This window comes from Pogona vitticeps, chromosome 3 (assembly GCF_051106095.1).
Source record: "Pogona vitticeps strain Pit_001003342236 chromosome 3, PviZW2.1, whole genome shotgun sequence".
NCBI classification, from domain to species: domain Eukaryota; kingdom Metazoa; phylum Chordata; class Lepidosauria; order Squamata; family Agamidae; genus Pogona; species Pogona vitticeps.
Window position 1 is genome coordinate 200684762 of NC_135785.1, and position 144179 is coordinate 200828940.

Consider the following 144179-nt stretch of genomic DNA (forward strand, 5'->3'; position numbering starts at 1 on the left):
CACTACCAGCTCTTTCCCCAGTCCCCTTCCCAATTATGGTATGTGGTACAAGCACAAGATATAAAATTAGAATTGTTTCACACAAAGTTACTGAGCTTGAGTGCCAGGTGGAGGTGGGTGGAGATGGATGCATTGCCCTCAAAACAGATATAACTCTTTCTTCTACACCAACACCTTTCACCCCGAGAGATGTCTCCTTACATGAAAGCCTAGAAAAGCAAGGCTATTCCTGGTGACGTCTGCTGATGTCCTAAGAAGCAACAAGCCCAAATTCATTTAAAAGAAATTGTAAAGACCTAAAGAAAACCCTTAATGGTAATAATTTTCAAAGTACACAAGCAATAAAAATGACAATAATTCCCCCTGTACGTTGAAATTGTAACAATACTGTTGCATATACATTTTATCACCGTGATAACTGCAGAACACAAAACAATAATTCTTTGGCCAGTATATGGTTGTTTTTTATCGTACAAAGAAGGGAAATTGGAGAAGCAGCCTAGCTAATTAATGAGGTGCCAATCATGTGTCAGAAATGTGCCTGTTTGTGCTTCTAGTTGCATGCCTGACATGAGTTAGGCATACAACCAACACTTCATCAATGAACTACAACTGCTTCTGTGATATCCTCTCTACAACTGGCAGAAGCAAAAGGATAGTGTCTTAGTAATTTTAAAATAAACTTTTGACTCTCCTAGACTACGTCTGCATCCTATTGTGTACACGTACCACAGGTTGAGTACCATTGCTCCAAACTCAGTGAGATATACATATACATACTCCATACACACCTGCACACATATATTCATTTCCATCATTGCCACCCCAGACTGTTAGCTGTCTCTGGCACTCTGCACATTTGTCTCATTAGGGGAAAATATTGTCTACCACCACATATGGTTGACATCTGGATTCACCAAATGAGCTGAGCGTTTATGCTCTCATTCCTCAGCAAAAATAGGTTGGTAACATAAGGTAATGTGCTTATATCTCCAAGCTTTAAGTGAAGAGGAAAATAGGCATCTGGGTGTTTTTAATTTGTAGCACTGGCTTGGATGGTTTAATATAACAAGACAGATCAAGGTTGACAGTGGAAGGTAACTTCATCCTAACATTTTATTTTAACATCAGGTAAAATGTAGAGTTATAGAAGGAATGAGACTGCAGATAAACATAGCAATTAAGCCACACAACAAGCAGAATTGTTTTAATATCTGTCAGTGGAATTTTTAAATAGTGGAGATTTCTGTACATGCATCTAGATTTGATTATTCATTCATTTGTTTCTTCATTTCCTGACAGACCAGGATGTAGTGATGGTGGAAACAGTGAGGTAGAGGCTAAGACTGGGAGCCAGCTTTTTTCTTCTGGAATTTTCTGAACTGAGACTGTATCGCCACTGCAGCTTTCTCTGTCTCTGGTGCATCCATGTCTATATCAAATTCTTCTTCAACTTTCTTTTGCCCATCTGCATGAAGAAAATAAAAGAAAACCCCACAACAATTTAATATAGATTTGAGGACAAAATAAACAACTGAGGCATGATTCTAAATGTGAGGGTGTGATCTTTTGGTGGCCCCCCTCTTCTATTGGTCAGCCTGACAGACTTACCTGGCTAAAGAATACTGGATATGGCCACCCTTTAAATTCCACACAGGGTATGAGGGCAATGCCAGGATGAGGGCATTCTAGAAATTTAATAACATAGCTAGATCCATCATCCTGATTCTATTCAGATATGCTGGCCCCAAAGACCCATTAATCCTTTCAATTTGATCAATATTATATTTACACTCATTTTGTTTTTAGCTGAAAAAATGCAGAATTTGGGGGGGAAATTTTACTTTAAACCCAAGAATTCCCAATTAGCATAGCCACTGGAGAATACTGGATATGGCCACCCTTTAAATTCCACACAGGGTATGAGGGCAATGCCAGGATGAGGGCATTCTAGAAATTTAATAACATAGCTAGATCCATCATCCTGATTCTATTCAGATATGCTGGCCCCAAAGACCCATTAATCCTTTCAATTTGATCAATGTTATATTTACACTCATTTTGTTTTTAGCTGAAAAAATGCAGAATTTGGGGGGGAAATTTTACTTTAAACCCAAGAATTCCCAATTAGCATAGCCACTGGAGATATAGTTGAAACAAGTAACTTTCCCACATTGTGGAAAGATTTGCTCAAAGGACACCTTGTTCTCTGTGGTTTAATAATTTTGTTTGCAAGGTCCAATCTAACAGCAAACTGACAAGGTTTAGAAGGTAGAAATTTCTTGCTCTCAGGCACATTTCAAAGTTTTTAGTGTTTTAATTTTAAAAAAAAACATATATTGTGAATAGCCACCACAATCAGTACAAATGTCTCCTTCTAATAAGCAACAGGAGAACAGATGTTGGGTAAATAAGGAAATTTACTGCCTATAAATATAAAATCCTCTACTCACACCACAAAGGTAGCACACATAAATGCACAATTTATCCAGACTTAATACTAAGATCTACAGTTGTGCTTTAAAATACAAGGTTTACCTTTGTTAGAGAACTGATACACAATGGCAAACATTCAATTGTATGTATGGTGCTTTTTCATTGTGAAAAAACACCATACACACAATTGAATGTGATTTTTTTGGTGTGGCAGGTTCTTAGAAAGATGGTAGATTCCTCAAGATGTACAACTCACACATAAAACGAGTCATACATACCATTCCATGCAAGGATATACACTAGCAGAGAAATCCTACACTACTGTAGCCTTGTATCAACAGCATTTCCTTCGGAGTAGACATATACAGGATTGCTATGTAACTGGCTAAAATGAAAATGAGTTGCATCATTTGGAAGTGAGGAACAGATCCACCGAATATTCATACACAAGGCATTCCTTGGGATAGCTTTTAGGCAGCAAAACATAATACAATGAATTTTGCCCCATGGATTAATGCATGAGTGTTCTGTTACTGTTGTGAAAAATGCCTTGTGCTGGCACATCCACAGCAGGAAGGCTCATTTTTCTTCTGACTTAGACAGAGTACACATCTCAAGGAGATGCATTTAATTAGCCTGGAGACTGATAAGACAAACATTGGCAAATTGGCCAAAGGTGTCTTCTCCTGCACAACAGCAAGCAATGCCAGGGCAATTATATAATGTCAGCATATCATTAGATTAGGGCGGAGCCTATGAAAATAAATTTCTCTCCATCATGTTTTGGATGACATGGTTCTAAATATGATACTTGTGATGCCATGTGGCAGTGGAAGACAGGAGGGCCTGGCGTGCTCTGGTCCATGGGGTCACAAAGAGTCGGGCATGACTTAACGACTAAACAACACACAGCGATACTATGTATTCTCTCTAGAAGCAAAAATGATGCAACTGAAGCTGTCGTACATCAAGCCTGTCATCAGAAATTAAGAGTCACTGGAAAAACAATAATATTGGGGCAAGTTGAAAGCAACAGAAAAAAAGAAGAAGTGCGATATAAGTGAACTACACAAAAAAAGCAACAGGCTGGAATTTACCAGAACTGAGCAACTAGGACATTTTGGAGGTTACTCATTCAGAGTGTCACTGTTAGCCTGTGGCATTCCTTAAGGCTCTGTTTTGTCCCCTGTGGTATTTAACATCTACACAAAACCACTGGGAGAGGCTGTCTGAAGTTTTGGGATGACACTCAATTCAATTTTTCTTTTCCATCTAAATCTGATGAAGCTGTTTTGGTTCTAAACTGGTGTCTGGTGTCAGTAATGGGCTGGATGAGGACAAATAAACTGAAGCTTAATCCAGACAAGACAGATGTGCTCCTGGTCAGGTATATGGCAGATCAAAGAGCAGAGATTCAACTTGTGTTGGGTCAGGTGGCACTCCTCTTTAAAGTATAGGTTCACAGCTTGGGTGTAATTCTTTTTGGATTCATCTTTGAGCCCAGATGCCCAAGACTGCATTTGCACTACTAAGACTAGTGCACCAGCTGTAACTATTCTTTGGGATGTCTGATCCCATGGTGACAAACATCTTCATCACATCCCGTATGGACTACTGTAATGCACTTACATAGGACTGTCTTTGGAAACTGTCTGGAAACTCCAGCTGGTCCAAAATGCTGCAGCCAGATCGTTCATTGGGGTTGATTATAGGGAGCACAAAATCCCCCTGTTAAAATAGCTCCACTGGCTGCTGGTCTGTTTCTAGGCCCAATTCAAAGTTCCATTTTTGACCCATAAAGTCCTAATTGACTGAATTCTGAGCTATCTGAAAGACCACATCTCCATATATGAGCCTGCCCAGTTATTATGATACAAGGAAAGTAACATGTTAATTTGAAAAGAAAAAAAGATGATGACTCATTATTTCAGTCTAGTTGACTGGATAGCTCAGTGAATCAGAGCATCTGGCTGCATGCAGAAGAAGTACCAGCCTTTGTGACCTTGGGCAAAACTAACAGGTCTCAGAAGAGCCAAGAAGAAGAGAATGGTAAATCACTTCTGAGTCTTCTGTACCTATGAAACCCTACAAAGAGTCACCATCAGTCAGAATCAACTTGATGGCACACAATTATTATTAATACCACATTGCGTTTTAAAGCGAACTTTCTGATCTGTGCCCACTCCCAGTGCTGTGGCTCAACCCGACCTTGCTCCTCCCCACAGCTCCAAGCTGCCAAATGTGAAAAGACAAGAAATGCTTCCCACTCAACTCTATGCATGCTTATTCAGATGGGAAAGTGCCACTCTGCTCAGGTAAGGGTGCATAGCTGTGCATTTCCATCTACTTTGGAATCAACTGTATTGAACTTAATGTGATTTGTGGCTGCGTGAATATAGATCAAACTGCACTGTTAGCACCCTTATGGCCTAGTGACCTACAAACATGACACTTAGCTGTAGCCTCCACTACATCTGCCCATGTTATAGAATGTCCACTCTCCCGTCCACCCTACCCTCATTCAAACCCATATGGACACTTTGCTTCCACAATTTTTTTCCTCTCTCTCTCCCTTGCTTGTCTAGCTTACAGACAGACAGAATTATCCTTTAAGGACCAATAGTGAATCTGATACTGTGCTGAATCATACTCTGACAGAAAATTCTGGGTCTGTATGCCACACAGCCACCAATATAGAAAGTTTCATCATGCAGGACAAAGCACATCTGTGCTAATAAACAATTCTGCATACTTGGAGGGCATATATTTTATATTCACTAGAAAATAAATCTGTTTCTGTGCAATGATCATAACATACTTAGAGATGTTAAGGAAAATGTAGATCACAGTTGAATTTGTCATCTCTGTTTCAGGACCCTGGCATCTAATTCCAAATGATATAATTGTGCAAGCAAATGAGCTATTCAATCAAGTTGCACAGCAAATATGTTAACTTTCTAATGTGTTCCTCTGCAGCAGCACAATCAATAAAAAAAGGATGGATGGATGGATGGTGAGCAATCTCCTGAGATATGTAGTGCTAGCATAATTACTCATGACCCAGATTTCAGCAAATTTCTTGATTTACTTTTGAAGCCAGAACTGAAATGAATGGCAGCAATGCCACTAACTGAAAAGCATTCACCATTCTTCTAAAGCCATGAATACCAAATCATTCTTTTCCCTCTTGGTGCCTACAAATCTCAATACAGTATTTGAGAAACAAAACTTGTAGAAATGGAATTGTACCACAAGATCATGTATCATTCCAGTAATTGACAAAAGGAAAGACTTTCATTTTAGTCACAGAAGAGGTAGCTGTGTTAGTTTGTGCAAGCATTATAGGTAAAATAAAATAAAAGAACAAAGACAAAAGACAAAAACATAGTGACACCTTAAAGACTAATTGTTATATTTTACTAACTTTTTAAAGGTTGCTATCGTGTTCCTCATATGCAGCTAAAATGAACAGGATATACAGCATATAGACCTCACTGGTGAGCTGTCTTTCTTTCTGGAGTATATGAACTGCACTGTATGATGTCCACATTCTAAACAAAGGACTTGTTAATTATCCTTTGGCTTCCCCTTCCCATGCCATACTACAGTTCTACAATTCACACAACAAAACCTCAACCATATTATGAGGGAGGATGCTTGAACCTCCCAGCTAACTTTAACTCACCTCATACAAGCAGATTCAGTACAGATAGCTGCCATGAATTTGTGAGACTGACTGGCAATTTTTATGCACTATCCATGAACAGGTGGTGCACAGCCTGAAGAAGTGAGATTTTACTCTGGAAATCTTGCATGTTGTGTGAATATTATTTTTTTAGCACTTCAATAAAAGTATCACCCTATTCCTGCATTTGAGCAGTTAATCAATGAAGGAATTTGAGGTACAAGGCGGCCTGAGCCAATCACTCTTCCGAAGCCCTATTTGTTTCAACAAGAATGGTTTCAGCAGGTGCATAATTCTCTCACTGCATCAGTGTAACACGGGAGTACTTAACTGTAACTGGATTGGGGAATTTTTCAACCATCTAGTTAATCACATCTCCCATTACTGTAATACAGTGGTGCCTCACATTGCGACGTTAATTCATTCCGCCAAAATCGCTGCAGAACGAAAACGTCGCAATGCGAAATAAAAAAGCCCACAGAAACGCATTAAAACGTGATTAATGCGTTTCTATGGGCTTAAAACTCACCGTTCAGCGACTATCCTCCATAGCACGGCCATTTCTGGTGCCTCTTAAGCGAGGAATCCATCCCAGAAAACAGCAGGCAGCCATTTTGTTCATCCGGTGGCCATTTTGAAACAGCTGATCAGCTGTTTTAAAATTGTCGCTTTGCGATTCTCGGTTCCCGGAGCAGGGAACCGATCATTGCAAAGGGAAATTCCCCCATAGAGAACATCACAAAGCGATCGCTTTTGCGATCGCAAAAAATGTGTCGCAAAGCGATTTCGTCGCTAAATGGAGCGATCGCTATGCGAGGCACCACTATACTCATATAATATTCACAAAAGCTCTTTCGAAACATAATATGACATGTTCCCTCTATACAACACTAACAGGAACAGCTTCCTTCCTTCACTGTGTTAATCACATAGACATTGAGGCACCACCTGATAATCTCCATGGAATTACTTCTGACAGAAAATGTATGTTTTGGATTTCGTGTTCATTATCTTCTGTGGGTACTGTACTTCCAATGTGTCCAGAGGGTTTAAAAGGCTAAAGCTCAAACAGCAACCCCCACTCCCTGCCACAAACCTGATCTCCTGATTAGATCTTTTGCAAAGAATTTCAAGAAATATACCTGATAGACTCTGTTTCCACCTTTAGAGACAACAGCCATGTCCTTTACTGAAGGCAGCTGGTGACCAGAATAGATACATAGCTGTTAGCATCATGCAGAGTTATTGGAATGTAAGTAAGAAGCAAGTGAGTCGATTAAGCTTTTGCTATTAAATTATGAATTACCCTTTGTTCAGAAGGAAATGACTGGTGGTAGTCAAATCAAAGTTTCCTTTAGCTTGACCTTCCTTGGATAATGGACTATACTTTTCTTATCACAATGTGCAGAATTAAATTTCAGTGTGCAGTGCACATTGCTTGCTCTGTTGCAAGATTTATAGTGTTATTTCAGCTCAAGTCTTTGAAGTATCTGATTAATCTTTTCTTCCTAATTGCAGTAATAAGAGCACAGGAACAGGATTGTGTATAAGAGCAGGTGCACATGCATGCACGGACACACTGCATAAATATAAAAAAGAAAATAGTCATAAGATCAATGTATAATATCAGATATTAAAGCAATCCACTCTCTACTAGAGGCATATTGATATTTTCTTCCTGAACAACTATTACAGTGACAAATGCTTGGCTTTTTAAATGCTAATGCAGAGCTGTTTAACTGGCAATTTATTGCTGCTTTGTGATGACTTCAGAGATTGCAGTATTGTCAGAACTCAGGGTTTTAAGGCTAGAATATCACCATGCCTTGGAGTGGGAGTGAGAAATAAAGGAACAGTAGTAATTGGCGAACACCCAGGGTCCCTCCAATAAAGTAAGGAGCCCATCTATTGTGACTGCAAAGACCTTGGCATTTACATGAGGATGTATCAGACAAGGAACCAAGACTGACTGATGTAGGCAGACGGCTTACATTTAACAAATGGAAAGTAAACAGATCAGTCAGAAGACCAAGATAAGAGATGGTACAGTTGCGGAAGCCTGCAGGAAGCTTCAGATCACATGAATGATATGCAGGAGCAAAGAAAATTCCATGATGCGCTGCCTCCATCTTCAGTAAGACAGGCGATGATTAGGGTTTCAGAGAATCGCTGTGTACCCAGATAGTTCAATTAACTGCTAATGACACACTAGGTTGTGCCTCTTTGTATCTTATTTGAATGTGATACCCTACAGATGGCACCAATCACAATGACGTACTTCAACCATCCACAAGGTCTTTTAACAGGACTAATTAAATGTATAATTATATATTAAATAGATAATTACCAGTGAAGAATAGCAGAGGTGGTACTTTGAAGGTCTTTAAACCCTGTCACTTTCTTTTAGGTCACCCTATATGGAGGCAATTTACCAAGAAATGATCTTGCTAAGACTTATTTTTGAAAGGAATGGATATCATACAGAACCATGCTTATTTAGTTTGGACTGTACAAAGCAACTGCATTGTAATTGGGATAGGAGGGAAAACCCTACTAAGCCTGAGTAAATTATCTTCTGTTTTTCCAAGGTAGTCCTTATAGACTCAGCTCAGAATGAACACACACACACACACACAAAAACCCCACAACCCAAAGGCAGCCATGCTGGTCCAAAAGGGGAGAGCCACATTAAGGAAGCGTCATTAAGAGGATCAGTCAAAAGATATTGTCCAACAGTGGATTTTGTTCAAAGTAGCTGAATCTTACTGCTAGCCTAGAATAATTAATAGCTTAGAAACGATTTGTATAAAATACAGTTGGCAGAAGGCTGGCACTTTCCCAGCGCAGTTAGCAATCGTGCCAGTTGAAATAACAAACAGTGCACTGTGGTGAACTGTAGCAACAGGATCTGAATTACTATTAAACAACAGAACTGAGTCAATATGAGGAGTATGTTTCACTGGAGGGGGCGGGAATCAAAATTGACAAAATGCAGACTCTTCTCTTTACTTTTTCAGAGGGCCTGCAAAATGGGGTGGTGGTTTTCTTTATCTGTTCAAAGATGGCAGATGCACCATCCTCACTCTGATTTGACTTTGTGATGTCGTCATATAGCTCAGTCTGATTGGCTTCATGGCACTGTCAAGTAACCAAGCATGATTTCGCAATTGCATATTATATTATAATTACATTGTTTGGGGAAGGAAGGAATTAAGCACTATATTCAAGCATATGATGAAGGAAAGAAGCTGCTCTGAATAAGCAGTGAATAACACATGTAAAAGGTAAGCAACAGCAGTCATGGCACTTTCCATCTCCACAAATTCATTTACTTAGTGTATGTGTGTGTGTGTGTGTGTGTACACACACACATGCATAAACTGTGACAGTTTATATATATGAGAGTATATAAAAATGATTTTCTACAAGGGAACATAAGTTTTAGTATGCAATTGAAATGCAGTTAAACATAACAGTGGGACTACCAACATCTCCCAAAAAACACAGCATCTTCTAATTAAAAGCCCCGTACAGTTTGGGTCCTGGTTACTTGAAGGACTGTATCTTCCCATATCAGTCTTCTCAGCAGTTCAGACTGTCAGAGCAGGCCTTCCTCTAGGCCGAACTGCCACAATTTGCTGAAGTTTTTTTTTTGCAGTGTGAAGGAGAAGAGTGTCCTCTAAGAACTGAGCAGGCTTAGTAGTGAAAAAACACAGAGACTTTGGGGTCAAGGGGCAAATTATGGAGCAATTGAAACTGCTGCCAACAAGGAGAAAGGGATGTGGTTAAGATTGTCCTAAAGGTTTCAGAAGATGACTTTCTGGAAGAGCCTAGCTGAGGAAGAAGGCAAGGAGCAAGAACAAGTGATACAATGGGTGACCTATTGAAAAATAAGACAAGGTTTCTATACCTCTAATAGTTGTCTGGAGGAGGAAACTTCAGCAGATGTAACTTGCATTGAAAGCTGTACCTGCTCAGATTTCCTCTTGTAAGCAACTGTGAAAGGTAGAGAAATGCCGTCCACTTTCTCATCTAGTCATCTTCTGGTGGAATATGGGCATCTCTATCTCAGAGTCTTTTCTTTCCTTCCTTTTTGACCTGTCTCCTCTTTCCTTCTCTGAAAAAAATATGAACAGAGCTGGCCTTAACGTAAGATATAGTCTTGCAGTCATCACTAGCAACTGATTTGATTTTCCACAAAACGACATCAAATTCAGAGTTACAATTTATTATTATTATTATATTTTTACTGCCAGATATGAAGAGTTATACTTGCAAAGTGTTCTATTTCAGCAGTCAAAATAACTTGACTAGCCTGGAATATTTTGTCTTCACTTTGCAGCAGCAGGAGGTGCCATTTCCTGCTCTACCACAGTCAGTAAAATATCACAGTCTGGTTTCTCAAAGGTTATGTGGCAATGCTCCATTGTGAGACCTCACGTCTCATGGCTGATAACCACTGGCAGACTTGTCAATTTATTTGTCCAAAGTCCTTCTGAAGACATCTAAACCAGCACCCTTTGCTACATCTTATGGCAGGAAATTCTGTACATTTATTAAAGTGAATTGATGAATTGATTCATTGATTCATCAGAAAAAATTATAAATTCATAATTCGTGATTCGTTAACCTTGATGTATCACAAATCAAAACGAATCACCATTTTTCTGATTCATGCTCATCTCTAATTATATGTTGTCCAAAACACTATTTCTACCTATTGTTTCAAACAGTTTCATGGGCTATGCCAAGATCCAATAATGGCCAAAATCCTATTAATTGCAGCTGTGACTGCACAATAAGAAGTTAGTGAGTACACTAACGTCTTAACTTATAGGAAGTTGTCAATGAGAGTGATGCCATTTGTGTTATGCTGCCATAAAATCTGAGCAGGATTTTAGCCACTATAAGAAGGAGGAAGGGGGAAATCCGTCTCCATTTACTTCATCTACACCATGCAGATTGATTGATTGATTGATTGATTGATTGATTGATTGATTGATTGATTGATTGATTGATTGATTGATTGATTGATTGATTGATTTGATTTGATTTGATTTGATTTGATTTGATTTGTATACCATTCCATTAGTGCCTAGGACTATTCTGGGCTGTTTACAACATGATAAAATAAAACACAACAAGAATAATAGATATGTATATAAAACCAATCAGACAAGCAAAACAAGATACTGCAGGAGGTGTAATTTTCAGATAGAAGGTGGAACACAAGGCATAAAATCAGGCAGGATTGTAATGAAAGGCCTCTATGAAAAGCAACATTTTCAGAGGCCTTTTAAATATTAGGAGGGAGAGGGGCAGGTACGGTTCCACCAGTAGCTGTTTCTAAAGTGTTTGCGCCTCAGTAGAGAAGGTCCAGCTTCTGGTGAATGATTTCCTGACCATCTTTGGAGTGCCACCCGGAGGAGCATCGTCTGGGAAGATCTGGTGGAGCAGATACTTGGGAAAAGATGCTTCTACAATTTCACTGACTTCTTTCATGTTCTCTTACTATACCAATCATCTTTTTGCTACATCAAAATATTCAAAATACCTTTCCTTTTGACAAAGCTTCTCCAAATCTTTGTTTTGTTTGGTTGTTCTTTCTTTCACATTTTCCAGGCCTCTTGTATTCCCAGCTGCCCAGCCAGCCATCAGAGGATTGGTGTGTACCTTTGGTGTAGGTACCTACAAGAGGGACTTTTGAATTGTGGAATCCAAACTTTATTATGCGTTGCCGAGAGAAATTCATCATGCCCCCCTCACTGTTTACTGACGAGTGGTAGGCAGTGAAAACAATTTTTTTATGCTGAACTTTTCCAGAGCTGTGTTCTTAGGAGAAGAGAAATATATATATTCATATTTTAATATGTGGTTTGCTCTCTCTTTTTCTTAATATTTTTCTATGTGTGTGTTTTAATATTACATCTATACTTTGTGGTGCTTTCTTAGACATCTGCCATAAGCTCCTTTAAGTGACCAAATAGAAAAGAATGGCAGGATTTGACAGGGGCTGGACTCAATGATCCATAGGGGCCCTTCTAGCACTGCAGTTCTAAGATGATGATGATGAATATACATACAGTTCTTCTTTCTTGTTCTTTATTCTTTCCAGAAGGGAAGAGAAAAGTTCTCAGAGACCATGGCTGGGGAGAAAAGATCAGTGAGGTCTGAAGGAAGATTCTCCTCACGTTGATTTGAATGTGAGCCAAAGCCTCTACACAATTATAAGTCTTTCTTTACTGGACATCCTGATCACATAGAGAGTTCTACTTACATTCAACATTGATAGAGATCCTCTTCAAACTCTTCTACTTATGAATATTGAGAGTGGAGCCAGAAAGCTAATGGGAATGTTGCGACAGTTCACGCCTTCCGTTCTCAGTGGCCTTACACAAGCTGTTTATTTCTAGTTCCTTGCATCCAACTTGGTGACACACTCACGACATATTTTCAAGACTGTGCTCCTTCAAAGGATGAAACACATCTCTTTGTCTTGTCAGATGCTTTTTTCCTCAGCTCCTTATCTTGCATTTCACTGTGCTTTGTTTTGTAACTGATCAGCGGTAGGTAAACACAAGATTGCTTTGCAAGTCTGAATGCTCCGACATGCATCTGTTAGAAAGTACCATTACTGGAGGGGAAATGTGTTAACCATGAAGGATATGCTTTCCCCTTAATGTCTTCTTGGATACTCAGGCAAACCCCTTTGGGCCATTGTTACCCTTTCTACTCATTTAAACAAATTCTCAAAACTTTTCTTGACCTATTTTGGTAATAGGGCATCATTGTATTTAATACCATGTCACACACATTGCTTTCACCCTACAGTCTAGAATTTTACAAAGTGAAAACAAAATATTAAATTAGCACATTAAATTTACAAAGTGTATAATGAGTCAGGTGCTGCCCTGTGTCTATAGAAAGAGAAGGATTAAAGGATGTGTTAAACAAGAGGGAGGTTTAAATGCATTCCATTGGGATTAATATTGATAGATCTGCAGGGTAGAAATGTTTTATTTAATCTTAGAAAACCCTTTTAGTTAGCCATAAATCAACACTGGTTAGCATTTTAAAAGCTGCTTCTTTCCATGGATCAGATCCAAAGCCCATTAAAGGAAACAGAGCATCCCCCTATAAAAAGACTGCTATTTCAGGAGCAGCACTGAAAAAGCTGCAACACACATTAACAAAAATCATCTGGGAAGCACTGGAACAGCCACTGTGGGATGATTTACTCCCAATGCCACCATAAAAAGTAGCATTGGCCATTGTGTCATTCCGGCACCAAACACAGAGAGTTTACACATGATCACAATCCTGGCCATTGTGGCTATTAAACACTCTTTGTCAGGGTATAGAACGATGTGATGGTCAATGCTGCATATCATAACTATCTCTTGGATAAGTCTTTGTTAACATCTGGGTCTAGTTAAGTGCAATAGCAAATGTTACACATTTCTGAGTTGAAGTATTGAAAGTATGAGGGGCCCAAACCTTCTCTGAGAACTTTTTATTCTTGGTTTTCACTGAGTTGCCTCTAACACAGATTAGCCGATGAGCATTTACCTGGGGCAAGAAGGCATTCCCATGGGGTGAGCAACATGTCCCAATGGCTGGAGATTGTAAATAACATGGATCCCATGCACAGAGCATAACTTAATGTTATTGTACAGGGGCAGGGAATGATAGCTGTGAAATGTGTTTACTGAAGAATATCTGGCCAAAATATAAGAATTATAAAAAATAAAGAAGACAAAAACATCGTGACATCTTAAAGACTAACTGCTAAAGTATATTTTGGTGGAAAAGTCCACTTCCTCAGACATTTTTTTTTATTTTGGTTTTGCCACATATACTAGCACAGACTAACACAGCTGCCTCTTTGGAAACTGCAGCTACAAAATTTACTGGATAAATATATCTAGATCTACCAAATGCTGCTGTGTATTATAGTAAATATAACGTGGAGTATGATCAGTAGAGTTGCCCAAATTTGGATTTTCTCTTCCCACTTCCACTTTACTGTATTGAAGAATAAACATCCATAAACCTAACACTTTATATATATACCAAGATGCCATATATATATTTTGGGTGTCTATAGAAGAATAATTACTTGTCTTGAAGGGCAGGTCTTAGTTAAAATCAAGAATAAAAAGTACTCAGAGAAGGTCTGGGTCCCTCATACTTTCATACTTTTATTATTTAATAATTACCAAGATGCCATATATAGTTTTATTGTTTAGTATTCATTTATTTATTATTTAATAATTACCAAGATGCCATATATATATATGGTGACCAGAATATATATATATATTCTGGTCACCATATATATATATGGCATCTTGGTAATTATTAAATAATAAATAAATGAATACTAAACAATAAAACTATGAAAGTATGAGGGACCCAGACCTTCTCTGAGAACTTTTATTCTTGATTTTAACTAAGACCTGCCCTTCAAGACAAGTAATTATTCTTCTATAGACACCCAAAATGTGGGTTTCTACTAATTTTGAAAAAAAAAAAAAAAAACAACCGCCTCCCATTTGTATTCGCATGATCAGTGTTGGTCAAACAGTTACATTATACCTGAGGTTTGTTTCTGTTGTGTTGCTATTAGTATTCGTTGGCTGCAACTACCAATCTATTGACTACACAAATTTATATTCTTCCTCCTCCCCCTGGAATCTGTATTTATTGCATTTCCAACCAAAATCCACGATAATCACAATAACATTTCTAATACAGGAAAAAGTGAGTTTAATGTACTGCTTCCATATGGCAGCAGCTCCTCCCATACCCTCTCAGAAAAATATTTATTGTGAGGCACAAGGGGAAGACCAACAACAATTAGTAGGTTCTTTTGAAATACTAGAACATGAATCAAAAAGGGCACGGTGTCCTTCTTTGCTGCTTGCTCATTAGTTATTGAGAGCTGCTATACGCCTTGGCCAAAACTGCAGGTCAATACTAGAGCTCTGTGGGATTTCTTCTGCCTGCCTTTTTATCTATATTTATTGAGTGCATGCTGATAGTATAGGATAATGTGATTTTCCAAGCCCTTTCAAGCAGCTGAGATTCATGAGCAAGGTCAGGCGCCATACCAAAGGCTCCACAGCACAGCACTTTCTTCGGCTGAAACTTTAAATATATTAAGACAACACCAAACATTCTGCCAGTTCACTTTTTAAGCAGCAAAGTAACAGGTTTGGAGGTTGGTGGAAGTCCCAACTCTTCATTCTGGATTTTTCGAGGCTATTTGCTACTCTTTGTGATGGGATTTCCCACTTTCCGCTGCTACTTTTGTTGTTTTCCTCTGCTTTATTCCTCCTCTCCAAGTGATCCATGGCAAACAATTCCATGTAGGATGATAGCATAACAACCCTACATTGCCAATCAGTTTCAGCTATTCACTGCTGTTGATAAAGGCAAATTAATCCCTTTCAAAGTAACAGACATGCTTTCTGAAGAATGTTGTAGATCATCTCATATGAGGTTAAATTAAAAAAAAAATAGCAGGGTTAGATTCTCTAATACATGGGTTTCCAGCTTGGGAACCCATACACTATGCTGTATCTACCTTTTATTTACACTCAGGAGTCCCATACCTACTAAAGCCACTTTAAAGGGGCTGATGTGCTTCCTGGCCTCTTTGTACATGTCATGACCGCAAAGATCAAAGGACCCAGTGTCGTTTTAGTTCCATCACATGAAGTCTTCCCTATTTTTGCCACTTTTCCCTGCCATTATTTCTAGGTCCTCTAAACTAATTTTGACCCCCCCCCGAAAAAAACCCAAATCATGTTGCTAGTGAATTGGAACTGTACGGTTCTGGTTCAGATCTTCCTTCCTTCCTTCCTTCCTTCCTTCCTTCCTTCTCTATTTTTTTATTTATTTATTAGATTTGTATCCCGCTCATCTAGACTATGTCTACTCTGGGTGGCTTACAGTAAAAGCATGAAAACAACATATAAACAATTAAATGACAATTAAAATCAATAATATTAGTGGCATTCAAGATGGAAAAGCAAAATGGAAGTTGATAGAAAAGAAAATCAAGTAGTGACCGGAGGGAAGGCCTGCCTAAAGAGCCAGGTCTTAAGTTGGCTCTAATAATCTTGAAGGACCTTTGAACACAAACTAGCCCCTGTAAGTGACAGCTTCCCATTCATTCCTATAGAAAAAAAATGAAATGGAAAAAAATGTACTAAGGAAAAAACAACTTTCCATTTTGCAGTCACAATGGCAATCTTTCATGGAGAAAGATTCTATAGGAGACATTTTTATCATTACTTTTTCTGCACATAAGAGATACATTGCACTTTCTTCAGTTCTGACTACAGTATTTAGACATCCTTCTTCTACATTAAATTAATAATTATGTACTACTAAGTCAATTCTGACTTATGGACACAATTCTGACTTATGGACACATTTCAGGGTTTTCTGAGTATAGAGCAGTGGTTCTTAAACTTGGGTTACTCAGGTGTTTTTGGACTGCAACTCCCAGAAGCCTTCACCACCAGCTGTGCTGGCTGGGGTTTCTGGGAGTTGCAGTTCAAAAACACCGGAGTAACCCAAGGTTAAGAACCACTGGTATAGAGTACTCAGAAGTGGTTAACTATTCCCTCCTTCTGATGGTGTCCTGGATCTGTGGAGCTTGCCCAAGGCTGCACAAGCTAGCTGTTCTCTATAGTGGCACAGAAACAACTTCTGGCTCCACAGGCAAGTATCCAACTCACAGAGCTATTTTACTATCCAAAGAAACAATAGGTCTTTTATTAGTGGTACTATATATTGGTTGTCATTTCCTAATGAAGTTGGCTTCTGGGATCTCTTGCCATTGTGAGTTTCTTAAGCAGCTTGCCTATTAATCTTTTTCTAGAAATATTTCATCCAGAAATTCCTACTGTGGAAGTGGCAATCTGATGGCAAGCCAATTCTGTTTCTGATCATCTGTGACCAGCCTCTTATTAGATCACCAAGGCAGCTTTTGCAGCTGGAGCTCAGTATCCATGCAAATATTAAACAAGATCCTGGCCTTTGTTTCCTAGTCGTGTAAATTCTTGCTTATCTCATACGACGAACTGCAATATTTTTCTCTCACAGATGAGGTAGGTAAGGAATTTGATAAGAGGGTCTGCATGGGCAAGAATGTTTTCCATGAGATTGCTGGTTTCTGCAAATGTTGCCCAGTTTTTTGTACAAAACTACAAGCTGTGTGAATTGTCCGAAACTAACATCACTGCTGCTTCCTTTAGAAGCACTGGATGGGTTTGTCCGCACAATTCTTAAAAATCAGCCAGTCTGCCTCTGTTGTTTCTGTCTGTACACTTTGCTTCTCAAAAGGAAAGGTCTCTGAAGGAATTTTAAGGAAGCTACGGAGATCTTGAGGAAGGAAACGACACTCTTATCTCACCCTTGAATGAAAGGAAAGAAGCTTGCCAAGCTTTAAATTCTTTGTTGTGATTTCTTATTGTGCCGAGATAGGCTAAATCAATCAGAGTGAGCAATTTAGTGAATACTCTTTCTACTCCTGCTCCAAAGTGTGTGTGACAAGTGCTGTGCCTGTTGCAGGCCATTCTGGGGCACACTCAACCTATGGCCCTCTGGATGTTTCACATTTCAGTGCCTAGAGTTTTCAGTCCACACAGAACAGGGTAGCCGAGGATCAGGAATCCTGGGAGTTGTCAGCTCGAACATCTGGAGGGCCAAAAGTAGAGAACCATTTTCCTATAATACAGCATCAGATTGCAATGATTCTAGCAGTCACTTGATATACAAATATACTGCTCTAGAAGCTGCCCAAAGCAATCTTCTGTTGCTTCTGAAGACTGCAGAGGAATGATAGTGACTGCCACTGAACTCCTTGTGTTCATTGATTTGATCCATGTCCATTGGTTTAGGTCAGGGGTTTCCAAAGCACAGCCCGCAGGCCACATTCTCCCCGCCCTGCCTTTTTATCCAACCTGTGTGGGTGGGTGGGTGGACAGGAGTACAGGCAGGTGGGAATGCGTGTGTGCAGGAGTATGTGCATGCGTATGTGCATACACATTCCTTCAGCTCTTGAAAATGTGGAAAATATATGTCTCTCACAGTGAAAAGTTTGAAGACCCCTGATCTAGATCAATGGATCTAGATATGTCTAATCAAGCACCTTCCAGATGTTTTGGACTAGTGTTTCCATCACCCTAACCAATATGGCTTGCTAGCTGGGGATGGTGGAGCACATCTGGAGGCTGCCATATTAGGGAAAGCTGACTTCAACATCCCTCTCTCCCTGACACACATGAATTTTTTTTTGTGGAATTCAAACAGACAAGGCACAGAGTGCCTTAACTCAGAAAATCTCTCTAATGCAGCAATGGCAAACCTAAGGCACACGTGCCACAGCTGGCACACAGAGACCTCTCTGTGGGCATGCGATCCATGAGCCACCACCGAGAATTACTTACCCAACCTCCCATCCCAGATTTCAGCACTCCCCTCTGCTGGTCAGTGGTCCAGTGGAGGGGTGCAATGGCAGCCATTACTGGTCTAGTCCAACGGGGGATTGGAGGACCAGTAAGTATTTCTCTGTTAATACACCCCTAGACAAAAAACAAGCATTTAACCCCTGCAGTGCAGGGGCAGTTGTTTTTTTCTAAACTAAAACCTCATAAATTCAGGTTTAATTGCAGTGTTAGCACTTTGAAATAAATAAGTTGGTTTTGTGTTGCAGTTTGGGCACGCAGGCTCAAAAAGGTTCACCACCACAGCTCTAATGCATGTTAAAGAGAGCATTCACAAAGTGTATTTATTCACTTGCATGCATCCGTCTGTATGAAAGTTCACTGCTCCAGTTGATGTGTTTGGCTTCCCCGTGTAGAAATGCCCCTGGGGATCAAAATGCTGTTAGTGCTCTTGAAAATCCCTTTATGAAGCTGAGCAGTTCTCTGGTGGCTTGGAATTCATTTACAGGCAGCAGTCGGGAAATTTGGGCTGGGTGGGAGGAGACAAACAGGGAAACCTAACACCGCCGTCTGACAAAAATCAAAGCAGGTCTGTGAAAACAGGCAGAAAAATAATAACTTTCTAGAAGCCTGAGAAGACACAAGGGAGGCATTTGAAAAAGGAAAAGTGTGAGATTTTGCAAGACAAAGGAGTTAACTAGAAGAACAGAACACCCCTTAAAGGGTGAACTCATAAGACAGGAGAAATAGAAAAACTGATCTATGGTGTAAATTAGTGAGAAAATGAACAGTGTAATTCAAACTGAATTACCAAAGAAATCTCCGGGAACTGAAGATTAAACCAAAGCATACTAGAATTGTAATAAAAGGAGAGCAGACTCATTTTTTGCTTACAGTTTCCTCTATGCATGTTTATTTGTTTGTTGTTTCAATTTATATATCACCACATAGTGCTCAAGCATTCTCTGGGCAGTTTACGATTTAATTATGCAGGCTGCACATGGCCTCCTTCCCAACCAGCTGGGGACTCAATTTTCTGACCTCAGAAGGATGGAAGGCTCAGTCAACCTCGATCTGGCTATTTGAATCCACAGGAACTGAACTCAGATCCTAAGCAGAGGCTTGCCTGCAGCGTTGCAGTCTTCCTACTGCTCCATGGGGGCTCTGTGGACCTACAGCTTTGACAAACATATGCAGAGTACAGGGTGAAGAAATTTGAACCGGTGGCTAAGATGAGGTGGGAGACTTTGTGTAACTTTTCCAAGCCACCCAGCAGAATAAGAGCTTTATGTTTTCTAGCTCATGTTCACCTTTAAGAAGAATGGTTGTAGCTCAGAAGTAGAGGGCATATTCTACATGCCAGAAGACCTAGGTGGAATCCTGGGCATCTTTCTTTCCTTTTTTTTTTTTAAAAAAATAGGTTCAAGTAACAAATAATGTGGAAGATTTGCGAATGAAAACTCAGAGACCTGTCACCCATCAGGTGGCCAGATATTTCTCTCTGATACATTCTAGCGCCCTTCAGCATTGCCCTTGAAGGAGAAAGAGTAGGGAAACTAAGCAGTTTGAGGTCTCAGTTTAGCACAAGAACTCTTTACCACAAAATGTGTAATGTTTTCAAGCAGAGAGGATTATAATCTGTCTTGGTTCTTCTTCACAGGAAAAGCAGCCGAGCACTTGCTTGGAGAGCAAGGTTTGACCATCTGACTTTCTTAAAATTTGCTTTTTTTGATTTAGTAAGAATTCTTTACAATAAAATATGTAAAGTTTTGAAACAAACAAGGTTGTAAGTTCCATGAAAGCCCTATTTTCAGTCTCTATATCATCACTGGGAACAATATATCAAAAGTCCATTTTCCATAAGAGTTGGATGAATTTGTCCAGCTCCATTTTTCTTCGTTTCTTATATTTTGGAACATTATGTTTGGTCTATCCAATTACTATAACAATTTAACAGTAAGCTTACAAAATAAGTTTCCAAGAAATTTGGCACCCATCTTTTCAGACAGGATTTTAACGAAAATTGTTGAGTCCCTGAATGCCTTTTTAAAGTTAAAGTAGTTTTAAATGTTTACTAATGTCTAATTATTCAATTGTATTTTAATCAGCATATAGTTTAATTTTAAAAAAACATTTAACTTATTATATTTTTAATTCTGTTCTTTTTAATATTGTGAGCCACCTTGGGTCCCCTTATTGGAAGAAAGGTGGCCTATCAATAAAACAAATAAATAGATAAATAAATAAATATCTGCACAAACATTTCACCAATGTACACGTTTTTAAACATTTTTTCAATTTTTTACACTTTTTGTAAGACATCTACCACTATAAAATGTTTTCCTGTGCATTTTTCCTTTAATATATGCATTTTCCTTATATAAACCTTTTTACAGGTATTATTTTGATCTGAGAAGTATACCACAGTAATCAGAAAAGTATAAATATTGTTTGTTGAACTGCATTTAATGGACAGTCACAAGGAAACTGTAGCCACTCACTTATCCCTAACAAGTGTACCAACATGATACAGGATTGCAAAGAGGAATCTTTCATATTCACACGTGACTTTTTAAGATGTAGATACACTTAAAATTTCTCAGACACACACACACCTTTCAAAATGTGAAACTGTCCATAAGAATAAGTTGAGTTGGGTAACAGAATTTTATATTCTGCTGAGAAGCAGATAACAGCGGCTAATGGAATTCAGAATTTAGCAGTGCCTTGAATTCAGTTAGCTTACAATGACCCAGTGTCCATGCAAGTCTGTGCAAGCTGAATAAACCATAGCCATGCAACATAAAATAATCTAATTTATGGCAAATTACTGTATATTTGTTTAAAGCAGGGAAGGATCATATCTTGTAAGACCTTAAAGGGCACGTTCACAAATTCTGATTTTTAAAAGGTTGTGCCAACCTGAAACTTTTGTAAAGTAAAGTCCTGCTTTTGGCACACTTGGTCAATTGTAAATCATCTCATCGTGGCCAGACAGGATTGCTGAGGATAACAAAAACACTAGAAAAGGAGCCTGACAGTATTGAAGTATCACTGTCATTAATTCTGCTCTTGCAGTGAAATGTTAAACTTTGATGGGAGTGTCCAGCTGAACAAAGGCAGCAAAGTAGTGCTGTCTTAGCCAGGCTGTGCCTGTAACCTCACAAGTCGATGGGAGGATGGATGGATGGTTCCATTTGTCTTACATGTGCAGTTTTACAAAGGAATGCTTGCTATTTCCTCTAAGCCAACTGGTTCAAGATCCAGGCATTACCTCACCATACCAGCTTCTACCATCAAATGCAGAAAAAGCATTTTTATATGGTACTATTATTGCATAAGGGGAAATTTGTTCCCAAAATATAAAACAAAAGCTTTTCTGAGGCGGAAAGTTCTCAGTCATACTTTTCTCATTTGTCTTTACTTCTGGAAATTGCTGGTTGCCATTTAGTAGAGATAATGTCACATCAGGACCTAGGAGACCTGAGTTCAAATCCCAACTTGGCCAAAGTCACAGGAAGCGGTTGTGGTGAACCGCTCCTCAAAACTCTGCTGGGGTCACCATAAGTCTGAAGCAATATGATGGCTTATAACAACAAGAGGTTTCGAACATTTAATCAGGGGCTGCCAGTTTTCATTATGGGAATTCTGAAATGTGAAGCATTCCGCAACACTATGCAAGCCTCTACGCAAGGGTTCGTGTGGGGAAACAGAACCGAGTTAAAGGTGTGCAGATGAGCTGATGGTGATTTGTAAGCATTTTAATGTATCTGTGCTGACTCCCCTGAAAAGCTGCTCACCACCCCCAATTAACTCCCACCTCTATTTCTAGGAATTGTAATCTTAAAAAGTAACATGTCTAAGTCCCCACTTCTCCATCCTTTTTTTCTGCGTCCTTCAAGGCTTCCATGGCTCACAGCAATGCAATACAACCTAGACTATTAAAAGACCAACATGACAGCAAAGGCAGGTTGCTGAGTGCAGAAAGGCAGATTTTCAAATCATTATGCAGAAGCACTGTCTCAGGAAGCACACTTTTTCTCTGCAACTGGAAGGGGGGGGGGAATTGGGTCCCTTGTGGCAGTGAATTCCACAACCTGGTGCAAAGAGAAAGAAGGGCCTGGTCCATGTTCTTACCTGACCCATTCCAGGTAACAGAGCCTCATGGGATCAGGAGCTCCCTTTGTTGAGTGGCACAAGCTGGGAGGCCATAGCAAGGCGATCCTTAAGAGTGATCTCACTCCCCATGCACAAAGCTCAACATGTCAAAGAGATGTGAATGATGTCATTAGGTTTTGAAAAGTAACCTTCAAGGTACAGTATTGCAAACATGAATACATTAAGATAGATTTTGGTCTGTTTTTTTTTTTAAAATAATATTCTGCTGTTTTACTACAGGATGTTTAAAGCAATGATTTCAATTCCCTGTTTTATGCTTGAAATTGGTTTTTGCTGTATTTGTTTTATTTTACAGACATGGCCCTAAAAACACCAAAAACAGCATGCACATTTCAGTGATGATAATGATGAATATTGACGACATTGCCACTTCAAAATTCTGATGTTTGGTTAGATTTGAAATGCATTTGAACTTCTGCTTTTGTACTGATGGATACACATAATCCAAATGTGATTCTCCCCCTAACACATCCACACATATACTCTGCAGATACTGCTGGCCTGAACTTGGTTCATATGCAACCTTCGTAGTCCAAGAACCATTTCCATGGGTGCTGGTCCCTCAGTCATCCTCCCAAAGACCAGATCTAGGTGGATGAAAAAGGAAGCTCCTGACTGATCATAGCTTTGCATAGTGCACATATGAGAAATGGTACGCCATGTGGTTGAGTTGAAAGAAGAATGAAATATACATGTAGCAAATAAATAATGTAATGTGAAAGAATGTATCTTCAAAATACTTTTTCATTCCATGTATTCAGGATAGAATAGAAAGGACTAAGACAAACCATGAGGCAGGCTACAATACCTTTTCCCCAGGGACAGAAGTGTGAATTGTTCGAAAAGAGTATTTTCTGGACCACTCTTCCAGACAATGTAAGTAACTATAGACATATTTCTGCTTCTAATTTATGATTCTCCCACTATTCTAAATTCTTGCACTTTCTCAAGCAGACTCTTCTATTTATGGCAAATCACATGGCAATTTTGGAGCGTCAAGTAATTGGTACTATGCTAACCACGCATTTAAAATACCAAAAGAAAAAAAGCCTTCCAAAGCTTATGATGATGATTAGTTAGACATCCTTCTGTCTCGAAAGACTATGGTAATGTGCTCTGTATGGAAGACTTGGAACAGCATCTAGTGTGGCTGAGGAGGCCAATTCGAGAGTGACAATCCCTTCCACACTGAAGACAAATCCAATCTGTCCATTGTCCAGCTCTCTGATTTTGCTGCTTTTGTGACTTCCTCTTTGCCTCAGCCTGCTGACGTCTCTTCAAATTGGGAGAGGCCGTGATGCAATACCTGTCTCCAAACTGAACGCTCAGATGTCAGGGTTTCCCATCTGTTGAGGTCCATTTCTAAGGCCTTCAGATCCTGCTTGCAGATGTCCTTGTATAACAGCTGTGGTCTCCCTCTGGGGCGATTTCCCTGCACTAATTCTCCATATAGGAGATCCTTTGGAATCCGACCATCAGCCATTCTCACGACGTGCCCAAGAAAACGTAGACCAGTGGTCCCAACCTTGGGCCTCCAGATGTTCTTGGACTACAACTCCCTGAAGCGTTCACCACCACCTCTGCTGACCATGATTTCTGGGAGTTGAAGTCCAAGAACATCTGGAGGCCCAAGTTTGGGGACCACTGACATAGACATCGCTGTTTCAGTAATTTATATATGCTAAAAATTCCAGCTCGTTCTAGGACTACTTTGTCCTGCCAGGTGATACCAAAAATCCGTCGGAGGCAACACATGTGGAAGGTGTTCAGCTTCCTCTCCTGCTATGATGATGATTAACATCTTATCATTCATAATAAGGAAGAAGGAATGAGCAGCCTTCTGCCTGGCCCTTCTAGCCCACGCAGAGTACCATCTGCCAGCAGTGTGCAGGAAATATCAAAAATAGAGATGGGGATGAAACACCAAAATGGCTCTTTGTCTTGGTTTGTGCCCCATTGACCCGATGAACAACAAATCAATTCGTCATTTGTTGGGTCCAGGGCATAGCAAGAGGAGGGAAAGGGGGGAAAAAGTATGGCTGCTTTGATCCCTTTTGCCCTCCTCTTCCTAAGCCCCTGGGGAAAGCAGGGATCAAAGCAATCCCACATTGGCTGGGGAATCCCTTTGAACCCTCTTTGATCCCTTTCCTCCTCTTCTTATGCTGCATGGGCATAGGAAGATGAGGAAAAGGGGGCCAAGTCATCCCCCAGCCCCGGGGGTGGGATTCTCTCTGGGCAGGCTTTAGCAAGCTGCCCAAAGGGAAAACCCCTTTCTGCTTATGCCTCTGAGGAACAGCTGATCTGTGGGGGCATAAGCAGATATGGAACGAAGGGGGGAAAATATAAAAGGGTTGTATTCATTGCTTCATATTTGCTGGGGGTCCCTAGACCCCAAGAACACGGAGCAATGAATATCTGATGAATCAGGGATATTTAATGAATATCCTGGTTCATTTTTACATTCGTCCCCATATCTAATCAACAATAGTCTATACTTCTGTGGGGGGCATCTTTGGAGAGTCCATGGCCCAGTTTTCCACCTCTCAAATATCCTGTGCATCATATGACTTCATCCTGGAGAAACCATGAGGCCAGAAATCAATTTCTTTAAAAAATAAAAAATAAAAAGACACACACTTTATTTTTCATGTATATTTAACAAAACCAGGTGTGAAGGGCCTGCACATCTTGTTTTAAGGAGAATTTTGCTTCCTGTTCACATCTCCATATCTGAACAAACAAAATTCTGGAGTGCAATCTCCATGTCTGAACAAACTGGAAGCCTGGAGGCTGCAAAAAGCGAAGGGAAATATATGTTCTTCAGCTGGCATTTTTTCTGCCTCTGCTACAAAGGCAGCTTGAGATCTGGAGGAGGCATATAGGAGAGAAGTTGCAAACATTATCTCTCTATTGGATTTGTCTTCTCTATTATTGTCTTATTTTATTTTGATGCTTAAAGCGAAATAACTGAATGAGAAAAGTTAATGAAAAATAATCCAAAGTTTAACTGAGTCTGTTATTTGGACATAATTTTCTAAGCAGGCTTCCCTACTTTCAATCAAACATAAAAAAATATCCCTTTCAGAGAACATTCATATTGAAAAGACTGAAGTAGGCAAGGAAGATACATCAAGCGCAGGTACTTAATTTCATATTCTTTGCTTTAGATTGGAGGTAGGCTTTGCAGAATCAATGTGGAACATCTTAAATGATACATGAAATGAACATTTCTGTGAAGTTCACAGAGAGAACATGGCAGGCTGTACACCCATTGCCATGATGATGTCTTTGCAGTTACAATTTTTAAGAAGTTGCTGGTGAAGGAAACCCATGGGATTGGAAAGATGCAGTTATTTGATGAAATATTCAGCTGCAGGTCAGCCAGGAAAGTAAATTAGCCCTGGTGTGGATCACAGGGTGGGAAAAAAGAGCAAGGAGGGTGGGAGAAAACCAGCTCATCCCAGTTCTATTTTAAGAACATAAGAAATGGCCTTATAATTTAATCCGTCAAGTCCAGTATTTGTCGGGAGCAGCTCTGAGCATTTTTAGTCAGGAGTCTTTTTTGAATCCTATACACGCAGATGCCAGGGATTGAACCTGGAACCTCTTTTATCTAAATCATGTGGTCTGCCACTGAATTACAAACTTTCTCCAAATATGTATTTAATCGGCAGGAGAAATTCTCTTCAGAATTTATCCATCAGCACTACTTGAATATCCCTGTGCAAAGAATTGCAGTATGGAGTGTTCACAGTGAACAGCTTTCCCCCACCATGGGTTGACCCTAAGCCACCCCAGGTGAGATACACAGAGCTCTTCTCTTGGAGACTCTTCATGCATTAGAGAATGCTGTGCCTTGCTCATCACTTTCTTTTGCCATGAAGATATAAACGTATGACCAGCAGAGTCCCCTCAATGAGGGCGGACTGCATGGGGAGGGGATAGATATGCTTGGGTTTTGCCTCATAGCAAGAAAGGAAGAGACAAGCAAGATCTCTGCATCCAGCAACTTGAGTTCAACAGTGTGAAACCAACCAAGAATTTTCTGTCATTTTCCAGTTTCTTCTGGAATAGTAAATAATATCATTTAAATCTGATGAAAACCTGTTTGTCCTCAAGACCTTTTTCTTTTAGTTGTGGGAAACTATACCACCTTCCCTCTTGGGGCTTTTCCTAAGTATGAGAACCTGGAGGGGAATTTTCATCCCCTTTAGCACCTCTATTTGTGTGTGGAGGAATAAACCTGAAAAAAAGCAAACAAACAATGAGGATGACACTGCTCCTTCAGTGCCCAAGAAAGTAGCCTCTTTACTTTTGTCCATCCCTTTTTGTATGCTACACAGACTCCCTGTACAAATGAGTGTTGCCTATAAAAGAGAAGTCAACTCTGTATTTTATTTTTTGGATACAGAAAACTCTACAGAAGTCAATCTGTCCGGATAAAATACAGATATATTCAAATGTGCCTAATTATGTTACATCAAAATTAATTTATTCTTGCTTTGGTTTGTTGGAAAAGCAAGAGAATAAGCTACAAACTTTTAAATATTCTTTGATATGTACTTCAGTTAATTAAACTATCATGTGCAGGATTATTTTCTTAATATATGACTTTGACCTCAGAAATGGTAATGGGTAAAACCATTATTGTTTATAGCTATCCATAGGAATATTCATTAGTTTTAGAATGCAAATGGTCCACTTTGTTCAAACGTTCTGCTTTAGATTACAAAAGGTCAGAAAAATATGGTGTCTGCTGCTATCTTGATGATGTTATAAAAAGATTGAGCAACCAAACAGAACAGGTTTTCTCATGAAAACTCTCTATAGATATATGGTGCTCCAAAAGCAACATGGGTGAAATTTTTCCTTCTTTCCTGATACTAATTCTCAGCTCTGGGTCTACAGGTTAGAAATGAGGAGATCAGTTCTTGTTAACAGAATAGGTGAAGGTTATAGGTGAAGGTAAAGTTTCCCCTTGACAATTTGTCCAGTCATGTCTGACTCAAGGGGGCGGTGCTCATCCCCATTTCCAAGCTGTAGAGCCAGCATTTGTCCATAGACAGTTTCCATGGTCAGTGCGACTAGACACAGAATGCTGTTACTTTCCCACCATGGTGGTACCTATTTATCTACTTGCATTTTTACATGCTTTCGAATTTTAGGTTGGCAGGAGCTGGGACAAGCGACAGGAGCTCCTTCCATTGCGTGGATTCAATCTTATGACTGCTGGTTTTCTGACCTTGCAGCACAGAGGCTTCTGAGGTTTAAACTGCAGCGCCACCATGTCCCTTGCTTTGTTTAGCTAATCACAAATGCATATACAATCTGCCTCCTTATTGTTAATAGTCAGAGGAGAATCTCTACCCTGGTGTAAAGTTTGCCTCCCCTCGTTAAGCAAGTCACTTCAGGAGAAGTGTTATTTCTGACTAGATCATGCAGGAAGATGGCCTCATCATTAGTGGGGCTTGCATATGCACAATGGAAACCCACAGAATTGAAAAGCCCTTGCAGAGTCATACCTAGGGTGGGGCAACTGGAACTTTGACCCTGGGTGCCAAAATTTAGAGGGCAGAAAAATTTGCTGTTAAAAGTGCATGAATGTGTTCACCCTGAGCAGGTAGTCAAAGCTATGGTTTTTCCAGTAGTGTTGTATGGAAGTGAGAGCTGGACCATAAAGAAGGCTGACCACCGAAGAATTTATGCTTTGGAATTGTGGTGCTGGAGGAGGCTCTTAAGAGTCCTCTGGACTGCAAGGAGATCAAACCTATCCATTCTGAAGGAAATCAGCCCTCTGTAAGGACAGATCCTGAAGCTGAGGCTCCAATACTTTGGCCATCTCATGACAAGAGAAGACTCCTTGGAAAAGACCCTGATGTTAGGAAAGTGTGGAGGCAAGAGGAGAAGGGGACGACATAGAACGAGATGGTTGAACAGTGTCATCGAAGCTACCAACATGAATTTGACCCAACTCCGGGAGGCAGTGGAAGATAGGATGGCATGCTCTGGTCCATGGAGTCATGAAGAGTCGGACATGACTTAATGACTAAACAACAACAACTCTTTTCCTATGCATGAATGCAAAACTGAGAGTCACTAAGAGAAATGACATAATGAATACCAACTGCAAGTTTGGCAGAATTTGAACTTTATGGAGATTAGACACCTTGTACTGTATCCAGAATCCTGTTGCTCACTTAGGTCAGTGTAAATGCAGGGATGTAAACAACAGGAGCAAACAGCCACTGGTTAATTTGTTGCTTGTATTCCTTGCCATGCACCAACTCACATGCCTGATGCTGACAAGGGATACAAACAAGTGAATTGTTACATAGCGACAATTCACTACTACAATAAACGGCATTGCATTTACACCAGAGTAACTAACCGATAGGACTCCAGGCATTGACTCCTTCTATAAGTTAAATTGTTCAGTAAAAACGAGTGTCTTGTGGCATCATCAAAATTTAACAGCTAACCAAATATATGAGGTATAACCTTGGTTAAAGTAGTAATTGTTATGTCATCATGACCAGAGTCTGAAATCCGCCCAGAGACCTTTGGGTAGAGTGGGCGGCATATAAATTAAATAAAATAAACAAAAAAAAATAAAATAAATCATATGATGTATGAGAGTAACTTACTACGATGACCAGAAGTTGGAACTCTCTTGGCTGTGTTAACTAAGGGGTTCTGGGAGTTATAGTCCAAAAGGCAGTTCTTCCGAACTCTGACAATGAAAAAGGCTGAACAAAGCCTGAACAATTAAATTAACCAAGTGTTAGTCCCAATTAGAGCAGACCCATTGAATCAATGGAACCTGACTTCAGTCTTGGTTTGCCACCATTGATTCAGCAGATCTGCTCTAGTTAGGACTGGCAAATGGGTTTAGGCCGTTGATTGTGCCTTTGTGACTTCTTGATAAAATAGTTCCAGATTATACATGAGCTTGTGCCTGTGTGTAGTCCTAGCAATACAGCCTTAGCTGTGTGACGAGAATCAAGCTGTGCTAGAATAGAATGTACCTCACCTATGGCCACTGACAGCTGGAGATTTTAGATGAATATTTCATGTTCTATCAATATACAGCCAATTCTCAGAAAGAGAAGGATACATTCATAACGGGACTAAAAATAATGACTACCCAAGACCTATTCAGGCCTATTTTTTTATTTCTAACATAAAAAGAACTGAAAATAGCAAAGTTCCTAGTAGCTGTGTGAGCCTAAGCAGTAGACTTGTCTAGACTTTCAAATCATGCCAGTCAGGACAGATGGGGGGGGGGGTACTTTTTTCACAGTGGTTGTTCTAATTTTTTTTTCTTTTTCCTTCTCGTTACTGTCAGTAAGAAAACATGCCAGTTCCAGGCAGGTATAGATGAAAAATGTATTTATTTATTTATTCAATTTATACACCACCCATCTAGACCAAAGTCTACTTGGGGCTGCTAAAAATTCAGAGGGGGATAGCTTCATGCTGGTCTACACATGAATTGAGGGGTTACATATTTGGTCTGTTTTGTGGTGGAATTCATACCGCTCTAATTCTTTAGGCATCTCTATTTTTTGGATGTGTAAAAGAGATGTTTTGTGGCATTACCCCCTCCATCAAAATAAATGGGGATGAAATGTCTAATAGTTTGAAGCTCTATGGACAGTGCTCAAATTGCAGTAGGAACTTCTGCCAACTTGTGCTGCTATATCTGGGCAGTTAGAGGAGTTTGTGTGGTACTTCTCTTTACAATGTAGGTACGCAATGAGATGCAAGTGATACCGGGCTCCATAGAAGAGATGGGAACCTTCACAGAAAGCCCTGGATGCTGTACTCCGTGAGGTCAGTTTACTGTTTAGGGCATGAAAGGAATGACCCTGTGCATTGTGTAACCCATTCTTCATTTCCAGGAAGGTGTCATGAGATACATCCACACCACCAGCAAATCTAGTTGCTTTTTCTTGGAGAAGAAAGTATTGGGAAGAGCTAGTCCTTCTCTTTCTAGCACTGACCTTGCCAAATATCCCTCCTTTAAAGGTTTCCACTAACACTACTGGAGGTTTTTAAGGTTGCTAATAGGAAGAGACAATGGTGTGGGCTCAGCGTTAGAGAAAAGAGGGTTGGTCGTTACCAGCAATGAACCCCCCAGGACTTGACCCCCACAATGGGGCTTTTAAAAAAAGAACCCATTACAACTAGAAATGGAAATCCATTATCTCCAGTCATTGATCAGAGAAAAAGCCATCAGGAAGCTGCTGGATTTGATGGGGTCCCCTCACAGGCTGTACCAGGCTCGTGAGGTAGAAATTCTCCCTCCCTAGTGTAACTGAAAATAAGTCTCTTACACATCCATGACTAAAAAAATTTTTTAAAAATAATCAGCCTTTTGACCCAGTACCTGGTCTTCAGAACATGGAAGATGTGAGAGAGGAACTGATATTTCTTTCAAACAATTTCCATTATCAAACTTGGATGGGATGCACATTTATTCTTCCTAACTTTCCAGTGTGAATCTATCATATACCCTTCATAGGCTAATCTTTGGAAAATGATGAAATCATGTCCTCTTGTGCACCTTTTTTGTTATGATACAATCATCGTTCTCTAAAGGAACAAACCCTGCCCACAGAAATAACACACCACTACCTTAAGCTGAAATAAAAAAGAACAGTTGGCAGCCCAAGCCTGTAATTCTGTATGGTTATGGGGAGAGGAGAGAAACGAAGCCAGACTCCACTGGCACAGATGCAGTTTTCCACTTGCAAAATCTGCTAGACTGTTTGTATGGCAACAGCTTATACATTATTCAAGAAGCACGTAGGCTGGTGTAAAAAGAGGTGAGTGGCAGCCAGTGCTGAGCTATGGAAAAATGTAATGTTTGTGACATCATGGGAGGGGGTGAGACTGAGATGGCTATGAGGAGCAGGGAACGAGATGACATGTACTACTTCTTTGGTTACAGTTATTTTCTAAGAAGAAGGAGGCCACTGATCTTGGCCAAAGATGGTAAAGGCAGAGATGTCTGAGCCGGCCCTTGGGAAAGGAAAAGAAGGGAATGACTCTGTTGGGGGTGCCAAGCAACCACACCGCAATCATCTCTGTTTCTGAACAGTTAAAATGAAAAGGGAAGGGGGCTTCCTATAACAGGCTCTTCTCATTCTTCTCTCGTTTGCCTTAACGGCATAATTAAATTTGATTAGGAACATCGCGTTTCATGATTGTGTTATATAAACAGCAGTGAAGAGAGAGAGTCACCCAGCCTTATTAGGGAAATAAAACCAAAAGAAGACCCCGTGCAGCTTGTAATGAGTCAGTCTCAAAATGCAGAACAATCCAGTTTCAAAGGGGGGGGGGACCTTGTAGTAAAAACAAGGTTTAGTGTAGCTGTTTAACTTTGCTGCAGCAGCAACCGCTGTGCCCAGAAAGTGGAATTCCTTGTGGCTGCCTTGCCAAGCCATCTGCTTTGGATCAGCAGAAGGTTTTAAGGTTGTCCTGCAACACTCTGGAGAGAAATACTGACTCACGTTGTTGGTCCCCTTAGCTTAGAATTGTCACCTCTGGCTGGCAGCAGCTCCTGATGTTTTCAGGAAAGTCCTAGCTTGTGATTTCTGGTACTCTCCAGTACCATCCCATTCAAATATTAACCAGCCAAGTCCAGATGTGTTCAGAGTGATTTGATGGTACATGCTAATAGTGAGCGCCTTCTCAAAAGGTAGAGTCTTCTGTCACCAGCACCTGGACCACAACTTCTAGAACACCCCTAGCCAGCATGGACAGCTTTGCTACAAGAGAAATCTATCACCAGCAATCCTTTGATGAGTTTGCACACCATGTCACTGATCAAATGGCTTGCGTGTGCTCTGATGGGCTCCACACTGAGAACCAGCTCTGTGGAACAGACTGAAGCACTCACTTCTCCTTCGTTGATTATAAATTTCATCCTCTTCAGCCAGAGAATGTGCACAGATTATTTATTATTTATTTGTTATTCCAATTTTTATATGGCCCTATCAATGCGAGCAACTCTCTCGGCAATTCACAACGTGCTAATCGTAACTAAAAGGAACAATACAAAATTACAGTGTACAATAAATGCAATAAAAACCCTGTCACTAGCTAAAAACCTGTATGTAAATAGAATTAACATATTTAAAACCAGTTTGGACATATCAGGATAATAGTTAAAATCACTAATGAAAGGCAGCTTTGTATAATTCTGTATAATTTTGTGTAATTTATTATATTCCTAGAAACTGAGAGAGATGGCACCTGATGAAACTCAGTAGCAAGGTTGTTCCAGAGGAAAGGGACTGCAGCCAAGAAAGCATAGTTCCTGATGTTAACTCTTTTGTCCTCTTTAGGTGTTACTGTTTTCAATATCAAGGACTGTGAGGACTGGGTGAGACAGGTAGCTGTTTTGTGGGAGAGATGTTCTGACAAGTATCGAGGTCCTAAACAGGTAAAGGCTTTATAAGTCATGACCAGCACCTTGAACTGGGTATGGAAAGTAACAGGGAGCCACTGAAAATGCATGGGGATATGTCTGCTGGTACCTATGAGCAGTCTGTCAGCCACATTTTAGACTTGAAGTTGTCAAACTGACTTCAAGGGCAGCCCTATGTACTTTACAGTAGCTTATTTAGACATGAACCACTGTTGCTAGGCATTTTGTATCCAGGTAGGAACACATCTGGGCAATAAACCAATATTGATAAAAGGCACTCAGCCACAGTAGATATTTGCACCTCCATAAAAAGAGCTGAGTCCAAGAATACCCCTAAGTTGTGGACCCAATCCTTCAGAAATTCTGACAACCCTCCCAACGGTAGGATTTCCATCTTATCTAGATTGAGTTTCAGTTTACTGGCCCTTGTCCAGTACATTATTGACACTAAACAGTGCACAGGGATCTGTACAACATCATCTGCAGATGAGGAAATGGAGAGACGGAGTTGGGTGTGATCTACATATCGATGACAACTTCAGTTCTCAGCATGATTTCTCCCAGTAGCTTCATATGGATATTAAAAAGAAACAGCCAATCCCCAAGGAACTCCAAGGGGTGGACATTGCCTCCCCAAGCTGTACCATTTCAGATTGGCCCTTGAGGAAGGACTGGAACCACTGAAGAACAGAATTCCCAAGTCCGAAACTCAACAGCAATCTCAGAAGGATGCCATGGCCAGTGGTATCCAAGGCCACAGAAAGATCCAGGAAGACCAGGAAGGTTGCACTCCCTTTGTCTGCCTTCCTAAGGAGATGGTCTTGCTGGGTGACTGATGCTGTTTCAGTTCCATGTTACAGCCAGAACCCTGACTGAAATGAGTCTAGGCTGTTTCCTCCAAGAACATCTGCAATTGGTTGGACACCAACACCAAGGAGTCAGATGACTTGGAGAAATAAATAATAATAATCTTAGAACTGCAGAGTTGAAAGGGACCCCTGTGAATAATCAAGTCCAGCCCCTGTCAAGGAGGCACAGTGGGGTACTGATCTCCCAACCTCAGGCTCCATAGCCAGATACCTAAACCACTGAGCTCTCCATGACGGCAGCCATTTGCCTATTGGACCTTTGTACCTCTTGCCTTGCAAAACGTACAAGAGAGACCATCCAGGTCTGTCTTTCTCTCCGCCTCTTTTTGTTTCTCGTCTTTTATCGTCTTGTTCTCTTCTTCTCATATTTTCTGGCCTGGAGGTGGACAATTAATTCTCTCTGGCAACCTATAACAACCATTTGCATTTCCCATTCCCAGGAATGGTGCTTTCTCTGGGTATATTGTAACACATGAGTCCTAGCTTGGATACCAATACAGGTTCAATCAAAGTATCCAAAAGCATATAGAATGAATCAGGTCCTGATCTGCGTGGTCTTATTCGGACAAGAACCAAACTGGAGCAGTATACAGTTTTGCCTTAAAACATAGTTCCTCCTATCCTATCTTCACCTATTTGTAAAGGTCCAGGGGGCTGGATGATTCCATACATAGGTGTTTTTATGTATGCTGGCTCCTTATGCACTGCCAGCACCCCAAAATGTTTTGTTTTTTCTCTCTTGAGGTGGAACTAAGTACTATTTGGATATCCTTTAGAAGTACCCTTGTGAGCTTTTCCTCTAGTTCTTTCTGTTTGCCGGTTTTTACTTCTTGCTACCCTTCTTGAAGTGCTACAACTACTACTTCTTTAAGGTACAGTTATCACAATGTGGGATGTGGTGGCGCTGTGGGCTAAACCGCAGAAGCCTTTGTGTGCTGCAGGGTTAGAAGACCAGCAGTCGTAAGATCGAATCCATGCGACGGAGTGAGCTCCCGTCGCTTGTCCCAGCTCCTCGCCAACCTAGCAGTTCGAAAGCATGTAAATGCGAGTAGATAAATAGGTACCACCTCGGTGGGAAGGTAAACAGCATTCCGTGTATCGCCGCGCTGGCCATGTGACAACAGAAACTGTCTGCGGACAAACGCTGGCTCTATGGCTTGGAAATGGGGATGAGCACCGCCCCCTAGAGTTGAACACGACTGACTAAAATGTCAAGGGGAACCTTTACCTTTATCACAATTCACCCTTATTTTGCATTTTTTCACTGATAAGTGCTTTGTATTTAAGCCACAGCAGAAAGTAAAATTCTCAAAAAGGCATTTGCTATCAAGGTATTTATGGTTTTAAACTAGCTTACTCATTCATGGATTCACCTGAACCAAACCAGCTCAGCACCGGTGTGATTTATTCTTCTCCTGAGTCTGCAATTGAAATGTTGTTGCATTTAGAAAATGGGGAACTAGAGACAACCTAGCACAGGCATCTTACTAGGGCAGAATTCATTAGTGGTTTTCTAATGCTTCTCATTAGTACATGCCATTTCCATCATTTAAGAAAGTCAAGATCCCTCTTAACATCTTCGAAGATAGCTGTGGACAAGCTGAGAATACTAAGCAAATAGAGTGAGGTGGCCAATGCTCAGTCCTCCTGCTTCCAAAGTTCAGAGGTAAGTATTCAGCCAAAATTCCATCATCCATGCATAAGAAGGATGTATCAGTTTACTCAAGGAAGCAACAAAGTTTGTAGGTATAAACATTTTTAGGGGTGGAAAACACCTTCTGTGGGTAACGAATGGCCCCACTACACATAAAGACAAATGACAGTTATGATGGTTATTTACACACGGCGTGTTGACTGAATGTGGCAAATATGTGTGGGAGTAGAAATTGGCTCCCAGACATCATATAGCAATGGCAGTTAGCCACAGTAGCTTGTGTCCCCCAACCCGCTCAACTTGCAAGCTTCTCCTGTATCTTAAGTCTTGGCCTGCCAGTGGATATGCTGAGGGCAGCATCCTCTTCCACCACACACTCTCTTTCCCCATCTACATATAGACTTGCCCACTGCCTTCTCCCTCTTCAAATCTCAACCACTTGGAAAAGCACACACGAGAGCTGCTCCTTCACTGTACTCTGAAGGAGAAGCCCTTCCTTATACTCAGAGTGTGGAGATGTTGTGTTTTTGCATTCAAAACCACAGGTGGGCAATGACTTTACTAGGATCAACTTGAAATGCACAAAATATACAAGCTTTTTAGGTAGTTTAGGTAGAACACTTCATCAGGCTACCTTAAGTAAATTAATTACTTCTTCAGTCCTCAACATGCTTACTTAGAGTCTTAGTCCAAATGAATTCCACTTGAAAGCATTTCTTTGTGTAGAATTTTGTCACGGGAGTCATCACAGAAAGTATGATCAGACCAGGTCTTACCATTCTCTCCGGCAGCCTTGTCTTTTCCATTTGTTGCTCCTGCTCCTTGTCTCTGAGAAAGAAAGGAAGAAACGTGGATGGTTATGAGCCATACTTTGAATTTGTGCTCTCAGTCATCAGAGACTGTTTATCAACTGCCTTCACTTAGGGTTCATTTATTATTATTATTATTATTATTATTATTATTATTATTATTATTATTATTATTATTATTATTATTATTATTATTATTATTATTATTATTATTATTATTATTATTATTATTATTAAATTAGATGTTAGAGTTTTTTAGCTGTGATAGAAATCTAACTTGATTTAGGTTCCCTCCCCTCATACTATAGTGTATTGTATTGTACTGTATTGTATTGTTTTTATTTGATGTACTTTGCAACAGCCTTTGTTCCACGCAATAAATTTATATGTATGTGTGCTCTCAGTCAGTTGTAACAAGCCTGATGCCCATTCTCAGCCACTGCCAGTGCTGGGGCACTCCACAGATTTTCCTCATCTGAATTTCTACAAGGATTTTGCAGCTCCAAATTATCTAGTCCTGTTTCCAAAGTGAAACACATGAACAAGATATGGGCATAAATAACAAGAAAGAACAATGGGGAATTCCTGATGCATCAGTTTCCAAAATGAAACAAATGCATCAGGAAACCGCTGCCACCGCCGCCCCCTTTGTTCTGTTTCATGTCCATACCTTGCTTATCCAAACCTGAGGCATTCTAATTTGGATTCCTAACATTTTCACTTAGCACCGATTTAGTGAGGCCTTGCTTCCTCAGAGCTCTCTGATGTTCAGTGTTGGGACGCTGTTGTTGCTTTTCAGGCAGTGCAGCATCTAGCAGATTGCTGCATGGAAGTCAACTTAGATCACTTGAAGTCATTGAAAAGTTATTTTGTGGTGGGATTTTTTGGGGGGGTGTCTATCTTGGCAGCATGTATCTGGGCTAACTGTGCAAACCATCTCTGCTGCGCACCTGCTCTCTGGTATACTCTAGTTGTCCCAGTTCTGTAAACTGCTATCTGGAGAGAGGAACTGTTGCTTTAGGGTCTCTCTCAATGACTTTTCTCCAACAGGCCCACTCTTGGCAGGAACCTCTCCCATCCCCCACTAAATATGTTGTGCTATAGTCATCCCATTGTTTATGTATCTATTGCACGGTGACTGCTATGAAAATCATGATTACAGAACTACATAAATTTTACATTGACAATGGAGAAACTGAAACAGAGATTTTATATACCTTGATTCAATCATCAATCCTAATAGAGACTGAAGCCAAGAAATCAGAAGAAGGCTTAGGAAGAGCAGTAATGAAGGAACTAGAAAATATCTGAGGCAAGGCTGTGTCACTGAAGATCAAGACCAAGATCATCCGCACTATTGTACTTCTGATAACCATGTATGGGTATGAAAGTTGGGCAGCTAAGAAAGCTGATAGGAAAAGAATTGATTCATTTGAAATGTGGTGTTGGAGGAGAGCTTTATGGATACCTTGGACTGTCAGAAAGACAAACAAGTGGATCCTAGATCAGATCAAATCTGAACTATCTCTCTATCTTCTACTTTGGGCACATCATGAGAAAGTAAGATTCCCTGAAAAAGAAAATAATACTGGGAAAGGTGAAAAACAGCAGGAGGCGAAGATCAAATATGAGATGGATGGACTCCCTAAAGGAAGCCACAGGCTTGAGTTTACAAGAGCTGAACAGGGCAGTTGAGGACAGGACATTTTGCAGATTGCTCCTTCATAGGGTCGCCATAAGTCAGAAGCAATTTGATGGCACATAACAACCACAAATTAGTAGTATGGAACACTGAAGGGGGAGAACACCTTATATGGGTAAAGACGTCCCTCATATTATGGAACTTTGCAATGACACAACATTGTCTCATGTATATTTATCCATCAAATTATGGAACATTGCAATGGGGTATTCTTCACATCTGAAATATTTTTCCCTCGGTAAAAGACAAAGATTGGGTTTACAGAATTTGAAAGTTGTCAGTCAAAAATTATAGCTCTAAGAACAAGCTATATTTGCACAGCATACAAAGCCAGCATTATCTAGCTCTCCAGTTCAGTTGGAATTATTATTAGAAGAGACTGCTTTTGCTTATGATTATGTTCCAATTGCAGCTTAGGTTCTAAAGACGATAGCTTTGCTTACAATGGAAAGTTATACATGGAAATCCAACTTGAAAAAAATCGCTTTTTAAAAAGTTCATATTATGATGGGAAGGCTGGTTGAGGACCTTGGTGATATGGAAAATTTACTGCACTTTCACTGAGATGTGCTCTTCTGCTATTATTACATGTGCTCTCCAACTACATATGACATTCAAAATGGCTCCAGAGATATTTCCCATGGCAGAAGGTGCAAACCAGGAATACTAAACTGGAGTAAAGACTATGCAAACAGAACAGAGATAAGGTAAAGCTAAAAACCAAGATAATTCTAATAGTACTTACATTGCTGTTCTTCAGAAATCACACAAAAATGTTGGATTAGATTACTTTAGATGGCTTTAGTTATTTAGGCTACAGAATTTACTAAGTTACATTAGGGAACACCAGAGAAGAAGGCAACCACTCTTTTAAGTGAAGTTCATAATTCTGTATAGTTTTAAATCCTTCGAGATACCAGGGCCTCAAGACTCAGCATGTCAAGGCAGGATACAGGGATCCTGAAGAGTTGGGAAGGGAGGAGAATTAGTTGCATTAGCTGGCCAAGGGATGCCATAGTGCAACCAACCTCCCAGTGACCCTGAGCCTTAGAACCCTCAGTCTGATGCAACTCCAGAGGTAGAGAAAGCAAAGGTGATGTAAATGCTTCTGACATCTAAAAGTTAAGGTACGTGACTGCATATCATGGCTGTATAAAGCAGTGGGGACCCAACCCATTGATGGACAATACAGGAAGGTGAAGTAACCTAATAAAGCTTGGAACCTGATAATGAGTTTGAATCCAGTGTAGCCTGGAGGAGAAAGGGAGGTTCACAAACACTTGAGACATTGTGTTACAGTGTTGGTTTTGTCAATCGAGCTGAACAGTTTTCGCAGGCGCTTGCTTTCATGTCAGAACTGATGGGATCATTTGATGCCCCTTACTTATGGAGGACTTGAGAGCATGCACAGATGACTCTGAAAAGGAGACCGAGGAAATACTATTTCTGCTAAACATGTACTTTTTGACAAGTCTTTTTTTTTTTACTTCTACATGTGTAGGAGAGGCGATGGGAGGTTGTGGGACAGCTGAACAGGAACAGGAAAGTGCATCACTTTGACTATGGCATATGCTTCATTTAAGCCTGTTTCTTTAACTTATGACCCTTGGCTCTGGAGATTAGACACAAGCCATCCCAGGTCCAAGAGGTTCCATATGGTACTACGGCTTTCAACCAGTGAAGGAGAAGCTGCACAGAATTTGATTTGCCCTATTTGACAGAAAGAATTCTGTTCCAATTGTCAGTTTTCCTAAGTGAGAAGAAGAAAATACTGTGACCTTTGTTAATGTCACCATTTACATACAATCCAGAATACTCCTATCCAGATAAGATCAAGATACTAGCTAGAATCTTGTTGGCACAACTCTGTATGCATAAGGCAGATCATGTCATCGGCTGTAGCCTTTTATCTTTAGTTAAAGTTCCCTATTTCTGTCCCTGACAAGGTTCCAAGCCTGGCTTAGGATCCCTTTCAGCCTGGGGAAGCCTTTGAGGGCCTTGAGATGGGGAAGCCTTTGAGGGCCTAGTTCCACCACTAGCAAAAATGTAATTAAGAACGGTTTGCTGATTAAATGAGCTGTTTGCAAATTGAGGAGAAAAAAAATCCAGGCTGATGTGAGTCATAAAAGCTCACTCATCTTCCAATACCACAATTATTTTCTTTATTAATGTAAGAAACAAACATTTTGGGTTAAGAATAATAAATGTATAACAACCACTACCACCACAACTGCTATTGTAATTGTAGGTTAATAATAACAATCGTATCGTATGATTTCTTATCTATAATTGTCAAAGAGCACATGTGCCTATGTGTGTCTTCTCTGCCATAGCAGAAATCTAGACACCTAGAAATTGGCATGAATAATAAGAAGATCCCCAATGAGATTGTGCCTTAAGGTTATTGTTTTAATGCAGTAATTAATTGTAATTAATTAAAATTTGTTGGTAGCTTGCAGTAAAATCACCAGCTGTTAGATGGCAGACTTCCCTAAAAACAAAGCAGAACTTGAGACAGGGATAGTAATTGCTTCAGTGGCCTCTAGGCAGGCCCAACAATTTTTCCAGCAGCAATAACAGCAGAGAGGAGGAAGAGGAGAAGAAACCAGAAGCAGCAGCTCCCTCGAAAGAAGGGAGACACAGAATAAATAGAGTGCTCAGGTTTTCTATAGTGTAGGTAGGGAGAAACAAGAACAGCAAGTGGGAAGATAAAGAGCAACAGGATAGGAAATAAGGAATTTAAGTGTGTTGCAATGAGCCTTCAATGTGCTCCACAAGCAGTGTAGGACCTAGAAAATCTCCCCACACTATTTCATGTATTTGATTGGTGGAGTTCCAGACAAAAACATTAGATATCAACATCCCAGTGTCTCATTTCCTAAAGTCCTCAGGACTTGCTACAGCAAATCCACCTAGCAGTCATCAGAGAGCGGTTGCTTAATTGTTCTGCTACCTCTAGCAGACGAAACATCAGAGCCGAAATGAACGAGTGCAAAAATATAGTGATTATACATGAAAGAGGATAAACAATTTTGTCACTACAGAGCATAGAAGGAAACACACTTTATGACTGCTTGGGGCTATATAAATTTTTAAGTGGGTGGCTTTGCAGAACATCAAAAGCATAATATCAAAAGTGTCATGGAAAACCGAACATTCTGAATCTGACCGTACAGGAAAAGGAGTGAAAGCTACAATACAGGCTAGGAATTTGTCAGAGTAAAGTTCCCAAACCACACCTTTCTGCATAATTAACAGAATCTAATATCTAATATAACTAATGTTTTGATATTTCATAATGTTTTAAATGGCTTAATGCTTTGTCATATGGAGTCAGAACGAGGCCAAAAGTGAATTCTTAGACATAAAAGAACTGGAATAATTTTTATCTGTTCATCTGTTTGGCTGGTTGGTTAACACTGAAAAACATTTAAATGTGTACATCAACTCACTGAACATACTGCATGAACATAAGAAATACCATACTATTCCCCACCCCTGCCCTGCCCTCTCCAAGCACTACCAGAAGGCAAAAGAAGGTATGGTCAGTTCCTCCTGTTTTGCAAAACGAGAGCAGCATGCGCTTCTACTTCAGAAATGAGCCTGTCTCTCATCACCATATTTTGCCCCTCAACACTAAATCTGTAGCATGTATTCTTTTAGTATTCAGAAGCTCAACCAAAAGCCATTAAAGATCTCAAAATAGGAAGGTGATGCACAGCAGCAGCTTCTGGGCACAATCTGCCTGGAACCTTCTTAAGGCTTTTATTTTAAAGCAGAAACTACAGTGGATTGTGTTTGGAATATAGGAACAATTTAAGCAGGTATGAGTGTTAGTGTGCAGAAGGCTGGACTGGAGGAATCCCAAACCGGAATTAAGATTGCCAGAAGAAATATCAACAACCTCCGATATGCAGATGATACCACTCTGATGGCAGAAAGTCAGGAGGAATTAAAGAACCTTGTAATGAGGGTGAAAGAGGAGAGTGCAAAAAACAGCCTGAAACTCAACATCAAAAAAAACTAAGATCATGGCCACTGGTCCCATCACCTCCTGGGAAACAGAAGGGGAAGATATGGAGGCAGTGACAGATTTTACTTTCTTGAGCTCCATGATCACTGTAGATGGAGATAGCAGCCACGAAATTAAAAGACGCCTGCTTCTTGGGAGGAAAGTGATGACAAACCTAAACAGTATCTTAAAAAGCAGAGGCATTACCTTGCCAACAAAAGTCTGAATAGTCAAAGCTATGGTTTTTCCTGTTGTGATGTATGGAAGTGAGAGCTGGACCATAAAGAAAGCTGACCGCCGAAGAATTGATGCCTTTGAATTGTGGTGCTGGAGGAGGCTCTTGAGAGTCCCCTGGACTGCAAGGAGAACAAACCTATCCATTCTAAAGGAAATCAACCCTGAGTGCTCACTGGAAGGACAGATCCTGAAGCGGAGGCTCCAATACTTTGGCCATCTCATGAGAAGAGAAGGCTCCTTGGAAAAGACCTTGATGTTAGGAAAGTGTGACGGCAAGAGGAGAAGGGGACGACCGAGGATGAGATGGCTGGACAGTGTCTGCGAAGCAACCAACATGAAATTGACACAACTCTGGGAGGCAGTGGAAGATAGGAGGGCCTGGCGTGCTCTGGTCCATGGGGTCACGAAGAGTCGGACACGACTAAACGACTAAACGAACGAACGAGTGTTAACAAAACACTTCTTCAACTCTTATGCTGATGAGAATATTTTGCACCAACATTTGGAATAAGAAGGTGAACAAATATAGTAGCTTTCTCCTGCCCAATATTATGTTTGTTTGTTTGTTTATTATTTATTTATTGCACTTATATGCCGCCCATCTAGACATTGTCTACCCTGGGCGGCTCACAACAGTTTAGCCAGAAAGACACAAATAAATATTGATCAGACCTTAGAAAAGTTACTCTTTGCATTATAACTTGCAGAATCCCTTAGTCAGCCTGATCAGTGGGGACTATTCTCAAAAGAAGAAGAAGAAGAAGCTACTTTTCCCAACTGTAAGAAAGATAGGTGGATGCATGTACACAATAATGAGCTCCTTGGTGGGGTTATAATCCAACTTCAGGCTGATGCAGGTTCCACAGCTCTCCAGGATAGCACTTTGCAGTAGCCAGACTGAAACAGGCGGTCAGATCTCACCACCCATAGGGATGGGATGGGAGGATTGTCCACAGATGCATATCCCTTTCTTCTCATCCACATGGCGACCAATGACACACCCAAGAGGAACTACAAAGAAACCACTTTGAAGCTCTGTGAAGGAAATCCAAGGACTTTGGGGCCCAGACAGTGTTCTTCTCCATCCTACCAGTACTCAGAAGAGGAACAGTAATGGAAAGAAAAATACTCCAGTTGAACAACTGGCTATGAAGGTGGTGCTGACATGAGGTGTTTGGATTTTGGGACCATGGGCTACGTTTCCTGGAAGATGGACTGCTGGAAAGTGATGAGTTGTATCTCACTAGGATTTCTGACATGTAGATGCCAAGATCTGAACCTCAGAATTTGTGCTTGCAAAGGATGCACTCTATGATTGAGTAGCAACCCTCTCCCTCATTCGTGGGATTTTAAGGATGATACTTTTCATATTAAAGGGTTTTATGGAGGATACAGCTACTAATTGGATTCACAAATATTAAGAAAATGGGTGTGATGAGTAATCACTTCACAACTGCCTTCCTTGTCGAAGGGAGTGTTCCTTCTGTTTACACATCTCTTGTCATCTTTGAAAAAGAATTAGCTTTATGCTAAGTGGCATGGCTTGGTGCAGACTGTTTATTTTAAAAGGCACAGCTCTTCTTCGGTATTGATTTCCATTCTGTTTTATACCTGCTGTTGTCCATACCTAATAAGATTCCAGAGACAAGATGCAACACTTTTCAACCAATAGAAAGAGAGGGTAGTGGTGGGAATTCATGCAGATATGCCTTTCACAATTAGCAAAGGGTTTATTCTTTATCAAGCATATGCCAGTGACTGTTTCTTCTCTTTTGTTTGTGTCAGAAACAATCCAGTGGTGTTTCTGGAGTGGAAACCTCAGCCAATAGATTTGGTCATTACCAAGGGGACACCCTTATGTGTTCACAGCCCTCATATTCTCTGTGGAGGTTCATTCCATGTCTCTCAGTAGTGGTTCCTTGAGAAAAATGTTTACCAACATAATTTTAGGGCATCAGTCCAGGTTCAAGGAATAGTGAAGAGTTATAGCAGAAATGGCCAATGTCTAGGGCCTGGTAGAGGTACACTAGAACTCCTGAAATCCAGAGAGGACTATCTCACTCCACCACTATTCTATCAGGATCGTCATCACATGTAATAGTAAGGATGCTGCCACTTTTTACCTATAAACAATACATGTGGGATGGGAAACATGCATCTTGTCTTTCAGAAGACTCATGTGCCTTGAAGAAATCTCCTCAAGACCAAGCCATGCATACCCTTCTTCCCATTTGTTTATGGAAATTTTGCCATGGCCATGGAAGACTCAATAGCTGGAATAATGAGGAACTTGGTCAGAAACATAAAACTCGCTGAGTGTGCATGTAGACGCAGATCATGTGTTACCCTTCTCTGGACCGTAGGATTTAGCAAAGGCCGACTTACGTTGGTGAAATGCTGCCACCATGAAAAATGTGCCAATAAACCACCTTAGACAGGTCAAAAGAACCTTTAACTATAATAGCATTCCTCAGTGGATAAAAAGGGAAAGGAGATGTGGGCAGTGCAAGAAAGGAGCACACTCACTCCTTATCTAGGGTGGTCAAGGGGCCTCTTTTGCAAAGAACGGTTCTCTATTCAAAGGGCTGCCAGACGGTCCTCTTTTTGAAGGTGTCATCTGCTTATCCAATCCAAATTTGAATTAAAGATAAGGAAGCAGAAGGAGAGAGACCAGGGGCCTTAAACTTACCTGCCCACAGCACCCAAACAGTACACTTCACAGTCTTTTCCACTTGGCTGTGATATAATTCTGCTTTAGTTTTTACAAGTCATTTGTAATATTATTTCTGACTATTGAAATTAGTATACAAAGTTTAATGCAGATTGGAGTTTCTTTTTTTTCTTTTTCTTATTTTGAAAAAATTATGCAGCTATCCACCACACACTGGTGGTGTAGTGCAGTGGTTCCCAGCCTTGGGTAACCTAGGAGTTCTTGGACTGCAACTCCCAGAAGTCTTCATCCCCAGCTGTGCTGGCCAAGGTTTCTAGGAGTTTCAGAACACCAACATCTGGTTTACCCAAAGGTGGGAAACTCTGGTGTAGCACAGCCAGGGCTCGTAAAGATGAAGAACACCAGGCCTTGTTGATCAGCGGGGATGATAATGCTACCAGCCCCTCCCCAAACTTCCCTAGGTTTTCTGAGTGAAGCAGAGAGTACGACAGATTATGCCAGCAACAGGATATTGTTGGTAGTGCAAACAGAGTGTGCTTGCCTATGAATAGATAATTAAGACTTACTAACTTTACCAAAGACCTGATTTTGGTGGAGATGAAACAGCTAAATACCATCTGTTGATATGGACCTGAACAGCTCAGTATATTTGGATACCTCTTGTGTTCATGGCTTTAAGAACTACCATAAGGAGCCCTCTCACTTCAGAATTAATGCTGTTCCACATCCCATGCCTCTTCTGTCTGAAGCCATGCCACTTCAATAGTAGATTGGTACACCAGTCCCAGACCTGGTACATGTAATATCCATCCCACTTAATAGGGAAGACATCAACCACCAAAGCTTACCAGATAAAGAGACTGAAAGGTCACCTTCCTTAAATAGCTCTTTGCATTACTCATTACTGCATAGCAACTGTTGTTCTCACTGCTCTTACTATCCCAAGAGAAGTTTGTTGTGTTGTGTTTTATTAACTCATTGCATTGTGCTTCCTAGCATAGCTAGTAAAATAAGAAAATACTTCCCCACTCTCACACGGTATCTGGAAAACACTTACAAAAATGAAAATGGTGAAACAAAACAATTCTTTCCTTGCCACTTAGGAGTGATAGCAGAATGACATAAAATGAGAAAAATACCTATCAAAAGGACTTTAAGAATTGCTTAAATGCCCTTAAAAGTAAGTTTTAAAAGTTACTAGAAATGATTACTCATTGTTCCAAAAGGGAACTTTATAGCCACTGGCTCCTTTACTTTTGAAATATAATTTAATTGTATCATCATAATCCCCCAAAGTACTGTAACTAGTTATTATTTTATGGTTAATTGGTTACTTCCAAGTTCTGTGGATATATATCCATGAAGATTCTCAGTCATTCAGGAGAGGTTATCTGGAAGTTGAGTCATGGCAACTGGACTTCTTTCGTATTAATTTGAAAGTAGCTTTTTCAATCTGAGGAGAGTTGGTAGGAGATGCCTGATACATTCTCCACGTTGGTTTTACTTTCCCCTGGTCTGAATAGGCTCGTTAGATGGACAAAGGACTGGGCTGACCAATGTGGAGAATATATCAGGAGTCTCCTATTAACTCTCCTCAGACTGAAGAGGCTACTTGGATGAGGAGCAAAATGTTTCAACCTAATAAGAAAGAAGCCCAGTTGTCATGACTCAGTTTCCAGATTCTGTGTATATAGTTCATCTTAGAGAGCAATCACAGTATCCCACCACTTCACACAGTGGAGATTAACTTAAGTTAGGCACATTTAGAAGCTACAAGGGGGGTTTGTGATGATGGAAACTCTGAGAAAAGAAGAGGAAAGAAGACTGCATGTAAGAGCATCCAGAAAATATGGAAGAGTATGTATGTATGTATGTATGTATGTACGTACGTACGTACGTACGTACGTACGTACGTACGTACGGTGGTGCCCCACTTGACGACGACCCCATTAGACGACAAAATCGCTTTACAATGACTTTTTTGCGATCGCTATAGTGATTGCAAAATGAAGTTTCTATGGGGGTTTTTTTATTATTATTTTTTTTTTTGCTTTACGTCGATTCGGTCCCTGCTTCGGGAACCGTTTTTTCACTGGACGATGATTAAAAACAGCTGATCTGCGCTTCGCAAAATGGCTCCCTGCTGTTTTCCGGACCGATTGTTTGCAAGACAGCGATCGAAAATGGCTTCCCCTATGGAGGATCTTCGCTGGACAATGAGGTATTTCCCCCACTGGAACACGTTAACTGGTTTTCAATGCATTCCAATTGTTGTTTTTTTCACTTGACGACGATTTCGCTTAACAGTGATTTTCCTGGAACGGATTATCATCGTGAAGTGGGGCACACTGTATGTATGTATGTATTGAAAATATTTTCCCCATCTTCCTCCTTAAAAAGGAGCCCAAACAGCTTACATCAGTAAAAGACACTATTTAAAAGGTAAAAAGAGTAAACACACAAATCTTTGAAAAGAACAAACAAACAGCAAACTAAAACAATAAACAAAAACACAAAAAACACATACAAACCACAACAATCCATTTAAAAACTCCACTCAAACAGCCAGTTGTGAAGGGAAAGCCAATCTTAACAGAACGGTCTTTGTCTGCTTGTGGAAAGACAGCAAAGAGAAGGTCAGTTTGGCCTCCAGTGGGAGGGAATTCCAAAGTCTGCATGTAGCCACACAGAAGGCCCTCTCCCATGTCACCACCAAACACAAGTGTGAAGGTGGTGTGACCAATAAAAAGGCCTCCCCTGATTATCTTAACACCCTGGCAGGCTCATAAAGGGAGACAGATTGGACTCAAGCCATTTAGAATCCAAGGTTAAACAAGAATCTTAATTGGATTCAAGATTAGATTAGATTAGATTCAAGAATCAAGATCAGATTAGATTAATCTTTTAGATTAAAAATTATCACCTTCTGTATCCATAGAGGAAAAATGCTTTGGGGTGGATATAGGTTTTTAGGGAGCTGAAAATAGTCTGAAACCTTACGTGTTACTGTTTCCGATAATCTACACACATATTTCTTTTCTCTCATTGTAGCATCTGGTCTGGATTACATCTTTCTCCCTGTTTAAGACACAGATACTACTTTTAACATTTTCCAGTTAGATTGCGACAACTATATTGGGCAGTTCAAGTATGTCATCTTTAATTTATTTTTTAAGTCAATTCAATTACAGCCAACTATTTTTGGAAACCTCTGATAACCAGTCAGAATGATTTACATTTCCAAGGCTTTGAGGTCAACTTCCATAAATGGTATCTTTTAAAGGAGTTTGGGAAAAGCAACTATAATAGACATGGCAAGTACTATTTGGATGAGTGTGTGTGATCCCTACATAGCTTTACAAAATGCTCCAGAATTAATACATATTTCTCCCCCTCCCCCAAAGAATCAAATAGGAGCTATATAAATTGTTCCAACTGTATGGAGTGGAGGTGTACAAACATAATACACAGGCTGAAGTGGCTATGAGTGTCCAGAACCTTTACTAGTCATGGCATCTATAGTCTGGCATTGGGCAAAGATGGTGAGTGGCCACTACCACCATCTCAAATCATGCACCAACATTACTGACTAGAAGGGCAAGAACTTGGCACTCATTGCAGGGTACTGCCCACAAATGTGACCCTGCTCTGCAATCTGGGTATTTGGGCAAGTTGTGCCACCTGCCAAGCTGAGCAGACATTATAAGATCCTTTATGGGGATCATCCGCTTACCCTGATGTGAATCCAGCCTATTGCCTCCAGATCCTGAAATGAAAAGTTCTAGCAGAAAGTAAACAACACCATTCATGCAAATAATTGTTTTGAGGAACACAGTTTTCTGCAAACATGGATCTTTACACCCAAACCAAATATGAACTACATAAGGTAAAATTGTTTTCTGTTCGAGTTAACTGTCTCTGGTCTCAATGAAGCAAAGTAATAACCCTGACAAGACGTTATGGCTGAAAATGTGTGGTGGGGCATGAGGACTAGATAAACTCTACCCCAACATCCCTCCCCCTGACATTGAGGTCAGTCAGACCCTTGTGCAATAAACACACTTGGACTTTCATGCAGGGGTGAATCTGCTATGAAACTAATGAAGATTAATCTTCAGAGCCCCTAGTCCTGGAGGGGCCCCAGAAGCAACTTTAGCCCACATTTTAAAAAAAGTGATGATCTGTCATGGAACAACCCCATTGAAGAATATAACAGTGGTTATCAGGACCTTGTTGCTGGCTGTGAAGGGGCCCCCATAACAGTTCAAGCTTCAAGGCCCCCAAAATGTAGGCCCACCACTGCCTTCCTGATCATCATGCAGAGTTCTGACCAGCTTCCAAGAGGGCACTGAAGGTGGGCCTTAATAATAATAATACTAATCTTAGAACTGCAGAGCTGGATAGGATCCTACAGATCACCAGGTCCAGTGCCTGTCAGAGAGAGACACAGTGTGGGGGGGGTTGAACTCCCAACCTCTGGCTCTGCAGCCTGATGTTTAGACCAGTGAGCTATCCACCACTTACATGTATATGTCTATCTCAACCAGCCATTTGGCCTTTTACAAACTTTCAGACATAATGCCAAAATATGCAAAGGGAACTTAGAGAAGAGATTGCTGTTCATCTGTAGACTCTAAGTGTGAACAAGAATACTGAAAACATCTCTGTTCTTACATGTAGCATCTACATTTGAGCAGAAACCCCTCCTCTTCAAATGCAGCACTGAAAGAATAAAGAAAAGAGTGAAGCTTCATCACCTCAAGATATACAGTTGGCCTTCCCTTCCCTGCATAACTGATTGCCAATTAGGATTAGGCTCTTCACTTCAATCATATTCAGAATGCGAGAGTTTATAATGCCTGGATAGGGTTCTGGTTGTTCATGTCCCCTTTCATTGCCCTCCTAAACCAGAAAGATAATGCTAGACCAGCAGTTTTGTCTGATTTCTTCCATGCCATATTCTCAACCTGACAATGGGAGGTAACACCATCATATTTTCAGCAAAGATCATTAGTGGATACTAGGTAGAAAATTAACGAGGGCCTTTTTGTTTATAAAATGAGAGCCAAGTTCCACAATAGTGGGCAGGTCTCCATAAAAAAAGATGTGGGGACAGGGGTGTGTGTGGAGAGGACACTCTGGAAAGTGAAGAGTGAAAAAATAAATTCCATGAATAATCCACATATTAAAATAGCTACATGTGGTGTAATCCTGTGCCTAGTTACTCAGAAGCAAGTCTTATTTATCTGAATTTAAAACCTGCATATATTGCCCAATATCTCTGGAGTAGGAAATGGCAAGCCACTCCAGTATCTTTGCCAAGAACGCCCCATGATCAGAAACAAAAGGCTAAAAGATATGACGCTGGAAGATGGGCCCCTCAGGTCGGAAGGCGTCCAACATGCTACTGAGGAAGAGTGGAGGACAAGTACAAGTAGCTCCAGAGCTAATGAAGTGGTTGGGCCAAAGCCGAAAGGACGCTCAGCTGTGGACGTGCCTGGAAGTGAAAGGAAAATCCAATGCTGCAAAGAAGAATACTGCATAGGAACCTGGAATGTAAGATCTATGAACGTTGGGAAGCTGGAGGTGGTCAAACAGGAGATGGCAAGAATAAACATCGACATCCTGGGCATCAGTGAACTAAAATGGACAGGAATGGGCGAATTCAGCTCAGATGATTATCATATCTACTATTGTGGGCAAGAATCCCGTAGAAGGAATGGAGTAGCCCTCATAGTCAACAAAAGAGTGGGAAAAGCTGTAATGGGATACAATCTCAAAAATGATAGAATGATGTCAATACGAATCCAAGGCAGACCATTCAACATCACAATAATCCAAGTTTATGCACCAACCAGCATTGCTGAGGAGACTGAAATTGAACAATTCTATGAAGATTTACAACACCTTCTAGAACTGACACCAAAGAAAGATGTTCTTCTCATTCTAGGGGACTGGAATGCTAAAGTAGGGAGCCAAGAGATAAAAGGAACAACAGGGAAGTTTGGCCTTGGAGTTCAGAATGAAGCAGGACAAAGGCTAATAGAGTTTTGTCAAGAGAATAAGCTGGTCATCACAAACACTCTTTTCCAACAACACAAGAGGCGACTCTATAAATGGATATCACCAGATGGGCAATATCGAAATCAGATTGATTATATTCTCTGCAGCCAAAGATGGAGAAGCTCTATACAGTCAGCAAAAACAAGACCTGGAGCTGACTGCGGTTCTGATCATCAGCCTCTCATAGCAAAATTCAAGCTTAGACTGAAGAGATTAGGAAAAACCACTGGGCCACTCAGGTATAATCTAAACCAAATCCCTTATGAATACACAGTGGAAGTAAAGAACAGATTTAAGGAACTAGATTTGGTGGACAGAGTGCCTGAAGAACTTTGGATAGAGGCTCGTAACATTGTCCAGGAGGCAGCAACGAAAACCATCCCAAAGAAAAGGAAATGCAAGAAAGCAAAGTGGCTGTCCAACGAGGCCTTAGAAATAGCAGAGAGGAGAAGGGAAGCAAAATGCAAAGGAGATAGGGAAAGTTACAGAAACTTGAATGCAGACTTCCAAAGAATAGCAAGGAGAGACAAGAGGGCCTTCTTAAATGAACAATGCAAAGAAATAGAGGAAGATAACAGAAAAGGAAAGACCAGAGATCTGTTCAGGAAAATTGGACATATTAGAGGAACATTTTGCGCAAAGATGAACATGATAAAAGACAAAAATGGGAGGGACCTAACAGAAGCAGAAGACGTCAAGACGAGGTGGCAAGAATACACAGAGGAATTATATCAGAAAGATTTGGATATCCCAGACAACCCAGACAATGTAGTTGCTGACCTTGAGCCAGACATCCTGGAGAGCGAAGTCAAGTGGGCCTTAGAAAGCCTGGCTAACAACAAGGCCAGTGGAGGTGATGGCATTCCAGTTGAACTATTTAAAATCTTGAAAGATGATGCTGTTAAGGTGCTACATTCAATATGCCAGCAAGTTTGGAAAACTCAACAGTGGCCAGAGGATTGGAAAAGATCAGTCTACATCCCAATCCCAAAGAAAGGCAGTGCCAAAGAATGCTCCAACTACCGTACAATTGCACTCATTTCACACGCTAGCAAGGTTATGCTCAAAATCCTACAAGGTAGGCTTCAGCAGTATGTGGACCGAGAACTCCCAGAAGTACAAGCTGGATTCCGAAGAGGCAGAGGAACTCGAGACCAAATTGCTAACTTGCGCTGGATTATGGAGAAAGCCAGAGAGTTCCAGAAAAATATCTACTTCTGCTTCATTGACTATGCGAAAGCCTTTGACTGTGTGGACCACAGCAAACTATGGCAAGTTCTTAAAGAAATGGGAGTGCCTGACCACTTTATCTGTCTCCTGAGAAACCTATATGTGGGACAGGAAGCAACAGTTAGAACTGGTCATGGAACAACTGAGTGGTTCAAAATTGGGAAAGGAGTACGGCAAGGCTGTATATTGTCCCCCAGCTTATTTAACTTATATGCAGAATACATCATGCGGAAGGCTGGACTGGAAGAAACCCAAGCCGGAATTAAGATTGCAGGAAGAAATATCAACAACCTCCGATATGCAGATGATACCACTCTGATGGCAGAAAGTGAGGAGGAATTAAAGAACCTTGTAATGAGAGTGAAAGAGGAGAGTGCAAAAAACGGTCTGAAACTCAACATCAAAAAAACTAAGATCATGGCCACTGGTCCCATCACCTCCTGGGAAATAGAAGGGGAAGATATGGAGGCAGTGTCAAATTTTATCTTCCTGGGCTCCATGATCACTGCAGATGGAGACAGCAGCCCTGAAATTAAAAGGCGCCTTCTTCTTGGGAGGAAAGCGATGACAAATCTTGACAGCATCTCGAAAAGCAGAGACATCACCTTGCCAACAAAAGTCCGAATAGTCAAAGCTATGGTTTTTCCTGTCGTGATGTATGGAAGTGAGAGCTGGACCATAAAGAAAGCAGACCGCCGAAGAATTGATGCCTTTGAATTGTGGTGCTGGAGGAGGCTCTTGAGAATCCCCTGGACTGCAAGGAGAACAAACCTATCAGTTCTAAAGGAAATCAACCCTGAATGCTCACTTGAAGGACAGATCCTGAAGCTGAGGCTCCAGTACTTTGGCCATCTCATGAGAAGAAAAGAGTCCTTGGAAAAAACCTTGATGTTAGGAAGGTGTGATGGCAAGAGGAGAAGGGGACGACCGAGGATGAGATGGCTGGACAGTGTCTGCGAAGCAACCAACATGAACCTGACACAACTCCGGGAGGCAGTAGAAGACAGGAGGGCCTGGCGTGCTCTGGTCCATGGGGTCACGAAGAGTCGGACACGACTAAACGACTAAACACACACACATCTCTGGGCAGTTAACACTGCTACATTAAAACACAACCATAAATTCATTTACAATCACATAAATAAAGGTAGGCTGAAAGAGCAGCAGCAACAGTACAGGATCATTACAACAGAGCTAAAAAAATCTAAACAAGGTTAGGATTCCTTGGTAAATTACTAGGGTGGAAAAGGTCTTAAACTGGACTGCAGTAGACCATCAAAAGAAAGGGCATGCTTAGAAAATCAGAAATCTGAGCACATGCAAAAGCCTACAGGTTTCTGGGCTGAGAAAGAGACAAGGAAGAGGAACCAAAGAGGAAGGAAATCAAGAAAGAACGCTGCCAAATAAGTCCTTTCTGTATCTTTACTGAGCAAGTGGAGAAGATTGGGATCACACTTGACCAATTCTAAATACAGAATACACACATATGAAACACATGGATGCTGCTTTTGTCTGAATATGTCAGTAGCGCGCAAAAGTCTGGAAGCTCTGGGTTCCACTACATGAGGTGCTCAGCTGGTGTTTGGAAGCTGATAACAAGCTGATTCCTCAGCAATGAGATCTCCCCAGAGCTGTGTGCCTGAGCAGTCAGACTGCAAACTTGAGCCTGTGCTTGCCTTTGCCCTCCTACCCGGAATAACCACCCGAGACCAAATATATGGAGTAAAACATGGGCCACGCTTTATTGGAGTCCATTCCATTCTCACAAACATTGCCACTCCTTTGGCAACAAGGGGGGTCCTGCTGTAGTGCAGATTCCGGTTAGCTCATGATTATCATGTGACAATTCAACAGCCAGCCGGCTGTGCTCCAGCCTCAGTCATCCCCTTCTTTCTTACCATGGGATAACTTTCGGCCTCCATTTTCCCTGGACCCTCTTTCCCTCTCTCTGGGCCGACTGTGGGTTCGGATGCATCCCCAGCGCATCTTACCTTCACAGCACTGAGATCGCCTGATCGGCAGTGCTGTGAGTTGAGACGCGCAGCCATTTCCTGCCATTACCAGATAATCCAAGTTCCGATACCGTTCGAATCCACACTACCTGCCCCAGCATGACCGAATTCTACTACCGCCCTTACTAAAGCCAGTGCTCCTACTCCAGTGCGGGATAGGTGAAAAATACCCGCCTCTACCAGCCAATCGGGAGGCAAATCAAAAATTCCTATCCGGTCCCCAAAAGGGGCGACCAGCTACTCTTGCACTAGAATATAGGATGGGTGGGTGGGCTGTCGCTCACAACACGAAGGGAGTAAACAATATGGATGCACCCGCTTAAATATGCCCTGCTCAGCCCACACCCTTCGCTGTTCTTGGGTGAGCATAGTAGCCTCGCATGGCTTCCGAGAGGCTGGCAAAGACACGCCTCCTGGGGGGATCCCTTAGGGCCCCCCCCGGTGTTAGCATTTGGTGATCTGTCATAAAACAAAGAAAGCTAATTTTCAACACAAGGGAGGTAAGAAACCTTTATTTCTCTGTCTCTCATCTCTCAGCACTTATGGAAGCATCAACCATATTAACTATATTGTTTAGTTCAGAGGTCTCCATCTGGAGCCCATGGTTAAAGGGGTCTCTTAAGGGTCTATGAATGGGCTTCAGAAGTCTGTGAACTGCAACTTCTACATTGGGTTCTTTTTCCCTTTTGATTTTCTTCCTGTCATTTCACAAACTGTATGCATGATCGATCATTTGGGGGAAAGAAGGAAAAGGAATTAATCCATAAAAAGAGAAATAAGAATCTATGTCTGTGTCTCGTAAGAAAAAGCACACACTCCCATTTTTATTTTAAGTCAAAGCAGATAGCACACTCTGGATCCAGTTCTTTCTATGTTACAGATAAAACTGCCATGGTTCTAAACACATATGAAAACCTATTGAGGACAATGCAATCCATGAAAACTAAGCTTAACATTTAAAATTTTAGACAACTACATTTAACAAAAACATTTCTATAGAAAAATAACACTGAAAGATACTTAACAGTCTAAGAGTACAAAATTTCAAAAATTTGAATAGTAATTTTGCAAAATTCACTGTAATTCACAGCTGAGACTGATTCCATAACAGGATCACCACCTTCCATCTGTTACTCTTTTCTCTTATTTTCAAGTAGCACAGGTAGGAGTCACTTCATCTCTAGTCATATACAGTTTTAAACTATTAGCATTATAAACTTTGAGCTTAAGTCCAATTGCAGATCTTTCAATTAAGAAATTCACAGCACTAATTGTTTTCCCTACATAAGGACTTTCTCCATAATGTTTAAATCTTTTCACCAGACTGAGGACCAACACTCAATTGTCCACACTGAAATTACAGTGCTTTGCTTTGGCATCATGAATAGGGACCACAATTGATAGGCACTTTAGACCTTTCTATCTCTGTGGGTGATTCCCCCCCCCCCCCCAAATGCTTTTCGAGTTTCTGCTGGCATACCTCTCTCTTGGTTGCCTACTGGAGAAAGGTGAGTTTTGCCTGCCTTTTTTCTCCCAAATTCATCAGACTCATAATGAATTGCATCTCTCTCTGTTTTCACCTCCCATTTAAAAAAACACTTTTGCTTCCATTAAAATAAGAACAATAAATGAAACACATTTGCAATATTAGGTGTAGCATGCTAGATAGATGCATTACTGTTTTCCTATGTTGCTTACATTATTTACACACACACCAAAAAAAAGTTCCCACGGCCTGCTAAATGATGGCCATGGAAAAAGCAGGGAAATGTATGGGAAGGGGAGTGTCATTAATTGAAAGGGAGACAAAATGGAATAATACAAAGACCTCTCTCGATCCTTCTCTGGAGAAAAGAAATGTTGATCAGTGTGAACAGAAGGATTGGTCAAGTGAGAGTTAAGTAGCAAGGCCCTTCACAGCAGGAGTGAGGTGACTTATAGCCCTCCGGATGATAATGGACCACCGCTCGATCATCCTCTTGGCTGTGCTGGCTGTGGCTGATGGGCCCAACAACCTCTGAAAGGCCACAGGTTCTCATTCCCCTGTTGAGGTAAGCCTCGAAGAACGAAGCCCCATTCTGTACTCTCAGGAATCTAATACTGTATAAGAAAGAGGCAAACAGGCAGGAAGGTACAAAAGCTACTCCTGGAATTATGGAATGAAGGCAGTTGATAAACAGACTGGATGCCAGAAGATTCTGTAAAGAAAAGGGAAATGTTGGGGTGGCATTTGGAAGGAAATGAGCATTCCACAGAGAGCTTTTAAAAACAGGGCAGATTTGAGCTTGCCTGGGAACAGAAAGAGAGAGATTAGAGGAAGATTTAATTTTCCAGGAAGCGCATCCAGCTTTAATTTAGTCAAAGGCTGCCTTCAAGGGACAGCACAATTATTAATAGCAGGAGCTTGCCCCCAACAAAGCGCTTCACATATGAACATATTGATCCCACTGTTATTAAAGCAGACTCTTCTGCTCTCCCAAGACTGAAGAGAGATTCTCTTATACTGAGTTCCTTCCAGAAAGAATATTCTCTTTTTGTTCCTGAGCATTTCCACCATATCCTCCCGAAAGAATCCTCTTGTGATATTTGCTCCTCTCATGAGTGGGTTTCTAAGAGAAATGGCTTTTGGAAGATTACAACTCCAAGCAGCAGGCATTCAATTTAGAATGGCCATAACTTCACTTAGTGCCGTTCCCTTCATAAATCCTTGAGTCCTGTCATTCAGAAGGCACTGAACCCCTGAGGGATGGGGGACTGAAGCACTGGCCACATGCCACATTTGTTACTGCTTGACTGCTGGTGCAGCTAAAGGAATGTCTGATTTGCCCAGGACTTTAATGAGGCTGCAGTGTGCTCGGATAGATTATTGCCATCCGTCAGGTACTGCAGAGTGCTGAACGTATGACAGCCACGTGCTCTTTTCCTGTGGCACTGCTTTATCTGCTGAAGGCTGCTCAAAAAGATGCTATACAGCAGGCAGGCAGTGTAGGGCTTGTGGCACAAGGAACAAGAAAATCCTTCTGTGAGGGAAATCCTTGGGGACAATTGCAGCAGTCTTAAAATCTGCCATAGGTTACTGCAAAGAAATTTGTAATTGCCCAGAGAATTGGGCTTGTATTGTTCATAGTACATTGAAATGGATCTGAGAAAAGCTGGAAACGTTGGCCAGTATCCTGTTGCATTACATGATTGTGGAAGGGTAATCACATGATTCCCTTCCCCATCCCAACAGGTTCTCTGTTTTGTGTCCAATCCAACACTGGCTACAAGACCAGTTACACATCTGGTTGAATGATCAATCATACAAGAAGGAATCTGTTGGAACTGGGAAAAGTTAATTAGATTTACTTTGTGCTCTGAACAGGATTCTAGCCTTTATATGTGACCAGGTGAGAATGAAAGACTATTGCTGGGCTGTTGGTACCCTATTCAAAGCAAAGCCAAACCACCAATATTTAATATACATTTATAGAAACCTCAGTGGTTTAGGTATCTGTCTGTGGAGTCAGAAGTTGGGAGCTCAATTCCACATTGTGCCTCCTTGACAAGGGGCTGGACTTGATGATCCATACAGTCCCGAACAGATTATGATGATCCCTAAAATGATGGGGGATAATATTAAACTCCTTGCACTTGACCAGAGTGTCTGCCCATCTAGTCCAGTATTGTCTGCTACCCAAGATCTCAGGCAGTCAGCAGGGGCAGTTACTTTTTGAAATAACATATTCTCCTTACTTGTTACAGTGCGGAAACCATAATCTGTTCTCTTTTTGCTTTGCAATATTTTCAATCCTTTTTTTTAAAAAAAGAAACTTTTCAAAGTTATCCTTTTTTGTTGTTGAAGGGGGTGGGTGGGAATTAGTATTGATAAATAAAGGCACAACACTTGATCTATTGCTGTCAAAATGACTCAAACATGCCTAGACGGGTTTTGCAAAAAATTAACCTTTAAAATGGCTGGAAACATTGCTCATTATCCAAATAGAATATGATCATTCACACTCACTAGTTTATTTCTGATTGAAATATGATTTGGGACGGGTACATTTTGTTGCCAGAAGGGAAAAAAAGAAAAAGGGGAAGGAAAGGAAAGGAAAGAAGTAAGCTACACCTATTGTGACTTGCAAGCTCTGTAATGGAATATACTAGGAACTGAAACTGTGACCTTCTGTGCACAACACATGTGCTTTGCTTTTGAGCAATGGTCCCAGAGATATCTTCCTCTACCCCTTATGCAAGGATATAAAATATAAGGCTATATCAGTGTCTTTTGCTTTTTTGGTCTGCAGCATCTTGGACCATCAGAACATCTTACCTCTAGCCTGTATGCTTTGGTGTACCTCTCTAATTTTAACAGCCCTTCCCCGGAACAGTTATAATGGTGCAGACACCCACACTGGCCACCTAGTAATGGATGGCAAGAAGGGGGAAAACCTATACATTTTACACATATGGAAACCTAAATCTACCCTTAGAGTGACTCAGAGGACTCTGCATTATCAGTGTTGCTTTAATTCCTTGCCTTAATTAACAGGTTTTGAAACGTCATTTACCCTTGATAACACAATTTTCAGTCTCTCTCAGTCTGGCTCTTTTCCCTTTGCATTTATTCTTAGTAAACAGCTTTTCTTTTCAAGCTTATTTTCTATTAGGTAAAGCTTCCAGTCTCTCTTGCCCAATTTCTCATTAAATTGGCCAGAGGGCATGTGTGAGAGACCACTCTGGGCAGGTCAAGTGGTTGTCAACTTCTGAGGCTTTCAGGCAATCCATCTCCATTACGTCCGATGGATTTTTCCAATTTATATTTTTCCTTTGGCCATTGATTATAATGGCATACAGATCACACCCTTTGGGTAAAAGTTGCTGACAGGCTCCTGATTTACGGGACACTGAATTTGTTTGATTCCTGGAAAATTAAGCCTTCCACTCATGTTGCCCTTGCTTCTTCTGTTATTTTTTTTTTCCTTTCCACTTTTGACAGTGCATTTTTGATTGCAATCATCCTAAGCCAGGAACTTTTCCAGAAGTTCTTCTGTACATTGATAAATGTCCAAACGTTGCTAGACAGCTACTCCTGTAAGCCCTAGACAACCAAGCTGGTGATCAGTGATATTGGGAGTTGCAGTCTAGAAATATTGTATACCAGAAATGGTATAGACTTTAGAGCAGTGGTCCCCAACCTTGGGCCTCCAGATGTTCTTGGACTACAACATCCCAGAAGCCTTCACCACCACCTCTGCTGGCCAGGATTTCTGGGAGTTGAAGTCCAAGAACATCTGGAGGCCCAAGGTTGGGGACCACTGCTTTAGAGCACTCACTTGCTTTCCTTGCTATGCTATGTTGACAGAGCCATTGCTCCAGCAATACCATCTTCTCAGCTTCTGCTCCCCCACCCCCAACATTTAGGGCAAGGGCGGACAGAGTGCAGCCCTTCAGGTGTCGCTGGGCCACTATTCCCAGCAGCCCTCAGCCCATCTCAAGAGAATCTTTCTGAATAAACTGCATGGAGCTCTCTTGTACCCCTAATGCCCATTCCACGTACAAAGGAAATTTCAGATTTGCCAAGATTTCTCCATAAGAGACAAGGCAGAAAATGCCACATGCAAAGTATTCCTTGCCTTAAACACAAAGTCAGGTTTGGTTTCTAGTCTCCAAGGGCCTATTATCGATGTGCAAAATGAGTTAATCTACCAGACTGCAAGACTAGATTTTAAGAAACCATGTAATCATGTTTTATAGAGACATCTCCTTTTATAGAGACATCTCCTTTAGTAGCAGGAATTGAAATTAATTCATATATTTTGCCTTCCTCATTCCCCTGCTGCCCTCTGAGGCTCTTATGATTATAGTTACAGGAAATGAATAAGAGGAACACACAAAAGAACTAAATGGGTTGTATTTCTTCTTAGGTCAATATTCCCTTGTTTGCCGTTTGTAAGCAACATCCCTAGGTAGGTTTTCAGGAGCAAGAACAAGATGTCAAAAATAAAGCATGTCACTGAGCTTCTGTACTATAAAATACAGGGTATTCAATGATGTTTGGGATGGGGGTCATTTTTAAATAGACAAAATAGAAAGCAGCATAGCAAAAAGTTCTGAATACCTCGAATGCTTTCGGGCCAATAAAAACTGTCATTTTTAACTCTTGTCCTCTTTTAAAATAATCTGGATGCATGAGCCATGTAGATAAGAACATCATAATGAGTTGGCCCAGTGATTTCACTGGCCATCATCATGAGCTTAAAATGACTTAACACCAAACCTTTTCTTGTCAGTTTCCCTTCCTCCCTTCCAGAGACTGATGGAATTGTGAGGAGGGAAAAACAAGAGACCAAGGGGTAAATATTCCTCAGCACCATGAACTACGGAGAATCTCAGTAATGCAAATTCCAAACCTCTTCAGAAGTCCCTCTTGCAGAAGCAGACTTTGGAGAAGTTGATTTTTGGACTATAACTCCCAGAATCCCTGAACCAGTATGTCTAGTTGGCCATGTTGACTTGGGGTTTGGGGAATGTTAGCCTACAAAAGTAACATTTCCAAGTTCTTGGCTGGCAGCATTAAATTCTTCTACAGAATACTATGTGCTCGGAAACAGGAAAGGACAGTCCCTTCTTTAAATGGCGCGACTGATGCATAAGGAGCCCGATGCATCCAGACATTTTTGTTAGATAGATAGCTCAGTGATTTAGGTATCTGGCTGTGGAGCCAGAGGTTGGGAGTTTGATTCCCCACCATGCCGCCTGTGAATAGAGCCAGCCTGTATGGCCTTGGGCAAACCGGACAGTCCCAGGGCACCCCTAGAAGAAGGGAATGATAAAGAACTTCTGAACATTCTCTACCTAGAAAACCCTGAAAAGGTGTCACTGTAAGTCAGAATTACAAACTATTTCTGATTACATGTTTTTGGGAAAGAAATTATTCTTGCCACCCTGAGAGCTTTGGGGAATCTCAGTCATCTTAGGTCAAAGTCAAAAAGGTTAAAATGTTCAGAAAGAAAAAAAAAACATCCTAAGCTTCTTGATACATATACTGTACTGTTGTGATACAAAACATCTTTCCACTGGCAACTAACTAAACATTTGTAGTGAAGCTATCCATTTATTTTAGCACAAGTTTCTTTTACCTCTGCATACCACAAACTAGCTTCCTTTTGTTTTGGGATAGATCTTCAGAAGGTAAACAAAAGTCTGATTGTTCAGACATAGAGTTTTGAAGACATTGTGTGCCCAGAATGGAAAGATTGCAGCAGGAGGAAATACTCATTTCCTTCCATATCTAATTTGACCCAGCATAAACTGCGGAAGGAAATGTGGACTGAGCTCACCTGTCTGATATTCCATGTGTATGCTGGTTTATAATGAAGTTACTGGGTTGAACTTTCAGATATCTTAATGAAATGCAATAGACATGTTCAAAACATGAGCCTACATTTTTATTTCAAATATAAGTACAACTCATTTCCATTTTCAAAGGAAAAAGGAAGTTGCAGGCAATATTGTAGTGCAAAGGTGTCTACTTTAGCACATTAATCTCTCAGAGTGAGATTGCAGCAGTGACAGGCAATTTGTGGGTCTCCACAGGATGAGTTGCAGCTCCCCTGAGTTACATTCAGCTCAGCAAATGGGGGAGGGAAGGTGTGATTTGGCCCTCCAGATGTTCCTGGAGGGCCACATTTCGACCCCTCTGACTGTACAGGGCACCATTTTTCAGGCTGAGAATCAAATTGGGCCACACATCCCCTTCATGCAATCACACAGGATCTTTTGTCCCACATTATGTTTGATAACATTTGGGGAGATGTGTATTTCAATAAAGTTTCTTTTTCCATAAAACAAGGGGACTGAGGGCTTAGGGCACCAGCAGGCAGGAATTTGTCCTATGGTTTTGATCAGTTTGGGAATGGGTTGGTTCACTCCTTATTATAGTGACTACAGGACATACAGGTAATCGTGACCCAGCCCATCCCTGATCCATCCCTCACCTCACCTTTTTGGGTCCCTGTCAGGGGCTACTGCTTTTTCTTTGTTGGTTTGGTTTGGGTTTTTTTTTTTTTTTAAATGTGGTTAGGATCACTCCATTTGGTTCGGTTCCAGCATGCGTGTTTGCCGGGATCGAACAAAAGCAGATGGCTTAAGCTTTTACTTTGCTTAAATAAAGGTGCTTCATCACCTTGGGACCGCTTCCTCCATTCCTCTGTGGAAGGGAAGAGAGAGAGGATACAAAGACTTTTTTGGAGGGCAATAAAAGCTCTGGTAAGGCCGTGCTGAGCTGGTTGCTTGGCAAGCCAATTTAGCGCCATGCCACTTAGAAATAAATATTTAAACACTGAAAGTGGCCTCTGGCTCCCCCACAGAGGAGAAGACAGGAGAAAATAAGGAAAGGGGATCTTTTTTGTTGTTATTGCTTTTTCTTTCCCTTTCTTTTTCTTCCCCTTTAAAGGGAAGAAGGGCCCAATAGGGTTGCTTGAGACAAGGTGAGGTTTCCTGCTCCTACACCACCTAATCCTTGCATGCGGATGCAAGGACCAGCCCAAATCACATACCAAATTTGTGTGCGTCAAAGCAATCCTGTTTAGCATGATCTAGCCCAATCCAGGCCAGGATAACCTGGCCTTCCTGTCACATCCTTAATCTCTTTCATAAAGAAACAAAATGTGCCACACCATTTTTCATTTTTGCTTTTGTTTTGTTTTGTGTTTCTCCTTCACATTATATTAAGTCAGGCAATGGTAATTCAAATATTTTCCACAATGACTAGCAATAGCTCTCTAGTATTTTAGACTGGACGTTTTACTGCCCTATTGGAAGATGCCAGAGAGTGTGCTCTATCAGAGAATTACGTTTTTCACATTTTGGGGGCACAATAACCCAGGGAAGCCTGCAGTGTCTTTCTCCAGAGCTTTTCTAGATGGGTTGATGTCGCACCCAGAGGTCTCTGTTCTTAGTACCTCTCCTTGGCTGTCACTTAAAGGGAACTAGAAAGATGTAAGCACACAGCAGTATAATATCTGTAGACACTGAAAACAGACTAAAGGGATGTTCCGGTGTACATTTACAACACAGTGTGAAACAGGGTGCTGCCAGAAAAGGGGAATGGTAAACCACTTCTGAGTACTGTATACCTAGAAAAGCTTGGCAAAGTTTGCCATATATTAGAATTAATTTGATGGCACATAATTATTATTTATTAGAATATGCAAACTATTCTGTCATGTGATCTGTGAAGCCTCTCAGACTTGTGCTTTACAGGTATTTAATAAGATGAATTTGTTTTAGTTACCTGCATAGATACACACACACACACACACACACACACACACACACGCACGCACGCACGCACGCACACACACACACACACACACACACAGACACTACACACAGGTGAGTTTACAGTTAGCTTTTAAAATATACGCCATCAGTCTCACCAGCACAGCTTTGAAGGGCAAGAAATCTTCACCCTGTCCTCAAGGGGAGCGTGGGCAAGGTGACAAGTTTAAGATGCGGGTTGCCCTCCATTTTCAAGCAGCACATCACCACCTACCTAATAAAGGGATGTCAGTTCAAATTATTAAGTGATCTTTTCTTGTCTTCTTTCACCCACACCCACCTAATGTCAGCCACGGAATTTTTCCCTCATCAAGTTGCATAAATACTCTGCTTGCCCTAATTACAGCAGGCTATACTTTCCCTGCTGTAGAGGCCAGGGAAGTTTGTTAGTGCCAAAGCAATCGTTTCCCTCAGCCATTTCTTCAGGTGTTTCAGCACATTCAGTCATAATCTCTCTGAGGATTTCTGCATCAGGTGATTAAACTGGCAGCATATTAATTGTTAAGAAATGTGTGCAGCTTTCGCTTGAGGCCAATTTCTGTTTAGTCAACAGGGTCCCCACAGGATTTTATGTGGAGTGGAGGAGTGTGCGTTGTCATTACGGTGCACATGTCCATGTTTTGCCCCCATAGTCCAGATTAGGCATAGGGAACAACTGGCCATCCAGATGTCACTTGATTCCCATAACCACCATCCCCAGCTTGCATGCCCCTTGGTGGAGGATGATGGGAACTATAGTTCAATAATAACCGAAAGGGCTGCAGGTTCCCCAACCCTCACTCAGACTCACCAATTTTATGCACATAGCTGACTGTATGAACTGGAGGAGAGCAGGGCCAGTGAGAAATATGATACCATGGGATGGGGCGAGCAGCTTCTGTCTTGCAAAGAATCCATGAAAAATGCCTCTGTTTCATTTACTACTAGTAGCATCTCAACAGCTTTTATATTCAGCATCATATGTGAGTGCTAATGGAAAGGTATCGATTGGCTGTGTCCAGACATAAGTACTTGGGACTGGACTAACAGATGCAAAGTACTCTTTCCCCTCAATCCAGACCTGCCACACAGCCTCCTGGAAATGCAGTGGTGACAAAAAAGAGGAAATTCCCCACCCCCAAATCAGGCAGAAACACATTTCTTGACCCTATAGCCTTTCTGTCCATCGTAGGCAAATCCTGGACCCAAGCCCAGATTAGGGATCTGGAACCCTGATTGTACAGCAGCCAGGAGTGTGGAAGGGCAGCCAAATAAAGGACGCTACTGAACATGGTCCATTTCTCTTTTCCATGCATTTAACATGCCCATGGAGGCAACTTCTGAAGGCTTTCATATCTGCCCCAAGACCCTTACTGAGATGCTTTGCTCAGCACAGGCCTGAGCAAAGTCCCTTGCCTCTCTCCACACCTTTATTTATTTCATAGTTCACATGCTGTTTACATCCTCCAAACTTTATTCTTACAGCCACCCTGTGATGTAGGTTCAGGGGGAGACAAGTGCAGGGTTAAGGTTAGCCAGTGAGTTCCATGACTCGGCAGAGATGTGAATCTACATCTCCCAAGTTCCAGCCCAGAACTCTAACTAAAATGCCACACTGCCTGTTGTAATTAGAGATGGGCACAAATCAGAAAAATTGTGAATTGTTTTGATCCATGATTCATCAAGGTTGATGAATCATGAATTACAAATTCACATTTTTTCTCATTTTTAATTTGAAACCCTAAAACACACACACACACACACACACACACACACACACACACACACACACACACACACACACACACACACACCAAATTTGTAGAGATACTTCCCCTCACTCTCCTCTACAAGCCCTGCAAGATTGGTGAAGTTTGGGTTTTGGATGCCCCAGTTACACACCCACAAAATGGGTCCTCCCAGGAAAATACCCTTTAGCAGCTGGCTTGGGGAAACCCAATCTTCATCAAAATTGGAGGGATTGTAGAGGAGAGTCCTGGGAAGCTTCTCTGTGATTTTGGTGTCTCTAGGTTGGGGGGAACTTTTCCGGGGGGGGGCTCTTTGTGGATGTATAAATCAGACTTCTGAAAACCAATCTTCATCAAACTTGGAGAGATGTAGAGAAGAATCAGAGGAAACTTTCCTGCAATGTTGATGTCTCTAGCTGCCTGAGAGGTTGTTTTATAGCTAAAAGAATTAACAAACTAAAAATTGCTTTAAAATCATTGATTTGTATTCATTAGGGCATTGATTCATACTAATATGAATCAATGAATTAGCAATTTTTGAATGAATTTGGTGATTCATTTTTAAATTTGTGCCCATATCTAGTCATAATGTAGTAAAAAAGGCTATGTAAGAATGTGTTCTTCTGAAACTCAGAATGAGTCATTTCTTCAGATTTTGAAAGAGAACAAGAGATAGAGATATGTCCTATTCAGGCCTTAAGGGTGCTCAAGATAAGGGGCCACATGTGAGCCCTGTCCCCAACAAACCCACCCCACCTTGGAGTCCGGCCAATGTTTGTTTGCCTATTGCAAAGTTGTACAGAGAAGCTTGTGACAGCAGAACTTTCTCACAGGCATCCCTCATCAGGAGCCTTGCCTTATCAGCTGAATGTCCTTGCAGGTACATCTGTAAACCTTTGTAGGGACCGTGTAAAAGTCTGCTTTACTTCAGGACGGAATAGGAGGCAGGGGGTGGGACTTACATATCCATCCCCTATGCCCTGCACCAGTTTCAGACAGATTTAATGCCTGTTTAGGACATGGGAAGAGCTAGAGATCAAAGTGGTTAACAAAACAGAAATACTGTATTAAAGGGACCCAATTTCAGCTACTGTGATTTAAAGTATGGTCTTGTAAATGTGGCATTACAGAGTACAGATGTACAAGTATTCCAAAGAATGGTGCCTGCCAAAAATGAGTGAAGTTAGTTGTCATCTTCCAGGTTGGGGACATGTGGTGCTAAGGTGCTGACTCTCTCTCTCCCTCCCCCCCCTCTCTCCCCCCTTTTCATATGAGTGCTATTATGCAAAGGAACAAAGCATCTGTGGCTTCCCACAAATGAAGCCCTGTAGCCTCAGTGCTTCTCATCTTTAGTCATGTACTAACGATCACATAAAATCTCAAGAGAACTCTTTAAAGTCCCACAAATTAACTGACAGGGAAGAAAGATGAAGAAAAGATCAAACTAATGAATATGTTATGGAGTTTGCTTTTCCAGAGTCACAGAAGGATAACAAAGTTGTTTGCTCCCTGCTGTGAAGCAGCAGAATGAGAAAATAATCAGATGTGGTGAAGTAAATAGGGTTTGTTTACCCATATTTCTGAATGCTTCAGAGCTTTCTAATTCTGAATGTTTTTGCTTAGCTAGGACACTAACCAGTCTTGGTATACAAACAATCACATCCTTTTTCACCATCCTCTCTTAGCTGCATACCCAAGTCTATTTTGGGACAAGGCTTTCATAGCCATATTTGAGCTGCTCTTTTCCCTTACACTATGTCAGATTTCATCAATATAACAAGGTAGAGAGAGAATGAAAGGAGGAAAGAGAGTTAAAGAGAGCTCAATAAATTATCAGCTTATTCAGGAGTCCTGTCCAAAAAGTGTGGATACAGAAAACTAAAATGATCACCTTTCTGATCCTCTCTTTCTCTAGCCACATTTTGTGTTTTTTTTAAAAAAATGATAATAATAAAGCCCTTTGACCCCATCCCCTGCTTCCTTTTGAGTGAAAACCAATTGCCCAGATACTGGATTTTATATTCTCATAAAGTTTACTAAGTGTATTCATTTTCTATCACAGTAACAACTGTTCAAAGTATCCATCAAGGAATGCAGATTTATTACTTACTGAAGGATGATAAATTAATTATTTAAATTCAGACTGTGGCAGAATTTGGATCAAACCCTGAGGCTGGTCTCTCCAACGAAACTTTCAGATTTAGTTACATGAAGTGTAAAATTACTATTGTACATTTTTTTTATTTTTGATACACATATTTTCCTGCGGGAAGTTCTAGTTTACTGATGTGATGAGGAGATTTCCTGAGAGAGGAACCAAATGTAAACTGCGGCAGCTTGAATGGCAATTGTCCGAACAGTGAGTGATAAGGGAATAGCAGAAAAATCTGATCTGGTAGGAAAAGGGAATGCACAGTGGCAATAAGGCTTTATTTCAAAGAAAAGAGAAATCAGGAAACTATGAGGAAGTTCTGTCATCTGACAGAAGAAGAATGGGCAACACATCAGACAATCTAATCCATTTCATGGTTTGTTACAAACGGAAGCATAATGTAATTTGCATACTGAAACATTGACCTTTTCCGGTTTATTTATTCAGCTGTAAGCATTTCTGGAATGTGAATACACTCAGAAAGAATGGGTGCCTTAACCCTCTGTTCAATAAGCCCAATAAAAACACTCAAGGAGCGACTTGCTTAATTCTAGGACAGTTCTATCCTCTGAAAATGAAATCTTGTTATGGTGGTTCTTTCCTAAAGACCACCAGATCTAATGAGTGTAAAGATGTAACAGAAGGAACAACCATTTATTTATTTCTTACTAGTGATTTCATCCCATGTCTTTTTATCTCAGGCACTATTAGAAACATACATCATAGAAGAGATACTTAACTTCTTGTCAGTGTTTATTTTATCCTATACGGCAAGAAAAGGAGAATCTTTGCCTAAAATTGAACTGTACTTTAAAATAGGAAAGGGCACCTCCAAACAAGCCATGTGCCAAGGCTGTGTGTAACGATAGCTCTGTGAGTGGAATTCCCACGGCATTTGAAAGAACGCATTTTAAAATGTAGAAATCTTTATTGCAGTTTTGGCTGCTGGAGACCTGGTACATTAAAACAGATACACATGCACTGATTTAACTTCAAAACAACAACCCACAACAGCCTTTTGATGATCCATGCTACCTACATGCTTCCTTATGGCCACAAAGGTTGTCAGCAATAGGAGCTAAGGAACCAGGTGTAACAACCAACATTTTTAATGTTTTTAAAAAAATCAACTATTGATGTCTAACTTTAGTACAACAGACACCCTAGCTGGCTTTTAAAAATGTAAAACAGATATTGAAATCGTTCCCTTTGTGCTCTCAGCATTCCATGCATCCCTACAGAGCGGTTGTAATTAACATTACTTCCTAATAGTGGCAAGAAACTTATTCTCTATTTCTGCAGATGAGGCAAAGGCAGGAAACTATTCCATGAATATTGATAGACTCTGGCATCCTTTTCACTGAAGTCTCTCCCATTCCAATCTTTTACATATCAGCTCAGAAGTTAAGCTCCTCAGAGAAGCACCCAGGTAAATGAGTGATGGATTGCAGCCTTTCGAAAGATTATCTGATCATTCTGAAACATGACGTCTGTTAAGTTCAATATACACACAAGATAATCTACATTTTCCTAGAAAGCACTAATCTAGCAAATCAACACACGCTCCTACATGGGTGCGATCATTTATTAAAGATAAAACAATTTCACAGGTGATTTCTGTGTTTCTTTTTAGTCTCCTGTCTGAGTCAAAAGAAGCAGCATCCTTCCCTTCTATCCATGAGTCTTACTTCTTCAGGTGCCTGCTGCTTTATTTCCATACCAAAAGCATTGCTCCACTCACCTCGCTCATGATCGTTTTCAACCGACAGTGCACAGCAATCCCCTTCCTCAGCACAAGGCTACCGTAACCAGCTCTTTGCACTGTTCCTAGTTTTTCTCTTTAAAAGGGCTATCCAGTGGCATCATGCCGCTAGTAAACCAATAAGAAACATTTCACCTGCCGAACTCCCTTGGCGTGCATCGGAGAACAGAAAGGGCCACCTTGTGGCAGGAGCGGAGAATTGTGGAAATTCTTATATTAAGAAAAAGGCCGTGTGGTCCTTAAGATTACACAAATGCTAGAGTAGGTGATATTTTTATTAGACCAATAAAAAAAAAAAAAAACCAAATTGCTATTTGTTCAATTTTGTGTGTGTGTTTTGTGCCATCAAGTTAGAACTGACTTATAGCAACCCTAATAGCGTTTTCAGGGTAAGCAAGATATTTAAGGAGTGTTTATTCCAGTTCCGCTCCCCCAGTGAGCTTCCATAGCCAAGTGGGGATTCAATTGTTGTTCTCCAGAGTCCTAGTCTGTCACTTTATCCACTACAGAGATCTAATAAAGGTATCCCTTATTTGTGCACCTTTTCCCCAGCGTCTGAATAACTGAACTGTAATCAGTAAACTCTCCATTTACAATATTTTCCATAGTTTTAAAAATGCTTTGCTTGTTTGTTTGCTTTTGTTAGTCACACTGAAACAGAACAGGGCTACATTTTTGAAAATGGGTTCAAACGTCATTTTTAAAAAAGAATGTGAATGGGGAAATGAAGATGATGTCTGGGAGAAGAAGGGTGCTAGGAGAAATTATAAGATGCTTTCCCTGACAAATGAAAATCACGCACATGAGAATTATGAAGCAAAATCCCTATCTCATGACGGAGTAGACATTTCTGAAAACAAATACCTCAGGCACTGAGGGTTGCTATCTAGAGACAGACATGAACCACAAAACAAACCAGGAAGTCTGTAAAAAAATCACTGGTTCATTGCTTTGGATCAGTTCAGGTTCATCAAAAAAAAAACAAACCAAAATGAACTGAACCAATGAACTTTTTTTAGCAATTTTTGGTTCATTCAGTTCATTTGCCCATTCCACCCCCCCCCCTCGACAGCCTGCTCCTGGCAATCAGACACACTAGGCAACCTTGGGAGGGACCTAGAGACTACTGGATTGGCAGGTCAGGCAGCCAAATGAGCAGCTCCAAGGGCTCTGGGAGAATTGTTTTTTGTTGTTTATAAGTGTGACAAACCCAGACCTACTGGGATCTGCCACACTTTCACTAAGCTGCCACCAACCATTCCCTTTAAGAAGTCACACAGACCAGGGATGGATTTTTAAACAATAAAAAGAATAAGGTTTATTTTAAATACACACAGGGAAAAATAAACAATCAGGTGAATAAAATAAAGTAACGTGGCTTATTCTCACTCATACAAGCATACAGTTTGGTTCACCCAGAACCCTTAACTTGAAGCACAGACCCTGAACCCATCAGTTCTGGCTAACCAACAGACACCTGAACCTATCAGGTTGGTACTCTGACACACAGTAGTACCCTGTCTGACACACAGACTCCCACAACAGCTTCTTCTTCCCAGCTGCTGCTTCGTCACATCCCAGTGTCTCACAGCATCTCTCAGTGTCTCTCAGCTTCTGAACTTCACCACACAGGCTTCACATATTTATACAGTACAGCCCCTCCTCCTGATGTCCCGCCTTCCACTCCCCATAGGATGGAACTTTCCCTCCAAACCCATGACAGACAGGTAACATCAGTGCTGTATGTAACACCTCCCCTCTTTATAAGTTGTTTTGTAGGGGGAAAGCTAACGTGCTTTTCACCAAAAAACAACCTGAATAAAATACACAAAACAGTTATACATACCATGTTATACTCACTTATACTTACACTCTAAGTTAACCATAGCAATTATGCATTTAAACATTTACCATCTACATTACATCAATTTACCTTTATTCATACAAACCAATTCAAAAACAGGTACATTTTACTTTTTGTCATCATTATATACACATAGTCCATGTCCTTTCGCCGTCTTCATTCTTCAGGTCTTCTTGATAAGGCGTCAGCAACACAGTTCACTGACCCTCTGACCACCTTCACTTCAAAGTCATAGTCCTGTAGGTTTAAAGCCCACCTCATAAGTTTGCTATTGTGGGTTTTCATTGTCTTTAGCCATTGCAATGGTGAATGGTCAGTACACAGAATAAAATGTCTTCCCCAGATGTAAGGCTTGGCCTTCTGGATCGCGTAGACTATGGCCAAACACTCCTTCTCCACGGTTGCCAAATGTCTCTCACCTTTTTGAAGTTTCCTACTCAGGTAGGACACTGGATGCTGGTCACCATTCTCATCCTCCTGGCACAGAACTGCTCCTACCCCGCTGTTAGACGCATCGGTGTAGATGATGAACTCCCGGTCGAAGTCTGGAGCCCGCAGGACTGGATAGTTGATTAACGCCTCCTTCAACCTCTGGAACGCCGCCTCACAGTCGCTGGTCCACGGGATGCGGTCATCAGCCTTCTTCCTCGTCAGATCGGTCAGCGGAGCCGCAATCTCGCTAAACCTCGGGATGAACTTTCTGTAGTAGCCCACCAACCCAAGAAATGATTTGACTTTTTTCTTGGTGTTGGGTCTAGGCCAATCACGAACAGCTTCTATTTTGGCCTCCAGGGGTTTTATCATTCCTCCCCCTACCATGTGACCCAAGTATTTTATTTCTGGGCTACCCAGCTGACACTTGCTGGCCTTTACTGTTAGCCCTGCTGCACTTAACCTCTGCAGCACTAACTCCAGGTGTATCAGGTGATCTTCCCAGGTATTACTGAAGATCCCTATGTCGTCAATGTAGGCCACTGTAAAGTCACTGAGCCCTGCCAAGGTCTGGTCCATCAGCCTTTGGAATGTGGCTGGTGCATTTCTGAGACCAAAGCTCAGGACTCGAAACTCATAGAGACCAAAAGGGCTGCAAAAGGCAGTTTTTTCTTGATCCCTGGGATCAATTCTTAATTGCCAATATCCCTTTACCAGGTCCAATGATGAGATGAACCGACAACCCCCTATGGTTTCAATCAGGTTGTCTAGCCTGGGCATTGGGTAGGCATCAGGAGTGGTTACACGGTTTAATTTCCTGTAATCGACACAAAACCTAATGCTCCCATCAGGCTTGTCCACAAGGACTATCGGAGAGGACCAAGGACTAGAAGAGGGGACGATTATGTTCTCCCTCAGCATCTCGTCCAGCTCCTTCCGCACCTTGTCCCTATAGGGTCCCGTTACTCGGTATGGGGATACTGCCTGCGGGGGTGCATCCCCTGTGTGGATCCGATGCATCACTCCCTTCACTATCCCCGGCTTGTTGGAAAACACCTGTTGATATTTACTGAGCAGCATTTTTAGCTCTTGCTGCTGGTCTTGGGTGAGTGCAGGACTGATCTTTACCTCCTCTGGGTTGTATTTTACTTCCCCTCTACCCTCCCAGAAGGGTAATTCAGCTTCCTCACTCTCAGCTGCTTTTATTGCAAATAGAACCCTCTGTTCCCCTCTGTAGTAGGGTTTTAGGGCATTCACATGAACCACCCTCCTTGCTTGGTTCTCCTCCTGCTCTATAAGGTAGTTCAGGTCTGACATCTTGGAAATGACCCTATATGGTCCTGCCCATTTGAGCTGCAGTTTATTCTCTCTGCAGGGCCTAAGCCAAAGCACTTCCTCCCCTGGGTCAAAGTGCCTCTCTCTAGCTTTGTGGTCATACCATGTTTTCTGTCTGACCTTCTGAGCTTGCAGGTTTTCTGCTGCCAGCTCTAGATTTCTCCTTAGGTCATTTATCAAGGTGTCTATGTATGTCACAACGTCTTGTGGGTCATCCTGGGTGATCTGCTCCCAATCTTGCTTGATCACATCAAGGGGCCCTTTCACCCCTAAGTGTGCAGCAAACATGTCAGAGTGACCCCTTTGTAAGATCATGGGGCGATACTTTTCAGGTACCACCAGCTGACTTCTGATCCCATCTCCCCCTTTTGAGATATTCCTCAGGGTTTCTCTATATAAAATCCCCTTTTTCTCCAGAAATCTCACTGGGGTTTCAGGTGTTAGCTGGGCGTCAGTCACCTGTTCAAAACACTTTTGGAGAGTTGCGTCTGCCTTTTGCTCCTGTCCAAATCTGCTGTCTGTGGTTAAGGTTTCCACCACAGCTTCTGAACTCCCCTCTGCTTCCGTCTCTGGCTCATCATTACCCCCCTGAACTGTCCCTGTGGTGGCTTGTGAGCGTGTAATCACTAGCACCCGTTTCACATGTTCAGCCAGGTCATTTCCCACGAGCACGGCTGCTGGCAGAGTCGATGAAATTGCTAGCCGCCAATCTCCCCTCCAGCCTTGAAAGTTGACAGGTACCTCTGCTACTGGCAGAGAGATTACCTGCCCCTCAATCCCTGCCACCTTCATGCTCTCATTTGGGATTATAAACTCCCTAGGAATAATATCTGGATGGCACATGGTTACCTGGGAACAAGTGTCCCGCAGCCCCCTATACTGACGGTCAAGTATTCCTACGTCCACCCCGGCTGTCTCAAACAACTGAGAATCTGTTTTTATCAGCAAGCAGCGCTTTACCTCCACAAGAGGACCATTTTCCTCAGCCTGATCAGCAGAGGTAGCTGTTCCAGACTGAGTAGCCATGGCAACAGGCTCCCTCAGTGACACTGAGCCTTGCTCTTTCTGGACACAGAACACAGCTTTTGGCTTGGTCCCACTAGACTCCTGAGGCACCATTCCTTTTAGCTGCTTTAATTTCTGACACTCTGAGATTAGATGACCCTTTCCCTGACAGAAATAGCATTTTCTGGTGTATTTTGATTCTCTCTCATCTTGTTTTGGTTTTCCCTCCAAAATCTGAGGTCTTGGTTTCATGTCTGAGGGCTTCCCTTCACCATGGGCCCCTCCCCCTTGCTGGCTTTTCCCTGGTCCCTGAGAGTACTTGCTGTAGGTTTCTTTGGGTTTACCTACAGATTTCCCCTCACCCAAGGGCTTTCTTATTTGGGAAATAAAATCTGCGATCTCTGCGGCTGCTGCCACAGATTTCGGTTTCCTTTCCCTCACCTGGAATTTCAATTCCCCATGCAGGACTGAATAGAACTGTTCCAGGGCTATCAAGTCTTTAAGCTGCTCATAGGTCTCTGTTCCCTCCTGCGATAGCCATTTCTCAAGCAGCCTCACCAATTGGGCCCCCACTTGGGTAAAAGTCTGTTCTGGTTTTTTGGTGAGGGACCTGAATCTTTGTCTCAGCTGCTCTGCATTTATCCCATGTCTGGCAAACACCAGTTTCTTAAACTCTGCAAAATCTTTCATCAGTTCCTCAGGCATCTCGGCATAGACCTCAGCCAGGCTACCACTGATTAAAGATCGCATGATGGTCATCTTCTCAGTTTCCCTCACTGAGAAGTCCACAAACGCTCTTTCCACTAAGGAAAAGAACACCTCAGGACAATCTCCCTTGTGGTACACAGGGAATTTCTTCAGGTCAGCTTTAGACAGTTGGCCTCCCTCAGAATCCCTATTGTTATTATTGTTCTGGTTCATCAGTTCCAATTTTCTTAATTCAAACGCCATTCTTTCTTTTTCCAGAGCAATTTTCTCTCTCTCCCTCTCCCTCTCAAACGCCATTTTCTCTCTCTCCAATCTTTCTTCTCTTTCCCTTTCCTCCATTTCAAATTGCCTCATCCTCAGTTCATGCTGTTGGGCTATGAGCAATTTTCTAAGTTCTGGGTTCTGCTCTCCTGTGCTATCACCTTGCACTGAGCCAAATTCATCCTCAGAACCTTGGTCAATCTGGGGGTCTTTCACGTCACTCATTTCTGCCATCTGGCTTCGAGTCAAGGGCATAATCCCCCCTCAGAACAGGCTGCTTTAAAAAGTCAAGCCTCAGAATAAAACGACCACTTTTTTCCTTTTTGCCTCAGAACCAGCTCTCCCTAGAGATTGCTGCTGTTCTTCAGCACTAACTTGCAACAGTATCAAGTCAGAGCCTACCCCCCTCTGCTGGGCCTCTCAGCTGGCAAGCTAGCTCACTGTTACTACGCAGTTTTGCCTCAGCTTTTTCCCGCCAAAACTAGGCTGCCTCAGAGCACCTTAATCTAAGTCTCCCCAGTTGGCACGTTCTTCTACTAGCGCACCTCCCCGTGAGGTACACCTAGAAGATTACCTACGCGCCTCAGACTGTCCCTGACTAGACCCCCCTTGCTCTGGGCACACTTGCCAAGGCTTTGCTGGACCGCTGGACAACTGGACCAGTCGTATCCCACACGCTGGACACCAATCAATGTGACAAACCCAGACCTACTGGGATCTGCCACACTTTCACTAAGCTGCCACCAACCATTCCCTTTAAGAAGTCACACAGACCAGGGATGGATTTTTAAACAATAAAAAGAATAAGGTTTATTTTAAATACACACAGGGAAAAATAAACAATCAGGTGAATAAAATAAAGTAACGTGGCTTATTCTCACTCATACAAGCATACAGTTTGGTTCACCCAGAACCCTTAACTTGAAGCACAGACCCTGAACCCATCAGTTCTGGCTAACCAACAGACACCTGAACCTATCAGGTTGGTACTCTGACACACAGTAGTACCCTGTCTGACACACAGACTCCCACAACAGCTTCTTCTTCCCAGCTGCTGCTTCGTCACATCCCAGTGTCTCACAGCATCTCTCAGTGTCTCTCAGCTTCTGAACTTCACCACACAGGCTTCACATATTTATACAGTACAGCCCCTCCTCCTGATGTCCCGCCTTCCACTCCCCATAGGATGGAACTTTCCCTCCAAACCCATGACAGACAGGTAACATCAGTGCTGTATGTAACAATAAGACCAATTCACAGGAGCCATTTCCATCTCAGAGCCACTTCTGCTAGTCAGAGGAACACTTCTGCCTTATAAACAGGTTAACTCAGATCTCCAGCTGCATATTGCTTACCTTGTCAGGCAGCCTGTCTCCCCCCCCCCCCCCGCAACACCTTGTTGACCACACAACAACCTCTGTACCCCAGGCTCAGACTTCCCACATAGCATTGTCCATGGAGTTTGGGGAAAGGGTGTTGTTCCTTCCCAGACATCCAAAATCTAAACTTCACCAAACTTGGAAGGGGTGTGGAAGAGAATCAGGGGATGATTTTCTGTTATTTTGGGGTTTCCAAGTGGCTGGTGAGAAGCTTTCTAGGGCTCCCAAACCTCTAAACTAAAATGAAACAATTTGTGGTTCATTTTTCAAAAGTTTGAGAAGTTCATGGCCTTCAATGAACCACGAACCACAACAAACAGTCATTTTGCTAGTTCATGCCCATCTCTGTTGTTGTCCTCTTCTCAGAAGAACTTTCTATACCTTGAGCAGCTATAAAAGGTCCAACAGGGAAAGCTCTGCCCATCCTTTCACACAAAGAAAATATGTAGAAATGAATGTCTATCTGCTATGCAAATAAAATGGTGGAAGCTATACAGAAAAGGCTGGGAAAAAAAACTTTGTTCATTTTTTTAAAGTCTAGTAAAATATACATTATAAAAGAGAAGAACAGAACCACATGGTCTTCAAAACATACAATAAATAAAAATGAGAGCTGGAAATATTTGCATGAAGTGTTTTCAGGAAAAATATGTCTTCTTTCACTCAGTGGCTCTGAAACAGTTTCAAACTGAAATCAGAAGACTATTCATTGTTGCTATACATGATAACATTTCTTCACGTTTCTTCGTTTAGCTACAAAACTGGAGTGTTGGTATAGATAACTGCGATGTGAATGAGGGTCAGACAAATATCAGGAATGTTCCAGTCCTCAGCATCTTTTCTCCAGGCAATAAGATGAAACAGCAGAAGAATTCAGATCTCTGTGGAGGAGGACCCACAGAAGAGGGGCTTCCTGAGGCTCCCTGCTGAATGTATTCCAAGTGACTAAACCACCCCCATTGCTGTAACCTGTGTGACATCGTGATGAGTGACAAGATTTTTTTTCTCTTTTTTCTCAGGTAATGAAAGGTATCTGTGTCATAAAATGTGCTCTGGAACTGTCTGGAACAAATTGGTTCTTCTTTGGCTATCCCAAATATTAGCTAATACAGTATGGGAAATATCCCTTCCATATCAGGGGGGAAAAAACAAAATCAAGGAAAAAAATGCTTAAACATTGAGTTTGCTCCAAAAATGGCAACAGAGAGAAATAACCCATTTTTCATGTAGGCAAATACATTTATTTATTTACTTATTTACTTATTTACTTATTTACTTATTTACTTATTTATTTACTTATTTACTTATTTACTTATTTACTTACTTACTTACTTACTTACTTATTTATTTATTTATTTATTTATTTATTTATTTATTTATTTATTTCATTTCATTTCATTTCATTTCATTTCATTTCATTTCATTTCATTTATTTAATTTATATCCCGCCTATCTAGTTGGGTCAGGACCACTCTAGACCACTCTACATGAGAAAATGCCCTCATATATTTTCCTACATTCACCTTCAAATTTCACAGCCTGTCTAACATCATTATACAGCACCACTTTCAGAAAATATCTCCTTCATGAGCTTCTGTATCTCATTAGCAAGGTCTCATATGGAGAAATAGCCATATAGATGAGAGTATGATTTGAAGCTCCTTTATGGATTGCTGCCATGTTGTGGCAAAGGGGTTTGAGTTATTTAGAGATCTATGGGCTATGCCATGCAGGGACACCCAAGATGGACAGGTCATAGTGGAGAGTTCAGACTAAAAGTGATCCACCTGGAGCAGGAACTGGCAAGCCACTCCAGTATCTTTGCCAAGAAAACCCCATGAACAGAAACAAAAGGCTAAAAGATATGATGCTGGAAGATGAGCCCCTCAGGTAGGAAGGCGTCCAACATGCTACTGAAGAAAAGCGGAGGACAAGTACAAGTAGGTCCAGTGCTAATGAAGTGGTTGGGGGAAGGCCAAAAGGATGCTCAGCTGCGGACACGCCTGGAAGTGAAAGGAAAGTCCGTTGCTGCAAAGAAAAATACATAGGAACCTGGAATATAAGATCTATGAACCTTGGTAAGTTGGATGTGGTCAAACAGGAGATGGCAAGAATAAACACTGACATCCTGGGTGTAGGTGAACTAAAATGGATGGGAATGGGCGAATTCAGTTCAGACGAATATCATATCTACTATTGTGGGCAAGAATTTCGTAGAAGAAATGGAGTAGACCTCATAGTCAACAAAAGAGTGGCAAAAGCTGTACTGGGATACAATCTTAAAAACAATTTCAATACGAATCCAAGGCAGACCTTTCAACATCACAGAAATCCAAATTTATGCACCAATCACCAATGCGGAAGAGGCTGAAACTGACCAATTCTATGAAGAGTTAGAACACCTTCTAGAACTGACACCAAAGAAAGATGTTCTTATCATTATAGGGGATTGGAATGCGAAAGTAGGGAGTCAGGAGATAAAAGGAACAACAGGTAAATTTGGCCTTGGAGTTCAAAACGAAGCAGGGCAAAGGCTAATAGAGTTTTGTCAAGAGAACAAGCTGGTCTTTTCCAACAACACAAAAGGCGACTCTACACATGGATATCACCAGATATGGAGGCAGTGACAGATTTTTCTTTCTTGGGTTCCATCAACACTGCAGATGGTGACAGCAGCCACAAAATTAAAAGACTCCTGCTTTTTGGGAGGAAAGCGATGACAATCCTAGACAACATCTTAAAAAGCAGAGACATCACCATGCCAACAAAGGTCCCCATAGTCAAAGCTATGGTTGTATGGAAGTGAGAGCTGGACCATAAAGAAGACTGACCGCTGAAGAATTGATGCTTTTGAATTGTGGTGCTGGAGGAGACTCTTGATAGTCCCCTGGACTACAAAGAGAACAAACCTATCCATTTTTAAAGAAATCAACCCTGAGTGTTCACTGGAAGGACAGATCCTAAAGCTGAGGCTCCAATACTTTGGCCATCTCATGAGAAGAGAAGGCTCCCTGGAATGCTGGGAAAGTGTGAAGGCAAGAGGAGAAGGGGACAACAGAGAACGAGATGGTTGAACACTGTCATCGAAGCTACCAACATGAATTTGACCCAACTCTGGGAGGTAGTAGAAGACAGGAGGGCCTGGCATGCTCTGGTCCATGGGGTCACGAAGAGTCGGACATGACTTAATGACTAAACAACAACAACATGATTTGAAGATTGAAAGAGAAGGGAGTTCAGGATGGATGAGAATTTCTTAAAAGGGAGATACTAAAGGCACAATCTAGAACTGTTCCAATAAGAACAAAAAACGGGAGATGTCTAAAGAAACCAGAATGGTTGACTAAAGAACTTTCAACTGAACTAAGTATTAAAAAAATGTAGAAGTAATGGAAAAATGGGGAAAACACCAAAGAGGAATACAAGCAAATAGCCAGTATATGTAGGGGGAAGGTAAGAAAATCAAAAATGAAGAATGAACTCAGGCTTGCCAGACAGATTAAAAACAATAAAAAGGGCTTTTTTAGTTATGCCCACAGCAAAAGGAAAAAACAAGGAAATGATAGGGTCGCTGTGTGGAGAAGATGTCCAACTACTAACAGAAGACAGGGAAAAGGCTGAACTTCTCAACACCTTTTTTGTGTCAGTTTTCTCCAAAAAGGTAAATAGTGCTCAACCTGAGGGGCGAAGAGCAGGTGATGTAGTGGGAGAAATGCAGCATCTAATAGGTAGAGAAGTAGTACAGGAATACCTGGCTACTCTAAATGAATTCAAGTATCCAGGGCCAGATGATTACATCCAAGGATATAAAAAGAAGTGGCAGAAGTAATTTCAAAACCATTGGCAATAATATTTGAGAATTCTTGGAGAATAGGAGAAGTCCCCACAGACCGGAGGAGGGCAAAATGTTGCCCCTGTCTTCAAAAAGAGAGAGAGAAAAAGAAAACCCAAATAATTATCGCCCAGTCAGCCTGACATCAATTCCTGGAAAAATTCTAGAGCAAATAATTAAACAGACAGTTTGCTGTTACTTAGAGGGCAATGCTGTCATCACTAAAAGAGGTTTCTCAAAAACAAGCCATGCCAGACTAATCTGATCTCTTTTTTTGATAGAGTTACTGGCTTGATAGATGAAGAGAACATGGTGAATGTAGCATATTCTGATTTCAGTGAAACCTTTGACAGAGTTCTCCATGATATTCTTGCAAAGTAGCTAGTAAAATGTGGGCTAGACAGTGCTATTGTTTGGTGGATTTGTAATTGGTTGACTGACTGAACCCAAAGGGTGCTCACCAATGGCTTCTCTTCATCCTGCAGAGAGGTGACTAGTGGGGCGCCTCAGGGTTCTGTTCTGGGCCCTGTGCTATTCAACATCTTTATCAATGACTTGGATGAAGGAACAGAGAATATGCTGATTAAATTTCCAAATGATACCAAATTGTGAGGAGTTGCTAATTCCCCCAAAAGACAAGATGGCCATCTGTCAGGAGTGCTTTGATGTTGTTCCTGCATAGCAGGGGGTTAGACCCAATGGCCTCTGTGGTCTCTTCCAACTCTGTAATTCTATGATTCTGTGATTCCATATCATAGATATCATTGCAGATGGCCACCACTGACATGAGTCAAAATGAAAATTATTTAATCTCTGGAGAGTGTTTTTCCCCCTCAGCACTCCAAATGCTCTTGAAACTAAAACCATTTTAATTTGTGAACAGTAGCATGGTACATTGGGAGTAATTTGGTACTTGTATCATTACAAGTGGGAGATACAGGAGCAGGAAAAGAGGAAAATATTGTGTATTTATAGTAACTTAGTACAGTGGTTTGGTGCCAAGTTCATGTATAAAAAGAAAGAAACATTGACAGTTGCTAGTAAAATAGCATTTTAGTGTTTCCAGAAAAACATTTGGAGTTAGATGAGAATGTAAACATTCTTAACATCATCCACACAAGCCCTCAGAGCAGGATTTCATGAGTACCAATGAACCTTATTATAATCTTAGAACTGCAGAGCTGGAAGGGATCCTATGGATCATTGAGTCCAGCCCTTGTCAAGGAGTCACACCTGGGAATTGAACTCCCAACCTCTGGCTCTGCAGCCAGAGACCTAAACCGCTGAGCTATCCAGCCTTTTTTTCCCTTTTTGGTAGCCATTATGGAGAAATACTGTATTGTAACTGTGTCTTTCTGGGAGAAAGAAAGACCAAGTAACAGCTTGGGGAAAGAAGGAGGCAGGAAGCAGAGCTTCAGAACAGCAAATAATTGCTTAGAAAGACAGGAAAAGATGGGCATCTAGATCAACCTGGCTGTCTTTCTGCCAGCTACCCCTACCAGTTCAGGTTACTTGTCACAAAAGTGGTCTTCAGTTTTGTGATAAGAAAGCTGATTTCATCCTATAAACACAACCCTATTCCTTTTCCTTACTTTCACTACCTCTGCTCTCTGCCCATTATTGGCCTCACTGTGTACTTTATGGCAAATGTGTTTTTCAGAGACATAGGTATTTGGGGCAATCGGCAGTTATAGCTGGATGCTGCATTTAGAGAATGATGAGGAGAAATTACTTCCCTATTGTCCACTCTGTCTGTTACCAAAGAATAATATTGTTCTATTCTATTAGCTTTTAAAATGTGAAAGAGATGTTCCATTGATACAAAAGAAAACCCATGCTTTTTGCAACTGAGACCTTGGGCTCATGTGTCTGAGACAGTTCTGTATCACTCAGCCACAGTCAAGGGAGCCTTAAACTCTTCTGCAACCTCCTTATAAGCTGGTGTTTTGTGGGATAGTAGTGGGGGAGGACTTTTCAAAGAATTCTGCTTTTTCAATTCAGAGATTACACTTTGTATTTTTCCACCTGTAAAGCTAGTTGCCCTAGTTACCAGGAGGCACTAGAGGAACTTCTGAAAAGAGTTCTTAATAGCTATCCAGGGCATTAGCTTGTTCCTCATTTGAAGGATAATGTCTGAGGGCCTGCCAGGGCTTGAAAAAAAAATGTTACTCCCCATTCATTTTACTGTTTTCAATAGTATGTTGAGGTCATTATTGTCCTAATTCCCAAGCAGGAAAACATAAGAATAATATATGTGGGTTGGCTTTTAAATGGTATACATTGTGTTCTTAGAACAGCAACCAATGGCTGAAATCCTGTTGCTTAGCACAGTAAGTTGCACTGGAATAGGTCTACTAAATCAGTGGAGATTGGTGTTTACCTCCTCCAAAAGTTCAGTTGATTCAAATGGGCTTACTGTAGTTGTGACTTAATTTAGCATAGTAAGTCACAACTAGAGTAGGCCCATTTGAATCAACAGTAATGGTCAAAGTGGTTCAACATAATCATAAAACAAAATAGAAGCAATAAGTAAAAATGAATTCAATGATAGAACCATTAAAACAAAACAAAACATGACCTTAAACAAATTAAGGCCATTCCTTTTATATGCAATCAAATGATCATAATAATTTAAACTGTATCATAAGCCAGTTTAGAAATATGTGTCTTTGCACCCTTCCCCAAAACAGCAAGAGTGGGAAATTGTTGCAGCTCTGAGAGGAATTTATTTCACAATCCAGAAGCTACAAAGGGAAAAACTGTCTCCTTTGTAGTTGCAAGAATTCTCAAAAGGGTACATCCTGAAGATCTTAACATCCAGATAGGTTCATAACAAGACAAGTGGTCCCTTACATGTACGATTATACCACTGCTTGAACACAAGGACATTCACAGGAATTTCCCCAGGGACAGGCAAAGCTGCATAGTGATCATGTTAGGATAATTAAAGCACATCACATGTATCACTACAAAACAATGACCAAAATCTGTTTTTGCAAGTTATGTAGCATCACTTGCATGATGTTATCAGCTGCAGCTGTGCTATGGTCATTTTGGGGCATTAAAATCTTTTCCCTCTCCCCCATTCCCCAAGTTCTGAAAATCCCTAGGAATCCCCTTTGATCTGGAGAAGAGTTTGGGAATTACGGAAAAGTGGAAGAATTTTAATACCCCCAAGTTACTGTCAACTTTGGGATTCTCAGAACCTGGGGCAAGAAGATGAAGCTTTTAATGCCCCTAGGAGAGCCACAGCACTACTGTGGCTGATGACATCATGCCAGTTATGTGATGTCAGGTGCAAAACAGGATTCTAGCCGTTGTGCCTGTACACATAACTTAATAAACAAATTTAGATTCTGGGGAGCAAATGCTGCCTTGACTCCCCTCATGTGGACACCAATGCTTGACAATAGTGCATACAAAAGACATACTGTGATTCTAAACTGCATCTTAGCCATAAGCTGCACGTATCTTTTCTAGTTCTCATTCCTATATATTTTTTCCTCTTTGTCTAATATTGTATTGTAATCTCCTTGGGGCAAAATCTGTGTTTTGCTTTGTTTTTTACACTGCAAGATGTTATGCATTTAACCAGAGACAGATTGATAGGTTTAATTCTACAGTTTAACTCAGAGAAGGAAACCATTAATTTCTGTAGGATAACACTATTTTTAGAGACCTACAAATTCCCTGCATTTAAATTTTATGAAAGACTATGATGAATAAACACATATATTTCTAAAGACTGGAGTATTAACTGTGTACAGACAGATTAACTCTCCTGAGTGGCAATGTTGGATTAGTAATTTAAACATGAACTCCAATTATACTGTAGACGTAAAACAATTAAACTGTACACAAGCTACTAGCCTATAATTGGAAGACTATGGAGTTGATAAGAGTTTAAATTAGGGTATTAATTTTAATTCTATTAATAATTATAAATATTTCTATTAATATATAGAATAATTGCCCTGTTTGGTTCAGGGCCAGTTTCCTTGACCATTTGAAGCCTCAAAAATGTCACTGAATTCTCTTTATAATTAGAATACTGTATCATTCTATCATGAGGTATTGTTGCATTTACCATATCATCAGTAAACTCAGAGCGTATCTCACTCTGTAACTGCAAACTCAGTGTGCAGTTACAGACATTGATGCATGCCAAGGCGATGCACTAGAGCTCCATAGCATAGTGATGTAGTTACTACATCACCAAATCACAAATCCTGGGATTCTTTAGGATGGAGCCATAGCAATTAAAATGGCATCAGAATGCTATAAGTGCATAGGACAAATACGCTTGCAGTTTCAACAGCTGTGCAATTACATAGTGAATGCAATGCTTGGAAAAGTTACTACTTTGGACTATTGCTTCCACAATCCCCTGCCCAGCATGTTAAAAGGAGCTTCCAAAAGTAACAACTTCAAGATCTGGCTCAACATGGACTGGGTTTTACATTGGGCCATGGAACAGGTGACCATGTGGTATTGAGTAGAACACAGCCCAGCTTTTTCTAGACCATATTGTCACCATCATGTTTATATGATAGATCATACATGTATAAGAGGAGTCATCCTAGATCTGCCCAAAGGCATGTCTAACCTGGCCTCCTCTTCACATTGTAGCCCATCACCTACCTATGGCAAACTCATGAGCAGGACATGAGTGATAATAGCACCTTCCTGCTCATGTTCCCCTACAACTGATATACAGAGATGTACTGCAATGCTTCAGATATTGGAAATAAGATGTGGCCTTCATGATAAAGGCCCATCAATAGCCTTCTTTCCTATGAATTTGCTCAATTTCTTTTAAACTTTCCAAATTGATGGCCATCATAGCATGTGACTCATGTGCACATATGCATGTGGGGGTTCTACCTCTTCAGTTTGAAAATGAGGACTGCATATTTGAATGATTTAAAAACTTCTGCTTGTAGATGATCATTTGCATGACAGCAATGAAAAACACATATTTTCCTATTTGAATCATGTGATCAGATCAGCTCCCTTCCTCATATGTAGGTCCATAGGAGTTACAGATCCACTCTACACCCCAACAGAACTAAACCATATTATTGTTCTTATTTGTCATTTTTTATTTGTCGTATCAGAGTTAAACAGAGAGGGTGACAAAATAGCTCAGTGATTTGGAGCATCTGGCTATAGAGCCAGAGACCCGGAGTTTGATTTCCCACTGTGCCTCTGAGAAGAGGAATGAGTGTGTGAAAAAAACCTGCAACGTGTTAGAGTGCCACCAGAAGAAGGAAATGGTATATCACTTCTGAATACTTCATACATTGGAAAACCTGGCAAGGCTTACCATAAGTCAGAATCAGGTGACACAGAAGTAGCTTTCCCAAAGAATGTGAAAACTATGAACATATTTGGGCATCCCCTGGACAATGACAGGACCCTGTCACCTGATCCTTGGACACACCATTGGATTGTTTCTGACACAAATAAGTCAGAATTGATTTGATGGAACACTGAAAGCAACCACAACCATCACCAAAACATAGACCAAACCTCATAAAAGCTGGGCCAGCACAAGATACTTTGTTGACTGGAGTGAAGGAAAACTCCCCTTCCCAAATACAGAAAATGATCAAACTGGCACTTGAACTTTCCTTCAGCAGTGGCAATGGGATAGTAATCTTCACCATCATTGATAATGCAGGGTGGTGTGCGGGGGTCCTACGACAAATGGTGAAGCACATAGAGTTCTATCTTTCAACAGAGCAGAATAGCTAGAGAGTTCTCAAGGAGTGGCCATGAAGCTACCGCACATGTTGCACACTATCTACTATTTGAAGCATTTGCCTTACTGTCTAATGGTAGGGATGGTTTCTACTGTTAAAAAAAGAGAAAAGAAAACAATCCAATAAGCCCAATAAGTCCTTTAGCATGCATCTATTTTAATAAGATCTTTTCCTCACAATGCTTAAAAATTGGACAAAAAACAAAACTAATGAAAACGAACACATTCTCTACATAGTCATATGCAATGAAAACATTGAACAATTCTATTTTATGCATTCTTCCCCAGTCACAAAAACCAACTCAAGCTTAAAGCTAAGTCTAAAAGTGAGAGGAGGGACTTCAGAGTGATTGACAGGATTTTGTTTGAGAAAATCAATTTCCAAGGAAAGGATGGAGCTGAGATGGGCTTTAGAATGGAATTTTTTTTTAAATTAACCTTAATTATACTGTGCATGTTGTAATTACAGGCTTTAATTTGTTCCTTGATGGAAGAGATTCAGCAAACACTGTGTGGTAGGTAATTAGGCAGCCACATTTATGTGGTAATTTGCTTGAGTAAAATGTGAATAATTTAGAAAGAAAAATCCAGTTTCAAAAGTAAAGGGGGCTTAAAAGTGCAGGCTCCACTCCAGAGCCCCAAAATAAGTGTCAGACCTTGCGTTTCCAAGCATTTAGGCATCCTAAAGGCAGAATGCATCTGAGGAATTGAGCCACAGTCCATAAAAGGTTATACCAAATAAAACCTGGTAATCTTTAAGGTGCCACTGTCCAGATTTGGTTTCCTGTAGAAAGGGAGCACTGTATTAATTTTGTTTAATCTACAAATGGACAGATTGAGCATGGGTGGAGGCACAGTTTAGTGCCCCAGCAGCCAAAATTCCTCACTTTGCATCAGATTTCGAGAGGGAGAGAGCACTGTCTCCCATCCCAAATGGCTCTTTTTACTGTTTCCAGAATGAAAACATCATTCTCTGCTTCATTCTCTGAGCCTGCCTTGAAATAATTTCCACTATGTTCCCTTTCACAGAAACAAACCCAAAAACGTAGGGCTGTCTGGATTGGGAAAAGGTTATTTTAAAAGTCCTGCACTGTTGGTTTCAGTGTTTCCCCGACTATTCAGATAACACATGGCTCAATCTGAGTGCCTTTTCTCTGGTTTTATCTTTTTCTTTCTATATTTTTTGGCATATGCTGAAATGTGGGTTAATTCTGTTGGAGTGGGGTGGGCAGTGTATGATGCAGTGGGAACCTGTTCCAGCTTCTGGCTGGAAGGGGTAGCTCCAGCAAGGAAGTGAACTGTGAAGATACAGAGTTTTTTTGTTTTGTTTTGTTTTGTTTTTGCAGTGCAGTAGGCCCTGCTCTCCTTTGGGATGAACTGAAACTAACTGGACAAGTTGGCATGGAATTTTTGTCCCACTTGGATAAGCCCTTAGATGGCAATGTCCTGACTAGCCGTGGGAAGGAATCCAAGGCATGCCCTGCTTCTACAAGATTTGAAAAAGGTCTAGCTATCCAGAGCAGTCTCGGTCAGCAAACAATCTTCCTAACTGGAACTTTCAGTCATTCTGTTCCATTCACACTGCTTCTGATTTGTTATGTGTGTGTCAGAACATTCATTCTAATTTATCAGAATGTATTGTCCTTGTAATGCAGTGAATTATCCTTATTAACTCAAAAATAAACACTGCATTTTTAATATTGTTAGAAGTTGCTTCTGGAAAGAAGGAGCAGATGCCCATTTAAAGACTAGTGTTCAGAGCACTGCATAATTTAAAATTATGGACATGTATGAAATATAAATAAAAATTAAAACAAATTAAAATCTTATGGTAAACAATTTTTGGTCAGAAGTGAGCTACTTCAAAAGTGTTATCTCGGCCATTTGCTAGGTCTTCTTTTATAAGCATGGTGAGACATAAATTGAATTTGCATTGATTGTATTTCTTCACACTCACAGAAAAATTGTCCCATATCCATTTTACTTAATTATTCTTTGATTTTCCTACTTCACTTCAAATTCTATTAAGTGACTTCCAGATGGTCCAGCTAGAGCAGTGATTTCCAACCTTGGGTATTCCATGTGTTCTTGGACTGCAACTCCCAGAAACCCTGGCTATCATGCTGGTGATGAAGGCTTCTGTGAATTGCAGTCCAAGAACTCCTGGTTTACCTAAGGTTGGGAACCACTGAGCTAGTTTCTTGTCCTGTTGGGAGACACTCTTCAGCATTTATCCATTCCATTGTTTTTGTGCTCCATACATTTAGCCTAGCCTCTTCTGGTTCAATATTTAGAGTTTGATATGTGTGCAGAAAACTTCTCAATTTTAACCATCATCTAAGGGGTTGGTGTCCATGAAGTGGATGATTTGTTGCTGTATTGCCTTGCTTCTTTCATTATTTGCTAGCACCTCTCGACATACTTCTGGAGGGGCAAAGCCAGCCAAAAAATAAACTTTTTCCATGGGGCAGGTTTCAGTCAGTTAGTAATACTCCTGCATGATCCATTATGAGGTACATCCACTTGTCTGGCATGTGCAGATGTTTATACAGCACTAGCATATTCTGCTGTTGAGTAGCACAGGGGCAAAGCTGTTTGCAGATGTTCACCCCAGTCTGACCCATAGGGTAGCATCCTGGCACCATTACCAAATTATGTTATTTCTGGCAGCAACTTTCTGTTTGGTGTTTAGACAATGTTTTTGTAGGTCAGGGTTCAATCCAGAGTGACACACAAATATTTTGGGGTACAGCAATGTTCCAATATCTTGCCTTCCCAGCTTCCACTCTTCTTCTCTGTTCTGTAAGTGGAAAGCATAGACCTGTGTTTTAAAAGAAGTTGGTTTCATAAGGAAAGATTTTCTAATGCAGAAGTTGACTGGTGCTTGATGGCATCAAAGGTTTCTCCTGGACTGTCAAGGCAAGATCATCAGCATAGGTGAAATTTTATTTTTATTTATTTATTCATTTATTTATTTGATTTATATCCCGCCCATCTGGTATATGTATACCACTCTGAGCAGCTAACAACAACATATATACATTAATCCATAAATGTCAGCTATTAACAAAACATACAAAAAAATAAAAAAAGATAGGTAAATAAGGGAGAAAAAATTAAATTAAATTAAATTAAATGCTGGCAGGAGGGAAGGCCTGGACGAAAAGCCATGTTTTAAGTTGAGTTTTAAATGTACGCAGCGTAGGGACCACGCGGATCTCAGGAGGGAGATTGTTCCAAAGGCGAGGAGCCACCGCCGAGAAGGCCCGGTTTCGTGTCCTTTCTTTCTGGGCCTCCGTCGGCATCAGGCTCCTCAGCCTCACCTCCTGGCTCGCACGGGTGATCTGGGTAGATCTTGGTGGGAGAAGGCATTCCGCCAAGTATCGAGGTCCCAAACTCTGGAATATGGGATGTTGGTTGATCTTTTATGTAAATGTCAAAAAGTAATGGGGCCAGAGTGCTACCCTGTGAGAGACCTATGCTTAACTTGAAATTCAAAAAAAAAAAGTCTTCAGTTTTCAAGTAGAACAGTGACTGCTAGTCCACAATTTTTACTAAGGAGGTAGAATTTTTTTTTGAGCAACAATTGATGGCTAACAGTATCATAAGCCACAGTAAGGATGACAAATACCGCTCCAGTAATTTTATGCATTTCAAAACCTTCTTCTATATGCTGGGTTAGATTTATTATTTGAGCCATATTACTCTTGCCATATCTAAAGCCTGTCTTTTCTGAAATTAGAAAGGGTTCAGTTTTAGGGACTGGACAATTTAATATCATTCATTGAAACACTTTGTATAAGTGGCATAGAAGAGAGACTGACCTATAGCTTTTGGGTCTGGTGGTTGTTTGCCTCATATTAGTATAGAGATTACTTTTGTCTTCCACCATATTTTTGGCATTTTGTTTAGTATTTGTTCTCTTGACGAGCAGGTGTCTGCCTCGTGGTGCAGTGGTTAAACTGCTGTACTGCAGCCAACACTGTGCTCACAACCTGGGGTTCAATCCCAAGTAATGGCTCAAGGTTGACTCAGCCCTCTATCCTTCCGAGGTCGGTAAAATGAGTACCCAGCTCACTGGGGGGGGGGGGCAATGTGTAGCCTGCATAACTAACTTGTAAACCTCCCAGAGAGAGCTTGAAGCACTATGGGGCAGTATATAAGCAGCACGCTTTGCTTTTGCTTTGTTTTAAAGGGTTGAAGGAGTCATTCCTTCGTGTTCTGCCCAAAATATTTAATTTGCTCAATCCAGATAGCACTGAGTCCCACCACTTTGCCATTCCTACATTTTCTTATGACTTCCTCTAGTTCCATGAATATGAAAGCAGTAGAAAATTTTTCATTACTTTTCTAATTATAGGTGTACGATTTCTCTAAAAGTTGAAGGGGAGTGTCACATGGTTCAAACACTCACTCATGCAGTACCTTGTGTTGCTGCCTCGTGCATGGTTAACATGTGTTGAGGCAACAGTAAAATTCACAGGAGAGGAATATGTTTGGTGCCACAGCTCAGCGGATTGTTTTTCTCACATTAAAAAAAAAGAGAAAGAAATAACTATTTTAGTCATTTTTGAGAGATTATTTTAAAAGTAGCCACTACTTTGCTTGGGATTAATTACATTAGTTTCCAAGTTCTGCTCATATACTGTTGCAAGTCACTCTTTGTGGGGAAGGAAAACAAACCTCATGAGACTGAGGGGTCTAGTTTCATTCTTCAGGTGCTGGCCACAGGACTAGGGGGGGCACTGCTTTTGGCTTGCCCATTGGTGCTGTACTTCTTGCAGAAAAATTGCATGTTGGAAAGTGATTTCACAGTACGTACTCACCTATGGCAGTTAACTTCTTAATTAAAAGGCAATGAGACATATTAATTACCTGTTAACTATTTTCAATCTCCATGCCGACAAGGGAATTAACATGTTGAGGAAAACCCACTGCCATTATTTCTTTAAATTTTGAAAGGCTGAAGCTAAAAGTACACCCTTTTCTCTACTATCAGCAAGTGCCATTGGGAAAAGTCACGATCTAGGGCCTCGCTAGATGGAACACTGATTCCTTTATCTAGAAGTGGTGCACCTTTAGGGGGAAAAGACCATCTGTTTATTTTCCCACAATCTTGCCTAAACCTGCATTTGGCAGATTAGCTTGTTTGGGCAGAGTCTTGTTCCTTTGTTCAATTGCACAACAGTCTGTATTACTCAAGCTGCCGGACAGTGTCTGAACTTATGCAAGGACATATTACAGGATATCTCCCTGCACAAACTTGGAAACTGTCTAATCACTCACACAATGGGCTACTATGCATGAGCAGAAAAGATCAATAGGATTCTGCCTGCTTTGTTTTGTAATTGTTCAGTTGGATGATAGCATCACTTTCTCAGCATGTTTGATGTCTAAGACAAGTGGCCCTAAAACATTTTTATGCCTGAGACATCAAACTGCTTATTAATAATGTACAAAGAAAAAATAGGCATTATTAGGTTGAAAGTGTGATTTGACCCATGGTGTAGCGTGTGGGGGATATAACAGGGGGTTGCCCCAGGCACAAAATGTTTATGGGATACAAAATTCTTAGGGGCATGTGGGCCGTCCAACATGGTGCATTCCCACAACCGCTCCTTCTACTCCTCTTCCCCCTCCTTGCAGTCCAAGTCTGAGTTGCCAGGGGTGCCAGGCTCACTGAGGCCACCAGTGCAGACCTCAAGCAGCTTCACAACCACTTCATGGAACCAATCCTGGGGCTTCTCCCATCCTGTACCCTGCCACACCCATGCATTGCATCACAATGCCAGCACAGGATCTTCACTCTGCAATACTTGCCTTGCCCCGGTCCTGGCCACCCATGCTATGCCACTGGATTTGAACCATGGTTTCCATGGGTCAGATCTAGTGGCATAGCATGGTGGAGGTCTGTAACCACATTCATTTGAAGACAATTACAGCTTCTTTAGAGACCTTCCCATTAACATGGAGATGCCAGGAGCAGGGACTATGGGGGCTGCACTTCCCATCCCAAACTCTTTCTACATGAATTGAAACCAGTGTGCCCAAATAAGGTTGAAGTGTGTATGTGTCAGGAAGCCAAGACATATTAGAGCTTGAGGGGAAGTTTAAATGGGTGGGCCTGGATTTAGCCTATGTCTTCTGGCCTTAGTAGATAAGATGCTGATTCTGTATCTTGAAGCAGTGCACACTTAAAAATAAAAATAAAAAGTTCATGTTGATACAAGCCTCAATCTGCAGCTGGCAATTCGTTTCTGTTTTGCCATTAGTCATTTGGGACACACCAGAGTTTTGATTACATGTTTGATGTTTATATAGTATTAAAAGATTTCTGTGCCCGGAAGGACAATGTTCTAAGAACTGGAAATACACATTAGCCTTAATAAATGATTTCACGTTAAAGCTGGTGGCCAGAGATTCTAGTCAGGATTTGGTTATGGCAGGTATACCATTCTCTCTAATGTTCATTTAATGACAAAAAAAAATAGTGCAGATACTTTCAGCATGAGAGTCTCTGTTACAGTTGGAGTGTAATGGATGGAAGTATAGGCGGAACCTCACACCTCAGATCCAGCAATTTATCTACTTGCTTAGAACATTTAATAGGATGAGAAATAACATTGCTTTGACCACCCTTTTAGGAGAGATCGGTAGGAGTTGCTTGAAGGAAGAGAAACAAAGGAAAGTGTGTCATGTTCAGGGAGTCCAAATGTTAAAAACTGTGGTCCACCTTCTCTCTGTATCTCTTCTGGTTGAAACAGGTTTCCTTCCACTGCCAGCAAAAGCTGTTCTGTCTGAACCATGATGACTGCAATACCAAACATGCAGTTCTGTGCATTTTCTTTAAACCATACTTGCCTTGACGCAATATGGATAATGCATGACAGAACTGTGGGAAATCCATATCACTGAGCTAGGGACTTGAGCTCTACATGTGTTGCATCTGACATGAAGACATTAAGACTCTATTTTTAAATATATTTTTAACAGTTGTCTTCCCGATAATCAGGTCAGTAAAATTTCATCTCAGGGGCCTTTCATTGTCCTGTTGTAACTGAAGTTTCAAAAGTTAAAACTTTATAGTTGTTACATTATTATAGGTGGATAGTATCATCCAATATTCAGGTCAATCACCTACAGTTAACTCCCAGAATACTGGCAGCTTGTTTTAGTTCTTTGCTAGTACATCAGATTCTGTGGTATGCAACCTAGTTATTTCCATGGGGAGGGGTATTTGCTGTTGCTTTTTCACAAGACATTACAGTGAGAGGGTTCTACCCTATCTATTCAGACAGCTTACGTCTATCACTCTTACTTGACATTCATGGAGCCCAACTTAGTTGAAGATTTTTTTTTCTCCATCTTCAGGTCATCATCTTTCTTCTTATATGATATTCTTATACAGCTGATAATATTTAGCTTTGTGATGATGTTATTGAATGATAAGGAAGCTAATTCAGAAGGTGGACAAAGCTTACTGATTAGGCATGTACGACCCTTATTCTGAATTGGCTTCATAAATCTTTAGTGACAGTGGCCATATCTAGATGAAGGGTTCATCTGTGAAGCTGAGTATTTCCAGAAGGAGACAATGTACAGCTATTTCATCGTTTCTTCCTTAATAGATCACTTCTAAAAAAACAAAGACAGTTTGTCTTCTCTACCTAGTTTTCTCTACCTAAAAAACCATGGGGAAAATAGTCACCATAAATCAGAACTAACTTAACAGCATAAAATTAAATTATTTGTGGGCCTCTAGCTGAATCTGGAGTTTTGTTTGTTGTAAAATCACATTGTAAACCGCCTTGGGTCTCACAAGGGAAATGGTGAGATATAACTTAAGAATAAACAAATAAGTTTAAAACAAGCAAACAAGTAAAGAGTAATTCTTCAGAAGTGCTCATTTTGAAATGAAACTAAAACCTCATGATTTTACAACAGCTGAATTCATAGCCATGTATCTAAATGTAAGGCAGTAGTTCCCAATCTTGGCTCCCCATATGTTTTTGGACTACAACTCCCACAATTCTTGAGAACTGGCCATGATGGCTGGGTCTTCTTGGAGTGGAAGTCTAACAATACCTAAGGACCCAAGGCTGAGAACCACACATAAAAGTTGTTATGGCCTATAAAAGGAGTGTCTTTCATACTCTCTTCCCCTGTGGTGAACATACTGGAAGGTACATTTTGGAAGGGGAGAAAGTACAGAGAAAGTGTATGGAGTGAGCTGACTTATTTATTAGTGAAGACTTGGCTAAAACAGATTTGGCTTGGTTCCTGAAAACCTTGCTATTTTAAAACCCTGCCATTAAATTCCAAAGCCCAGTGATATGCTTAATCCAAACATCGTTGAACCAGCTCTAAAAAATATTTTAAGTCCTTGGTTCCAAAGATGCATCATATCTAAGGTTCACGAACAACTATGTACGGGCAGTTTTTTCCCTATGATAGGTGTACTTCTATCTGCATTTTCTCATCATGTTGTTGTTTAGTCGTTACATCGTGTCCGACTCTTCGTGACCCCATGGATCAGAGCACGCCAGGCCCTCCTGTCTTCCACTGCTCCCGGAGTTTGGTCAAATTCATGTTGGTAGCTTTGGTGACACTGTCCAACCATCTCGTCTTCTGTCATCACTTTCTCCTCTTGCCCTCACACTTTCGCAACATCAGGGTCACCATATTTCTCACAATATCTATGTATAAAAAATCTGAATAACAATAAAACAGATGTTCATTGTGATAGTGATTTATCAGAATGATTCCCTGTATCCATAAATGTACTACCAAGGACAACTAGCAGGACAAAATCCCTTTAAAGGCAATATCACTGATTGCTAGATATTCTGTATCTTTGTTGCTTGTGGGTGTGCTTTGTCTTTTTCCTTCAACAAAACTCATGGCAATTAATAATGGAAAGAACATAAGGGCTTATGGCTGCATCCTAAAACTGCTGGGAAGTTTTGTACAATATTCTTCAAACTAGTGTTTGTCATACATACATACATACATACATACATACATACATACATACATACATACATACATACATACATACATACATACATACATACATACATACATACATACATACATACATACATATCTCTCTCTTTGTGTATTACAAATGCAGTACTGTATTACACATTCCCTAATTTCTTATGGTGAAGTGAAATCAATGAGCACAATGTTGTGTTTAAACTGCTGAGACACCCAATACAGTATGTATTATTTTTCCTCATGGCTTTTGTTCTAATATTGTGAATTTCTTGCCTTGGCAGCTAACTTGCTTCAGAGCATGCAATGAGATTAACCTTTCCAGAATTAATTCTGCTATAGTCACATGATGCAGAAATACTTCATTGGCAACTCAAACATAAACAATCTGACTGGAGAAGCCAACTAGCCTCATTGGGAGTTTGCATGGGTCTCATTTAGGATTGCAAAAACAGAGAGGCTATAAAGCATCTAGAGAGCCATCAAGACTCTCAGTGGGGAAAGCAACTTGAGAGCTTCCAAATGTGGTTGAAATGCAGCTCTCTCATCCCTCCCCATGGGCTAGACTAGCTTGGATTGATGGATACTGAAGTCCAATAACATCTCAGGGTCTGCATGTTTCCCAGCCTGCTGTAAACCCTAAAGTAGTATAAAAACCTGTAGTAAAAATAAGTCCTTATCAGACACATGGGTCCTTGGGTATTGATGGAATTGTATTATTTAAATTTATTTCAAATACTTTTATCCCACCTGCCTCGTTAAAAATGACTTGGGTCCAAGCTATCTCAAGGACCATTTCTCCCTTTATGAGCTTGCCGGGGTGTTAAGGTCATCAGGATACACTTTTCTCTCAGTTCCACCACCTTCATAGGTGTATTTGGTGGGGAAACAGGAAAAAGATTTCTCTGTCACTGCTCCCAGATTCTGGAACTCCCTCCCACTGGAGGCCAGTCTGGCCCCATCTTTGCTGTCCTTCTACAAGCAGGCAAAGAACTTTCTCTTCAGGCAAGTTTTCTCTTAGTGACTGAGTGGAGTTTTTCAATGGATGGTTATGCCTTACTGCTTTGAATGTTGCTTTTTGCTTACCTTTTTTTAGTGTGGTGTTTGATTCTTCTTAGTATATGTACACTTACTGTTTTTGGCTTAAAATACTGTCTTTTAATAATGTAAGCTGTCTTGGGTCCTTTATAAGGAGAAAGGTTGGGTGAAAATATTTTAAACAAACATCTTCTGTCTTCTCATAATCCAACAAGTGTGAACTTCATTAGTAAATTCAGGCAGACAAATGGCTGAGAGAAGAATGAGGTGAGGGACTGTATTACCTACATTAAAAAATACAAGCAAAGAACCAGACACAGGTTTGTCTGGGATTTAGAAGGAAATTTGAAGAAAATGCACTTAAAAAACAAACAAAACTGCTTTCTGGTCCTTAATTAAACATAGGATTTCAATGAGCCAAGAAGGTTTCAGCCTCAGGACATAACCTAGGTCAGTTAAAGGGCATCCGACCAAATTCAAAGTGAGAAATCACACTGGATTTGTTTCCAGTGGGTAGGATAATTCATTCAAGCAAAATAAAACAGATTCATGTGGCATTTTGGATCAACACATTTGTTATGCCATTATCTTTCTTAGAATGGAGTCCGCTGCATTGGATGGAAGTAATTATGATTATTATATGCATCTGACAAAGCAAACTATAGTCCACAAAATGTTATTTTATCTAAAATTAGTTTTTGCCACCATTAAGAGTGAATATAATAAATGTGCTAGTCTGTAAAGTACAATATGGTAACTTGTTTAGACCGTTTGCCACCTCCCTTTCAAAGATGCAAAAACATGCACACAGGCACATATTGTATACATGTCTTTGGTACTATGTAGAGCAGTGTAGTACATTGAGATGACAAGGCAGAGTCCATTGCATGGTTCATAGTCATTGACATACAAAACTTCGAAAAACATGGTGAGATAAGAAAATAATAATAATTAGCCAAGGGAATCCAGTTTCAAGCATTGATCATAAACTCAGCTTCTTAGAGGTAAGACAGTTGATTTCAGTGACTGAACTTTTTTTAAAAAAATGAACATTTTGGCAAGAAGGAGGGCATATATAAATAAAATATTCAAATGGAATCAAACAAACTCTGTGTACATAGTCACTTGTAGCATTTTGGGATACTTGAGTTGCAGGCAACTTATCAGTTAGGTTCTGACATATTCATGTATGACAACCATAGATTTCTCACCAAAGATTCAACAAAAGATTCACCAAAGATTCTTTGGCAAAGCCAAAGACAGACAGACAGACAGACAGACAGACAGACAGACTGAGACAGACAGACAGACAGACAGACAGACACACACACACACACACACAGAGAGAGAGAGAGAGAGAGAGAGAGAGAGAGAGAGAGAGAGAGAGAGAGAGACATTATCTGTACGATCAGTGGCATGAAACTGTCTACTGAAGCAAGCAATGCCTGAAAGAAGTTACACAAAGTTTCATATGCCATAGATTGTGGGTTGGGTAAAATGCAGCTCATGGGCCACATACACAGCCCTCCCTCATTAAAACGGACCCCACCACTCCTGGGTCCAACAAACAAAGCTCGAATATGCTCCCAGTTTTATTTTATTTTTTTTTAAAGTTAAATAATTTGTTCAAAAAGTTCTCTTGTTGGAAGTTCAGTTCTCCACATGATGATCCATAGAGTCCCTTCTAGCTCTACAGTTCTAAGATTATTACTATAACATTTACAATACATTAGCAGTGCATTTAAACAAATCTAAAATATTTACAAATTAAATAAGTAAGTAAAGAAGCAGAACTCGCAGGTCGCCAGCAAATCTGAAAATGGCCCTCAGATCCACTGAAGTCATCCACCCCAAAGTAAAATATATATTAAATGGGGAAAATTCCAATTTTCAATTTAAATAGCAGTTGTTTTTTTAAAAATGAGAAAAGACACCAGTCAATGACTTCTTGATTCAGTTTTCTCTTTGAGTGGCACTTGATGGTTCTCAGATAGAATAATGAAAAAGTAGCTGATGTGCTGAATCCTCTGGATGATGTCTCAGAATTTATGAAGACAATGAAAAAGGATAAAGATAGACAAAAGTGTCTCTATACATGGGTCACATTTCTAATTTGTCTTGATTTGGTTGGATAAGCAGTAGTTCTTGATGGAAGTACTTCATTATCTCTGTTATAAGGAACCTATAAATGTGTAAATATCATTATATTAATAACACATTTCTGAATTATATTTATCACATGCAGTTCTGTTAAAAAAACCCTAAAGCACAATCTAGCTAAAAGCAAGTTGCAATAAATGCTGCATCCTTAAACAGAATTGCCAACCAGATGAGCATCACTGAATTCTGATAATTCCAAGTTAACATGCATAGAACTACCTCAAGGCCCCTGGAAACCAAGGTTAAAAATCCACTGTAAGTATTTCGCTGATCCCCAGGAAGTAGTCATGTTAGTCCATCTTGTCATATTGACAAAAGTAAAAGGTAAAATGCAAAAAAGGGGGGGGGGAGGAATAAATATTGTAGAACTTTAAAGACTAATAGATTTACAAGAATCTCACCATCATGGAATAGAGAGGAGATGTATTCATGCTCCTTCTATCTGAAGAAGGGAATGTTGATCTATAAAAACTCAGATTGTTAGTCTTTAAAGAGCAAAGAAATGTCTTTCCCCCTCTTTTCTTCTTTGCTGTTATAAACTTAGCCAAGACTAAATTTAGCTGTTCAGAGATGAAAGAATTAAGCAACCAAACGACTGCTGGATAGCTCAATGTTTGAGGCTAGGAGTTCCGTTCCCCAATGTGCCTCCTTGAGAGGGGCTGGACTCAATGATTCATAGGGCCAGTTCCAGCTCTGCAGTTCAAAGGTTAAAGGTTTACTTCCCAAAGATGAACACTGAAAATGCTGAAAGTTTTATTACTCTTTAATCGCATGATTTGCTACATGAGATAAATGTTATATATTCATAAAGCGGCATTCAACTGCTTGTTTATGCAAAATGTTTTTTTTTAAAAAAACAGGTATTTCACGATTTAACATAAGTGGTTAAATTGTTCTGAACTCACAGGCATAAACCTAGACATCGTTTCCCCTTTATTGCTAATGAAAAAATCATGGATTTCATCTTTGTCCCATTGGAAGTAAAATCACTAGCTGGAAAAAGACCAGAGACCACACTGGGGAATTAGTAATTACAGCATTTCTCATCTTTCTGATCTGAGACTATTCATGCATCATTGTCTTTCCTTTCTGTAAATTATGCTCACTTGCTTATAATGAATTTATTCAAACAAATTGTGGCCCTAGTGTATTTTATTTATTACGTACATATATTCATAACTCTAGAAAGACTCATATATGGTTTTAAATAGATAAGAATAACTTTGCACATCTATTATATAAAGTATTATTCTCTAAAGAATATGTACAGCAAATATAAGGTCTCTTGGTATTGTGCATTTGTTCAACTTCTTAATAATATATCACATATATCAATTATTTAACAAGCCACCAAGGGAGGTATTAAGGAACAAACTGTCTCTACTGTCCAGATATACAGCTGCCAGCCCCTCCTCTCCAAAAGCCCCTTAGAAGATCTAAAAAATTATTGGCTTGTTTTTGTTAGCCTATATGGAAGCTGGTATTTGAAGCTATGAGCAAAATCATATCAAATAGAGATTTCATGAAAGAGTACTACTTATTTGGGAGAAGAGAAACGATGGGCTTTGCACAGTCAAAGCTATGGTTTTTCCAGTACTGATGCATGGAAATGAGAGCTGGACCATAAAGAAGGATGATCACCAAAGAATTGATGCTTTTGAATTGTGGTGCTGGAGAAGACTCTTGGTAGTCCCCTGGACTGCAAGGAGATCAAACCTATCAATTCTGAAGAAAATCAACCCCGAGTGCTCACTGGAAGGACAGATCCTGAAGCTGAGAATTCAGTACTTTAGCCATCTCATGAGAAGAGAAATCTCCCTGGAAAAGACCCTGATGTTGGGAAAGAGTGAAGGCAAGAGGAGAAGGAGATGACAGAGGACGAGATGGTTGGACAGTGTCATTGCAGCTACCAACATGCATTTGATCAAACTCCGGGTGGCAGTGGAAGACAGGAGGGCCTGGTATGCTCTGGTCCATGGGGTCATGAAGAGTCAGACATGACTTAATGACTAAACAACAAAAATAACTTCAAAACTCTGGTTCTAACTATCAAGAACATTTTGGACAGGTATATAGTAGAAGGCAGGATGGTAGTCACAGAACAGACACTACAAAGTATTTAAAAACCAAGGGTTATTACTCAAGAGTAAAATCACAAAGAGCAGGATATTAAGACTCATCAAGATGTATGAGGCTTAAAAACTGTTTCAATCATTCTGCTTTCTACATTTGTACCTGAATTTGGAGCCAAATGTCTCAGAAATGCAAGAGCTATGCTATGCAACCTTGTTCTTATGAGGAAATATGTCACCTTAACAAGTAGGAAGTGTGTGTGTGTGTGTGTGTGTGTGTGTGTGTGTGTGTGTGTGTGTGTGTGTGTGTGTCTGTGTCTGTGTCTGTGTCTGCGTCTGTGTGTGTGTCTGTGTGTGTGTCTCTGTGTGTGTCTCTGTGTGTGTGTGTACATGTTTGATTATTTAATATTTATTCATCATCATTATTATCTTAGAATTGCAGAACTGGAAGTAACCCTATGGATCATCAAGTCCAGCTATTGTCAAAGAGGCACAGTGGGAAATCAAACTTCCAACCTCTTCCTCTGCAGCCAAATCCTTAAATCTATTGACAAATGCAGAACAATCCCTTGTGCTCAAAGAACAACTAAGGAATATTTACTAACAGCTGGCAAAAGGGTAAGGAATTTATGGCCCTCCATACAACTCCATAATCCCTGATCCTTAACCATGCTAGTTAGGTGGGGTGGGCACCCATTATGTGGACAGCCACTAACTCCTTATTCTGCTCTATATCAACAATATTTATTGTATTTAAAAAAATAAATTCAAGCATCAATTCCTCTTCCAAGAATGTAGCGAACAGTATATTGAGAAAACAGCTTGGCAAAATTCTGAGCTGACTTTTAGACTGGGCCACCAGACATATTTCTTTCATCTCCAGTTTTTGTACAAAAGAAAAAAGGTGGTTATAAAACAGAAGTGAAGAAGATGCAGAGGCTGCTCCCAATCCCCAGATTTCTCCCACCAAACCCCACACTCCACACATGTACACGCATGTGCATTTAGGGGGCATGACTGACCATTTGGGGTCAATGCCACACGTTCACAGACTGATTTTAATTCCATAGGGGCCTTCCCTCCCCCCAAATAAAAAAAACAGAAGAAGAAATGAGTCATTATATGGGACCCATATTCTATTTTTTAAAAACTGGGGGTGGGTGGGTTTGGCAGAGGTTGTACGGTCCAAAATGGGGCCCTTGGAAATGTACAGGGCCTATGGGCTACCCTTTGCCCACACGTGATGTAAAAGAAGCCGATGATGAAACAGTGTATGTATGTGTCAGTTCACCTCAAAGCTAACTGTCATGCCTGTAGCTTGGGTTTTGATACTGATCTTCAGCATGAGAGATGTGGATGTCATCCATTATAAGCATTCGATCTTTCCGTGCGATGTATGGTACCTGCTGCACATCTGTTCTTAGGAACAGAGTTCTGAACTTTTAATTTACCAGATGGCAGCTCCTTGGGCGTTAATGCTTTAGCAGTGAGAGGCAAATCAGAGCCCCTGTCGACTCTTATCAAATAAGCTGGGAAAATAAGAGTTGGTGCATTTGTCATGTGACCTTCTTATCTTTGCTAGCAGCGAAAGCTGTTGCTGATCACAGATACAAGGTGAGAGTCTTAAGCAGACAGATTTATAACTTCCTGACATGAATGAAGGCTTTTCACAGCTCCAAACAATTTAATCAGGTTTTCCTGTGGTTAAAAATCACCTGTGCTTTGGTTGGCACTGAAGTCTTGAAATGAAGGGTGATGAAGCCCAAAGACTGACCCTTAGGGAATATGGAGACTTGTTAGTGTATTCAGTATGATAGAAGTGAAGTCAAGGGATCATATGATGCAAGATTGTAACCACTCGGCAGTACTACAGATGGGCTGGCATAAGCAGATCCCATAAGCATACCCATGTATGGCAAAGCTTAATTGTCTTGACAAATGAGAAGAGACGGCTGTTCTATTCCATGTGTTTTTTTGTACAAGCTTCCACACCTTCGATATGATTATGGTCATAAGGATGCTGCAGCATAAGGAAAATCTACTGCATAAGGGTCCCTGCCCTGCTCTGCTCAAGCCATCACAGAGTCACTTTACTCTAGCTCTTGCCTCGTGGCGCAGTGGTTAAACTGCTGAACTGCAGCCAAAACTGTGCTCACGACCTGGGATTCAATTCCAGGTGGCCGGCTCAAGGTTGACTCAGCCTTCTATCCTTCCGAGGTCGGTAAAATGAGTACCCAGGTTGCTGGGGGGGGGGGGGAGGCAATGTGTAGCCTGCATAATTAACTTGTAAACCGCCCAGAGAGTGCTTGAAGCACTAGGGGGCGGTATATAAGCAGCACGCTTTGTTTTGCTTTGCTCTTCTTCATGTGGTGAACAAAGGGGACAGCAACGCTGGGCAGAGGCACTCAGCTGGCACTCTTAGAACCACCTTTGACTAGGGACAGATATTAGAGATAGACTGTGACTGGAACAGGGATATCCTTAATTTATGTGAACATCCGAGTTTCTAATCATGACTGTTTGTCATGTTCAGAATTATGAAGATTAGCTCGCTTTGCTTGATAATGATTTGTCTTCAGGAGTTAAGTGGAAGATACTTTGAAATCTGATTTCTCGAAGCCTGAAAGACTGACTCAGTCACCTCTCTGCAACATTATTGTGCTTTCAGCTCTAATTATTGGTTATCACTAATGATTCAGCTGGCTCTCATGGTTCCAGCCAAGGATAGTCTTTTTCACTCTCTTTTGCTTTCTGACTGTGGGGACAGTGATGAAGGAGTGAAATAACTGACTGGCATTCTTGAGGCTACAGCTAAAAGTTCCACAACTATCTCCCTTTTGTATTTGCAAAGCTTCAGGGAGGCTTGAAGGAGGACATGGGGCTACTCAGTTGCATTCTGTATGCTAGGTTAGGTTCATAGACTAGGACAAGGTTGGGTATGTGCAGCCAGTGGGTTACAAACTGCCCTCCAAGCTTCAATGTACCCCCCCCCCGCATGACCAGCCATCTCAAAAACAAATTTTTAGAGGCTTTCAGGAAAAGAGTTTTTCACATAAAGCATGTCATAGAGACTCTCCCAAACTCCCAAATAAGGACAATAAAACCAGAAGTGGATGCCTGAGCACTTCCAGATTTGATTTTTTTAAAGAAAAAGTCAAACATTTCATGCCCTTTTTAGACTTGGTACAACCCACCACTGGTTCCTGCAATAAAAATATGACAACCTTCCCTTAAGCCCACCAAAACTGCCAACATCGGGTTAGGGGGATTTCCTGCTACCAATCTAAATCCAAGGCAGCTGTTCTGGTACTAAATCCATTTTTGATGTTGATAATGGATTGGAGGATGGCAAACAAATGGAAGCTGCCTCTGTGGAAGAAAAGAGGAGGCAGAGGAGGTAGAAGGGATGACAGTGGCGGTGATCTTTGGTGGTTATCCAGATGCTGAAGGAAGGATCTATGACAGAGTGGATAGGGAGACCTTCCTCTCTTTTGTGCTAACAGGCGTCTAGGAGAAGGATGTTTTTGGCAGGTCAGTTTGAAAAAGGAAGTACCAGCAGACGTGCAAAACCTAGGAGGTGAACATCACAGCAAATAGGAAACTCAGCTCATATATGGTCTACATGTGCCTATTGTTCTCCACCAGTCCTTTTTTGTCCCTCATGATGATGTACTGTCTACAAAAAATGAATCCCAGGATGAAAAAGGAAACGATATTAGATTTTGGTAGGGGAAAATATAGTAATTGTAATTACTCCCTGTGGCATCCACCCTAAGTTATGCATTATTCATAAGTTGTATGTTAATGTAGTTGTGAGGCGGGGCCAAGGGAGGTGCTGAAGAGGCCGAGCCTGGGAGGGGAGTTCAATCAGAGACAGAGAGGAGAGAAGGAGTTTGGGGGTTGTATGATACGCCAGCTGTATCATAGTTTCAAATGGAGAAAAAACATTCTACAACATTACTGATGCACCCAGAAATTGAAGCCAAGTTAAATATAAGGTGATGCAGATAAACACAATGAAATCCTGTGTTTATAAAGCTCCATCTCTTTGTTGATTAATTATAGCATTGCCAAAATAGCAGTTCTTGGTAACTTACACCATCCTCTTGCAAAAGCACCTGAACTTACATGCAAGGTCATTATGAAATTGATCTATCTCACTCTTTATAATGCTTTATTGTTCCAGCAATTGCCCAACTCTCTCAATCAAAGTGATAGGATACAGTTAAGGTGACTTTGAATTCTCCTTTCAACACCAGTTGTTCTCTGCTATAAATCAAAGAGGCAAAAAAAAAAAAAAGACGTACAGTCTAAGAACAAACATGATAAAGGAAACTAACCTCTGTGTTACCCTGAGATGGAGAGAATGGTACCAAAAGACTGTTTTGCTCAGACAGCAAAGGGAGAAAAGAAACGGGGCTCACATTTCTAGTTTCTGAGGTTTCAACAGATTTGTGCCCAAACCTGCTGCTGCTCAAAATGAGGAAGTATTCAGAGATTGCATAATCTCTCTGCAGTGCTTGAGAAAGCAAGCTGAAAGACATTCTAATGCCTAAAAGGGCTGCAACTGGAAATTTCAGGATCCAGGAACAGAGTGTCAACTACTATCATATATGTGATGGTATATGTGTGGTTATTTTTGTAACGATTACCATATAGAGAGGATCAACCCTCTGATTTATGTTCACGTTGGCACTACATATGGTGGGGGCCAAAATATCTCAGCAGGTTGGCATGGAAAGAAAACCTTGACCAACAGAAAAAAATTCTGAGAATTGCAACTTGATATTGTCACCTTGTGTGAAATATTTGAGAAAGCAAAGAAAAAAAATAACATTTTATACTTTAGCCATTATGAACCTTTGTATATAAATTCTGAATGTAAATTAAGTGCTCCTAAACTATACCTAGGACATGAAAAGCACATTCAGTTTAAGGAGAGGAGTTAGAACAGAAGCGAACATGATGTAAATCTGCTTACACATTTATGGAGTATATCATACTCTTAAAGAGTCTTGTTCCTATTACCTTTGGTGCAGGACTCATGTCTAAGCCTTGTTTTGGACGATAAACACTAGAGCTCATTTTGGGAAAAGTGGAATCTCCTGCAACAGAAGAAGAAGATGATTTTATTGACTGCTCAAATAACAAGAAATGTAAATCATTTCAGAATGCCAAATTAAAAAAATGTCATCATCATCATCATTGGAGACCCCTTATGTGTAAAGAGAACAAGACAGGTCTTCACAGAATAATCTGCTTATCTAGGAGTACTTAATATTTGTTAATATCCCTACACATAACCTGAAAAATGGTTCTGTTAACAGCAGGTGTGGGCAGGCCTGTAGGATTTGATGCCCATTGTTCTGATTTGCTGGCACCCCCAAGGGTTGCAGTCCTTGAGGATGCAGTCAAACTCAGTGTGACATAGTGACATCTAGTCGGTTTCGTGGCTTCTCTTCACTTCCTATAGTGTTACTTGGGACTAGGTAAAAGCTGGAACAGAATAGAATGCACCAGAATGAATCCTAGATAATAAAAAACGATGCTAGTGAGATGTGATGGACACACACCAGAATAGTAGTTTAGAAATCAAATCTATCAAATCTTACTCTTTCATTAACTCTTTAAGGGCCACATATGAGCTGGAGCAAAAACAGAATGGGCCAGAATGGCAAATTCTGAGTAGGATAAACCAACCAAATTCACAACACACATCTGACTAGATGCAACTTGACTCAGCAACCCACCCAGGAATATTCTTAGCACCCAGGCTGGGCAAAAAATCTATATTATGCAAAGCAGACTGGAAAAGCAACTTATTTATTTATTTACAATATTTATTAGCCGCACCATTACCAGTGGCTTCTGAGTAGGACAGCTTCATGGATTTCACCAGTCCCATCAGATTAAAAATCCATCCAACCCCCCAAAAAAGACATTATGTGGCCTGTTCCAGGAGAAAATTGAAATTCTGCAGAACAGCTCAGAACACTAAACTTTATGTTGGATAAATCAGCCAAATTCGTAATTCACATATGATTAAAGGGGATCAATGCAGCCAGCCACAGAACATCCTCAGGAACCACATCCCAGTACTGGTTCTGGGCAGACAAAATATATTGTGCAAAACAGCCTAGAATGGCAACTTCTGAGTAGGGTAACCTGACGAAGTTCCCCTCCCTCCTCAGACTTGTCAGGAGTGATGCAAGAAACCGGAAAACAAACCTGAAAAGCAATATTCCAAAGTTGGCGGGGGGGAGGCAGAATAATGGAACAGTAACTTCTGAATGGAAAAAGCCACACTCATTCACCAGGGCTCAATTCGAGTTATTTAACAAGCAACAGATTATTAAATGGAACTACATTCTGGTATCTAACATCTTTATACTATATAGATACTTGACCTGGAACAGGTATGCCTCATGGCTTCTGTAGAGTTTTTATCAGTTGTTGCAGTTTCCTTTTAGTGATGTTTGATTGGTAAATATGATTCAGTTGCCCTGCTTAGAAGTTGCTGTTCTAATATACTGTACAGAAAGCATGCTTTTGGCCCAGAAAAAAAGAGAAAGAAAACGTGGATCCTGTGAATGACTATGACTGGTTTGTATTTGATACTAGGCTGTTTTCTGGAATACATGATCTTATACAAGAAAGAATACTGCAATGTGGTTCCTCTGAATTTTTGTTACTTGTTGAATCACTGCCACTGAATTCTGTATGAGTGGCAAATGAGGTTGGGTTTTCCTGCTCAGGCATTTTCAGTCCAAGCTTTTTTCTCCAGGATATGGATTTTTAGCCTGGAACAGGTACTGGAATGTGATTCTTGGAGATGTTTCTCGGTTTACTGTATTGGTCCCCTCTGGTCACATGTGAGTTGTGAATTTATTTGATTCATTCTACTTGACAGTTCCATTCATAAGTATTTTGCACAACATTGATTTTTCACCCAGAATGGATTTTTAGGTATGGGTCCTGGTTATGTTTTGATGCTTCTTGCATCTGTAGTCTGATGGGATGGATGGATTTTGTTGGGTTGTTCTACTAGGATGTTGCTGTTCAGGGCTGTTTTCTGGAATATGGATTTTCTGCCTGAAACAAGACCTGGAGTGCTGTTCCTGAAGATGGATTGTGGCTTGCTGTATCATTCTTATCTAGTCACACGTGTGTCATGAATTTGGTTGTTTTATCCTGCTCAAATGTTGCCATTCCTGGCTATTCTGTTCTGGCTGATTTGTGGCATTAAAAGAGTTAATGAAACAGTAATATATGATGAGTTTCATATTCTAAAATATTATTCTGATGTGTGTCCATCCAACTCCTTTTGGCATCAGTTTTTACAAACAAATGTTTATTTTGTTCTGTTTTGACTTTTACCTGGTACTGTGCTGGCCAAATGTATTTTGTTGTAAAAGAGAGATAATGCCTTCCAGTTTTGTGCAACACTGTAATTCTTTGGCTTAATAATCTTAATTAAACAAGGAAGTCTTCTATTTCCATGTTTACTTCCTGGAATAAGACTCCCATATTGATTGGACTTATTGATATGGAAATGCCCAGAAGCATATAAATAGAAAGTGTGTCTGTCAGCCTAGACAGAATGGTAATATAGAAAGATTTATTTATTTATTTATTTATTTATTTATTTATTTATTTATTTATTTATTTATTTATTTATTTATTTATTTATTTATTTATATCCCACCTATCTAGTTGATAGACCACTCTAGGCGGCTTACAGCAAAGGTACGACAATGAATACAACAGAATTACATAAAGGAAACTTTCAACAATTGGTTTAAACACTAGGAAAGAAACGAGAAGGGGAATCAGGGATTAGGTAGGGGGGAAGGCCTGCCAAAACATCAATGTTTTTAGTTGCTTTTTGAAAATACCCAGCGAGGGGGCCGCGTGGATATCAGGGGGAAGGTTGTTCCAGAGGCGAGGAGCCACCGCCGAGAAGGCCCGATTTCTTGTCTTTTCCTTCCGGGCCTCCCTCGGCATTAGGCTCCTCAGCCTCACCTCCTGGCTCGCGCAAGTGACACGGGTAGATCTTGGTGGTAGAAGGCATTCCGCCAAGTATCGAGGCCCTAAACCATTTAGGGCTTTGTATGCGAGCATCAACACTTTGAAGTCGATGCGGAATCTGATGGGCAGCCAATGCAATGCGGCCAGAGTGGGTGAAATGTGTTGGAATTTTTTCACCCCACTAAGAAGTCTGGCCGCCGCATTCTGCACCACCTGAAGTTTCCGCAGCAGCCTCAAAGGCAGCCCCACGAAGAGCGCATTACAGTAGTCTAATCTTGAGATTATGAGCACATGCACCAAAGTGGTGAGGGCCCCAACATCGAGATAGGGCCGCAGTTGGGCTACCCGCCTGAAATGGTAGAAGGCGGTTCGGACCACGGACGCCACCTGGGATTCCATAGTGAGCGCCGGGTCGAGATGGATCCCCAAGCTGCGGACTCCATCCTTAGCAGGGTCACTCCCCCAATGGAGAGGGAGTTTCCCAAGCTCCCGACTGTGGGGGCACCCACCCTTAGTACTTCCGTCTTGTCCGGATTCAGCCTCAGCCCGTTCTCCTGCATTCATTGCAGTACGGTCCCCAGGCAGCGCTGAAGGGACAGAACGGCATCTCCTGCAGAAGGTGGAAATGAGATGTAGAGCTGAGTATCATCAGCGTACTGATGACACCGAGCTCCACACCCCCTGATGACCCCACCCAGCGGCCTCATATAGATGTTAAACAACATTGGGGATCGAACCCTGTGGAACCCCACAATTGAGAGTCCACGGGGCCGAGACGCTCTCCCCAAGCTGCACTCTCTGGGGACGGTCCTCCAAGAAGGAGCAGAGCCAGGCCAATGCAAGGCCCCCAATTCCCAACTTGGAGAGCCTCCCCAGGAGGATACTGTGGTCAATGGTATCAAAGGCCGCTGAGATGTCGAGGAGGACCAGCAGGGACACGTTGCCCCTGTTGGCCTCCCTCAGTAGGTCATCACACAGGGCGATCAATGCCGTTTCTGTGCCGTGGCACGGCCTGAAGCCCGACTGAAATGGATCCAGGGCTTCTGTTTCGTCCAGGTGCGCCTGAAGCTGGTTGGCCACCACCCTCTCCACCACCTTACTTAGGAAAGAAACATTTGCGACGGGCCTGTAGTTGCCAATTTCATCCGCCGCCAAATTTGGTTTCTTCCTAATGGGTCTAATGAGTGTCTCCTTGAGAGCAGATGGAAATCTGCCCTCAAGGAAAGACCCATTAATTATTACAGTGGCCCATTGTTGTTGTAGGCCTGGCTGCTTTGATTAGCCAGGCCGGACAGGGGTCAAGGGAGGAGGTGGTGGCACGACAGCGATCCAGCGCCCTGGCGACAGTGTCAGGCGTGACAGGCTGAAAGGAGTCAAAAATTGCCGGGCAAGACGGAGCGCTGGACATCTCAGCTCGACTCACTGTGCTCAAAAAAGGAGACAGGTCCCGGCGGATGGCCTCCACTTTAGATTTTGAAAATGCTGCAAATTGGTCCGGTGTAAAACTAGGGGGAGGCCCATCACTCAGGCCAATTTCGGATAGGTCGCGCACTATACGGAATAATTCCGCCTGCTGGTTGGATGCTTCGCTTATCCGGTTAGCGAAGTATGCTCGACTGGCAGCCTTTACCTTAGCCAGGTAAAGGTTAGTGGCGACCTTAACAGCTATCCAATTGTAATCCTTCGGGTCCTTTCTCCATTTGTGCTCTAGCCATCTCCTAATCCGCTTCAATGCCCGGAGGTCCTGGTTAAACCATGGCGCCGGGCGAGCTCTGCGTTGGAGAGGGCGTTTAGGTGCGATCATGTCTATAGCCCTGACCGCAGCGGCGAACCAGCTGTCGGTCAGAGCCTCGACAGGAGCGCCAACCTGGTCTGCCATAGCACCTCTCATGGCATTCTGGAATCCAATTGGATCCAGTAGCCTTCGAGGGTGGACCATAACAATAGGTCCCTGCTCCCTGCGAGGGGGGAGGGCCATGTTGAGGTTACATTTTATTAGGTGATGATCCGACCATGACAGAGGTCAGTCACCATCGGACCACTCTCGCTCCAACTGGAGGAAAAAACCAGGTTGAGTGTGTGGCCGCCCACGTGGGTGGGGCCGATGACATGTTGGGACATGTTCAAGAAGGCCATGGTCTCCAAGAACTCAAGAGCTGGTCCGGAAATCTCTGCCCCCGCATGGACGTTGAAGTCCCCCAAAGCCAACAGCCTCTGGGAACCCAACAGTGCCGCAGAGCAAAGTCCACCAGCTCTGGTAGGGAAATGGCTGGGTCGCGGGGAGCATGGTAGCCCAGCAAGATCCCAATACCGTCCCTAGCCCCAATCGACACGTGGAGGGCCTCCAGACCCGGTTTTACCACCGAGGAGTGCCTAGTAACCTCCAAGACGGATTTATAAACAATGGCGACTCCCCCCCCGTCCTTCCAGTCTACCCTGGTGTTGGACAGCATAACCGGGCGGACAGATGAGTGCTAGGGGGGGACCCCCCCTCTCCGCCGATCCATGTTTTGGTTATGCATGCCAGGTCTGCATCCTCCTCCAGGATAAGGTCGTGAATCACCTGGGCCTTATTGGATACAGACCTGGCATTCAACAACACCAGGCGTAGAGTGGAAGGATGACTGAACTGGCTGCCTCCATACTGAGGGTTAGTCCCAGTCTCAGAACAGTGTCTTTCAAACATGTGTTTGTGTAGCCACTGCTCCCCTAAAATCCGTTCCTGGATTTCGATCTTTTGTTACTCGTTTTTACCTGGAAAAATAGGCCTTGTTCTCTTCACTCATACCACCTGTTTTCTGTTTTTACCTGCCAGCAATAGACCTCATCATGCTTGTTTCATTCTGACCTTTCAAATCAGTCTGTGACCACTATCAAATGTTTTACAATTTTGAAGAAAATCGAGAGAGAGAGAGAGAGAGAGGGAGGGAGAGAGAGGGAGAGAGAGAGAGTTTCCACAGAAATTATACACACCTGACATTTTCTCAGCAGACATATCTTCTTCTGGACTGTAGCCATTATTCTCATATCCCCTGCCTCCTGTTGTCTCCAAATTTCTATTGGTTTCCCTCTCTGAAACATTTCTAAAAAAATTAAAACATTGCTTATATTTGCTCCTATGTCATTTGAGATCCATCTGTGTGATCAGAGATCTCTTTGCATTTTTCAGCCTTTAAACAGACAGATAATTTAGATATGTTGTTAAGTCCACCAACACCCCTGTCTACTGGGTACTACCAATTATCTATGGTTGTTTTCTGTTTTATACAGTAATACCACAAGAAATAATCTCCTGTGACTCCCACTCCGAAGTACTGACTGTGATAAAAGGCAAACTGAATATTGTTTCCTTTGCCAAATCTACCACCAAAAGGTGAGTAGGCAGCAAACTGAAACCAGATTCCTTCTTTTAGTGAAAAACCCTAGCATTTCATCATTGGAAGAGATTAAAGAGGAGTCAGGATTTCTACACTGTAAATAAATGTTACTACACTCCCTTCTTTCAGGTGCCATTGTTGCGATGATGGCTAGACTATACAATGATGGCTCGACTTACGAACACCCCTACTTATGACCATTTCGAGTTACAACCAGCTCCGGCCACAAAATTTCACTTTGACTTGAGGCTGGAGCTTTGACTTCCAAACAGAAGCAGCGGTGGTGTCCGAGCACCAGGAGGCTGAGCCTGGCCAGAGTACTCCTTCTGGCCACTCGCCTCCCAGCGGCAGTGGCAGCAGTGGTGTCCAAGCACCAGGAGGCTGAGTTTGGCCAAGGTGCTCCTCGCCACCCTTCGCCATTTGAATTTCCCACCATCAGCCCCATTGGAGCATTCATTCATTCAAAGGAAATAGAACCTCAGCTAAACATTAAAGTCCCCGAAATCTGAGTGCTATGACTTGTTGATTTGTAGACTGCTGCAACTTGAATAAATTGAAACTTTGCTCTTTGTTTCAGAATTTAAAATTAACATCTACTTCTCTTTAATGTACTGTAATATATAGATATATTTTACAAAGTTATAAGCTCTTCTGAGGACATTTGTTGATCTTCCTTCACTATGGAATGAATGACTAATGTCTGAAGAAATAAGTCAGTTTAGATGAAAGAACATAATTAATTTATACTCCCAATACTAAATTTTGAGAATTTTTAAGGTACTGATGCATTTTAAAAACCTGAACATTTTGTCATATAATATCAAATCTGAAATGCCAAGACTTTACTAAATACAGAACATGAAACCAAGCCTGATCCCTTTCTCTAGATCTCATCATTAAGGTTTTCATTGCATGGATAAGAATAAATTGAATATGACAATCAGATAATCAACTGGAATGATTACCTGATAATCTGTGCTAAATTCACTTTCTTTTCTTTGTTGGTAATACAGTAGATGGTTTTCCATTAGAGATAGGGACAAACTGCCAAAATGGTGTTTTGTCTTGGTTCATGCTTCGTCAAGGTTGACAAACCATGAACCATGAATTTCCACTGGGTTTTTCCGATGAACCATGAATCAGTTTGTTGCTTCATCAGGCCTTTTTGGTTTTTTAGGCAGCCCATGACGATCTTTTAAAAAAGCAGAGACCCTCTTCCCACTGTCCCCGTCACCTCCCAATGCTGTCTGCCTCTGATTCCGCTGCTGCCACCTGCACTGCCACCACTGCAGCCTCTGCCAGTGGCCTCCACTGCCACCACCATTTTTGCAAATATGGTGGCTGCAGCTTCCCTTAAGGCAGGCTCTGCTGCCCTAAGGGAAACTGGGTTGCCCTTTGCAAAGATGGAAGCAGTAGCTTCCCTTAGGGCAGCAGAGACTATCCTGTCTGCCTATGGCCTGCCGATCAGCTGTTTGGAGGGCCCATAAGCAGAGAGGGAAGGCTAGGCTGCCCAAATAGAAGTTGGCATTCCGGCAGCCTAGTCTTCCCTCTCTGCTAGAGAGATGGAAGAGAATTCCAGAGAATCCGACGAATATGAAGGGATGAATATTTGCCTGGTTTCTATTCATCCCCATAGGCAGAGAGGAAAGACTAGGCTGCCGGAATGCCAACTTCTGTTTGGGCAGCCTAGTCTTCCCTCTCTGCCTATGGGGATGAATAGAAACCAGGCAAATATTCATCCCTTCATATTCGTCGGATTCTCTGGAATTTACAAATACAAAGGGACAAATATGTGACAAAATTTCTCATGGATATTGTGGTTTGTTTTTTATTATTATTATTATTATTATTATTATTATTATTATTATTATTATTATTATTATTATTATTATTATTATTATTATTATTATTATTATTATTATTATTATTATTATTATTATTATTATTATTATTAATCCCCATGTCTATTTTCCATCCATCCTCCTCAAAGCTGAATGGAAGCATAAACTTTTGCAAACCTTCTACAGTGATGTCACTTTAAACATTTCAGTATTGATTAACAGGGTTTTAATTAACACTGATGAAGGTCTCTTACATTTTTCAAAGCTCTACAGCCACATGTGTGGTAACAAAGACAGCTTGCATATTCTGAGTAATTAAAAGTCATTTGGCTAAATAGGGGGCAAAACTAAAACTGAGCATTTTCTTTCAGAAGCTTGCTTTTGAATGATTCTTAGAAAAGCAGAGAACACCATGTCATCTGCCTCCCAGTTATAACAATTAATTTGCATCCTCCTGTCTCAGTTTCAAGTCTGTTTCTGTACCACTGAAATTCAATATACCAAGGTATACTGGCTTGTCAACTGTGATAATTTCCACAGTGGGGGGGGGGAGGGGAGGAGCTATTCTGGTGTATAGTGACCCCCTGTAGAATATATTGCAAGTACTAGAAAGAAAGGCCTGCTCCAAACCAGATACTTGTGCTGGGAAAAAAACATTTTTGGAATAACAACTCCCAAGCTGCTTAGGTATTTTAGAAACTGTAATAGCAGATGCTGCTTTTCCAAGGTCTAATAAAGTCTCAGACTCAAACTCTATTCCCTTTCCTCTTCTCCTTCTGCCTGACCATGAGGAAAAATACATCATGATTTCCTTCATGATGTACAGTGGTGCCTCGCTTAACGAGCGCACCGTATAACGCCGAAATCACATAGCGATTAGGGTTTTGCGATCGCAAATGCGATTGCATACCGATGGCCCCTATGGGCGAAACTCGCATAGCGAAGATCAGTAAGTGTTTCACTTACCGATCTTCGTTTTGCGACGCCTGACGATCAGCTGTTTGGCGGCTCCAAAATGGCCGCCGGAAGCCCCGAAATGGCCGCACGCAGCGTTTTTGCACCCTCCCCTCACTTACCGAGGGCGCGAAAATGGCTGCTGGCTATGGGAAAACTTCGCTGAACTGTGAGTTTTGGAGCCTATTGGAACACATTAAACTAAGTTTAATGCGTTCCAATGGCTTCCCCCATTCCGTACAGCAATGTTTTCACATAGTGAGGGTTAATCCGGAACGGATTAACCTCGCTATGCGAGGCACCACTGTATTTTTCTTCATGATGTATCCTCACCTTTCCTTCACTTTAAAATAGATTCTAGTCAATTGCTAAACAAGCTGACTTCTAATGAGAGGTTTTATGAATCTGACATCCTTAACAAACTACAGGTTATTTTAACCATGACTCCTAGCACTGCTATGTAATGACAAGTCATGAAATACGTAGCTTACACAAAGCTGAATCTTATTTATTTATTTATTTATTTATTTATTTATTTATTTATTTATTTATTTATTTATTTAGCATTTTGCTCAGCGATGTTCATACTGAAACATAAAATACTAAATCGTAGTATACTGCTATGTATGTGTGTGTGTGTGTGTGTGTGTGTGTGTGTGTGTGTGTGTGTGTGTGTGTGTGTGTGTGTGTGTGTGTGTGTGTGTGTGTGTGTGTGTGTGTGTGTGTGTGTGTGTGTGTGTGTGTGTGTGTGTCCACTGAGCCAAAAATATGTGGGAAACTCCAGCAATAGACATTGAGAAGCAGGCTGCAGGAAGGTTAAACTGTTTCTGTTCCCGCAGCCTGCTCGTCAATATCCCACCAGTTAGCTGTTCAGCAGGACATTGTTTTAAGGACTAATCAACAAATATTCACCCATTCATTGTTAACATTTGGTGCTTCGTCAGTTCATCCCTTCATCAATTTTGACAAATGACAAATTGCAATGAAGCACCATTTATCCCGATTCGTCTCCATCTCAGGAAGCATAAAAAGATTCCTTTGACTGCAGAATTCAGAGTGAATCTTGTCTCTTCCTAGTCACAAGCCTGCCTTTGCAATGTGATAGGTTCTGTAGCATATTTTGTTATTAATCAACTCCCTCTCTTCTCCTGTCTCGTTTTTCTGTTTCAAGTTGACTTTGATTTGGAGGAATGTTGGCTCCCCCTATGATTCTTACTGCACTCTTATAGGGCATGCTGAGCCATTCTGGCCCCCCTTTTGGCCTGTGAATAATGGAGAATGCTGCTGTGCCATATAGTACAGAAGTGCTACCTCTAGATATTCGTGCAACCATGCCAGCACCTGTTTCTGCCTTGAGGCAGGACAGATGATAATTTCTAAGATCCTGGAAGAAAAAAATGGGTCAGCTACACTGGCTTTCAGCTCCTGTCTATGGTAAGATGGCCACAGGTTACTGCATGATCCATCATAGCATATGACCAGGCATCCAAAGGGTTTTGTGTCCACAGGAAACCTAAACCAGCTGTTGCTTCAATTAATCTCTAATGGGAATTTAACATTTAGATTAAATTGGCCCAAATGCCCATTATCTTGAGCAAAGATCAGAGGCTTGCTAAAATCACAGAAGAGATTCAAAGGCTAAATCTCAAGCATAAAAATGTACCAAATCTTACAAAGCTATTCTTAAATAAAAGAGCTTCACTGTCTACCCTATTATTTTCATGTTACTGAATACTACACTTTGACAGAGAATTCAGCACTTTCAAAGCACTCATCAATCCTAATATTAACACGTTACATAATTATTCAAAAATCACCTTTTAAGGTGTGAGCTGTTCTTTAATGTTGTATATACTCTTATATGGTGGCTCTAACCACCAAACTGTTTTAATTAATTAGAAATGTCCATGTTATCATAACCACAGAAATGGCTGAGTCTATTATTGGGTCTTTTTTCTCCTTTTTAGCAACTTTTAAATTACAGTATAACTACCACTATCTATAGATGCTTTATCTCTCCTCCTTTCAATGCTGCCATCTTCTGGAAGTTTCAAGTCTTTATTTCTGCCTGGTGGGTAATGTAGAGTAGCAAGAAAACTATAGTTGTTTTGAGGGGTTTTTTTTAATTAAAATTTTAAAAAAATGTCTGTATTAATAATGAGTAACATATTGAAAACAAACTAAAACCCAGTAATTTCAATTTCCCAATACTTATAAAATACAATTAATTAAACATTTATCAAAGTTATTATATGGAGAATCCTTATATCTTAGTAATGTTATCTTCCACTGTCTGTATGAAAATAAAATAAACTTAATGTAACATGCTATTCCATATTGTATTATGAATTTTTGGTGAATTTGTCATATTTTCCCTTCAAAATTGAGCATATGCAATTAAGGGACACCAAACAATGTCAAAATCATTGTGGCTTGAATTGTCTTTTGCATTTTATACTACTTGAATACTTCTTGTTTTTACTTTATAAGTATCATGGTGAGGATTAGCTTTTGGTGGGACATGCCTGATTCTGGAATATGTTTCCTCAGGAAAGCATCAGGCAGCATCCTAATATCCTATGAAGAGTGGATTTATGAGTAACACCTTGTAGTAACAATGTTCTCTCTCTTTAAGATACAAGTTTCCATTCCAACTTCCTCTTTTGTGATTGTGTGGTTTCCTGAGAGATCCAGTTAAAACTGGTGGGAACAAGTTGATCTGGATTGCACAGTAAGCCCACAGAGTTATGTTGTTCTTGGCAGTTTGCTTTGATTATTTCTATGGTGGGTTTTAACAATTTTCTCTAGTTTAATCCAATAAGTCACAATCAGCTTACCTTTGTACCTCCTTTTGATAGCTGGATTCTGGAGAAAAGAAAGAACAGAATTTAGAATATAAGAAACCTAACAACAAACAAGAACATTCTTAGTTCTCATAATTCTGATCTTTCATTGATATTTATTTATTTAATTTAATATTGAAAGTCACTCCAGTACTCAAAGGCTATTCTAATAAAATTTCTGACAGTCATTCTTACAAAAAGAGCTACTCTTGCTTGTCTGAACCTACTTCCCCCCTTGAAATTAGACAGAAAAGTCCCATATGTGAAAGGCTTCCATGTGACAGATTGTTTTTAAAACATTACTCTGCATGTTTTGTGTGAAACTGAAATGCGCTGTTTCTCCCATGCATTGTTTTGTAACCAGGACTCCAATTTTGTTCTCTTTGTACATGGATAGCAGGATGAACAGTGGTTTCAGTTATATTCAGTTCTACTGCCTCCCTAAGGCACATGACATACAAATTATTCACTTCAAGTCAACACCACATAATTTCTGAGAAATTATGATGGACTTCACCTAAGAAATCTATCAGGCCCCTCCTCCTTTCCCAGGTGCATGGCAATTTTAGCAGAAATAGGATTACAATATATAGGAATACGTGAGTTGCTGGGACCTCAATGTGTGTTAGTGCAGGGGAATTTCTGCTGGAAGTAAATGGCCTGGCCAAAATGTGGTACAGTATGTCATGGCCAGTACAGCATATGTAAGTGCTGTGATTTGTTGTTGTTTCTTGATTATTAATTCAGTTCTTATGCAGTTTTAAAAGAGGTGGCTATGTGCAAAAATGGAACACATACACACAAGCACTGCACATTGAAAAGAAAGCAGGTTCATTTCAGCATGATCTTTGTTTGAGGATCTGGATTCTAATCCAGGAATGTTTGCACTCAGACAAATCTGTTAGTTTCTTTAAGGTGCCACAATGCCTCTGTTTCTGTTTTTATTTTTGTTTTGTTTTTTTCATGTTTTCTTATATATGTGTTACTGCTATAAATGGGATGAATAATAAAGCAATTTCTGAGAAATTATGATGATGATGTATACATTACTGTGTCTTTTGAAGAGGTAGTGTATACTGCTTAATAACTCCTAACAGCAATGTTTTGTCCTGTTATTGTCATAATGGTCAGATTTTATTTTGGAAGAAATTTAATGGCCAATCATAATGAACAATTTAAATCGAAATCTGCCAGTAATTTCAGCCTAATCTTCCACCATACATAATTGTAAAGTTCAAGATGCATGGACAGCCACTGAAAGCCAACATACCTTTCCTTCTTTTGCAGCAGCATACAATAAGCAGAATAATAAGGATCAGAAGGAGCAAACCAACAACTGGCAACACAACAGCTAAAATTATTGTTCGGATTCGCCCATCTTCATTATTATCAGACTCTACTTGATAAAAATTAATAAACGTTAAGCTGTGCAGTAAATTAACATTTTGTGAATAATATGCATGTCTTCCTATGAATTTAATTTTAAAGACTGGTTAATTTTTCCCAGAGGATGCTGCTGGAAGGACAAGATCATTTAGCAAATTAATTTCTCTATGTTGATTCCTAACCTTATTGCATCCCAAGTCTCTTGATCTGGATGTAATGGGAAACCACAGTGCACATGAGAAAGGAGGAAGGCTAGAAGGAGGGAGCCCTTGAGTGCCACATTAACAGTTCTTACAGTACAAACCCACTTGGCCCAAATGAGCAAGTACCACATGAAGTGACCCTAGACCAGATAAAACTGTCTTGAATCCAAATCCTTGCCATCTTCAGGATGTTGGAAATTATTTAGGACAACCTCCTTTCTCCTTACCTGGAGGCTGTCTCCCTGAGCTAGAGGAGGTTTAAATCAGGCACAACTCAGCACTTCCTGCATGTTGACCTCTCTCTGCTCCACTTCGTTCTTCTGGCCAGAAACCTTAGGTGGGGAGTAAGTCTGTCAAGACATAATGCTTTGGGCAAATCCTGGAGATCAACCAGCTGAAGGATATTTCTGTCAGCAGAAAGGGCTTTTGCCTAATCCCAATCCCCTACAGCAATCGGAGATGCTGTGTTAGTCACAGAAACAGGTTTAATTAGTTTTGTGGCTGTGGCAGTGCAGGGCTGTGCTTGTCTAGTGAGAGGGAAGTCCTACTGAATTCAAAGGGGCTTATTCCCAATTGCAGCATGAGATTGCTGAATTTGAACCTACACCCATTAAATTGTACTAAGTGCATCATCATCACCAACAACAACATCATCACCATCAATAAAAAACACCAGTCGCAGTCAATCAAAATTACAAAAACATTGACTGGTGTTATTTAGCAGATGCAAGTTTTAACCAAAAACCTAAGTATCTGTTAAATATTGACACTATATGTATGCTGTTCCTAATACTGCTATTTGGTGTAACTCTGATAGCGGTGTGATTTCAGAGATCTGCAACTGCTTATAGTACTGTGTGAAATTTCTTAATATTGTTCCCAAAGCCCCAATGACTATGGGGACCACAGAAGTGTGTTTCACCCACAACTGAAGTGTGTTTTATCCACAAATGATGATGATGTGCCGTCAAGTCAGTTCTGACTTATGGTGACTCTTTTCAGGGTTTTCTTGGAAGAGAGTACTCAGAAGTGGTTTATTGCACATACCATTCCAAATTCAAATCTAATTTAATTCAGATTTACTTCAGAGAGTTCTATTCAATAACAACAGGCTGAATCTGTCTTAAAAGCAGTCATGTAGCTGCAGAACATTTCAGAGAAGAACAGAAGGGTCATTGCTTTAATAGTCTCCCAGCACATTGCTTTAATAGTCTCCCAACACATATGTTATTGCTGTTGACATGCCAAATCCTCAGATTTTCCTCCAGTGTTCCTCCTTCCCTTATGAACTATTTTCCTTTTAATTTAATTCACATTGCCATTTTTAAAATGTTACACAGTAGTATTATGCCTCAAACATGTCACTGTTATTCCTGAATGCCCAGACTAGTATTCCATTTGCATTGAAGAATTGAAACTTCTGCCATTTTGGTTCACAGGCTGTGTTTTAAGCTTGTCAGAAGTGCTATGGAGCAATTTTCACTCTTTTGTTTTTGCTTATTTTGTTTTTTGTTTTTCTGCAAGCAAAACCTGCTGTATTGCCAAGTGCTTTCCTTTCAGGGCCTTGTAGATGGAATCAAAGGGATAAAACCCACAACAAAATCCAAAGGTCTATTCTTGGATATATTCAAGATGGTGGATATCCTGGCTTCCCTTTCCGTAAAGTGAAGGATTTTTTTTCTGTTAAAGAAAGAATTTGTTATGAAGCAAAGGAATCCGCTGATGAATGGGCAGGGGTGGGGGAATGGCCCTTCTGTAATTCTATCCCTCCCCCTAGCAGCATCCCCACCATACTGAAGGGTCCCACAGCCTTCTAGAGTGGATTTGAGAGGGGTGTAATGACCCACAAAGGGAAACATGAAACAGCAAAATGTGCCACCACTCTTCTTCCCAAGAGCAGAAGGAAAGGCAACATCCAAAGCATAATAAACGTTCATCCTTTGGATCTGATGAACATTTATTAACATTATTTTCATAGAAATAAGCTTTACAGAGGAATAGCCATATGATTGTGATAACACAGGAAACACCCTGCCTCCTACTCTGTGCCCTTAATTATCGAAACAGAAACCAAAATCATGGGTTTTCATAATATCAGAAATATTAACCCACTTGCAGCATCATGTATGCTTAGTTTATAGTTACATTGCACTGTATTTTTTATTTTATGTTATTAGATTTCTACCCCTCCCACAATTGTCCCTCCCATCTAGACCAAAGGTCTACTCTGGGCAGCAATGTCTCCATTTCAGGTTAATAATTAAAAGGACTTTACACAGTTCCACCTTTAACAACTCAGGTGTACAGTATCTGCAGCTACAGAACCAGCCTGTATAGGCAAAATTAGAACTGCTCATTGGTAACCTGTAAGTGTACAGTAATCATGCTGTAGCGGTGGTAATTAGTCAAGAGGGTGAATTAATACTCCTCACAATTGTCCAGATAGAGCAGTTTTGCACTGAAAGATTCCAGTCTGATGACTCCGCATCAAAAAGGGGCAAAAATCTGGGTACTGTATCTCAGACAAAACTGTGATATACTGTAGATACCTGGTTGAATAGCTGGTTGGTATAATAGAAAACTATTAGAATTGTCAGTGCAAAGAAACATAAGATAACAAAAGAGGAAAAGCAAGACATCTCTTCCAGAAGATTCAAGAAATGAAAGGGAAATTTAGGCCTAGATTAGGAATGCTGAACGATCAACAGAGAAGCACACTATCTGACATGGAGAAAATATACAGAAATTAAAAACAGTATACCAAAGACCTATGTAGAAGATTTAAATGGGTGACAGATTCCTTTGAAGAGGATTCATATGATGAAGAACCTCCCAATTCCAGAAAGTGAAGTGAAAACTCCTCTGAAAGCACTGAGAAGAAATAAATAACTGGGGTAGATAGGATACCGATAGAACGATTACTAGCCACAGAGACTGGATCTGTCAAAATCCTAATAAGAATATACCAACAAATATGAAACATGAAACAATGGCTCATAGACTGGAAATGTGCATGATACATTCCAGCCCCCATGAAAGGAGAAACCAAGGAGTGCATTAACTATTGGACCATTGCTTTAATTTCCATTGCTCATGGCCACTATGACAGTACAAAGTTAGGCCGGGGTCAGGGTGGTCCTATGCAGTTTCCAACAGCCCTAGTTTGGGAATGGTTTGGATTCAGCACAGTCCCAGCTGGCCAAGTGTTAGTTCAGCCAGTCCTCCACCATCTGAATTACTTAAGATTACACCCATAGTCATCTGTAAGATGGACCTATTGAAATCATTGGTATTTAACTTATTCACATGGAACATAAATCCCATTCATTTTACTGGATCTAAGACTAGTGGATCTGGGTAACACAACATCTAGATGCAAGCTACAATACCCAGTATATAGTTTTGCATGCAATTAAGATCTTATTATTAAAAAAAACAACGTTATTCTCTGTTAGTGCTCAAGCATGAAAATTTGGATATGGCTTTTTTTTTTTGCCTTCTTTAGCTAAGCATAAGTGTATTGTGTAGAATAATTTCATGAATCACAGAAAGAGCCCTAGGTGGGTATAATAGAAAACCTTTTTGAAGTAGGGTAAATATGGATTTCAAAAGTTGAGGCTGATTTTCAAGGTCCAATTAATCTACTGTGGACATTTCCACTGCCTAAGAGTTTCCTCTCTCTCCCCCTGGCATTCCCTGTGTGTCTTAAAAATATTTGCTCCAAAGGCAGACCCTTTAGAACAGTGGGGCAAGGGATGGGGGTCAGGAGAGGAAGAATTCTAGAAAACTGTCTTTCCTCCCATGTTGCACAAACCAAAGTATTCTGAGATGAGTTCTGTGCAGGGGTTGTCCTATTTATGAAACAAAAATTCTGGATCCACCAAATAGACTGCTGTGACACTTTATTTGCCATCTTGGTTTTTGTCCATTACTACTATATATCACTAAATGAGTCATGAGTTCATCTTCTTATCGAGGACATGAAAGAGTCAAGTTTCATGATATATGTGGATATCCATCAAGACAAAAGCTTGCACTGCTAATCTCACAGCCATCCAAAGGTATGTTCTGTACCTTTTGTGCCTGCATAAAACATATTGAAGATTTTGAAACTGATACAAGGTCACGGATAAGATATTCACTTACTTGGAGGAGGTTCATAGACAGTGACTGTCGCACTTGCATTCTGAGGTTTAGAAAGTGCATCTATGGCAGCTAAGCAAGTCACAGTGACATTAGCCAGTGGTGTCAGGGTTAGGGTGCTTTCTTCATCATATAATCCATTTAATCCTTGACTCTGGTCAGTAATGTACATTGAATTATTTATTAGGATATTACTTCCTGTCCAGGAAATCTGTGGAGCAGGAGCCCATCCAAGAGCTTCACAAGTTACTTCAATTGTTTGGTTCTTTCTTACTGTGAAGTTGCTATTTTTGATATTCAAAGATCCATTAACTGTTTAGGAAACAAAGATGGTTTTCTTTCTTCAAAATGTCTTAATTTGCATTATACAAACAAACACATTTAATTCCTTTTATTGAGCAATGGTCTGCTTTTGGTTTATACAATAGCACCAAAAATGCTAATCCTTCCCCTTGAGATTAATTTCAATGTTGAAGAAGTAATATTTGAGCGTATTAATGGTTTTGGAAGAGAAAGAATAAAACTGCGCTTTTGGGCTTCTACATTATGATATATAAGGGGCTTTTAAGTTTACATTTTTATACAATGAAGTCCCATTTAATTCATCAAGAATTTTGGGTATAACACTGTTACATGCCTCCTTGACAAATTTATGAAGTCAGAAGAGAAAGTTAGCATTTCTAGATGTATTTTTCAAACTGAAATTATTGACAGTGCTGTCACAAAGACACCTGCTCTCCGGGTAAAGTATATTACAACACAGTATTCACCAATCACAGGAACTTTATGGAAAAAGTTACTAAAAAGCACAATTTCCCTTTTTAAAAAAAAAATGGCTGGAGCTAGCTAAAATACAGTGGAGGTGGCCTTCCATTGACCTCTGTCTGCAGACAGAAGCCTCCACCACCAGTGAGGGACATAACTATGCCCTCTCAGGCAAAAAAAAAATTGCCATTTGCAAAAAAAGATCCCAAGTGGGACATTCTGTGGACAGGACAAACAGAATAAACCTCATCTTGTCACTTTTTCTATCTGGCAGTTAAAATCTTCAAACACTAATTGGCTAACACCATACAGAATCTGATTGGTTACAATGTTCTATTCTGTAGATGACAGATCTTAATCATTTTTATACACACATACCTATACTGCATATACATGCTGGGTTGCACAATGATGTCTAAAGCTGTTCTGTTTTCAGAAAAGGGTCCAAGATTGTCACCTCTTCCAGTCTGGAACAGGGATGGGAACAGCCCCTTCATTTCTGTCAGATGGAGGGGGAGGTCAAAACCCTTCTCCATTGGCTGGCTGGGTGGTGGTGGAATATGATCATCTCCCAACTTCTGCCCTAGCTGGCGGAAATCAGCAGGACTTTCTGTGAAATGTGAATTCTGCCTCATAGGTCTTCCAATACCACCCAGACCTATCACTTAGGATTGATCTGGCTGGTATTAGAGTAATAGAGGTCCTGGTCACATGAGGAAAATATATATATATTTATGGGACGATACATTGAAATGTTGGTATGCCAATGTCAACCGGGGGTGTGTGTGATCACCAGTACTGCCGTGCAAATATCCCAGGTCCACTGTGCACAATGTATTTCTGCAGGAGCAACCCGTGCAACAGAGGACATTTTCCTAAGCAGAAATCCTTTCCTGATCAACGTTCCCTCTAATTTTAAGCCCCCACTGGGTTTGTGAGTACACGCCCCCCCCGCAAAGGGTTACATTGTGATCAGAATGAAGGGGGCTGTAAACTACCACTGTGGGTGCATGGGGAAAGAGGAAAGCTATACAGAGGGGGCAGAGTCACATGCACTCATGCAGTCACGCACCTTAGAGAGAATCCTATTCCTTATTTATCAATGTATCAACAAATATTATTTTTAGTGTATATATAAATCAAAGGACTAAATTTCCCTTTGAAACAAGAGACAAAATAAACTGGTGTAGCCAGCCATAATGATTCAAATAGGAGGAAATAAATCGGCACCGCTGTAAGTTCTTGGGACGTTTGTCCCGAAATATAAACCACGTGACCACAATTCATTACAACAGAGGTATGGAAAGTATCAGAAAAACTAGAAAATTTCCCTCGTGTGACCAGGGCCAGAGATAAGATGGCCAATACGCGAAACATAGTTCTGCTACATGGGCTGAGCCTGACTGGTGTTAGACTGTTGCAGGAGAACAAGTCTTACAGTAATGTAAAGACTAATTATCAAACTAGGCAACATGTTTAGAATATATTTAGGGGCAATTTTCCACCATGGGGTGAAAGATGTCTGCTTCTCACAGTGCATTTGCTCACTTCTCTCTCTCTCTCTCTCTCTCTCTCTCTCTCTCTCTATCTATCTATCTATCTATCTATCTATCTATCTATCTATCTATCTTTCTGTCTGTCTATCTGTCCATCCATACATCCATCTACTTTTTATACTGCCCAACTTGTGTTGAAGCATTATTCTGAGCAGTAACAAAAGAAAACACAAGTAACAAGCAATTTGGTGACAATCCAATATAAGTCCATAATTATTTCCTCACAAGAAGAGTATTTCTGAAGGTTTCTTTTTAAAGTTCTGCCTTAGCCAGTTCTATGTCTTACAATGTGAATTATTGGCAGATAAATAGAGGCTTGCTTTGCAAGTCTGACTGCCAAGATACGTACCTCTAATAAAACTGCATTGTGGAAGCAAATCCAAATGAATTGCAATGAATACACATTTCCCCACCACTTTGGTTGTGTGTTAGTGCTTAGTGCTGAATAAGAGCCAACCTGACCAGGGTTTCTATCCACAATGATTCCTAAATCCCCACTTTACTTCTTTTGAAGAAATTAAGAAGTTTTAACTGGATGCTTCAAGAGAGAGAGAGAGAGAGATGATCTATTCTGGATTAAAACAACAACTGGCTAGTGCTATCACTGAAAGCTTTCAATATGAGTTCTTTTCAGTGGAGACTCACCCCACAACAACTCTTTCACAACAACTTTTTCAGAATCATGAAGAAAGACTTTAAAGCCATTACAGAATAGATTGTTGTGTTGAAAACTGCTTTTATTTTATTGTTGGTGAATTAACATTGAAATATTCTTACCAAAGAAGCTCTTTCTGTTTGAACTCCACCAACATAGAAAAGGAAACAAGTGAACACTCACCTATAGCAGATTGGTGTTTTTGTTCTTGTCTCTTTTTTTTAATGAAAAGTCAGGGGGGTTGTCATTTTTTGCCACTCTTGGTACCAATTTAATCCTTGTGTTGTCCGAGAGTGGGGAAAAGGCCAATATCATTAGTGCACAATTGGACACATGCAGAGGAACAAATGCTCTATCTGGATGAGCCCAAAGCCAATGAGAAGAAATTTAAGCCAGAATGGAATTGAAGATAACATCTGGTTCAGCATTTTTAGGCTGGAGCTATCTATTGACATTTCTACTGAAGTACGTTTACTTTTGTGATTGCCACCAGTGTCCAGTGGGAGATTTTTTTCCCCACTTGGCTTTGAACATTCCCATTTGTCACATGAAACTGATTTATTTTGCTTGTAGCTGACAGACTCATCACAAATAGGTCTGAAAATATCTGAATCTGAGGCTGTTTGTTTTCACTGTGTCATCTTTTAGGTTTTTTGTTTTATTTATCTGTTTAGGTTTTTTTTGTTTCTCTGTTTCCCCAGATGGTCATACTCTCTTATTCATGAAACTCTCATGTGGCAATTTCTCAGTTTTCGAACAGACATTTTATTTCTGCAACCCACCCTCATTCTAAAATATTAAAATGCTTCTCCAAAGCCTTTGGAATTGTCAATAAGAACTTCAAGCTCAGATGTACTATTATTCTAGGCTTCAGTAAAGGAGGGATCAAACTCTTTGGCTCAATAGCCCCATGCACCACTCAAAAGTGGAATACATTCCCCATCTCTGCTATAAATTAAGGAAGGTTAAACATCTGGAAATGTCATTATGTGTATCTAGCTAGAAAGATGGACAGAGAGATGTTACTGATCTACTGGTTTTGTAACCTTCTGGCCCCAGTCTTTGCATTTCCCTCTCTACATCCGTTGATGGGGACTGGGAACAACTCAGTTTACACTTAAAGAAAGAAAGAAAGAAAGAAAGAAAGAAAGAAAGAAAGAAAGAAAGAAAGAAAGAAAGAAAGAAAGAAAGAAAGAAAGAAAGAAAGAAAGAAAGAAAGAGGGGTGGGGGGGACAGACAGAGTCACCTCTATATGGGGAAGAGAGAGAGAAAAAAAGAAATGCCTCATAAGGGTTCCTAGACAGGCCTTTACCTGCTCTGATGAGTAGCAAGTTTTTTTCAACCTTAGAGTAATATTCTGAGGATTGCTGATGCCACTTTTCTCCTTTTTTCCTCAAAGGACTAGGTGTCTTTCATTTTGTTCCCTGGACATGAAAGGAGCAGCTATGGATCATGATGTCTTCCGCTTAATTAGCCAGAAGGACAACTTCTCTCACCTTTCATCTCTTGAGTGCATTTCTTTAACAAGCACAAACATTCTTATTTTTTTAAGAAAACTGTGGACGTGATTCTTTTACAAGGAGGAAAGTGTGCTCAGGTAATCATTCTGAGTTTAAAAGGGCTGCACCGTAAGTCAACATTGCTCCCATCCTGCTGCTTTGCTTACTCTGAAACAAATATATGGGTGTGTGTTATATTATGTATTTTATATGGGCCACCTGAGGGTGATTTCATGTCTTTAGAAAAGTGATCTCTAGCCCACAAAAGCTTATGTCAAAATAAATGGTTGGTTTTGAAGCTATCACAGGACTTTTTCAAGGTATGAGGAAAGAAAGTATAAAAAAATGTACAGTCACCAAAATCCTTTTATGTTTTATTCCACTGTAAAGCAATTGAGGTAAATCTCAGTGCTGAATTGCCACAAATTAAGAAGTCAGTATGTAACAGTGTGCCTGGCGTGCTGTCAAGTCGGACATGACTTAACAATTAAACAATATGTAACAGCAGATGCCTTTCCCAACTTCTTAACATGTGCGAATTCACCACAGAGATTTATGCAAATTGTATGAAACCAATGGGCATAACTAGTAAGATTGGAGCCAGTTAATATCAATTAGTTTTGTAATGCACACACAAAAAACTGAATGATCAGGAAAATGTATACACACCTTGGACAGTAAGAAATGCATACATATCATCTTCTTCATTCTGTATGCTACATTTTATTTGTCCAGAATCATTCAGTTGGACATCTGAGATTGTCAGCTCCGAAGTAAACCTGCCGTCTGTTGAATAACCTTTCTGGCTATATCTTGGAGATATATATGTTTTTCCATCACTCAGTAGAGTCAACCTAGGATTTCCATTGAAAAGCCATATCAAAACATCCCATCCTTCTGACACTGTGCAGTTAAACTGGGCTGCTGAACCAGCTAGAACAGTTAAATTTCTGGGACCTTCTATGATGGAAGAGGTAAAGCCAGGATCTGAAAAAACAAGAAATGAAACAAAACCAACACCAGTGTTAATAAAGATGTTTCTACTTTAGCTTGCCTACATATTGTGATAACAGCTATAAAATCAACATACCTAGGTCTGAATCAGCCTTTGTCAAAAGTGTGACTGATACCAGCAGCACAGTGAAACTTCCATATAATTAACCAGCATAACAAATCGATGTAGCTTGGTGATCTCATTGCTAAGACAAATTGAGGCCAGACTGTTTGCCAAGCTTACGAACATCCTTCCCTGTCAATACTATGGACAAAACAATTGTTTTGTATCATGAATTTGTCCCACACAAGAAAACAGAAAAAGCTGGGTGGCACATAACTGATTTTTTCATATTAACTTAGATATTATTTTAAAGTTTTTCTAACCTCCTTCTCTTTTCTTTGTAGAAAAATGGGCAAGCATCCTCAATGGTTGTTGCCAATAAGTATGTAAGACTAAAGAATTGTTTTGCATTACTTCTAAACTAAGCCAATGTTCAATTTAATGAAAGAGTTGTGTGGTGTAAATAGACTAAGATCTGATGATACAAAAATGACATTAGGTCAGCATGGGGTGCTGACTTCCAAGGGTCAAATTGACTGCTAAGTTCAAGAACAATTATGTAAAAGGAAGCCTCTGTGCTGCAGGGTCAGAAGACCAGCAGTCATAAGATCGAATCCACGCGACGGAGTGAGCTCCTGTCGTTTTGTCCCAGCTCCTCGCCAACCTAGCAGTTTGAAAGCATGCAAATGCAAGTAGATAAATAGGTACCACCTCAGTGGGAAGGTAAAACGGTGTTCCCTAGTCACACTAGCCACGTGACAACAGAAACTGTCTCCGAACAAGCGCTGGCTCTATGGCTTGAAAACAGGATGAGCACCACCCCCTAGAGTCAGACACAACTGGACTAAAATGTCAAGGGGAACCTTTACCTTTAAGAGTATATTTGTGAGTACATTTGTACTCAGAAGCATATTGTTCTCAAAGTGTTGTTATGCACTTTGTGTAAACTTCTTGAACCACTATTTTGCACTTGATTCCAGTTTGGTGAACTTGGGTTCCACCAAGAAAGAATTTGGGTTGAAGCTCAAAGCCTGCCCATCCTGATATAATAAATCTGGACCTTCTGGTTCAGTGGCTGAGCCCACTAAAATGCCTATTGGAATGTAGGTTCTTTCACACTATTTCCAGTGATAGATGTGGCTCCTTAGGAAGGACTGTCTCTGACTGAATATAGTACTTTGGAAATTTGAAAAATTTTGGACTATAGTTCTCAGGATCTCTCAGGAAGCATTCTCCAAGTTGTGCCCTGTGTCGCAGTTTGACAGCTGTGCCAAGTCATATGTACCATTGTAAGCCCTTGGAATACTCTTTGATGTTTTTCAGATTAATCCTGTACACAGTGATCTGCAAGAGTTAACTTTTTAAATATTTGTTCATAGTTAAGCTGACGGATAGGCAATGACCTTAATAATATGTTCTCACATTTGCCAAACTGGACTTAAAAAGAAATGCAAAAATAATTATGTGGCTGATCTTTCCACAGCCAAGAACTGCATTACAGCTTAAATACCATACTCAAGCTTTGTTTGTACAGCATATGTGGATAACATAGCAGAATAATCCCTGTGTATGGGAACTGATTCCAATGCATCTGTACTTTCTTTTTCAAATTTTCTTCCTGTAGTCTGTTGCAGCTAAAACAACATATTATGGCAAATTGAAAACTAGCAAGTTTTATTGAGAATGTTTGGCTATGCCTAGAAATCAATTATTTAAATCTGTTGCTCTTTTTTGCCTTTTTACTCTGATAGATGGCGAGAGGTATCTGTAGGATTTTAAGTTTCATTCTGCCAAAATAATGTGGTGACAATTTGCAGCTTGCCACCTTGATCTGCTACTCTCTCTTCAGCAGCCCATTGTCGTGGGGTAGCCCTGATTCATCTGATCACCAGCCTCAAAACAATCAGAGAACCATAATAAAGAGAGATTGTTTCTACTTGTGGACTGCAAGGTGTTGTGATGTGAAAGGCCCCTTCTGAATCAAATCGTGATATTCCTCTTTCGGATATAACTATGATTGATCCATTGATCAATGGACAGCAGTTACCATGGAATATCTTTGACAATATATAATAACTGATCTCTTCTATTTCGATATTACAAATCTCTCTTTCAACAGGCACTTTCATGCAGAATTAAAGCAAACTCCATGTATTTTTGTCCATGTACTTAATGACAGAAATGTTAACTGTATAAATATTAAGTGAAAAATCAGATAGCTTCCCACCAGTGCACAGCAAACATACATTCCTGTGGCCAAAATCCTGTTACTTAGCTCCACTGACACTGTAAACGCATAGTTTCCCCTCTTTCCTCGAACAGAAGACTAGGCTGGCCCCATCATTATTGTTCTTCTGCAAGCAGACAAAGACCTTTCTCTTCAGGCAGGCCTTCCCTTAATGATTGATTGTCTGAGAGGCATTTTTAAATGGAATGTTGTGCCTTGTTGCTTTAATTCTGTTTTTGTTTTGTATCTGATTTTGGTGTCAATTTTGTTTACCTTTTTTGCATAGTGTTTATCTGATTTTTCTAGTATCTGTATAATTAGTTTTTAGCTTTTAAATATTGCCTTTCAATTATGCAAACCACCTTGAGTCCTTTTTAAGGAGAAAGTCAGGGTAAAATAAACAAATGAAAAAATAAATTTAAAAATAGTCACCCATGCATTATATTTTGATGTTTTGGGGGAGGTGACTAGGAGAAAGGAAGTGTATAAACATTTTAAGTAAACCAATAAATAAACATGCAGAGGGAATAGCTAAGCTATTATTCAAAGATGATGTACAGAATTGTGCCAGAAGGTCTGGTTATCATCCTCATACTTCATCCTTCTACAAAGTTATTGCACTACAAACAGCCTGACAAATAGCAAACCAATGAGTTATACATAGGCCCTGCTATGCTTGGCCAATCAGAAAAGAGTCATACCTGTTAGAAACATGAAAAGACATAGAGTCAGCCCAATCCATTCCTGACGTCTTTCCATTTAGCATGCTAGTTTCTTGAATCTGGAGGAGAAGAAAAGATTCACATATATGCTATGTGCATTTTAAATAATTTGAAGTTATAATTTTAAAGAAAGTAATCTACCTGCAAGCAACACAAACAACAACAAAGGAATATCTTTTACTGGCAAAGAATTATTGAAAGTGAAGTATTCAAAGACAATGTGCTTGCATTTTAGAAAAGATCATGTCTTTTGAAATGATGAGACACTGAACTAGAAGTTGCATGACAGGCTTATTGTTAGTCTACAGCATGAATACAAAATAACCCTCAATAGAATTTTCATTCTGCATCAAACCACAAGGTACCCACTACTGCTGCATGTATTTTTTTTTAGGAAAGTGAGCTGTCACATTGTTCAACCCCACAAGCCAGCCTGTGTTTTTCCAGTTTTGTGAGAACTCTAACCTATCTGTTAAAAGGCATTATAGGTGTAGAAGCAGAAATCCTTATGGCACCTGAAAAGTAACATTTTTATTTGGCATAAGCTTGAGTAGAGCTGGTTGGATAGCTCAGTAGGTATTGGAGTGTGGGACCAGAGGTTGGGAGTTCGATTCCACACTATCCCTCCTCGGAGTAGAGCCAGCCTGTGTGACCTTGGGCAAGCTGCAGAGTTTCAAGATGCCCCCAGAAGAAGTTATGGTAAACCACTTCCGAGTATTCTCTGTCCGAAAAACCCTGAAAATAATCACCATAAGTCAGAATTGACTTGATGGCATGTGATTATTATTAAGCTTGAATAGGACCAACAAGATGATGGCCATACTGGTATTTCTTAAAGGTTTCATTAAGAGTTTCCAGCAAGGTTTATAGTTGTTAAGAATTGCTGAAAGTGGGAAGTACAACTAAGCATAAATAGACAGATTGTTATATGATGAGCCGGAAGTTATTGAATTCTTGGTAGAATTTTACTAGTATCTCTTTTTGGAATCATGGAAAAGAGGCACCGGTGAAGATCTTCCAAGAATATCAAACTTCTACTCAGCTATCATCCCTGCCTCAGATTAGTTCGTGTAAGGTCAACTTTCTCAACACCACTGCTTAGTTACAGGAGGCCTTATCTCAATTACACTGTTATTATAGCTAAAGATGGGGGTATTTGTATATGAATATGAATATCCTTGCACAGCTGGAGTTAACACATCGGGTGGCGGTGATGGCCCCTCTCTTCCTTCCAATCACTCCAGAGTGCCGCTCGGCTAGCCAATCAGCAGCCTTGCAGGGAGATTCGTCCTGCCTCTCTCTGCCAGGAGTGGCTAGCCAACTGGAAGAGAATGTCACTCAGGAGCTACAGTGGACCCTCTACTTAAGGAATTAATCCGTATTGGAATGGTGGCTGCAAGTCGAAAACTCTGTAAGTCGAATCTCCATTCACCTACAATGCACTGAAAACCGATTAATCCTATAACCAGTGATTTTTATTCTATTTTTATTCCATTTTGGTTTTTTTCTGGTCTGTAAGTCGATTCTCTGGCTGCAAGTCGAATCTAAATTTTGCAGCCAGAGAAGTCTGTAAGTTGAGCCGTCTGTAAGTCGAGCCGTCTGTAAGTCGAGGGTCCACTGTATTGGATGAGTGCAGCCACCACAGCCAGTGGTCACGTGAGCAGATAGTACAGCCCCAGGGGCCGAACCCTCGTTAATTCCATCTGCACGGGGATATTTGTTTTCATATACAAATACCCCCATCTCTAATTATAACCAACAGTAATAAATATCTATATGATCGTAGCTTTTGCATGGAACATACTACAAAAAACATTGTTTACAGGATAGCTGCACAACTGGATCCACTTGAACAGAGTCTGTCAATTCAAGGGTTTAAGAAAGTCAATTCCCACCTGAAGACATGAATAACAGATCAATAGAACCACAAAGAAACAATCTTCTACCAGTCAAACTAGGACAGATGACAGAACAGCCTTTATTGTCCCCTCAGCTCCTGCTTAAAGCCACTTAAACATATAGTCAGCAGTTCTCACCACATCCTCTTGCTTGATCTCTGTGAGCAAGTCTTGCTTTTTCATACATATTGCTCATCAGCAATAGACGTCCGAACCGAGATAGGAACTAGAGGTTCACATGTAAAAGACAATAAAAACAGACTTTATACCCACATGGTACCAAGCTAAGTGAAAAGTGGGAGTAGATTTGTTTACGCAGCTAGAGAAGGACTTTCTAACAGTAGACTACAACCCCAACGTCTAGATAATGCAGCCACTGTTGTATATCAAATTTGAGACAGCACTAAGAAAGTTAATGAATCGTTTTGCCGTCTGTAGAATATACCCATGAATGGACGACAGAATTCAGGACATTCCACACCCAGACAAAACAGGAGCACCAGTTGCCTTCACCTGCTGATTCTCAGAGCAAAAAGAGTGCTGAATCAGCTGTGAAAATTGCAAAGACAATTTTGACCAAAGCTAGGACAACAATGACTGGGGTGGGAATCTAGCACATAATTTGATGGGTCAAAAGATAGAGATACTGCTACCAGTGAGAGGCAATGTATAATCAGAGGGGCTAAAGCAGATGACCCAAACTAACAGCAGTACAGAAATTGAGACAGACATATTACTACAAAAACCAAGCGAAAGATCTACCCAAATTATGTGTGAATGTTTTGGTTTCAGAATGACAGAATAAGTAGTGGAAGAAAGCTGAAGTCCAAAATCATAGCCATTCGAGTTTGTGACTTAGGATGGTCCGATGAGGAAGAAGAATCAAAGGCACAAACAGAGCAGCAACCAAACTATAGCAGACTTAGAACCAGCAGGGCAAGCCGGAGGGAAGCATTGTCAAGAGGCTAAGGATATCACTGAAGTTCTTCTCCCTGAGTGTCTGGATTTTTCTGCCTGAGTGAATGAGAGACTGTCCAGCTCCTCTTAACCTTGTTCAGATGGGTAGATTCCAGTCAACACGGGACAGAGTAATGTCTCTTGGAGTAAAGGCAATTAAGATTCTGGCAGGTCAACCACTACAGAAGCCTCCTAATCTAAAAGACTATCTCTAAAGTCAAGGCAGTACAGTATATAGTACTGAGGATGCTGAAAATATACTGTCATGTGTAAAATAGTTTATTTTATCAATAAAAATATTTTCCTCACTTTTCTCCATAAAAAGGACTCAAGGCATCTTGCATAAAAAGATAGCAGTTAAGCTAATAACGAAGAGTATAAAAATACTAGAAAGGATCAAAAAAAGTGCCATACTAAAAACAGTAAGCATAAGGAACACCAAAACACATTCAAAGCAATAAGGCATAATAATCCATTTTAAAAATTCTACTCAGGCAGCCAGTCACTGAGGGAAAGCTTGCCTGAAGAGAAAAGGCCTTTGCCTGCTTGCAGAATGACAGTAAAGAGGAGTCTTTGCAACAGAGCAGGTCCTCTTCCCCCTGTCGCCACCAAATGCACCTGTGAAGTTTTGTTGTTTTTACTAGAAAACAAAAGATGTATCAAAGTGTGTGAAAGTAAAGTACAGGGATTACACTAGAAGACAGGAAGAGAAATTTAAGTAACCCAGAGAGAAGGCCCTGCATGAGGGAACAAATACAGGACTTTTTTTTCAACAAAAACAGTACAGTGACAGCACAGGAGAGATAAAGTTAGAAATTCAAAGCAAACTTGTTAAATAAAATTAATGTTTGATATGTCTTCATGTTTACTCTTAAAAACAAACACCACTTGAAACAACCACAATACTTCCTGCTTCCTGGTTCCTCTTTGACTTTTTAAATTTGCCCAACCATAACATTTTAATTACTGCGATATGCCTCATTCATTATCCTAATATTGTTGATCACAGGCTTATAGAAGACAGAATCGTTTACCAGTATTCAATTTAGTCGCGTACTGTATGTTGAAGAATCACCTTACCTTTTAACCTGAAGGATCTAGTGTTAGAACCCTAAGAAAAGTTGTCTCTCCCACACAAACAACTCCTCCTATAGCCACACAACCAGTTTATTCTAATTAATTCTCACATTGCTTTTCATTAGAATTGATCAGGAAGATCCTGAGAAAACAATTTGTTCCACTTTTGCTTTCTAACTGAGATCTACCTGACTTAGCTGTAATATTTAATGTCATGATAAGGCTTGTTTGTACTGTAGAACCCAAGCGTACTCCCTTGCTTTGTAATGATTAACAAGGGCTGCCAAAGCAGGAAGTAAAAAGCAGCTACAAAACTAACTTTTGCCTCTGAGAAGTAAAAAGAAGCTATTGTACTTACCTACTGTAATTATTAGAGAATGCTCAGCACACATTAAGGGGGGGGGGCTCAAGCACAAAAAATAATCCACACTGTGTGACATTTTCATGACTGCAATAACAGGTAGAAATTAAGCAGGTACTGCATAGGTTTTCACTTTACCACACCTTTGTGTGGAAACAGTGCTGCATCTAAATAATTTTAGACCACAGATTTAATGATCTTCTAGACACACCTCTTTAGAAAGTCTGTTATGTTCGATTATGAAGCACACAATTAACATTTCTCATGTCATCACCACTCCATATTTTACATCTTGTTCTTCTTTATTCTTGATATATGAAAACAAATAAAGGGAGATACAGAGAAAGAAAAGGAGAATATTTATCAAGCCTGATAAAAAGCAATAATCTGAGCATGTGCAATTTTACATTTGAAACTCACATAAATGATAATGCCACATTGAACAGGGGAATAAAATGGAGTTTATGCTTCCTTTAAAAAAACACATTTATGGAAAGCATATATGTAAATATTCTTTAAAATATTCTGTAAAAATAACAGTATAGGTCTCTGTCACCCTGCTCATACTCCGCTAACCTCCCGTATATACGCCATACAATTATTTAAAAACCTTCCAGTTTATGAATGTGGCATATTGTGCTGTCTGTATACCCGATCATCATCATCATCATCATCATCATCATCATCATCATCATCATCATCATCATCATCATCATCATCATCATCATCATCATACAGTGGTGCCCCGCATAGCGAGGTTAATTCATTCCGGATTAACCTTCGCTATGGGGAAACATCGCTAAACGGAACGGAAAAGCCCAACGGGGCCCAAACTCACCATTGAGCGAAGTTTCCCCACCCGGCCGCCATTTTCACGCCCTCGGTAAGCGAGGGCAGGGCGCGAAAATGCTGCGCGTGGCCATTTTGGGTGTTCCGGTGGCCATTTTGGAACCACCAATCAGCTGTTCCCCCAACATCGCAATGCGAAGATCGGTAAGCGAAATGCTTACCGATCGTCGCAAAGCGATTTTTGCCCTATTCAAACATTGGTATGTGATTGCATTAGCGATCGCAAAATCCGCATCGCTATGCGGATTCATCGTTAAACGGTGCACTCGTTATGCGAGGCACCACTGTAGTAGTAGTAGTAGTAGTAGTAGTAGTAGTAGTAGTAGTAAAGTGTGCAAAAAGCAAAGCGTGCTGCTTATATACCGCCCCATAGCTCTTCAAGCACTCTCTGGGCATTTTACAATTTAATTATGCAGGCTACACATTGCCCCCCCCCAGCGAGCTGGGTACTCATTTTACCAACCTCGGAAGGATAGAAGGCTGAGTCAACCTTGAGCCGGCTACCTGGGATTTGAACCCCAGGTCGTGAGCACAGTTTTAGCTGCAGTACAGTGGTTTAACCACTGTGCCACATTAATAATAATAATAATAATAATAATAATAATAATAATAATAATAATAATAATAATAATAATAATAATAATAATAATAATAATAATAATAATAATAATAATAATAATAATAATAATAATAATAATAATAATAATAATAATAATAATAATAATAAATTCTTTTATTTATTTGCCGCAAGCACTCTCTGGGCAGTTTACAAGTTAATTATCCAGGCTACACATTGCCCCCTGCCCCCAGCGAGCTGGGTACTCATTTTACTGACCTCGGAAGGATAGAAGGCAAAGCAGCTCACAGCATTAAAATTCACACAATTAAAAGCACAGTAAGTTAAATATTGAAAGACAAATTAAACAATATATGATTTAAAATAAAATTAAAAGATTAAAACATGAAAACATAAAAAGATTAAAATTATCTGCTAAAATGGGGATTCAGTTGTACTTGTTAAAAGCCTACCTGAGGAGATGGGTCTTTAGCTTTTTTTGGAAGGATAACAGGGAAGGGAAGGATAACAGAGAAGGGAGAGAGTTCCATAGCCTGGGAACTACCACAGAGAAGGCCCTCTCCTGTGTCCCCATCAGCTTGCTTGTGCTGGCAATGGGACCGAGAGGAGGGCCTCTGCTGATCTTCATCACCGAGAAGGCGCATGTAGGGAGATACAGTCCTTCAGGTAGCCTGGACCCAAGCTGTATAGGGTTTTATAGGTAATGAGCAGCACTTTGAATTGGGCCCAGAAACAGACTGGTAGCCAGTGCAGTTCTTGTAACAGGTGTGTTATATGTTCCCTGTAGCTGGCCCCAGTCAGTAGTCTGGCTGCAGAGTTTTCCACCAGCTGAAGTTTCGGAACTGTCTTCAAAGGCAGCCCCACATAGAACATGTTACAGTAATCCAAATGGGATGTAACTAAGGCATGTGTCACTGTGGCCAAATTCAACATCTCAAGGAACAGGCCCACCTGGCGTACTAGCTTTAGCTGTGCAAATGCACTCCTGGCCACTGCCAAGACCTGGGCATCCAAGTTTAGAGATAAAGCCAGAAGTACACCCAAGCTGCGGACTTGCATTCTCAGGGGGAATATAACTCCATCCAGCACAGGCAGTATCCCTGTTCTCTCATCTGCCTTCTGACTAACCAGGGGCACCTCTGTCTTATCTGGATTAAGTTTCAATTTCTTTGCCCTCATCCAGCCCATTACTGATGCCAAGCACTGGTTTAGAGTCAAGACAGCTTCCCAGGAATTAGGTGGAAAGGAGAGATTGAGTTGGGTATCATCCGCCTACTGGTGACACCGAACCCCAAAACTCCAGACAACCTCTCCCAGTGGTTTCATGTAGATGTCAAAAAGCATGGATGACAAAGCAGAACCCTGAGGAATGCCACAGGCCAATGGCTAGGGTGTTGAGCAGGAGTCACCCAGCACCACCTTCTGAGTTCTCCCCTCCAGGAAGGACTGGGGCCACTGTAATCCAGTGTCCCATCCAAGTCCCATTCCAGAGAGATGGCCCAGAAAGATACCATGGTCAATGGTATCGAAAGGCACTGAGAAGTCCAGCAGAACCAACTGGGACACACTCCCCCTGTCTAGTTCCCAGTGTAGGTCATCCACCAAGGTGACCAAAGCTGTCTCTGTCCCATAGCCAGGCCTGAAACCAGATTGAAGATGGGTCTGGATAATCCACTTCCTCCAGGAATCCCTGGAGCTGAGAAACCACCACATGTTCCAGTGCCTTGCCCAGGGATGGGATGTTTGAGATTGGCTAGTAGTTATCCAATACACTGGGATCCAGGGAGGCCTTCTTCAGTAGCAGTCTTATTACTTATTACTGCCTCCTTTATGCAAGCAAGGATTCTACCCTGCTGCAAGGAGGCATTTACCACTCCTCGTACCCAATTGGCCATTTCTCCTCTGGCTGCTTTTATGAGCCAGGAAGGGCAAGGGTCGAGCACACCTGTGGTGCCATTCACCTCTCCAAGAATCCTGTCCACATCATCAGGCTGCACCAACTGAAAAGTATCCATTAAAACAGGACAGGACAAGGCCAAAGTTACATCCACCGGGTGTGTATCGATTACAGCATCCAGGTCAGAGCGGATCCGATCGACTTTATCTGCAAAATGTCATGTAAATTCCTCACAGTGGGTTGTGGAGTGGTCAGTATTTTGTTCTTTTGGTGGGGCATGTATGAAGCCTTGAAACAACTATGCTGGACGACTTTGTGCAGATGCAATGGCAGCAGCAAAGAACCTTTTCTTTGCTGCAGCCACTGCCACTGAATAGGCCTCCAGATGGGCTCTAGCCCGTGTTCGGTCAGATTCACTCTGAGTTTTCCACCATTGTTGCTCTAGTGTCCGTCCCACTCATTTCATCACCGCCAGATCCCTGGTGAACCAGGGGACTTGCCTGGTTCTACTTCATGGGAGGCGACGCTTAGGGGTAATTGTATCCAGCGCCCTGGCCATTTCCCCATTCCAGAGATCAGCCAGAGCTTCAACAGGATCGCCTGCCAAGGCAACAGGAAACTCCCCAAGAGCCATCAGAAAACCACTTGGATCCGTCAGTCTCCTGGGGCAGACCATCCTAATAGGTCCTCCACCCTTGCAGAGATTAAGAGTTCCAGTAAGTCTAAACCTCACCAAATAGTGATCTGTCGATGAGAACAGAACTACAAAGAGCTCCTCCACACCCAGATCACCATCATCCTGCCCAGCAGGTCCAGAGTGTGCCCTGCTATATGTGTTGGGCCAGAAACCACTTGAGACAGATCCATGGTTGTCATGGAGGACATGAAGTCCTGAACCAATCCTAATAAGTTGGTCTCAGCGTGGACACGGAAGTTCCCCAGTGTAGTGCCCAAGCCTCCCTTAGGAGCGCTTAGCAATCGGTCAGAAAGTTCGAGAGGCCACTTACCTACCACCTTTGCGCTGAGGCAAGTCCTAAGACCTCAGCAGTACATAGCATAAGCTTGAACAAGTCTGACCTTAAAAGAACACTTGACTTTTACCCAGTGCTTTACAAGTACAGACACATAGATTTTGTGATTCCTTATAATTCACAATAGCTCAGTTAGGTAGGACTCTTAAAGACAGCTAGTTTGTGGCCCTCTCCACCTCCTGGATTTAGCGAACCCCTGCTGTTCAAATGACCAGTCCTTTGTAAGGATTTTTATAATTAATTTTTATTAGAAAAATAGAGTTTCATAGAATTTATTTATTTATTTGATTTATACCCCGCCTATCTGGCCTAAAAGACCACTCTAGAATCAGCTTATATTGCTCAAGCTTTAGCATAAAGAACATATTCAAAGATCATTACAGTTAAATAATATAACTAAACCCATTAAAATAATAAACTCTATTATGCTGAACTAAGGTGGGCTAGTCCCACCTTCTTTCTCTGCACTTACATTTTTTCTCCTTCAAGCCACATCCTCAAACCATCAAGTTCTTTTTCTCTTCCATCATCATGGAATAGAACTTCTGAACTTCTTCCACATAACCCATCGGGTATTTTCTACATTCTCTAACTCCTCCCTTCTTCTTGACACTGCATGGCTGTTAACCAATATAACATCCTCCTCCTCCCTCAATTCCTATGAAAATCCAGGTGTTTTATCTCTTCTCCAATTAGCTCGGCATGTTGAGTCTTTCACGGGCTCCTTGTCCGACCTTCAGCTTAATCTCGAACCACGCTGTACCGGTCTTCAAAAAAACACTCTCATAGCACTTAGAAAAACACACCCCAATATCTCTCAAATCATCTTCACACAGCACCTGTCTGACCCCATCTTACATTTCTCTGACTACATATCCTCTATTGCTTCAACTCCATCACACCCAGTACTATCAGCCTAGAGGACTCCAACATCACCTCCGATACCAACTCAGTCAGCTCAGGAAAGGGAGGCTGATGAGCAGCACGGTGGATGGTACACCAACGGAATCCCTATTCTGTCCCAGGCACCCACCTTTAAGTATACACACTTGAACTGAGAAAACTGTGTGACAAGGCACCTGGTGAGTGGGGGAGGGATGGAATCATGATAGATGACTGCAACTCCACCTCCCCACCCCACCCCCCAGGTCTGGCCTGTTGCTGCTGCTGCACAGAGAAACCAGGTAGGCAAAGCTGGGAGAGACTAACTCCCCCACAGGTCCATCCAGCCAGGTCTCTCCAGTACAGGCCAGGTCAGCACGCTCATCCAAGATCAGGAAACGGCCTGCTATTGCTGCACAATATTGTACCCAATTTGCTGGGAGGAAAAAGGATGCCAAGCATTACAGCCTGGATGTTGACAACACCAATGGCAGCAGTCAATGGTCTATATGACAGGATACCTTTTTGTGCCTACTACTAGAAATGGACACAAATTTGGCAGTTTGAGCCAGTTTGTTTTTCCGCCAAACAGGTGTTCGGCTCTTCTCAGCCCTGCCTCCTCTGGCAGGTGCACACTCAGAGGCATCACCCAAAGGAGGCAGGGCAATGACGCCCTGCTTCTGAGTGGGCACCCACTGGAGGAGGTGGGGCTGGGAAGCACTGAACATCTGTTTGGCAGAAAAACAAAAGGGCACAAACCATCAAACAAGGGGTTTATGCCCATCTCTACGAACTACCATTCACAAAGTGGCACCAAGCAAGGGAAAATTCCTGAGGCAGACTCGTTTTTTTCATCAGTTAACCACTTTTCACCCAAACACAAAGCAATTGTCAGGGCTGCCTTTCCACAAGTGTGGATGGTATTGAGCACTAGAGGATATCCTGTAGACTGCTGTTGGCAGTCCTAAAAATTCTGTTCTGTTGTCCAAGCATATGGTACGATAAGATTTATTGAGCACCCCAAACGTGCAAGCCCAAGTCATTTGGTAACCTGTTCTGGACCCAGGCCAAATCTCCTGCCAATTCCAGTTCATCTCTTGATAGATTATATCCCCACAGTCATATTTTTGGACTTGATTGAATGAAACGCTAGCTCAGTAAATAATTAATTGCTCTATAGCTTTTTAAGAAATCTATTTTCCAAATGGTTTAGAGGACTTCAGGGTGATGATGGCAAGATTCATGGCAGTCTTTTACCTAAACCACTGAGCTATCCAGCAGGTGATGGAGACATTTCTGCTCAAGTACATTGCTGATATCCTCAGAACTAAAAGACAGAACTTCATCCAGCAGTACTGGACTGATGGGTTCTGAACACAAATGTGTTCTTGAATTGTCAAACCTAAGTCATGGTTTGTGTGAGCAATTTTCTCCACAAAGCAAACTTGTCACACAGCAACCTCTGCAGGTCCCTGAAATAAACAAAACGGTGTTACACATTTTAATGTACAATAAAATCAAGTTTGAGCGTCAAAAAAGAAATCATTTTATCTGTTCTAAAACGTGCTCTATAGATACAGGAGAGATTATTCATGATGCCTATATCTAATGGAATCTGTGTTTCAACTTGACTGCTTGATTATTGTGATATATGTATATTATAACTCACATAATCTTAGGTATTTTAATTTTCTTGACTTTCTGGGCATTCTTCAGCAATGGACTTCTCCAGCCCATCCCAGTACAACATAATATGACTGGGAGCTGTATAATGACTTGTGATGATCTTCTTGTAACGGCAAGGAGAATATGGAATGTGGCCTGAAAAAAAGGTTGGCTCTGAATGAAGTTTGCGTGGTTGAATTTTCAGTTCAGAAAGGCAGAGACCTATGAAAACATCCTCCAGCTTAAAGAAGGGGACCTTTTTTGAAATTACATATATTTGACTTGCAACATCGGTGGAGAGAACATAACCAGTCCCTGAAGCAAATGGAGGGTAATAGTTTCCTGGATATTCCTCTTCATTCACATACCACTTACTGCTTGGATCCCTTACTGGATGGTCATGCATTCTTAATAAACCTGTAAAGAATCTAGAGGTCCTGTTTCTTTTCAGAAGAAGTTCAGTCAGGTAATACGTATTCACAAACATATCAGAATCAGTTTTCATCACAAACGTAGACTGCGGACAGAATTTATGAATCCACTCAAGGCCCATCAAAGTCTTCAAAGTTAAATTATAATATGTATCTAGGAAATCCTTCTGAATGATATCCTTGTAAAGTGTGTTTTCTGTAGCAACAGCAATCTGTTCGTAGGATCGGAAATTGTTTCCTAAGAGAAAATATGTCACAATTCGTTTCTCAGCAATTACTCTTTCTTTGCCCCATGACTGGCGGATAGCCATCCGGGCTTCAGTTTCGCCAAGTCGAGATGTTACAAGTATTACTAGGAATGGTGTGTTCATACTGCAATCTGCCTCTGGCAGTTTCAAAAAGTCCCCACTGTTTCTCTTTAAAATGAAGAGGTCTTTTTGGCAAAATGGGTAGACATCACTAGAAATCAACAGGATTGTTAATGCGGAACCACCAAAGACCAACACAACAATACAAAAAAAGATCTTTTTTTGGGGTCTCATCTGAAAAAGAAAAAAAAAGCCTATATTATTTGAAAAATCTAGCCTATTTCAATATCAGATTTATTTCAACATTAACAAATAAATTTAACAAGCTATAAACCATATTCAACACTTTTGTGTTCCTCTCTCAAGTCTAAGATGAAAAAGCAGTGAAAATTGGCTCAATAAACATCAATAACAAAGGCAGGACTGCTGTTGAACACTGAGAAGACAAAAATAATGACTACAGAAGTTGTATAGAGTTATACAGTTTTAATGTTGGAAGTGAAGAAATCAACATTGTTAAAGATTTTGTAGACCTCAGTCCAATGATTAATCTTAATGGAGGCTGCATCTACGAAATCAGAAGAAGAATGAGATTTGGAGAGTCAGAAATGAATGAATTAGAAAAGACAAAGAGCTTTGTGAATGCCTTGGCCTGCCAGAAACACAAACAAGTAGGTCCTAGATCAAACCAAGACTGAACTCTCTCAAAAGCAAAAATGA

General features: G+C 40.8%; 3 protein-coding genes across 7 annotated transcripts in view; all 3 read right to left on the reverse strand.

Moving 5' to 3' along the window:
- Positions 1 to 1098: 1098 nt before the first annotated feature.
- PCP4 (Purkinje cell protein 4) lies at positions 1099 to 69583 on the reverse strand. The gene is made up of 3 exons (XM_020789313.3): positions 69403 to 69583; positions 36496 to 36547; positions 1099 to 1468 (listed from the first exon to the last, which is right to left on the reverse strand). Exons 1-3 carry the CDS (start codon positions 69409 to 69411, stop codon positions 1341 to 1343), a joined length of 189 nt encoding a protein of 62 aa, XP_020644972.1. The 5' UTR covers positions 69412 to 69583; the 3' UTR covers positions 1099 to 1340.
- A 28036-nt stretch (positions 69584 to 97619) lies between these two features.
- IGSF5 (immunoglobulin superfamily member 5) lies at positions 97620 to 135634 on the reverse strand. 5 transcript variants are annotated; one of them, XM_072994150.2, is made up of 10 exons: positions 135462 to 135634; positions 133563 to 133650; positions 131506 to 131585; positions 128190 to 128507; positions 123049 to 123357; positions 118584 to 118712; positions 117308 to 117335; positions 111272 to 111381; positions 105299 to 105375; positions 97620 to 98220 (listed from the first exon to the last, which is right to left on the reverse strand). In XM_072994150.2, the coding sequence occupies exons 3-10, from the start codon at positions 131561 to 131563 to the stop codon at positions 98128 to 98130; spliced, it is 1122 nt and encodes a 373-aa protein (XP_072850251.2). In that variant the 5' UTR covers positions 131564 to 131585; positions 133563 to 133650; positions 135462 to 135634; the 3' UTR covers positions 97620 to 98127. The 5 variants fall into 5 exon arrangements, with proteins under 5 accessions (XP_072850251.2, XP_020644950.3, XP_020644948.3 ...); XM_020789291.3 differs by lacking the exon at positions 133563 to 133650 and having other exon boundaries at positions 118584 to 118709; positions 135462 to 135601; XM_020789289.3 differs by lacking the exon at positions 133563 to 133650 and having other exon boundaries at positions 135462 to 135601.
- Positions 135635 to 142560: 6926 nt separating this feature from the next.
- Positions 142561 to 144179, reverse strand: part of LOC110076829 (beta-1,3-galactosyltransferase 5-like) — a 2463-nt gene continuing 844 nt past the window's right edge. Inside the window, exon 1 of the mRNA XM_020789342.3 lies at positions 142561 to 144179. This exon is cut by the window's right edge and continues 844 nt beyond it. Within this exon, the coding sequence (XP_020645001.3) occupies positions 142740 to 143693 (954 nt within the window). The 5' untranslated portion in view covers positions 143694 to 144179 and the 3' untranslated portion in view covers positions 142561 to 142739.

Excerpts from the sequence above, each read along its gene's own strand:
- PCP4 (XM_020789313.3), bottom strand. Across the intron at positions 1,469-36,495 it reads CAAGGCTGCCGGAGAGAATG|ATGGGCAAAAGAAAGTTGAA; the intron begins GTAAGACCTGGT and ends TTCTTCATGCAG.
- IGSF5 (XM_072994150.2), bottom strand. The coding sequence starts at position 131,563 with ATGGAAAGACGTCAGGAATGGATTGGGCTGACTCTATGTCTTTTCATG. Across the intron at positions 128,508-131,505 it reads TCTTTTCATGTTTCTAACAG|ATCCTGGCTTTACCTCTTCC; the intron begins GTATGACTCTTT and ends TTGTTTTTTCAG. Across the intron at positions 111,382-117,307 it reads TATCAAAAGGAGGTACAAAG|AAATGTTTCAGAGAGGGAAA; the intron begins GTAAGCTGATTG and ends TAATTTTTTTAG.